Source organism: Polypterus senegalus, unplaced genomic scaffold, assembly GCF_016835505.1.
Source record: "Polypterus senegalus isolate Bchr_013 unplaced genomic scaffold, ASM1683550v1 scaffold_119, whole genome shotgun sequence".
Taxonomy (NCBI): domain Eukaryota; kingdom Metazoa; phylum Chordata; class Cladistia; order Polypteriformes; family Polypteridae; genus Polypterus; species Polypterus senegalus.
Genome location: NW_024383076.1, coordinates 234,956 through 379,134, shown reverse-complemented (window position 1 = coordinate 379,134; position 144,179 = coordinate 234,956). Strand labels below are relative to the sequence as shown.

General features: G+C 39.3%; 1 protein-coding gene and 1 long non-coding RNA gene across 8 annotated transcripts; both read left to right on the top strand.

Moving 5' to 3' along the window:
- Positions 1 to 31,647: 31,647 nt before the first annotated feature.
- LOC120521306 (butyrophilin subfamily 3 member A2-like) lies at positions 31,648 to 90,510 on the top strand. 3 transcript variants are annotated; one of them, XR_005632086.1, is made up of 6 exons: positions 31,648 to 31,709; positions 32,690 to 32,740; positions 33,232 to 33,276; positions 35,184 to 37,246; positions 69,151 to 69,194; positions 88,928 to 90,510. XR_005632086.1 is itself a non-coding variant. In XM_039743018.1 (4 exons), the coding sequence occupies exons 1-4, from the start codon at positions 37,236 to 37,238 to the stop codon at positions 89,065 to 89,067; spliced, it is 522 nt and encodes a 173-aa protein (XP_039598952.1). In that variant the 5' UTR covers positions 36,933 to 37,235; the 3' UTR covers positions 89,068 to 90,093. The 3 variants fall into 3 exon arrangements, 1 of the variants encoding a protein (XP_039598952.1); XR_005632087.1 differs by lacking the exon at positions 88,928 to 90,510 and adding an exon at positions 71,011 to 72,006; XM_039743018.1 differs by lacking the exons at positions 31,648 to 31,709; positions 32,690 to 32,740; positions 33,232 to 33,276 and adding an exon at positions 81,959 to 82,285 and having other exon boundaries at positions 36,933 to 37,246; positions 88,928 to 90,093.
- Positions 90,511 to 101,528: 11,018 nt separating this feature from the next.
- LOC120521308 lies at positions 101,529 to 111,161 on the top strand. 5 transcript variants are annotated; one of them, XR_005632089.1, is made up of 4 exons: positions 101,529 to 101,646; positions 105,168 to 105,265; positions 109,734 to 109,863; positions 110,350 to 111,161. It is a non-coding gene; the product is annotated as an uncharacterized LOC120521308 (long non-coding RNA). The 5 variants fall into 5 exon arrangements; XR_005632090.1 differs by lacking the exons at positions 101,529 to 101,646; positions 105,168 to 105,265 and adding an exon at positions 108,657 to 108,692 and having other exon boundaries at positions 109,681 to 109,863; positions 110,350 to 110,464; positions 110,555 to 111,161; XR_005632092.1 differs by lacking the exon at positions 105,168 to 105,265.
- The last annotated feature ends 33,018 nt before the right edge of the window (positions 111,162 to 144,179 follow it).

The following is a 144,179-nucleotide window of genomic DNA, read 5'->3' as shown; positions in this document are numbered from 1 at the left end:
TCCCATGCAGCACTTCTGACACACCCAGATCTGCAGCCGGATGTTAATCAGGGGCCACCTGCAACACATCCAGGGACTGAATAAAAGGGGCCGCCTCACTCCCAATAAGGAACCGAGTTGGGTGGAAGAAGGACGGAGCTTGCCAGTGAGGAGTTGGAGGCGGCTGAAGAAACAGAGATGAGTCATAAGAGACTGTTTGGTGATTATGCACTGTGTGTTGTCTTGGGGCTAAGGGATGTAAATAAAGACATTTGATTTAAGACTTTCTGTGTCTGCCTGTCAGTGTCTGGGTCCAACATGTCCACTATATATATATATATATATATATATATATATATATATTTGAAATACACAGGATGAGATGCTTAACATCCAAAGTGCCTGGGGACTATGCAAGGCAGGGGTGTCCTCTTTCCTGAGGCAAGCTTACACCGGATAGCATACCCTAAAACAGGGGTCCTCAATCCCAGTCCTGGAGAGCCGCAGTGGCTGCATGTTTTTGTTCTGACCTGGTTGCTTAATTAGAAAGCAATTCTTGCCACTAAAGAACTAACAAGCTATGAAATTAAATTAACTCTGCTATGTCAGGTCATTCTCATATCCTAGATTTTTCCTTTCTATCATGCAAATGATTTGAAGGCTAAAATGGACGAGTAATTCTCAGTCCTTCACTTTTTCTCTTCATTTTTCTTCCAAGTATTTAATTAAACCCAATAGTGCAGATAAATACACACAGGTGTAAATGTAAATAAGCTAAATGGAGAAATGTTGCTCTCTCTTGTCATTTGCATGTTATTGATAATAAGGAGCAATTAAAATAGCTATTTAAGACAAAATTAAGCAATAAGGGCTCAAAATCACTAAAGTGAATCAGAAGTGTTACTTTAGCAATAAGTGCTTTTTATTAAGCAACTGAGTTGGAGCAAAAACCTGCAGCCACTGTGGCTCTCCAGGACCGTGATTGAGGACCCCTGTGTGACGATGTGGGTTCTGGCTCCACGCTCCCATGGCTGTTTGGGAACCCTTGAACCCAACACCGTCGATAATGAAACCGAAAGTGAGCTAGTCAGTGAAGGCAATAATTGAGCATCTGAGCAAGGGGATGGTTAAAAGTGAAACAGTGCTTTTATTAAAAACAGTCAGCAAAACAGGTGTTCAAATAAATAGTGCAGTTCAAAAGTTCTTCATTAAATAAATAATCCATAAAAACAGAAGTGAAAGTGGAGGTTAAAACCATTAGAAAAACAATCCTTTAAAACGAGAGGTAACATCTTCTTTAGGAAGCAATCTTAAAACAACAAACCCGTTTAATCGTTTCTGTTACGCCTCACCTGCTTATCCTGCTTGGGCTTAGCGCAGGCAAGACACTCTCTGCAGCTGCCCTCTTCTTACACTCGCGAGACTGGAGACCTCCGATCCCTGGCTTCGGTTTGGCTCTCATCCCAGTCCCCGAGACTTGATGTCCACCAATGACCAGGACGCACACACTGGGGACTCCACCACCAAGCCTCCCGACTTCTGCTGCCTTCCACGCCTTCATGCGCTCGTCGCTTCCTCTAGGCACTCCCGCTACCTGGTCACCAGCTGAGCAACATCAACTCAAACGCCTGGGTGTGGCCTAACACCCAGCTTACTTTACAGCTGCCCTCGATCGCAGGCCACCACACCTAACGCATGCACCGCTCTGTCCGCCTCTTGCACCGCATGCTTCCTCGCTCCCTGTAACCTCCGTCTTCTTTCCTTTCCTTTTTCTCTCCGGATCGTTTTTTTCACCCCCTTTCAACCGACTTGCGCTTCTTTTTTATAACGTGAGGGGCCATCACAGCTGTAGCATTAGTCACGGGAGCAATCACGAATGTGGGCAGTTCCCCACCGGTCCACATCGACGACTGCCCCGCGGCTCGCTACAACATCGCCCCACGAAGCCGCCTCGGGTGCGGTGATTATTTAAAAATGGCCTTCGCTCAACGAGCTGTGGACCCATAACACCACACCCTGCCCTAAAAGAAGGAATCACACTATATTTCAAGGAGGCTAGACAACCACATCATGGGGGTTTGTCAAGTGGGCTCCTACTTTCATCAATGTTTCGCTGACTAGGCCCACAACGTCTCCAGTAGCCTCAGCAGTGGTATCTGGCATCCCAGAACCCTCCCACCCTTCTGCATTTGTCCAGCCTACTTATTTGGGAGACCAGACAGGGTCTTTTCTTTTAATCCATAGCCACTGGCTGCTCCATTCTGCTACCCTAGATATTTCCTTAATGGCATAGCATAGGGCATGCCCACTAATGCCAAAGTCCCTCATCATCCTTACAGAGGATGTTGCAACAAAGCCCCAGCAGGCAACCTCCACTGGGTAGAATTTTACATTCCATCCTTGCTGTCCCGCAAGCTCAGAATATCTTAGTTTTTTTCTTTCAAAAGCTTCCTGCACTGCATCTTCCCAGGGAACTGTGAGCTCAACAAAGTATACCTTGCGCTGTGTGCCTGACCACAAGACCAGGCCAGGCCTCAGGTTGGTGACTGCTATTTCTGGTGGGACTGTGAGTCGCTGGCCCACGTCCACCAGCATTTGCCAGTCCCACGCTGTCTTCATCTCTCCCAATCTGATCTTCAGAGAAAACTTGTGTTGCCTTTGGTCCCCTTCCCAAACAAACAACAAAGGCACATTTAAGTTGGTCTCTCTGGGTGGCAGGCCATTGATGGCAGTTATCTTGCTTTCCAGAGTAGCTGCAAGACATTTAAGCACTTGGTCGTGTCTCAAGGTATATCGTCCTTGAGAAAGACTTACTTTGCATCATGTGAGGATGTGCCACAGTGTATCTGGTGTTGAGCAGAGGGGGCATGGTGGATCTTCGCCTAGCCATTGGTTGAGGTTTTGAGGAGTACGGAGGTAGCTCGAACGATGAAACTTATCCTACCTGCTTCCATCATCCACATGTCCTTCCAGCTGATCTTTCGCTTTTCTAAATTCTCCCACCTTGTCCATTGGCCCTGTTTAGCCTGTGCCACAGCCTTGGTCCACCTTCTCTCCTCTTCATGCCGACAGACTCAAGCCATGACCATTTTCCTCCAGTCTGCTGGTGTTGCCTTACTCCAGTAGGGTCACCCTTTGCCAAACCTCAACCCATTTCTTCCATGTTGGACTTGACCAACAATGTCGCTGTGGTAGAGTGCAGATTTTGCCTGCTGGACTGCATTCTTAGCTTTCCATTTCCATCCAGTTTCCAGAGTTTGTGTGGCAGCTCTAATCACTGTATTTTTTGACTCTGAAAGCATCATCTCAAGTCTCACTTTAGCGCATTAAAATTCTTCAGTGAGGCTGGAAAGGGGCAACTGAAGTAGCCCCTGACCATACAGGGCTACATTGTTCAGGCATCGAGGGAGGCTTAACCACTTCCTCACATAAAAGCTTACCTTCCTTTCCATCTTCTCAACTCTTGTGAGGGTGATGTCATACATGGCTAATGACCACAGCAGGCGAGGTAGTAACCCAAACTGTAAGCACCAAATATTTTGCTTACCAGGCAGCACTGAATCATCGATGCTCTTCAGGCCTTTACTAAGTTTCTTCGGAAGCTCATAAGCCAGATCGGTATCCTTAAGCATTGAGTTATACCACCTCCCCAAACTTTTGATTGTTTTTTCTAGCACTGTTTGAATAGTCTCTTGATTAATGAAGAACCTTAGCCCCACTAGCTTGCCTTTAATTATAGAGATGCTCCTTGATTTTGATGGCTTAAATTTCATTCTTGCCCCAGTGATGTTCTGTTGAAGCTTTGCCAATAGGTATCTGGTGCATGGTACTGATGTTGTAATTGCTGTCATGTCATCCATATAGGCCCTGATGGGTGGCAGACGTACTCCAGAAGTTAATCTCTCCCCGCCAACCACCCACTTGGATGCCCGAATGATGACTTCCATTGCCATGGTGAATACCAATGGAGAGATGGTACATCCTGCCATTATGCCAATCTCCATGCAGTGCCATGCAGTGGTAAACTCTGGCAAGGTAAAACACAGCTGCAAGTCATGGAAGTACATCTTAATCAGGTTTTAGATAGTTTAGGGAATCCTAAAGAAATCAAGAGATGCCCAGAGAAAATTATGTGGAACAGATCCAAAAGCATTGGCAAGGTCCAGGAATACCACATGAAGATTCTTCCTTTTTTTATGCCTGACTTGGTACCAAATCATACTAGTATAATCAAGGCATCCAGAGGACCCTGGCATCCCTGCCTTTTGGACCATTGTTTCCACAAAATTATTTCCCTCCAACTACATGGACATCCTCTGAGCTATGACACTAAAGAAAATCTTACCCTCTACATTAAGTAGAGTGATGGGATGGAATTGGCTAACCTCCTTAGATTCTTTTTCTTTTGGAATCAGGACTCCACTCGCCCTGTGCCATGCTTTGGGTATGATTTCCTTTTCCCAGGCCACTCTCATGAGTCTCCACAGAAATTTAAGAACATCTTAATGGATCTTAATCAGAATAGATGAATAGTAATTTTCTCAATTTAAATAAAGAGAAAACTGAAATTTTAGTGATCAGCAATAATGGATACAATGAGGCTATTAGAAATAAACTGGATACATTAGGATTAAAAAGTCAAGACGAGGTAAAAGCTTAGGGGTGATTGTTCACTGTAATCTGAATTTTAAATCACATATTAATCAGATCATTAGGACAGCATTTTTTCACTTAAGAAACATAAGTAAAGTTAGACCTCTTATATCACTGAAAGATGCTGAGAAATTAGTTCACGCTGCTTGTTTTCAGCTCCACTAGATTACTGTAATGCACTCTCTCTGACTACCCAAAAAGATATAAATCGCTTGCAACTAGTGCAGAATGCAGCTGCTAGAATCCTAACTAGGAAAAGAAAATCAGAACACATCACACCAGTCTTAGCGTCACTACACTTGTTACCTGTGTCATTCAGAATTGACTTTAAAATTCTGCTTATGGTTTATAAAGCCTTAAATAATCTCTACCATCTTATATATCGGAATGTCTGACACCTTATATTCCAAATCGTAACCTCAGATCCTCAAATGAGTGTCTCCTTAGAATTCCAAGAACAAAACTTAAAAGAAGTGGTGAGGCTGCCTTCTGCTGTTATGCACCTGGGGTCTGGAATAGCCTGCCAATAGGAATTCGCCAGGCTGATACAGTAGAGCACTTTAAAACACTGCTGAAAACACATTACTTTAACATGGCCTTTTATAACTTCATTTTAATCGTAATTTAACTTAATCCTGATACTCTGTATGTTCAATTCATCATAACAACTATTCATGGTGGCTCTAAAATCGGTACTGACCCCTACTCTCTTTTCTGTTTCTTTTTCCGGTTTCTTTGTGGTGGTGGCCTGCGCCACCTCCACCTACTCAAAGCTTCATGATGCTCCAACAATGATGGACGGATTAAAAGGAAGAAGTCTACGTGACCATCATCATCATCAAGCCCTTCCATGAGAATCCTAAATCCAAAGAGGACTGTTTCATTTATGTTAGGTAGAATGCCCAGGGGGACTGGGCGGTATCATGGTCTGGAATCCCTACAGATTTTATTTTTCTCCAGCCGCCTGGAGTTTTTTGTTTTTCTGTCCCCTGGCCATTGAACCTTACTCTTATTCGATGTTAATGTTGATTTATTTTGTTTTATAATTATGTCTTTCATTTTTCTATTCTTTAATATGTAAAGCACTTTGAGCTACTGTTTGTATGAAAATGTGCTATATAAATAAATGTTGTTGTTGTATCTTTAGCATTCTTGTAAAGTCAATACGGAACTCCATTTGGCCCTGGGGCTGAGGAAGCTCTTGCCCGCTTCACCACCTGCTCCACTTCTCTCCATTTTGGAGGACTGGTATCCATCTGGTGCTCAGGTTCTTCAATTGGTGGGATATCCTTTGGAATGGCTATTTGCTCATGCCTCTTTCCATCCGCATACATTCTTTCCAAATACTGTTCCAATTCATGCCTTGACATCTCAAGGTGACCTCCCTTTTCTGTAGTGAAGAGTGATCTTACAAATTTGTAGGGATCCTTGAAAAAGCACACTCTTGCTCGTTCCTTCTTCTTTCTTGACTTCCGCAGGTTCTCTGATCGTCTCAAAGTGATCAGGCGGGTATTAATGGTACCCTGGAGAATGTTGATACCCTCCTTATCCCTATCAGAAGCCTTTCTCCACTGCTTCTTCAGGTAACTTCTCTCCCGGATCAACTGGTTGATCTCCTGTTGATGTCTAGACTGTTTTTCCACTACTGGTAGCCTTTGCTTTTTGTCTCTTGTTCCAAACCTTTCTGCTCCATATGAATAGATGATATCCCCCATGTTGTGAAGTTTCCCTTTGACTGTGCCCTTCATCCTTTGTAGGAGACAAACCAGATCCAGGTTTATTATAGTCCAATGTTCCTTCTCTGAGGCTGCAGGCCAATTCACCCGGGGTTTGTTGCCGCTGATCTTCCGCTCCTTTGCTGGCTTTAAGGGCTCACCACCTCCTAATTCAATTCTTGTGATTGACTCACTTTCTTCAGGGGGGCTGATGTTCTGCAAACTTTGGTGAGATTCCAGTCGCTGGACTTCATTCGACTTACTTGATTCACTTCTTAAGAAGTACTTATCAATGTGAGGTCCCTTTTGTCCCTCCTTCAAGCACCCTTTCTTTCCTTGATGTATTTTCAAGCCCCTGATAGAAGTTAAGCTCCTCCAGCCACAGGGGCAGACCAGCAGTGTCTTCTCATAGGCTGATTTAGTGCATTCCTTCCTCAACGTCTTTTGCGTTCCTAGGGCTATATCCACATTATCCAACCGTGAGTCTTCTTACACCCCAGCTCTCGTAGACTCAAGAGGTATCTTCTCTATTTGTAGCAGTTAATGGGTGTCTCCAGAATACTTAATAGTATTGGATCCTGCCGGCATGGGTAGCTAGCCCATGCCTTCCCCACTTGGGGTCTATTTCCTCCTGTCAGCTGTCTTTCCAGCAGTTACATGGTCTATCTCTTGTTGTCAGCCATTCTATTCATGGCAGTCACTGGATTACTCCAGAGAAAAGATTTCAAATACACAGGATGAAATGTTTAACATCCATAGTGCCTGGGGACTATGCAAGGCAGGGGCGTCTTCTTCCCTGAAGCCAGGCTTACACCTGACAGCATACCTAAAAGATTACAGTATATATATATATATATATATATATATATATATATATATATATATATATATATATATATATATATATATATATATATATATATATATACTAATAAAAGGCAAAGCCCTCACTCACTCACTCACTCACTCATCACTAATTCTCCAACTTCCCGTGTGGGTGGAAGGCTGAAATTTGCAGGTTCATTCCTTACAGCTTCCTTACAAAAGTTGGCCAGGTTTTATATCGAAATTCTACGCGTAATGGTCATAACTGGAAGCTGTTTTTCTCCATTTACTGTAATGGAGATGAGCTTGAACGCCATGGGGGCGGAGTTTCGTGTGACATCATCACGCCTCCCACGTAATCACGCAGTACATAGAAAACCAGGAAGACCTCAAAAGCGCTGAAGAAAAACATGCATTATATAATTGAGAAGGCAGCTAAACAATAAGAAGCGAGCGAAAGTGACATATACAACCATATTCATGAGTTCTGCTACTGAAACAAAGCACGCATGTAAACCTACACTTTAAATTAAGTTCATAGACAGGCTGCGCTGGGGGTTTGTAATTTAGTGCCTGCCCATATAAGGACGTCCGTCAGCGGCAATCCAATAGCAAACTGCCACGGGTAAATATTCACGGGTGAAGGACTGTGTTTATGGAGAGGAAGATGAGATGGTCAGGGTGGTGTTTGACACAAACTCAGCGAAACTGCGAGAGAAAGTTTTAAGTGCCAGGACTAAGGTAACATTAAATACAGCCATGGACATAGCACGAGATGGCACCAGCACAGCTGGGAACCTTCGATGCATGTACACCGAGTGGCTCACGTGAACTGACGCAGTGCACAGATAAAAAGCAACAGTTCCAAAGAACGCTGAACAAAAACCGAATTACATAATTGAAAAGGCAGCAAAAAATATGAAGCGTCTGATAAGCATATTCATAAATCCAGCTACTGCGGAAACAAAGCACACGGTGGAAAAAGTCAATGTCCCGCTAAAGGAAGACAACCAACCAACCAACCATTTTCTAACCCGCTGAATCAGTGTTAAAAAAAAAAAAACCCGTGCATGCAGTGTGTCAGGTCTCAGATAAAGAAGAAGACGAGCTGTTTATTGATGCAGTAAGAAACGAATCGATGAAAGAAACCTGTCATCTTTACAACGATTGACAAACACGGAATGTAACTTAACACAACACATCCTACAAATACGAACCTGATTGAAAGAAATAATGATAATCAAATCCTTGATGACAGCAAAACTCAGTAACACTCACAAACAAATACTGTATATTGACAGTCATGTTACGTTATTTTTAAAATGTTCCCTTTTCTTTTTCTAGCTTTTTAAACACACTACTCACAGATACGCTGGTATATATATATATGTATATATATATATATATCCCGATCTACATACTCCAATAATGGATACTTTATTCGCCATCAATGATTGTTTTGGTAAAGCCATACTCAGTGTATTCATTAGATGAACGGTAAAAAAGTAAGAGCGAGGGGAGGATGACTTATTGAGGCATGCAAGCAAAACCACAATAGCACGCGGGCTCGATGTACGAAAAATACATCTTTTCAAGTTCTATTTACTTTATATGTGTCAAACTCAAGGCCCGCAGGCAACATCTGGCCCGGCATGTAATTATATCCGGCCCACGAGATCATTTTATATACTGTATTATTGTTATTAATGGCCCGGGGATATGAAGCACTGGTAACACAATAAACTACAGATCCCATAATGCAGGGCTTCAGCTGCCTTGTTTAACACTTACCGCGTCACCGCCGTCTCTTCACTGTTTTATAAACGAACGATATATAAGAAAGTCCTTTTTCCTTGCTTCGCCAACGGCAGCCTTTTATTTAATCCACGGGTTCTCCGCTGTTTCATTGTTCATTTATTACGATTGTTACAGTTATTGTGTAGGTTTTATTTAATCCACGGGTTCTCTTCTGTGTGTCACTGCGGTGTCTTCTTCGCTTATTTACCTTCGCCAAGGAGGCAGAAACTTACAACCACCGAAACTTTGTAACGGCACAAGACTTCAGGTCACATCTCTATAAAACAACCTAATTGAAGCAACTATATTTACTGGCAGTGCCTCAGTGACACAGTTTTATTTCTCGCATCCCTCGTTATACCATCTAATCTCCCATTTTAATTCAAATGCTCAATTTCCAGTAAGGCTCTGCTTCGCAATGACAATTAATAAGTCTCAGGGACAAACACTACAAAAGGTTGGCATTTATTTGAGGCGGATTGCTTTTCACATGGCCAACTGTATGTTGCATGCTCAAGAGTGAGCTCAGCACACAGCTTAGTCATATTACAACCAGAGGGCCGAACTGACAACGTGGTATACAGAGAGATCCTTAACAATTAATTTTTGACATATTTTCGTTCAGTCTAAAATGTTTACTTTTTATTAATAAAAATATTCAGACAGTATTTCACCGCTATGGCTGGTATTTTGCTATATACTGTATATATATATATATATATATATATATATATATATATATAGATAGATAGAGATATATATATATATATAGATAGATAGAGATATATATATATATATATAGATAGATAGAAATATATATATATAGATAGATAGATATGAGAACAACATATATACTGTATATAGATAGATAGATAGATATAGAGAGAGAGAGATAGATAGACATGAGAACAACACTCATATCAATGACAAAACAATTACATTAACAGTCATGTTACGTTATTTTTCAAATTTTTCCTTTTCTTTTTCGTACCTTCTTTAACACACTACTTCTCCGCTGCGAAGCGCGGGTATTCTGCTATATATATATATGACAACAACACTCATCACTCACTCACAACAGTGACAAAACAATTACATTGACAATCATGTTACGTTATTTTCAAAATGTTTCCTTTTCTTTTTCATTGCTTCTTTAACACATTATCTCCGCCAAGTGGCTGGTGTTTTGCTAGTATATATATATACTGTATATATAGTACAGTGTATACTGTATATATATATATATATATATATATATACTGTATATATATATATATATATACACACTGTATATATATATATATATATATATATACACATACATACATACATACATACATACATACATACATATATACATACATACATACAGACATACACAGTACCTGCCAAATAATACAAAGAATACACAACATGTTTCTCCCTATTTGGGGCTCATCAGGTGTGCATAGCTAAGCTTCCACTGATGGCGATCGAACCTTGGACGTCAACGTTACGCCACGAAAGCTGCTTTGTTTATTTTGCAGGATTAATATATTCATTATGGTCAACTAATGTGGAACTAAAATGAATATACTGTAATGTCAAGTTGTGATTCAGCATGCACAGTTCAGATTGGGTCGTGAAATAAAGTTGATTTTTTTGTTTTTTTCATTAAGCGCATGCAGTGTGTGTCAGCATCTGGTCCCTGTTGCCGGCCTGAACTTAGCTGTCGCTACCCAATCTGCATGCCTGCCCGATTTGCGCGCGCAGGCGTATTGACAGCCTAACATGCCGTAAAGTGTTCACACATGCGTTAAATTGGGCAGCACTGTAAAGTGTGCAATGGCAAAACCTTTCAATACACACGCCACTGATTCAAATCCTCATTTATTCCAACAGCTATTAATCTTACAAAGAAGTTCAACTTTATATCACAGACTTAAATAAAGTGAGTGAGCAGTTATCACTTGAATAAATCTATATGATTTTTTTTTTTTAACAGTAAGTTGCTTGCTGCTATAGTTCATATTTGTAACATGTTTGTTGTTAGTGCTGTTTGTAATGTTGTTTCAAGGTGTCTCTGTAAAACCCCCTAAAAAACCAAACTTACCTATTAAGATAATAAAACTGAACTGAATTTAACAGCTGTAAAATAAAATATTCTCCAGTAACTAAGCAGAATTTAAACAGCATGAAGTAGTTCAGTTAATGATTAATACCATGTGGACAGAGTGCAGTGTCATTCTTTCTTACAAGTTTAATCAACACAACACAACAATGTTGTTTGTGTGCAGATTCATCTCATGTGAATGATTTTATTCACCCATATTGATACAGAGCAAGCTCATTTTTATAACTTTTTTTAAAAAAAGGAAATACAATACACTTTTTCATACATTTTTATTGAATGAATAAATGGTATGTTTAAAAATAACAAAAGTGAAATATATGTGAAAAATGTTTGTCAAAAAAAAATTATACATACACATTTTATATACATATATATTGTCACACACGTGCGCATGGGAGGCAGCTAAAGGGCTTGAGTGAAGGCAGTTCGGAGGCATGCCGGGGTGTGGCAGAGTGCACTGACTCTTTTTCTCCCTTGCCTGTAGACCATCCTCGGGGGATTTCACCTGATCTCCTGACATCACTCCGGACTGAGCCAATGGAAGTCGGCCACACCAGCTCCAGTCCCTCTGATGTCACCTCTGGCTACGAGCCAATGGTGGAAGACCACGTGCCAAATCCATACGACCTCACTTCCTGTCTCCCCCTTTAAAACCTGCCCCTTTCCTTTGTTTCCTCAGTCTTGTTTTGGACTCGTTGTATGCACTTCAGTGCTCTGTATTTCTATAAGAAAACGACTTTGCAGCCAGGATACCACAATATACGGGTGGCTGCCCCAACTCTTTATCTGTCCATGTCTCGCTTCTTGTGACAATATATATACATATATACATATATATATACATATATATATATATATATATATATATATATATATATAGTGGCATCCATCCAGACCGCTGAGGGCACCGCCTGGTTACGCTTGGGGCCATGGGTGAGGGCTTGGAAGCCCAGCTGTGGGACCCGCGCAAAACGGCAGGCGGCGCCTGGTGCCTAAACAACCCTGGAGCCCAGCACTTCCGCCACACCAGGAAGTGCTGGTGGGAAGAAGATAGGGGACACCCGAGGGGCTTCCGGTGTGCAGCCAGCACTTCCGCCACACTGGGGCGTGCTCCGCGGAGGAGTGCAGGGAAGCAGCTGGAGCCCATCCGGTTCCTATTAGGCCACCTCCTTCAGTCGAGAGCGGAAGTCGGGTGGAAGAGAGACAGAGCTGGAGAGAGGACTGGCAGCCAGAAAGAGAGGCACGAAAGACTGTGTGGCCTGGACTTTGGGGGATCGGTGCTGGAGGCACTGGGGGTGCACGTGAAGTATTACTGTAAATATTGTAAATAAAGGTGTGTTGGGTGAACATAAGATGTCCGGCCTGTCTGTGTCCGAAGTTCAAGTCCACTATATATATATATATATATATATATATATATATATATATATATATATATATTGTCACACACGTGTGCATGGGAGGCAGCTGAAGGGCTTGGAAAATACTGTTTATACATCTGCCCGGGGGGGCGGGGTACGCTGATGCTCTTTCTGAGTTCTCTGCAGGTCTTACCCGGGAAATCCCACAAGGAGCCACCATTTCCAAGAATGACACATCACTTCCGGGTCCGGCACCAAGAATGAGGTCACTTCCGGTTCTGGCCCCAAGGATGATGTCACTTCCAGTTCCGGCCCAGAGGACGACATCACTTCCGCCCTCTGTCCTATAAAGCCCAATGCCTTTGCTGTGGCAGGCAGTTCTGTTTTGGACTCTGTTGTGTAAACTTTATTATAATGTCTCAAGTACGCTTTTGCAGCCAGGAAACCAATTAAACGGGTGGCTGCCCCAAACCTTTTCACGCCTCAAGTCTCATCTTATTACAGTGGCGTAGTCGGCAGGATGGTGTCCCTGAAGAACCCGGGACACGACCTTACAAGGAACCAGGTGGGTAAGTACCGGGGCCGAGTTTCGGGGCAGGGAGTGCGCCGGGGGGTCAGGAAGGACGCGGTGCAGGCTCTGCTCCACGAGCATAACCCGGGGCTAACAACCCATCTCGTGGAGAAGGTAGAGGGGACCCACAGGCGTGGGCTGGTTTCTGGGAAACACACACAAGTGGCTCAGTATGCTCTCCTGGGCAGGAGAGCCGAGCCGCCCATCGGGACCAAGGTCCCTGTTAACGATGGGTTGACCCCAGGCCAGCAGGTAAAGGAAATACAAAACTGGGTGTTTAAACCAAGTAAAGGGCTTACAGAGCAGGCTATGGCTCTCTGGCAACAGGTGGGTCAGTGGCTACGGCCATTTGATTTGACCCCGTTACAAATCGTGCAGCAAGTGGCTTGTTTTCTGGTATTACAACACCTACCCCAGGATTTTGCCCAGCCGGCCTGGGGCGAATTTCATTCAATGGACGAGCTCCTACAGCTCCTAAAAACACAGAGGACGGCTGTGAAACCTGGGAGGGCAGAACAGCCGCTTTGTGGACTACCCGGGAGCTATGTCCCACTGAAGCAGTCCCTTCCACGCAATCCAGAGCCTGTTCCGAAGTTGCCGGACCGTCTGGCCTGCGACCTGTCGTGGAATAAGGCGGACCGTAGGGGACAATGGCGGAGTTGTTTGTGTGCCCTTAGCAATCCCCTGGCAGACAAACATACGGGGGTGCTTCTCATTAACGGGCATAAAGTAACAGCCCTATTTGATTCCGGCAGTAGTGTGTCTGTCGTTGCTCGGCGTTTTGTGCTACCGCAACAATGGATTAAAAACGACCAGTCTCAAATGTATACACGGAGATATCCGCGTACAAAACCGCCCGGTGTTACGTATGTCTCGGAGGAACCCTTAGACAACTTACCAGTAGCGGTGCACCCGGATCCTCCGTTTCCCGTAATCCTCGGGCGGGATTGGTCTAATAGTAACAGCGGTAGCCTAGAAAGCATTCCCTAAAAACTTATGGCCTCATTATAGATGACAAGACTCATCTCAAGCTGCTTCCACACCGTAATCAGCCGACAGGGAGTGGGGCGGAAGGCCAAGAGAATGACGGCGGCACTCCCGGACGTCGCTGGCTGCTACGCCATCCACCAGCACCCCGCAGCGAGGGAGGAATCCGCGCCTTGAGGTCAGACCGACCCACTCTCTGACTTGCACTTTCAGTTTAGAGCAACGCCGCTTCTTTCAAGAGAGAACAGTGGAATGACGACTCTCTGAAACACATAAAGAATGCAGTGGTTCTCGTTAACGCCAACGACTCATTTGCCCATGCCACAGGGACCTCACTTTGTCATTGATAATGATTTGTTGTATCGGGTCGCTGAACATGAGGGGAAGGTCCGAAGTTGTTGCTAGTCCCGCGGACCTACCGGCGCAGGTTTGCGAAGTTAGCACACTCCCACCTTCTTGGAGGCCATCTCGGCCCGACAAAACATTAGAGCAATTAAGCTCCGTTTTTTGGCCGGGATTAATGAGGAGGTTCGCGCTTTTGCATTTCCTGTCCGGAGTGTCAACTGCGGCAAATTCCTAGGAGGGACCGTGCTCTCTGGTCCCCTTCCCCTTATTGACGTTCCTTTGACAGGATTGGGGTGGATATAGTAGGACCCTAGAACCCTCAGCCCGAGGATATAAATATATACTCGCCCTCGTGGATTATGCAACCCGATTCCCTGAAGCCGCTGCGCCGCTACCACAAAAATATTGCACGGAACTAGTAGGAGTCTTTTGCGGTGGGCATTCCTAGAGAAGTCCTGACGGACCAAGGAACGCCTTTTACCTCGGAAACGCTCAAGGAGACTGCCAAGTTACTGAAAATAAAGCATTTAAAGACCTCGTGTATCATCCTCAAACCGATGGGCTAGTGGAGAGATTTAATCAAACTCTCAAGCAAATGCTACGTAAGGTAGTCAGCAAGGATGGGAGGAATTGGGACCAACTCCTCCCCTTGTCCTCTTTGCCTACCGGAAGTTCCTCAAGCCTCTACGGGTTCTCTGTTTGAATTATTGTACGGAAGACAGCCCCGGGGTTTATTAGATATTTTAAAAGAGGGCTGGGAAGGGGAGGCACAACCCTCCACTAATATTTTGGAATATATCGCCCAATTGTGTGATAGATTTGATGCAATTAGACTGATTCTAAAAAGTCATATAGAGGAGGCACAATCAGCACAGGCCCGCATTTATGACCGTGGCACGACTCTCCGGAGTTCCAACCGGGGATCGCCATGGTATTGGTACCTACTTCTCACTCTAAACTGCTCGCACATTGGCTAGGCCCCTACAAATTAAGGAGAGGAAGGGTTTGGTCGACTATTTGGTGAAACAGCCCAATCGCCACCAGCTGAGCGAATATATCATGTAAACCTGCTGAAACCGTGGAAGGAGAGGGATCCCGATCCCTCCTCCGGACAGCCCTGCTCTCTTCGCTGAAGTAAGTTCCCTTAATTTCGGCGAGCAGCTATCTCCCAGACAGAAACAGGAGCTCGAAGCAGCTATCCGCTCCGTCCCAGAGGTGGTAAGTGAACAGCCAGGTCGGACCTCTCTGATTGCGCACGACATATTGACTGACCCGGGGGTGATCGTCCGTGAGCAACCTACAGACTCCCGGAGGCAAAGAAAGTAGAAGTGGAACTGGAAATCAAGCTTAATGCTGGCACTAGGAGTAATCGAGGAAAGTAGTAGTCCCTGGTCCAGTCCCATCGTCTTGATTGCTAAGCCTGACGGCAGTTGGAGGTTTTGCAATGACTTCCGTCGGCTCAACCAAGTTTCCCGATTTGATGCTTATCCCATGCCTCGCGGATGCCCTCCTCGAGAGACTGGGACCAGCCAAATTCTTGACTACACTTGACATGACAAAAGGGTACTGGCAGGTTCCTTTAACGGAGTCCGCAAGGAAAAACCGCTTAGCACTCCTAGCGGACACTGGCAGTATCGGTCCTTCCATTCGGGTTACACGGGCCGCGACTTTTCAGCGCCTGGTGGACAAAGTGCTCGCCCCATAACTCGCTCTGTGCTGCCTATCTGGATGACGTTGTCATCTATTCCAGCACCTGGAAGGAACACATAAAGCAGGTCACAGCAGTATTACGGACATTGGGGAGGCGGGTCTCCGAATCAACCCCAAGAAATGTTTTTTTCGGTTTGAGAGAAGCCAAATATTTGGGCTACCTAGTGGGCCGGGGTACTGTGAGGCCACAGTGTTCCAAGTTGCAAGCCATACTGGCCTGGCCCCGTCTGCAGACCAAGCGGCAGGTCCAATCCTTTCTCGGTTTGGCCGGGTACTACCGCCGGTTTGTGCCTCGCTTCTCCGAGAGAGCGCCTTGACCGACTTGACAAAGAAAAGAGCTCCTAATACGGTGGTATGGTCTGATAAAGCGGGGGCTGCGTTCAGTGACTTAAAAAGGGCTCTGACTTCAGCACCTATCTTAATCTCCCCTAACTTCTCTCTCCTTTGTCCTCCAGACGGACGCCGACACAGGCTTGGGAGCCGTGTTGAGCCAAAGCGTTGACGGTGTTGAACACCCCGTTTTGTACCTGAGCCGGAAACTGTTGGACAGGGAGACCAGGTACGCGGCGGTGGAGAAGGAAGCTCTGGCGATCAAATGGGCGGTTACGCAGCAGCGGTACTACCTCTTGGGTTGCGTGTTCACTCTGGTGACGGATCATGCACCTCTGAAGTGGATGGCCCTTCACAGGGAGTCGAATCCACGGGTCACGAGGTGGATTCTTGACCTGCAGCAGTACAAGTATACGCTCATTCATCGACAGGGGTCTCTTCATGCCAACGCCGATGCCCTCTCCCGGGCCCATGACCTCTCGGTGCAGGTCGCCCAACCCGACGGGTCTGGGCTGAGGGGGGAGTCTTGTCACACACGTGTGCATGGGAGGCAGCTGAAGGGCTTGGAAAATACTGTTTATACATCTGCCCGGGGGGGCGGGGTACGCTGATGCTCTTTCTGAGTTCTCTGCAGGTCTTACCCGGGAAATCCCACCAGGAGCCACCATTTCCAAGAAGGACACATCACTTCCGGTTCGGCACCAAGAATGAGGTCACTTCGGTTCGGCCCAAGGATGATGTCACTTCAGTTCCGGCCCAGAGGACGACATCACTTCCGCCCTCTGTCCTATAAAGCCCACTGCCTTTGCTCTGGCAGGCAGTTCTGTTTTGGACTCTGTTGTGTAAACTTTACTATAATGTCTCAAGTACGTTTGCAGCCAGGAAACCGAATTAAACGGGTGGCTGCCCAAAACTTTTTCATGCCTCAAGTCTCATCTTATTACAATATATATATATATATATACATACACACACATAGTATATATGAGTAGAAAATCCATTAATAATAAAGATGTATAAAAGGTAAATGCATTTAACTAGAACACAAATACAATGGAAATGGCCAACAATGGGGAGGAATTTAAAAACTATTAGGGAAAGGGAGCACAAATATATTTACAGGTCTTTAAAAAAAATATGTTAGCCAAGGTTTTGAACACAGTAAAAGTGAATCATTAAATTTGTCAAAAAGGTGAAAATGCTATTTTAGCTTTATGAACAAGATACTGCTCAGAGTCAGAGTGATTATCCAGCAAAATTCCATAAAAAATGTGTTCTATTTAAACTGAAATTTTTCCTGATCTGTCCCTTAACATTTGTGCAGTAATAGTATTTCTATATCACCGTAAATTGCCCTACAAAAATATACAGTTACAAAGAAAACTGAAGTTATTATAAAAGTAAATAAGAAGCAAATGGAGGGGTCCTTGTCCTTTGTAATAAATACACTGCCTGGTCAAAAGACAAACTTGCGGCTTTCGAAGGTACTGGAGATAATAAACCTCTGGGGGTCCCAAGCCAAAACCTACACAGCCCCCTCTGCACATCCCAGCATACATAATTGTAGCCGTCTCAGCCCAATCACAATTCCATTTCAGGAAGTCTTGTGAACTTTTCTTCTCTCCGGCATCACAGGCAGTTAGAGTTGATTTAACAGATGGTGGAGACGCAGGGGGGCACCACTGTAATTAACTGGAAAAAGACAACAGAGAAAAACAGCATAAGTTAGTGCCCAGTGTAGATCTTACAAAGTGTACACAGCACCATTTCTAATCTATTACAACCAATGCAAGTAATTAAGAAAAAGCCAAATTAGAAAAGTGGACTTGTTTAAGTTTTTTGAAATGCTTGACATTTGTATCCTGGCACTTCTCTATTGGCAAATCAAGATTTTGTTGAATGAGTACAGAAAGCTCTTGTTTTTTCTGGTTGATCTTGGATTAAAAAGAAAAAGGAACATTTAAGAAAAGAAATGTTGGAAGCAGACACTCCAAAATACAGGCAGGGTCTAAAATACTCAAAGCCTTCTAATTATTTAATAGAACCTTAAAATCAATTCTATTTCAGACAGACGGCCAGTGTAATGAAAATAGGCCAATACCTTGTGATCACTTTGCAAAGGCACAGCAGATCAGAGCAGAGGTTTAGATGGAGGATTCTACAAGTGCAAGGCATAAAAATAGTTGATATTCACTCACAGAGTTCAAACATTAATCAAGTGTACTCTTACTTCTTCTTTCTTGGTTCACCTGCAGCTCAATTATTACCAAAGTAAACCATCACAATATATAAAGTTGTGCTTAGAGTAAAGTCTAACTAACAATATTATTTTGAATTATTGTGGTTTTTTGTTGGATGTTGAAAGAACACCAACATAACTGTCATTATATGTAGCATCATTTTTTTTTCCCTTTTACATTATGCATACAGTAGACATTGTGTTATAATCTCTGTACATTGATCCCTCGCTATATCGTGCTTCGACTTTTGCGGCTTCGCTCCATCGGATTTTAAATGTAAGCATATCTAAATATATGTCACGGATTTTTCGCTAGTTCGTGGATTTCTGCGGACAATGGGTCTTTTAATTTATGGTAGATGCTTCCTCAGTTTGTTTGCCCAGTTGATTTCATACAAGGGACGCTATTGGATGGCTTAGAAGCTACCCAATCAGAGCATGTATTACGTATTAACTAAAACTCCTCAATGATATACGATATGCTTCCCACGTGGTGCTTGATTGTTTGCATTTTTCTGTCTCTCTCATTCTCACTGACATTCTCTGCGCCTGACGGAGGGGGTGTGAGCAGAGGAGCTGTTTGCACAGAGGCTGTTTGCCTAGAGGATACGGACGCTCCTTTAAAAAATGCAGCTTTATCGCGGTGCTTCGGCATACTTAAAAGCCCAAAAGCACGTATTGATTTTTTGATTGTTTGCTTTTCTCTCGCGCTCTCTCTCTCTCTCTCTCTGACATTCTCTGCTCCTGCCACACATTCCTTTGAAAAGAAGATATATTTGCATTCTTTTAATTGTGAGAAAGAACTGTCATCTCTGTCTTGTCATGGAGCACAGTTTAAACTTTTGACTAAAGGGTGTTATTTCATGTCTAGAGGGCTCTAATAATGTTAACAGTGTGGGAGAGTTTATAAGGGCTTAAAATATAAAAAATAACCATACAAACATATGGTTTCTACTTCACGGATTTTCATCTATCGCGGGGGGTTCTGGAACGCAAACCCCCGCGATCGAGGAGGGATTACTGTATATCTGAACTTCTAGGTGATGTGCTCAGGTGTCATTACTTGCATGAAAACATCTTTGTTTTCTCTCCTGCCTTAGTTTTACGTTAAAATTAAGTCTTGGTTCTTTCAAAATCCAACAACAAAGCACAGTAACTTAAGAAAATAAATATTATTTTGCAAAACAGAGCAACATCCCCGTTTTGTGACTGCTGGTAGTGATGTGCCTCAGTCTCTGTGTCTGCGAGGATTCACACTCTGAGGCTTTCCTGTCTATAATTAAAAAGCCTGTGTTAGTTACTGGACAGAGTGAGACATAGAGGTCAGTATTCAAGGCAGCAAAATATCACAGATCAAATAATAAATATGGGGAGGCTTTGCAGGAATTATGCAGTAGTCTTACCTGTAGAAATTGCAAATCTAACGTGAACTGCACATCATCCCAAACTGGGAATCTTAAAAGCAGAAGAAAAGAACATCCAGTTGTGTCTCAGAATTCGGGTACACTGGCATCTGCTGAGCCACATGGTAGGCTAGTTACCACTGGGCATCCTGTAGGGTCAAGAAAAAAAATATATAATAAAGGGGCATTGTATTTCTAAGTGCAGCAATAGGAAATGTTATTTCAAAGAAGCAAGCCTTCTCCATTATATTCAGTTAAATGTGTGTGTGTGTGCTTCTCCTAAACCAACAGCTTAGAGGATAAGCTAATGACAAATGACAACAGCAGGTACTCAGCCTGTCACTGTGGCACATCAGACGCACACCGCACTTCTCTGATGGCTTTGGACATAAATTTTAAAATTGCCTGTTTTGTGCCATAAAAGTTTTTTCTACCAAACAAGGTTAAATAAATCCATTTCAAAATTATGAATAAATAGTAGCCAACTAACAGATTAATTCATAAGTTTGACATTAATATATTCCCAAAATGTAACTTTTGTACAAATTAAGACAAATCCTCTCTCACATTTCTTACCTCTGCTCCTATTCCAAAATGTTTCATAAAGATTTATTTCTGTTACTGTCTTGAATGACAAAACAATATGTCACTCTTTAATTCTTGTTATTCTTCTGTATACAATTTTGAAGACTAAATGTTAGAAAATGCAGTAACTGTGGTTTCCTTGTTTCGTCAATTTCCTATTCATAAGTGTAAAGTTCAGAATGTTAGACCTTCTGTTATATCTTTCTGTATGCACATTAATATGCTAGAAATAGCTTTAAAAAATGGAAAACACACTTAAGCAATTAAAACATCCAAGAGTCTGAGCTGCTTCATTAACAATTTGTAATGCTATTATCTACATCCCTCTTTCTTGTAATAACTTACAGTAGTTGTTGCTATTCTCCAATGTAATTTAGTCTTTATTGATAAACTCTTGTACTGATGTAATCTGATATCAAAATAATAAAAAAACACTGATGTCTTTGGAGGGCACACTTTACACTATTGATGGGCCGCTCGATACTAAGGTTTCGACACTGTGTCTAGCTTTTGAAGCACTGGAGCTCGAAGCGCCACTTCGAGGCTTGTTTCAAATGCACCCGTCACGTGATTTTTGAGCCTGTTATACTACATTTTTCTTTAATATTAATGTCACTGTCTCTATGTTCACTGGTATGGATTTATTCACATGTGCATGTTAAATTGGCACACAGGGACTCAGCAGTTAGAATTGCTAGCCAAGCATTGGATTAGATAGCTAAAGACAACTGGAGGATTGTATAGTCAGCTTAAACACAGGATAGTGTATTTCTGTCCTCTGTAAGCACAATATCTTCTTTCCTTATTGGGAGAATGAGAACCGGCATGTAAGCACTATGATATTTCTGTATTTTGTGGAGGAGGAGTTCAGCCCTTGTTTGGAGACAGAGAAGACCAGCAAGTAAAGCAAGACAATATAAAAGGCTTGGATAACAGTCGGCAAAGTTACGAAAAACCTCCCAGCGTGGGGACGAGAAAATGGCAGTCTGTGTTGATCCAGATTCCCACCTGGATAAAGTCTGTCCATATGCCTCCCGTCTGTAACCGCGTTAACCGTCAGTAAATGTAAGCTAAAGTATATTTTTTCTCATGTGATTCTTGTACCGCCGTAATCACGATGGGAGGGATATCGCCTTTTCTGGTATATCACTATATTGTTTAGTTACTTAATATGCCGCAATTTTAAAAGAACACATTTCCAAGAGAGCTAATGCCTCTTCAGAAAACAGAGGCGTGCTAGCGTAATCACATCATTGATATCTGCTCAGTCAGCAGTCGATTTGATCAGTCTTTTATTTGCTGAACTACTTTGGCTCAAAGCGTAACAGCAATTGTTCGTGCTACAGCGATAAGGTGCGCAAACGCGAGTTCAAATCCTAATTGGGGCTCGCATATGTTTAAGTAAGAATTTTGTATAAAACAGTTATGTAGTACTTGTCTGTAAGTTAACAAATATATTTTGGAGACATTATGACTGAATTACAAGGGGCAAATTTTTCCTTGTTGTGGAATCGTGTCCACCTAGAATCTGTAACAAATTGATGAGCATATTTTGCGTAAGGTAGCATGTATTATAATAATCCAGAATTTATTCTACCCCATGTCGATCATATCAGAGAGGCTAAGAAATGCTTCACTAAATCTGACATATATGCGCAAGACATTGCTCATTAAACGTTTTTACTATTCAGTGATTCCCAGACCTGTAGCCGATTTGTATTATAAATTTCCATAAAGCAATGTGAGTAAAAGCATGTGCTGCATAACTAATCACAACTGTCTTTAAAACAGAATCAGCGCCATCAACAGTGTCTTCTCCAATTTTAGGAAAGCCTCGGGATTTCTGCGTTAATGAGACAAAAAAGTTGTAAAGAAACTTTGCGAATTCATCCAGAGGTTGACATGAAGATCACTCAAGTACTGACAAGAAGGAGCAGCTGGATAAGCACATCTGGAGCCAAGCTTTCAAAAACGCACCTGACTTTGTCATCAACATCCTTGCTTCTGAATGCATCTTATCAAAGATTGCGCTGGGGGGTTTTGGTAAAATAAGTATCTTCTGAACTGCAGCACAACAGAGTAAATCATTGATGTAAATAGAATTATTGAAAGACTAAGCTTTTGTCGTTTCTGTATTCTTAAACCATCTTCCAGTTACACAATTTAATTTTTAAATATTAAATTAATAAGGTGGAATGTGTTCTTACTGTGTTTTCTACATGGTAAATGTGTTAGTAATTGGGATTGCGCCTCTATAACTGGAAGATTGCTTAGGAATGATACAGACTGGACAACTATATGTTTTAGGAAATGTTTTATTACTGCACTGTGCTGTGACTAAGACAACGTTTACTGATCGCCTGTCTGGACCTTGAAGATGTGTTCACAAGGGAGGGATGCTGCTGTTAAAAGCAAATGCTTTTTCGACAGCAGGTCCAGATGTGTTTATCCTGCTGCTTTTTGTTGCCTCAGCACTCAAGAGGATCTTTAATGCCGACCTTGATATGTGCACTGCTCACCTTGGAGTGCCCCGTGTGTGTCTGTGTGCCGGTGACCGATCTGCGCCGTGTCTCTCAGCCTCTCTGATGTGCTCCGGATTGACACCTTTGAATGTTTGGTGCAGCAAAGCAAATTCAACCTGATCTACTACAGTGGGATTGTTATCACCTTATTCAATGGAGGGGTTCATGGACGTCAAATGGCAATAAATAGAAGATGGATTAATGTAAATACGTGAGCTGCCGTCCACAATTAGACATCGTATCTTGATGGCAATTTTGAGTGGGGATGATTCCCGAACAGATCTCTTATTCGATCCTTCCACAGTATCTCTCAAAATTATTTAGTTCAAATTAGTTATAAAGATTTCACTCCTGATCATATTTTTTATTATTGTTAATTTTGATGAGTCTTTAAGTCAGATCGATCTCGGGCTTCCACTACGCTCAGAATTTGAAAAGCAATCACCTTAGTTAGTTGAGCCACTGACGGCATCTTTTCTTTGTAGCAAACTCGTTAATTTTGTGCTCCATAAAATATTGTAAAGTACACTGTGTGCACAATTATTAGGCAAGTGAGTATTTTGACCATATCATCATTTTTAATGCGTATATTCCAACTCCAAGCTGTATTAACTTGAATGCTTATTGGATTTAAGCACGTCAGGTGATGTGTATTTGTGTAATGAGGGAGGGTGTGGCCTAAGGAGATCAACACCCTATATCAAGGTGTGCAGAATTATTAGGCAGCTAGTTTTCCTCAGGCAAAATGGGCCAAAAAAGAGATTTAACTGACTCTGAAAAGTCAAAAATTGTAAAAGTCTTTCAGAGGGATGCAGCACTTTTGGAATTGCTAAGATATTGGTGTGTGATCACAGAACCATCAAACATTTTGTTGCAAATAGTCAACAGGGTCGCAAGAAACGTGTTGAGAACAAAAGACGCAAATTAGCTGCCAAAGATTTGAGAAGAATCAAACGTGAAGCTACCAGGAACCCATTATCCTCCAGTACTTTCATATTCCAGAGCTGCAACCTACCTGGAGTGCCCAGAAGTACAAGGTGTTCAGTGCTCAAAGACATGGCCAAGGTAAGGAGGGCTGAAACCCAACCACCACTGAACAAGAAACATAAGTTGAAACGTCAAAACTGGGCCAAGAAATATCTAAAGACAGATTTTTTCAAAGGTTTTATGGACCGATGAGATGAGAGTGACTCTTGATGGACCAGATGGATGGACCTGTGGATCAGTAATGGCACAGAGCTCCACCCAACGTGGAGGTGGGGTACTGGTATGAGCTGGTATTTTTAAAGATGAGCTAGTTGGACCTTTTGCATTGAAGATGAACTCAAAATCAACTCCCAAACCTACTGCCAGTTTTTCAAGACACTTTCTTCAAACAGTGATACAGGAAAAGACCATGATTTTATGCAGGCCAATGCTCCATCACTTGCATCGAAGTTCTCACTGCGTGGCCAGCCAGTAAAGGCCTTAAAGATGAAGGAATAATGACATGGCCCCCCTTCCTCATCTGACCTAAACCCTATCGAGAACTTGTGGGCACTTCTTAAACGCTAGATTTAGGGGGGAGAAAAACAATACACCTCTCTGAAGAGTGTCTGGGAGGCTGTAGTCACTGCTCCACAAAAAGCTGATCGTCAACAGATCAAGAAACTGACAGACTCCATGAATGGAAAGGCTTATGACTGTTATTGGAAAGAAGGGTGGTTATATTGGTCATTGATTGATTGATTTATTTTTTTTTGAAATGTCAGAGATGTTTATTTGTAAATTTTGAGGTGTTTGTTTATTATTCTCACTATAACAGATGAAAATAAACAAGTGAGATGGGAAAATTTTCATTTTTCCTTTAGTTGCATAATAAATCTGCACACTAATAGTTGCCTAATAATTGTGTGCACATATGTATTCCCCTGATGATGTTCACACTCACATTTCCGTTGTGAAACATTCAGGTTTCAGGTTTATTAACATTTTGGATTGACTGATAGCACTGTGTTTGTTCCATATTAAAATTAATCCTCAAAAATACAACTTGCCTAATAATTGTGCACACAGTGTATTAATGAATTAATTATTTCAATGCTTGACCAAATAATAACAACTATGATTTAAGGATTTCACCTTTTCTTTCTCAAATGTGCTTACCTATATCATGGCAAAGTACAGGGATAAACCTTTATTTTCCATCTACTCCATTTTAATTAAGTCACACCAAAGAAAACATTTAAGGCTATTAAATGTGATCTCAAGAAAAGATGAGGGTTAATTATAATACTAATAACAGAAGCGATTATAATGATACAGTGCAAAAGTAAATACTCATTGAAAGAGCCGAGAATCGATGAGTGAGGCGTCTTATTTTGTTTAACTCTTCCAATCGTATAGTGCATTCTACTTGTCAGTGTTAGTTATATAAAAATATACATATTTATTTATATTTTTTAGACATCAGACACTAGAAGTTGCTGACGAACCCTTCTCTTCGTTGTCAGTCTGTAGCAGCGAAAAAATAAAAGCAGTAAGAGTTTTAACAGACGTCATTGAAGTGGATCATAAGTTTGTGTAATGTTAATGAAAATGTCCAGGAGGAGTCACTAGAGAGGTGAGTGTGAAATGCTTCGAAGCTTCGATACGATATCCGACACAATTGCTTCAAACGTTTTGATGCTTCGTTAGGCTTCACTCCACCCATCACTAGTTTACACCGGTCGAGTGTCAGTCATTCATTCCTAATTCTATTCCTAATTCGATACTTCGATTACATTGTTTTGCTTAATAATTAGCATGCCGTTCACTCTTTAAGATAAAAAAATGTTAAAAAAAACGCGCCACCAAATGCTAATAGGGTGTTACGAAATAAATGGCACACATCCATTAATCCATTAACCCAAACACGGAAAATGCTGTGATTTTTACGGTTAAACCACGATATTACGAAGTATTGCAACTAAAAATGATGTACTTACAAAAAGCAGTACATGTCCATTATAAAGTTCACAGACACACGTTGCATTTCATTTCTCTCCCTCTTCATTCGACTGGAGTTAAATTTTTCAGGCGACACATTTTCCAAGACGTTTTAAAATTCAAAAGTTGACATCTTTTTCAGTAAGAAGTCCACTTACAGACTGAGATAAACGACATCACAAAAATGACTTTCAAATACAAGTCAAACCTGACGAATGATGTGTGTCGTAAAATATTAGACATGCGCAGAACAAATCGGGCAGCGTCGTGAAATGAAGTTTAATTAAGCAGAGAGCACTGTCGCTACCCGATCTGCGGTGCCTACCCGATTTACAAAGCTTTACTATTACGACCCTGTCCGATCTGCATTTTTTTTTACTTTGCGACATGAGTCCCCAGCCGATTTGTCTCGCGCACACCTCTCTGCTTAATTACAATTCATTTCTTACATTTTTTTATCTTAAAGAGCGAACGGCGTGCTAATAATTAAGCAAAACAATGTAATCGAGGTGTCGAATTAGGAATAGAATTAGGAGTGTAGGACTGACACTCGACCGGTGTAAAGTGTGCCCTCCAAAGCCATCTTTTTTATTATGTTGATATCAGATTACATCAATGCAATAGTTTTTCCATAATAAAGTTAACAAATTATAATGATGAAGGCTATATTACATACAAGAGTAGCAACAACTAAGTTATTACAAGAAAGCAGGATGCGGATAATAGCATTACAAATTGTTAATGGATAACCTTATTTAGTAGAAAAAAATTCCATGGTGGAAAACAGGCAATTTTAAAATTTATATCCAAAGCCATCAGAGAAGTGTGGTGTGCATCTGATGTGGCACAGTGACAGGCTGAGTACCTGCTGTTGTCATGTGTTATAAGCTTATAGAAGTATACATACATACATTGAACTGAATATAATGGAGGAGCCTTGCTCCATAGAGATATCTTATTTCTTATTGCTGCAGTTTGAAGTACAATGCCCCTTTATTGTATTTTTTCTTGATCCTATAGGATGCCGGTGGTAACCAGCCTTCCATGTGGCTGAACAGATGCCAGTGTACCCGAATTCTGAGACACAACTGGATGTTCTTTTCTTCTGTTTTTAAGATTTCCAGTTCGAGATGATGTGCAGTTCATGTTAGATTTGCTATTTCTACAGGTAAGACTACTGAGGCTTCCAGTTTCAAAAGTAATTTGTGCACAATTCCTGCAAAGCCTCCCCATATTTATTACTTGATTGGTAATATTTTGCTGCCTTGGATACTGTACTGTATGTCTGCTCACTCTGTCCAGTAACTAACAAGGCTTTTTAATTTTTAGACAGGAAAGCCTCAGAGTGTGAATCCTCACAAACACAGAGACTGAGGCACATCAGTCCCAGCAGTCACTAAACAGGGATATTGTTCTGTTTTGCAAAATAACATTTATGTTCTTAAGTTACTGTGCTTTGTTGTTGGATTTTGAAAGAACCGAGACTTAATTTTAAATTAATACAAAACTAAGGCAGGAGTGAAAAACAAAGATGTTTTCATGTAAGTACTGACACCTGAGCACATCACATTAGAAGTTCAGATATACAGAGATTATAACACAATGTCTACTGTATGTGTAATGTAAAAGGAAAAAATGATGTTACATATAATGACAGTTAAGTTGGGGTTCTTTCAAAAATCCAACAAAAAAAACAAACAATTAAGAATAATATTATTAGTTAGACTTTACTCTAAGCAGACCTTTATCTATTGTGATGGTTTACTTTGGTAATAATTGATCTACAGGTGAACCAAGAAAGGAGGCAGAATAAGAAGTAAGAGTACACTTTATTAATGTTTGAACTCTGTGAGTGAATATCTACTGTGTTGATGTTTTAACAGTTACAGTGAAGTAGAAGAGTCCGCGTGTTATGGGGCAGCAGTTAAAGAAGAAGGATGGAGAGATGTGTGCCATGTTGAAGTAGCGGCTGGCCCTCCTGCCGGCACTTCTAGAATCCTCCATCTCAATCTCTGGTCTGATCTGCTATGCCTTTACCAAGTGATCACGAGGTATTGGCCTTTTTGTCTCGGTCTCATTACACTGGCTGTCTGTCTGTCTCACTTAGAATTGATTTTAAGGGTCTATTAAATAATTAGAAGGCTTTGAGTATTTTAGACCCTGCCTGTTTTTTCGAGTGTCTGCTCCCAACATTTCTTTTCTCAAACGTTACTTTGCTTTTTATTCCAAGATCAACCATAAAACCAGCAGCTTTCTGTATTCGTACAACAAAATCTGGAGTGCGTTGCCAATAGAGAAGTGCCAGGCTACAAATGTCAAGCATTTCAAAAAACTTCAACAAGCCCACTTTTCTAATTTGGCTTTTCTTATTACTTGCATTGGTTGTAATAGATTAGAAATGGCTGTGTACACTTTGTAAGCTCTGCACTGGGCACTAACCTCTGCTGTGTTTCTCTGTTGTTTTTTTCCAGTTTATTGCAATGGTGCCCCCCTGCGTCTCCACCGTCTGTTACATCAACTCCAACTGCCTGTGACAGAAGAAAAGTTCACAAGACGTCCTGAAATGGAATTGTGATTGGACTGAGACGGCCACAATCATGTATGCTGGGATGTGCAGAGGGGGTTGTGTGGGCTTTGGCTTGGGACCCCAGAGGTTTATTATCTCCAGTATCCTTGAAGGCTGCAAGTTTGTCTTTGTCCCCGCCATTTGACCAGGCAGTGTATTTATTACAAAGGACAAGGACCCTCCATTTGCTTCTCATTTACTTTTATAATGCCTTCAGTTTTCTTTGTAACTGTATATTTTTGTAGAGCAATTTGAGCAGCACTTGTAGGCAAAGGTGATGTAAAAATATTATTAGTGAACAAATATCAAAGGACAGATCAGGAAAAATATCAGTTTAAATAGAACAGAATTTTTATGGAATATTATTGGATAAGAACTGTGACTCTGAGTAGCATCTTGTTCATAAAGCTAAAATAGCATTTTTCCTTTTTTGACAAATTTAATGATTCACTTTTATTGTGTTCAAAACCTTGGCTAACATTTTTTAAATACTAAGGTAAAAATCTGTAAATATATTTGTGTTCTCCTTCCCTAATAGTATTTAACACCACCCCTTGTTGGCCATTTTCATTGTAGTTGTGTTCTAGTTAAATGCATTTACAATTTATACATCTTTATGATTACTGAATTTTCTACTCATAATATATGTACAGTATATATACATATAAATATGGGTGTGTGTATAATTTGTTTTTGAGAAACATTGTTCACAGATCTTTCACTTTTATTTTTAAACATACCATTTATTCCTTCAATAAAAATGTATGATAAGTGTATTGTATTTCCTTTTTTTAAGTTATAAAAATGAACTGGCTCTGTGTCAATATGGGTGAATAAAATCATTGACATGAGATGAGGAGTCTGCACACAAACAGCGGTGTGTTATGTTGATTAAACTTGTAAGAAAGAATATCACTGCCCTCAGTCCACATGCTGTTCATCATAAACTGAACTACTTCATGCTGTTTAAATTCTGCTCAGTTAGTGGAGAATATTCTATTTTACAGCTGTTAAATTCAGTTCAGTTTTATTATATTATTAGGTAAGTTGGTTTCTCAGCGGGTTTTACAGAGACGCCTTGAAATAAAATTAAAAACACATCATTAAGAACAAACATATTACAAATATGAACTACAGCAACAAGCACTTACTGTAAAAAAAATAGATCAAATAGATTGATTCAAGTGATAACAGCGCACTTGCTTAATTTTAGTCTGTGGATATAAAGTTAAACTTCTCTGTAAGATTAATAGCCATTGGAATAAATGAGGATTTGAACCAGTGGCTTTATGCTCTTCATTTCTTCAGCATCTGACCTGATTACACAACTGAGAACGAATTCAAGAATTTTAACAAGTGGACAGTCAGCACAATGCCATGTAACAAGGTGTTAATTCTTTTCTTTTTTTAAAAAAGGACCATATATTTCTATAAAACTGGTTGGATACATTAGGTTTTGTAAACCTGATGCCTTAAGACAAATGGCAATTTTATTAATAATAATTGATGTCTAAAGATATTTTTAAATAAAACACAATTTGCACATAAGAGGGAAATTGCAACAATAGGAAAGGAAATTTTATATGATTTCATTTATTACGTGAGTGGGAAAATAAAAACACTACATACTTTATATAACATATATATATATATATATATATATATATATATATATATATATATATATATATATATATATATATATATATCTCAGCAAAAAAGAAACGTCCCTTTTTCAGGACTGTGTATTTCAACAATAATGTTTTAAAAATCCAAAAAACTTTACAGATCTTCATTGTCAAGGGTTTAAACAATGTTTTCCATGCATGTTCAATTAACCATAATCAACTAATTAACATGCACCTGTTGAATGGTCGTTAAGACCTTAACAGCTTACAGAAAGTAGGCATTTAAGGTCACAGTTCTGAAAACGCAGGACACTAAAGAGACTTGTCTACCACTGTGAAAACACCCAAAGAAAGATGCCCAGGGTCCCTGCTCATCTGCGTGAACGTGCATTAGGCATGCTGCAGGGAGGCATGAGGACTGCTGATGTGGCTAGGGCAATAAATTGCCATGTCCGCACTGTGAGACGCCTAAGACAGCTACAGGAGACAGGAAGGACAGCTGATCATCCTCGCAGTGGAAGAGCCCAGATCTCAATCCCATTGAGCACGCCTGGGACCTGTTGGATCGCAGGGTGAGGGCTAGGCCATTCCCCCAGAAATGTCCAGGAACTTGCAGGTGCCTTGGTGGAAGAGTGGGGTAACATCTCACAGCAAGAACTGACAAATCTGGTCCAGTCCATGAGGAGGAGATGCATTGCAGTACTTCAAGTAGCTGGTGGCCACACCAGATACTGACTGGTACTTTTGATTTTGAGCCTCCTTCATTCAGGGACACATTGTGAAACATTTTAGTTTATGTCTTATGGTGTTGACTCTTTTACTGTTCACACAAATATTTACACATTAAGTTTACTGAAAGTAAAAACAGTTGAAAGTCAGAGGACGTTTTTTTTTAATATATATATATAAAAATATATATATATAATATAAATATATATAATATAAATATATATATATAATTAGTACCTACCAAATAATACAAAGAGTACACAGCGTGTAGTTCGCCCTAATTGGGGCTAATCAGTTGTGCACACCTAAGCTTCCTCTTACGGCAATTAAACATTGGACATCAACGTTACGCCGCAAAGGCTGCTTCGTTTATTTTGCAGGATGAATATTTTCATTATGGTCAACTAATGTGGAACTAAAATGAATAAACCGTAATGTCAAATTGTGCTGCACATGCACAGTTCAGATCGGGTCGTGCCGTAAAGTGATTTTTTTCTTTTTAATGTTTTTTTCATTAAGCGCATGCGGTGTGTGTCACTACCTGATTCCTGTTGCCGGCCCTATCCGCGTGCGCGTGCATATTGAAATGGCACGTCATCACACACTTTACGGTGCTGCCCAATCTGTTTAACGCATGCGTGAACACTTTACGGCATGCTAGGCTTTCAATACACCTGCGCGCAGGTATCGTGCAGGTTCGCAGATTGGGCTGTTGTTTTCTAAAGTTATTTTTTTTTTAGCGCATAGATATATTTTTGTAATTTTATTTTGTAATCACAAATATAAGTATTGAACATTGATATTCAGCTTTTACTAGGTTACTTTTTATTAAAAGATGATTTTATTGGAGGTACTGTTTGGTTAAAGGGGTTTGTACTATGAGTGTTTATTTTACTCGCGGTTTTGTTTTCAAAGTAGTTTCTCTTACGAACTTTCTAGCAGTAATTCCGTGACTCTTCTTTTTGAAAAACTTTGAACTATTTTCTCAAATATTTTGTCGTTGACGGCAACTATTCGCTAATTTGCTCAGAGGTACATATTCCGAGATTGTTGATGTAATCGAGAATTTTTCGTCTTGCCGTTGGTGTTTTCTTCATTGCAACTATTCGCTAAAGTTAAACAATTCTAATTAGACGAGTAGAATTATGCATTTTTATTTTTCAAAAATCTGAAATGCATTTAAAACGAGGGCTAATTTCAGCCTTAGAATAACTCATTTTAAATATTAATTACCTGAATTTTATAATCGTCAGTAAAATTTCTGTATAGCAGCTAGTTTTAAGGAAAAAAAAAAAGTTTGTATGTTTTCAAGAGCATAGATGTCCTTCAAATATTTTCTTTGTCATCATAAATAAAAGTATACCTCCAGCAATGGCTACTAGTGAAATACATTGCAGCATGCTTAGTGTTATTTTGATCATGTTCTTTTGGCTGCACCCGTTAGGGGTCGCCACAGCAGATCATCTTCTTCCATATGATTCTGTCCTCTGCATCTTGCTCTGTTACATCAATCACCTGCCTGGCAAATTTGAACGATGTAATGAAGTGAAATACTTCATATAGGTGTCTGTAGTTATACTTTGTGTGAGGTTTGCTCTAATTTTCAATATAATTGGTCACTTATTTTGTGATTTTTAACTGGTTTCTTTCCTGGATTTTTTCAGCTTCACAGTAATATGTTTGACTTTATCAAAGAGGGTTACCTGTCATTGTTGGTAAGTATGCTTTTATTTTAAATGTCTATGAATGATGTTTTTCATTGTTTTTGTTTTCATAAATGCATGAAGGTTAAAGTACCATTTACAACGAACACATTTTTTTTTTTTTTAGGTATACGTGGGTACTGTGGGGAAACAGTTAAATATTTGGGACCACTTGTCAGCTGTAATTTAGCAAATATCTCTAAATTTAGATTAACTTGTTTTGGGAACTTCGCTGTTTATTCGTAATACTAACAAATTGCATTTCCCATTGTATCTTTAATTATTATGGGATGTGAGTAATAAGCAAGTATGTACAACTGTACAACTTAAGTTTAAACATTCTTGCTTAGAGTGCATTGTGGTTTGTTGTGCTAAGAAGCCCTATTATCATGAGGGGCAGCTGCATTTAAAAGCAGTTTAAGAAATTTGTTTTTGGTGTAAGCAAATGTAGATGATTACCTGACTGATATTTTCGTCAATGAAAAATTGCCTCTGTTTTTCAGTGATTTAAATGTGGAAGTGCGAGGACTGTGGTGCAGCATTATCAAGTAGGTACCACTTGCTAAAACATTACAGACTATAACTTGGGCAGTATGGATGCAGCCACAGTTATCCATGTATATATGCAGATTGTCCATGTACATTCAAAACATGGAAGAATGTAATGTGTCACATATATCGTACACTTGGCACACAGGAATTGCCTGGAACTATAGAAATATGTATGTTCCACTGTCTTATGTTCTTGTGATGAACTTGCCTCAAAGCGAGATTTCTTTATTCGCATTGGTTTACATCTGAGAAATAATGAAATGATTACTTGCAAATTTCTTGGTTGTATGTTTCAAACTAACGTTTATGGCACTTTCCATTGTGATGGGCGGCCGGCATTTTAGTCCGGCTGGGACGTCCCTCAACAGAAGAAAGCAGCCTTTTTAGGTCACTACATCCCCCGGGACTCTAGATGGCAGCTCCCCTGGATGGAAATAGTTCCTCGGATTCCCTCAGGGCAGTATGGGACATGGAGTCCATCTCTTCAGCCCTGTTGGGTGCCATGGGAGCCGCCTGGGGGAGCTCACCAAGAACCCGGGGAATATTACCGTGATGCTAACCCGGAAGTACTTTGGAGTCACAAGGACGGAAACCCGCAGTAGTTCCGGGATATTTGAAGAAGGCGGTTGACCCGGAGAAGGAACACTTCCAGGTCATGGACTTTAAAAGGATTCTGGGAATACCCAGCAAGCCAAGCTGGAGTTGGGTGGTAGAGTGACAGAGCTGCTGGGTGGAGAGGAGGATTATTTTTCTTAATTATTGTTTGTTGTATTATTGGAGAATTGTGGAGTGTGTGGTGCTTTGTGCACTTTATTGAAGAAAAATATTAAAGAGTCTTCTTGGTGCTTTAAAAGTGTCTTGGACTTCTGTCTGGTGGGTTCAGTGGGGCAACGGCGACTCTAGCGTCCACACCATTCACACAAAAATAGAAAACACAACCTTCATACTGTAAATGATTTTAAACCTGGGGTTGTTCACGTTACTGTACAATTACAGAAAATGCATACAGTATATATTGTGTGTGTTTCTCGGCAATCTGATTAGTTGAATAGCTACGTTTGTTGACAAATTTGGTGTACATTGTCCTTGTAATTTGAGAATTCTATTTTATCAATATATTCATACACTAAGTTACTAGTCAACTTATTTTCATATAGAGTGATATCGATTTAAGAAGAGATTGTGTTTTGAAAAGCGTCTGTCTGTCTTAATGAAGATATCGGAAATGTTGTGAAGGAATACTTGGTAAGCAGTATAACAATAAAGAAGTTATAAATTATAAAATCTGAGAAAGCATAAATTGAACATTAAAGCATAGTCTGTATGTTTACAGCCCAACTCGTTTGACACTTCATGTCTCTCTGCTGTCTTAATTTTTTTTCTTCTGCTTCTCCTCTTTAGTCAGACATGATAGGTTTATCAATGGAAATTTAGAAGATCTTGCATTTATTACAGTAGCTTTAAAAACTTGAGGCTTTTTTATTTTTATTTGGTAAGCTTTTAAGGCTTGATTATGCAAATACTAACTCTTAAAGATCGGAGCACCAAGATTACAAACCATATAGCATCTATTTCAATGGCATTTACATGACACTGAAGCATATACTGCTTAAAATGCATGTTAAAAAGAGTGTACAATCTTGGGATAAAGATGGTTGGCATATAAACATTCAGCAAAGCGAATTTCTAATGGATTGAACCAACCACACACACACCCCTGAAAAATCTACAAACGTCTCAAATAACAGAATTTTTATTTGTTAGAGTCCATTTAAAGTTAGGAATGGTTCAAATGAAAACCAGTAGATATTGGTTTCACAGGAGTAAACCTGAAGGTTATTGAAGTAAAGGCTATAATTTTTCAGGCATGTGATTACTACTAATTTTATTTTTGTGTTCTCAGAATTGCAAGCCAAATGATGCTGAGAGGGAGACTGAACAGACGGCCATGGGGATATATGTAATAAGGAGAGAAGGTGAAGATGCTACTGAGGAGTCAGGATGTATGTGTCGTACTTGAGGGTGTTGAAGTTCTTGGTGAACTAAAGAATATTGTTTCTGCTTTTATCGTGCTGTTTGGCCTGATCTATGCACTCAACCTGAGCTACCCTCATGATTTAAAGTGTACATTTGAAGTTATTCAGAAGGTCATAATGAACATGGATGGGCAAAAGCTTTCTCCAAAAGTGCAAGCACTTAAAATTAAAATGCTTCAGTGATCACCATACACACAATATTTTCTTTTGTATTCTGATTTTTTCCAAATTAGAAATGGATAAACGCAAGTTAGAGAGGCAAATTCTTTTGCTTTCCTTCAAAACTATTTTTATTGTGCAGCTTTTTGCCTCTGACCACTGAAGGAAATTCTTGAATTGATGATTTTTCCCCCAAAAGAGAGAACCTGTTTTACCGGCTTGCTTATTAGACATCCTGAGAGCTTAAAATGCTTATAAGAATTTGTAATTGAACTTTGTGTAAACAAATGTAACATATTGAAAAACAAACATTCATTGAGATTATTAATAGGTAGAACTAAATTTGTATTCACTGCTTAAACAATCAAAATGTTAGCATCTGTCTGTTTCTACATTATTTACACTTTGTAAAGGAATTGTAGATGTTTTTCCAAAACTAAAGCATAAGTTATGTTAAGTATGTAATAAGTAGTGATTTATGCAAAATAAAATTGACACCTGCTTAAGCAGATATTTAGGAATTGTACATTTTCATTGTTCATCGGACTGATAGTAAAAACACACTCTGTTCAATGAAATTGTTATGTATGTACAGTGTAGCTGTTTAATCTAAATGTGTAAATGAGTGGTGTTTCAGCCTTAGCCCCTAAATCTTTTTTATATATATATTATAGTTTTGATATAAAGTATTAAGGGGAGAAAATAGCATATGAGCAGCCAATAAGCTTGCGGCACTTTAATGTGTGTCTGCTTTTTAGGTGGAACTAGGTTAATTTTATTTAGTTGGAGAGACATGATGTAAATGGATGGAAATTTGTCACATAATTAAACTGTAAAATTACCATAAAGTAAATATGTTGAATTAACATGTAGCGATTGGTTTAAGTGAAATAATTTTAAATGTAAACAGTCTGTAATAACCACTAAATATAATCAATCCGGTTAATTTCTTTGGGATTTGAGTTACAAATTTGGATGGCCTTATATTAACTAAAATAAATCTTTAAATTACAATGTTCATTTCTTTGAAATGGCTCAATTTAGGTGGAAATTTTAGTGGCCAGTCCAAATCAAAGCAATAAGAATCTTACTTCCTCTCAGATCTTCAGTGCTTAACTTTATAACAGTACTTTCTAACACATTACAACTTAACAGCGAAATAAAAATTGTAAGTCTAGATGAGGGTATAGTCCTATCACCATTCGAATATAATGAACATGTAGCCCTCTAACTTAAGTGTCAACATAATTTTACACTCCTTGCAATGTTTTTTTTTTTTTTTTTTTTAAACTCTTTAACTCTTAAAGTAGACCTTGTAAATCTTACTTTGACATGATACTTTTAAAACAAATTTTCTTGGCTTTTAAATTGTACAGTCAATCTCACCGTATTTTTCTGTTTGACAAGTATAGTAAAGTAACTAAGCACATACGCTAAAATTGCCTAAAGGTTTCACTTCTGAACAATGACGTGCTTTCCTGCAGTGTGCTCTGTTATGCTCCAGACTTCGATGGTATAGCTTTACAGACGAGTTCTTATGACATTTTTGCTCTCTGCCTCTTTAAACGCGCTGCTCTTAAAGGCGAGATAAAAAAAAAAAAAATCTGCGAGAAGCTAGAACGAAGAGGACCACTTATACTTTCTGCGTTCGTTATTAAGAAACCAAACGAAGTAACAAGCAAAGAAATGTCGGAGTATGTTTGTTTTGTTTGTTTTTAGACTGCTGCCCCCGTGACTTCCACCCGAATAAGCGTCAGAAGATGCATAAAAGGTATGTTCTACTAATTTTACAGTGCGTTTATAATCAAGCAGGGTATCTCAAAATAAATCTTTTGAATTTTAGTAATTTCAATAACATTTTAAAATGCAATGCACAATCAAAATATTATACATTTATACATTTAATAGGTCTGCTCTTGATTGCGACGATGCTTCCTCCTCTTTTTTTTCCGCTATAGCAGACATTTCATATTTTATTTGTCTTGAAACGCCCCTCGATGTAGGATTTTAAGAAGGCTTCTTTTTTTTTCTTTTACTTCGTGTTGATTCCGTAACAAAACGGGCTACGCCTTGATCTGCTCTCCTTCTACAGAACTAATTGCTGCTTTAGTGTGCAACATAAGAAACGAAACAATAACTGTGAAATAACTATGGATGTTTTAAACGGTTATGCTTCTATATAAAGGGTGTTGTAATTTCAGCTCTATCTGAAAAATCGATTTCGTTTCATCTGCCCTGTCATAGTGTGTGTGATTTCTCTGTAGGGGGAGTTACACAATTCATCTATCATTCTTACGAAATGCTACTTGGCTTGTATTATTATTGCTATTATAATAAACTGGAATACTGTAACCCATTTATGCTGCTTGTGAAATAGTGGCATTAAAATTTATTTATTTTTTGCATTATTCACTGCTGATACTTGCTCGTTATCCTCCCCCAATAATTTCAGTTATCCCACATTCAAACTGCTTAATTCATTCACTATGCATTAAATGCACTTATTTGTAATTCCTTACAAAAACATGTCGTCCATAAGCTGAACACTTAAGAAAATACTTTTTTGGCTTTAATTCATTTTATTATATCGGGTTAGTTGAAACGACATTGCTAAATTGAGCCAATAGTGTATGTGCTCCCTTCTGTTTGCAAGCATGTTCACCCACAAGCCAGCTCAGGATAAGCTCGTTGGAAAATTGATGGATGTTTGTTTTGTTTTTTTGTTTTCCACCTAATTGAATTAAGTCCATCTAATTTAAAAATAACATTATTTTTAACATTAACATATGTTTACTAAATATATTTATGTCAACTTGACAAAGTTAATTAATCCACACGTAGATGATTTTAATAATTCTAAAAAAAGTCATCTCCAGTGCAGTTCAGGGGTTATTTAAAAATAGCTAGGTTATTTTGGGTGTAATTATCATTTCAGCAGCGTTTATACTATATTAATACAAGTAAAGTATATGCAACAACTTTTTTTTTATTTAAGACTGTAGTGTAAACATGCTTTATCTTCATTGATTGCACTTGTGAAATTTATTATCATAAAGATGAAGGTGCTTTTATGATGTGTACTCTTAAAGTAACTCTTTAAAGGCACATTAATGAGTTGTGCGGTTCTTCCTAGAACTCTTGTTTGCCAAAGAAACATTTTTGTTCTGTGAAGGGTGCTCTGCATATAAAATTTGGTCTTTGAAATTTGAAAAGGTCCCTGATTTATTGGACAAAAGTGGAGGCTTCCTGGCAGGATACTAACAGATTAACATGAAAAGAAACTGCATGATTGTGGGCAGGAGAAATCCTTTTAACATCAGGATCACAGAATTTCACAAATGTTCATCAATAACAGTTATTTTTCTGAATTGGTTAACAGATCTAAATAGATAAAAGATGTTGAAAAAAAGCCACCAGATGAACTTCTGTTAGAAAAAGGCATAATCCATCTGGTTTAGGAAGAACTTGTGTTATTATTCATTTGTTCCCTGTGTACTTGTAAGCCTTTGAAATGTCAGAGTAAAGCAACATATGTGTGAAAAGAACTCAAGTATTGCTAATTCTACACGTACATTTCTAAAATGGCCTGGACACATTTGTTGGAAAGCCCAGAAAAAAAATAAATAAATAAATGGATTTGAGTGACTTTTCAAACTTGCTGTTTTGCTGAACTGAGTACTCTCTGAATCCATTGTAATACTCCAGCCAAACTTCCTATCTCATGCCCAACACTGCTTGCATGGGTTCTAACCTTTTGAAATCCTGCTGTTTACTATTTATATACAAAATTGATGGGTCTGTAAATTGGCGTATGTGAATAATTGTGCCCTTCTATGAATTAATGCTCAGTCCGGATTTATTTCTAACCAAATGCTCGATGCAGTCTTTATGAGCTGCACTTCTCTCAAAAAAAGTCAGATGAAATGATCATTAGAACAATCTAGATGAGAGCAAGCCATGTACAGCATCTATGGTAAAAAGAACATTGAAATTTTAAAAAGAAATATTGGAATTATTGATGGCCTGCATGCTGGCAATAATACATATCTATTATAGTGCTTTTCATCTATCTTTAGTTGCACGGTAGGACTGTTTTGCACCCTTGTCTCTTTTTCCACGTATAAATTTGTTTTTCAGAGCAGGAGTTGCGTTGTTTGCATTTATATTAATTTGCTCTTTGACTTAATGACAATTTGTTTTCGAAAATTTTTTCTTTTCTTTACTATTTTGTAGTGATCAAGGTACAAAATGTCCCTACCTGTTGTCTTGGTCATAAAACATGAAAAAATGTTAAATTGTAGCTATCTGGGGGAAGACATACATAATTATCTAAAGAAGTCAACAACAACCGTTAAAATTGCCGATTGTGTTGCACCAAGAAATGCTCTGCATGGTCTTGGCCTTCTGATCGAAGTGCACTTGCTTAGAAGTGTTTAACATATTAAAATCTCATGATCCACTTCACCGATTGCTTTTTGTTTTTTTACAGTTTGTGCAGAATATCGATATGTTTGTCTTCCAAACGGCATTGAATTTCGTTTTATATTTTTTAAGTTATTAATATTTTTGTATTCTAATGGGGTTTCCTATGTACACAACGTGGGCGTTTGAAAACTGCTTTATAACGATTTTTATTCGTTTAATAACAAACAAGTGGGCTTAAGTCCATTTTAATATGACACATATATTCCCTGAAAAAAAATTATCCGCGGATTTTTTGTGTTTAATAAGAAATAAATACCGGGATCTTTGTAAATTGAAAACGCGTTGTTAACCGGTGCTTCCGGTAAGGTTCTGCAGAAGATGTCAGCCCTGAAGCCGTCTTCCGAATCACTGTTTACCGTTGGAGCGCCCCTAGATGGAAGTCAATCGGGAAACGTTATTTAATAAAGTTTTCTTCATCGTAAAACCTTACCAGTTTTCCATTTAATCAAATATATACATATCAATTTAAGTGTATCTGTTTAATTTTCCAAACATACATATCTGTATTATGTTAAGTGCTTTGTAAAACAATTTGTAATCGCTATGAAAAACGCTATATACAGCTTTTGTAAACTGAATGTGGATTTCCAGTGAAGAAATTATTGGGCAAAAACATCTACTGTATATTATAATTTCAAGTGTTAGTAATGTAATTTAAAAAAAAAATCCCCAAAAGTGTGTTTAATCTTTCTATTACTTTTAAGAATACTTTTATTGATTGATTGATTGATTGGTAACTTACTGATACTCTCAGACAACTGACATAACACATAATTTGTTCTCCAATTCACTTAATCCATTTCAGGGTCAGACAGCCAAATCCTGGACAAGTGCCATGAGCATGGGAAAGGCACTATATAAATGTATTATTATTATTAAGGTGGCAGTCTAATGCGTGACCAACTCATTCACATACTGGGGCCAATTATGAATCATAAATCAACTTGACCTGCCTGTATTTTTGTAACTAGGACAAATTCTAAGCACAGGGAGAACATGCAGAGTTCACATGTACAACAGTTACAGTAGGTGTGGTAGTAAAACTCAGGTTGCTGGATCTGTAAAGCAGTGAGACCACCCAGCGACCACCATGCTGCCCAACTTATCAGCAAAAGAAATCCATCTCTTCATCCATGTATTCATTTTAAAAGGCCTCTTAGTACAGTTCAAGAGCAAAGGTGAAGGAGCCTACCCGGGCAGCATGGCAAGCAGGGCAGCAAACAAGCCCAAATGGGATGCTTGTCAATACCAGGATGTAGTCTCACACACACACACACACACACATTGGACAAGATCAGAATTTCTGATTAATATAATCTACACAGCTGTGTCACATGATGACATGTCATTTTGTGACTCACTTAATCCAGACCAGGGTCTCATATAGAGCTGGAGCCTATCTCAGCTAGCATAGGGCACAAGGCAGGAACAAGCCCTGGGCAGCATGCTAGTCCATCACTGGGCAAACACACACAAGGCCCAGTTTAGCATCACCAGTTCACCTAACTTGCATGGCTTTGCACAGTGGGAGGAAACTGGAGCACCTGGAGGACACCCACACAGACAAGGGGAGAACATGCAAACGGCAAACCTGGTCACCTTACTGCAAGGCAGCAGCACTACAACTGTACCAACATGCCACCCTGTGTCACTTGATGTGAAAGCAAAATTCCATAATGTTGTGAAAAAATATACAAAGATATGGAGACAATGACAACTTTATTTCTTTTGCACACCTAATACTGTAGTACTAGGGTGTTGTACCATGTTAGCCATTATAAATAGGATGAAAAGTCAAGCAAAATGACACCTTTTATTGGCTAACTGAGCAGATTTCAATATGCAAGGGTGACTCAGGCCCCTTCTTCAGGCAGATATTATCATTTCATATCACCCATACATTATCATATCACACATACATATCTTGCCTGAAGAAGGGGCCTGAGTCGCCTCCAAAGCCTTCATATTGTAATCTGCTGAGGTGGCCAATAAAAGGGTTCATTTTTCTTGACTTCTCACTACACACCTAATACTGCAAGTTAAAATAAAGCCATTTATTACTGTACAGTTTATTCTCCACATTAACATTCTAAGAATTAAAATCATCTGATTATAATCACCATACTGTCTCTACTAAAGCCATTTGTTTCATGTTTATAAAAGGTTAGGCTTTTGAGAAATTCTCTCCATGACGACTGCCATATTAGAAGGCCTCAATATCAGGCCTTTATGTTTGCTATTATTTTATTAAATGTAAATGGTCTTGCTAAGATTCAATTGTCATTCTATACAATAAACAATATTATTTAAGTAATGTTCTATGTTGTTAGTATAGTAAAATTATTTTAATTGCTAAAAATAAAATATAACATTAATGTAAATCCTTATTTTCCTATCATTTCTGTTTATAGAGTGTGCAGCCTTGACTTGTTTGTGCCGCACATGCAGATCTGCTTGTTGTATTTCAGAAGGTTTATGATGTCATATTGTATTTAAATTCTCTAACATGAACAGCAGTGAAATAAGAATGCATAGTAATATAAATTGTAACCCAAGGTTAAAGTGCAAAACTCAAATAAGCAACACATTAAAAATGCTTACCTGAATGCTATCAATAATGAGAGTAAAATAAATCAATTGTAATAATATGTAGCTAAGCATAATTATGATATTACAGCAATAGCAGAAACTTGATGGGATGAGCAGGACCAGGACGGACAGACAGACAGAACTGAAAAGAGGGGCCAGGTGGGGGGTGTTGCTCATTTTGTCAAACAGAATTTAAACTCAAGGCCTCTTCATTTGGACGATGAGCCCACCTTAGGGAGGTCGTCTGGATTTGTCTGGAAAGCATTCAGGAATGAGGCCTTATTTTAGGAGTGTGTTAGAGACCCCCAATGCAGTCACCAATTCAATTTACTAATATGAACTAACTAACTAATGTAACCAGTGACTGTTTAATAAGCCATCAGTGAGGGGGGAGCCTGTCTGCTGTTTGTAATAATCAGATAGAATTGAGGGAGTGCATGTGATTGGACCACTGAGGTCAGCTGACCAGCATATCATACAATTCTCAGTGTTTCCGAAGAGCGAGGAGAAACAGATGTGGCAGAGCACGAAAGGAATAAACTGAAATAAGCGTTTAAGTGTGTAGACAGAGCAAAGAGCAGTGGAGCCGCTTTAATAACATTTAAACGGGACACAGGACAAGTTCAACCCAGAATCTGAAAATAGCAAATAGAAAATAGAATTAGAAAATAGCAAATACTTTCCTGTTTTTAAAAACAATCTTTGTGTAAGGTAACGCGAGTTTCATCGCTTCATGTGTAAATCACATCAACAGACACGTCTCAATTTAAAATCAAGAAAAATTCAGCATTTAATCTAATGCATTGTGAGTCATTATTAGTGTATATGCTTTAACGACTACTTAAATTATTTTTGTCCTGCTTATTCCCTCCCACTTAGCATCAAAAGCACCAGAACTTGTCCCCTCAGACAGGGCAGCCAGACGACACCTGCAGTCAGATGTGCTGTTCCAGTCTGAAGGGACACTTAAAATGACAGGCATGTCACAGCAGTGTGGGACAAAAATCCATACAGACATATGGAGGACAAGAAAACGTGACAGAGACAGAACTGCAAATCAAATAACTGCAAACTTTCAGGAATAAATGGTCAAAGTGGGCCACTAACAGCCCATCGGAATTCTGGACCAAAACAGTAGTGTTTGATCAGTGGTCTGTGATATTCTTCTAGCGTTTCTGTCTTCTGATTATTGATTTTTCTAAAAAAAATCACACTAACTGTAAAGGCCGTGGTCTGCTGAGTTTCATTTAAGTACAGTAACATGTAAAAGTGCTCAGTTGGTAGTGAGACCCTCATCATGCCTGCTTCCACTCTCATAGGGGGCTTGCTTCTTGCTGTCCAATGTCAGCTGGCCAACCCTGTGCAATTCTGTCATTTAATCTACTGTCACTATGCCTTATAATACAACAAAAAAGATTAAAATGTATGATCTACTTCTGAATGAACATGCAGCAACAATACAGGACTGAGTACAACTACACAACAGACCTAAATGATTAATGTGAGCAAAAAAACAAAAAAAAAAACATTCAAACTTTATATGAATAAACATCATATAGAGTACTGTACATGCATATAGAATTCATCAAGTAGAAACACTAAGAGTAGGAAGACAAAAAGAAATCAAAATACATATTGCCAGTTATCAGAGCGCTTTAATCTAATGCTATACTGGGTGAATTCATCCTTAAGGTTTATTAATGACACCAGTCCATTGATTATATGAGACATCTTTGTCCAGTATGAGGGTGTTGGGACCTGCAGCCCACTGTGGGAACAATGGGCTTACAATAAATGTATAGGAGGGGGGCTGACAACAAACCTGTACAGATAAACATTTAATAAAATGTCACCATTTCAGGATACAAAATGCCTTTTTTTTGGCATGTTACAAAAGTTCCCAACTAATATTACAGATGTGCCCTTCAGGTTACAAATGTGCCCCTTTTTAGGTTACAAAAAGGCCCTAACATCCATCTATCTATCTATCTATCTATCTATCTATCTATCTATCTATCTATCTAAGTATATAATGCCTTTCCTATCTATCTTTTCTTAAATATGCAGAGGCCAGCAGTGGCAAGGTTGTTGAGATAGCTTTGGCCTAGCTTAACATCCATAAAAGTCACTGACCAGTGTTGTCGTAAAAGAGAATATGCAAGAAATTTTTAGCCTCACAAAACAGCACTGCATAGCTAAATATAACACATTTTTATATTTCTATTTTTAAAATTAATTAGCACCTCTGATTTCTGAACGGATGCATAGAACCCCTGTTTACAGTTTTACGTACGGTAAAGCAAATGTGCACTTTCTGAGAATGTTTATAAACAAATTGAGATTAGATACACATCAGGCTATACTTAAGTCTTGGTCACCCAGTTTGTTTTTTTAGGTTTAAAAGGAATCATGTTTAAGTTATAATCTTTAACAAATTTAATAAAACAAATTAAGTGAGAACATTTAGAGTTAGAGCAAGGATTCAGCGGGCTGGAAGAACTTATTCCACGTTGGTTCTTAAACCAATGATACCCCATCAGCTTTTGGAGATTGATATAATAATGGTAGTTTGGTCTTAAAGACCTACAGGTTGTGTGTGGTGAGATGTTTTGATTTCCTCTCTCTTTGTGGGGTGGCTCCACATTCTCTGATCACTTCTTGAACCCGGGACCGCTGATAGTTGTAAACCAAGAATGAGATGGGAAAATGTGGCCACACATAGGCAACAAGGGGTTGGTGCAAAAAGAATCAGTGATATTATTTTAAAACCAACAAATAATAAAGCAAACAGTGTCTAAAAAGTGCTGTGCATTTATAAACAATCCATAAAATCCAGACTAACTTTTGGATAAAACCAACAATTTTAAAATTCAGATCAAACAGTTGCTTATTTCAAGATAAAACCATATCAGCAGTTAGTTTCTCTACAGCCAGCCCAGAGTGTCCTTCACCACAAGGTCCCCTAGATTGCCTTCCAACTGGAGGAGACACAGACAGTCATGAGCAACACCAACTGCTTCGACCAGCATCCTTTGGGACAGGCACAGCCAGACCTCTATCATCCCATATGCCAATGCGGCGTTACCTGGATACATGGGAGATTCATTCACTACTCCCACTCCTACGCTGATCAAAAGGAACACCCAACAGAGTGCCATTCATTTTGCTGCACTTGAGGGTCTGGTTGCTCGGTCTCCTCTGTCAGGTGCAGATACTGCTGTCTGGTTACTCCAACATTTTTTTTCTTCTCATCCTATTGTCTAATTGTCTCCCTTTCTCTGCCATGCAGGCTCTCTTTATAGCCCTGACTGGGTTCAGGTTCTGTTCTCCACCTGCTCCAAGGTGGGAATGAAGCATCTGACTGACCCGATCAGCTAAGCACCCCGATCAACCTCGGAGGGGCACGTGCATGTTCACATGTCTGCACACTCTTACTTACTTACTTACTTATGCCCTCCACCCCTTCCGGGGTATGGGCCGCCAAAGGTAGATCTCCAGAGATTTCTGTCCTGGGCCATTCTTTCTAGTTGACTCCAGGTGTAGTCCATCCTTGTGATGTCTGCCTCAAGGTTGCGTCGCCAGGTGTTTCTTGGACGGCCTCTCTTCCGCTTTCCTTGGGGGTTCCATCTGAGAGCCTGTCTGGTGATACTAGTTTGCGGTTTATGTAGGGTGTGCCCTATCCATCCCCATCTTCTCTTCCAGATTTCTGCTTCTACTGAAGGTTGGCAGGTCCTTCCCCATAGATTGGTGTTACTGATGGTATCTGGCCATCGAATATGGAGGATCTTTCCGAGACAGGTGTTAATGAAGTCTGGATTCTTTGGGTGGTGGTTTTGGTTGTCCTCCAGGTTTTGGCCCCGTACAACACTACTGACTTCACATTGGTGTTGAACAGACGTATCGTGGTGGTCAAGGTCAGTTTTCTGGAATCCCAGATGTTCTTGAGCTGGATGAAGGTGGCTCTTGCTTTGCCGATCCTTGCCTTGACGTCTATACCTGTATCTGCACACTCTGGGGCTCACAATTATTTATTTAAAATTGTGCTTTGCCACAGACCACTTATCACACTTTTCGTTCCTCCTTTATTGCCTAACGGGACAGTTGTTTTGTCAGTCTTGATCTCTTGCTGTCAATGCAGGATTGATGGTATTAATTTCAGTGATGGGTACAGTTTTTGGGATGCTCCAAAATGTAGGCAATAAAGTAAGATGAAATAATAGTACTCATCCTGAAATTGTGTGTTGTGATGTGAAATTTTGCATACAACTTGATAAATATTTTGTATGTCTGTATTTGTAACTTAGGCAATGCAAATGTAATTTAGTGTTATATTAGTGAGAAGCATTCATGTTTACCCCCTCTTTTTCGGAATGGGTCTCTTTGAATTTTACGATAAGGTTTGGGTGAAGTGCCTTAAACAAGATTGGCAAGTTTTCCCCTGCTATAGTCTCTCAGCCAATCCCGCAGGAAAGCCAGGTTGCCTAATTGCCAAGCTTTACCTTAACATATGGTTTAGTGGGGGTAGCAGGTGTGAAGATGTTCTGTTCCCCCCATTGGTCTGAAGTATAGCTGTTTGGAACTGGCTTGTATCAGAGGCCTTTAAGTACCACAACGTCCTATTGGCTGTAGGGACTGGACAGAAGATCTATAAATTTGCTCACTCCCTCCCTCTCTCTCTCTTATCAAACTGCTGAATGACCATCTCACACCATGAACTGAAAAGAAAAACACAATGGAGAGCACAGTTCAGCAGCCATATTGAGACAGGCATGTGGCCTGTTCTGAAGAAAGCTGATCAAAATGAGAACTTAACTAGAGGCATTTTATGTAACTAACAAGTCTGTGTGCCGCCTGAAACTACACATCAATATTTATCAGGTTGTGTGGTTGCCAATATTCAAATGTACTTTGCATATTGTTATTATTTATAAATATTATTAATAATACCTTATTTAAATTGTAACTTAACTCCTGCTTGTGTTTTACTACACCTAACTGCCTGAGGTTATAGATGTAGTAGGGAAGATGAGGAGAAGTTATATACTATAATACTTTATAAACAATGGTAGGTCTGGGAGATTTCAGGCATTCTGACAAAGGCTACACATTAATAATACAAAAGGGGAAAGTAGAGCAATGTAATATTCTACCAAGACAAAACACATCGGCAGTATTGTATATTTTTTTCCTCTGCTAGTAAAATTCTTATAAGTGACAGTGCATACAGTATTAAGCACTCTTAATGGTTCTACTATGGATGTCCTTTAGTACATCAGATCTAATGCAGCCTGCCTATGAACAGGTTGGTTCACTATGACAAGACTGAAGAAATATGAGCGAGCTTTAGATGATGAAGGCTAGGATAATTTGCATAATATAGCTGTAAAACTCACAACTTACACCAATCAACTCAGAGAGACCAGCATATTCCATTATAAACTTTCTGATTTGTAAAGATAGAAAGGCACCATGATATCTAGACATCTAATCATTAAATAGGAAATACTTATATAGAAATACTCCAGTTTATAAAAGCTATATGATCTCATCCTCTCCTTGGCAATTATACTGATACAAGAAGTTTTTGCTACACAGAAAATTTCCATTACACCCTCATACCTTCATGTAAAAAGCTGAAATGGCTTCTGGCTACTGTATAGTAAAACCCTTATCTGGTTTAGAATTATCTTTATTATGGTTATCACTAAATGGAAATGGATGGCATGTTCTGCTATCTTTTCTAGATGGATGTCAGTCTGTGGTGATATGTCATGCCTCTTATCACTTAGATATCCTTGTACTTTTTTGGTGTGTGCTTGATTATGTTTTCTTTTCTTTCTGCAGTTGCATTTCAGTTTTACTGAATTTGGGTAAATGACTACATTTTTTGCAACATCCTCCCACACTGGTATCACTTCTCTTTTGAGATGAATACTTCTTTAGTCACAGTCACATGCGTTGTAGACATTTTGATTCAGTAGAATCAGTTCCTTTGGCAAAGACCACAGATTTCTTCTAAAAAGAAATCAAACATGTGAGCTAGTTTACCATAGATACAGTGGGATGCAAAAGTTTGGGAAACCTTGTTAATAGTCATTATTTTCCTGTTGTGAAGGATAGCCGGCCATTTATCCCGGCCAAAACCCCCAAGCCGCCAGGTGGAGCCCTCCTTGCAGTGTGGAGGTCCCCAGAAGACCAGCAGGGCATCATGGACATTGAAGTTTTTATGCAAAGCCCTGCTGGATGCCGTGGGAGCCACAGGAGGGAGCTGCAGGGAGGACCGAGGGCTTCTTCAGGTGCCCTGTGACCCGGAGGTTCGTCAGGAAGAGCACGGACTTCGGGGTTGAAGAAAAGGACTATTTACCCTGACCCGGAAGGAATAAGGACTTGTGGACTGTTGGGCAGAAACACTTCCGGGTCAGGGAGTATAAAAGGACTTTGGGAACTCACAGACAATGAGCTGAGCTGGATGGAAGGGTGGCAACGTGTCTGGGAGCTGGAGGATTGGTTTATTTGAGAATTGCTGATTTATATGAGTATTGTGGTGGAGAGTGTGCTTTGTGCACTGTGGAAGAAAAATAAAGTCAACATTTGGACTTTTACCTGGTGTCTGGAGTCGTGGACAGGAGTTCAAGGGAGCGAGGACACCCCTTATCGTTCACACTGTATAAATCATTGGTTGTTACGATAAAAAATGTCAGTTAAATATATCCCCTTGGGATTAATAAAGTATCTATCTATCTATCTATCTATCTATCTATCTATCTATCTATCTATCTATCTACAGTGGGATGCAAAAGTTTGGGCAACCTTGTTAATAGTCATTATTTTCCTGTATAAATCGTTGGTTGTTACGATAAAAAATGTCAGTTAAATATATCATATAGGAGACACACACAGTGATATTTGAGAAGTGAAATGAAGTTTATTGGATTTACAGAAAGTGTGCAATAATTGTTCAAACAAAATCAGGCAGGTGCATAAATTTGGGCACCACAAAAAAGAAATGAAATCAATATTTAGTAGATCCGCCTTTTGTAGAAATTACAGCCTCTAAACGCTTCCTGTAGGTTCCAATGAGAGTCTGGATTGTGGTTGAAGGTATTTTGGACCATTCCTCTTTACAAAACATCTCTAGTTCATTCAGGTTTGATGGCTTCCGAGCATGGACAGCTCTCTTTAACTCGCACCACAGATTTTCAATTATATTCAGGTCTGGGGACTGAGATGGCCATTCCAGAACGTTGTACTTGTTCCTCTGCCTTAGTGGATTTTGAGCAGTGTTTCAGGTCGTTGTCTTGTTGAAAGATCCAGCCCCGGCGCAGCTTCAGCTTTGTCACTGATTCCTGGACATTGGTCTCCAGAATCTGCTGATACTGAGTGGAATCCATGCGTCCCTCAACTTTGACAAGATTCCCAGTCCCTGCACTGGCCACACAGCCCCACAGCATGATGGACCCACCACCATATTTTACTGTAGGTAGCAGGTGTTTTTCTTGGAATGCTGTGTTCTTTTTCCTCCATGCATAACGCCCCTTGTTATGCCCAAATAACTCAATTTTAGTTTCATCAGTCCACAGCACCTTATTCCAAAATGAAGCTGGCTTGTCCAAATGTGCTTGAGCAGACCTCAAGTGGCTCTGTTTGTGCTTCCTCTGCATCACTCTCGCATACAGCATCTCCTTGTGTAAAGTGCGCCGAATGGTTGAACGATGCACAGTGACTCCATCTGCTGCAAGATGATGTTGTAGGTCTTTGGTGCTGGTCTGTGGGTTGACTCTGACTGTTCTCACCATTCGTTGCTTCTGTCTATCTGAAATCTTTCTTGTTCTGCCACTTCGAGCCTTAACTTGAACTGAGCCTGTGGTCTTCCATTTCCTCAATATGTTCCTAACTGTGGAAACAGACAGCTTCAATCTCTGGGACAGCTTTCTGTATCCTTCCCCTAAACCATGATGGTGAACAATCTTTGTCTTCAGGTCATTTGAGAGTTGTTTTGTCACCCCCATGTTGCTACTTTTCAGAGAAAATTAAAGGAGGAGGGAAACTTACAATTGACCCCCTTAAATACTCTTTCTCATTATATATATATATTTAACTGACATTTTTTATCGTAACAACCAATGATTTATACAGGCAAATAATGACTATTAACAAGGTTGCCCAAACTTTTGCATCCCACTGTATGCTATGATTCAGTGCTTTCAGAAATGGCGAAGGCATGATGCCTCCAAAATGAATCTCATTTAAATGATTCTTATACATTCCTTACAAAATGGTAAAGGATTTTAACCCAAACTACCTATTGAAAAATGCAACTTTTTTTTTTTTTTACATTTTATTGATTTTATTAAAATCCAATAGCATTCCATACAAGCAAGTCAAGTTTAACAAAAATCAGCTCCCACCCATGAGAAACAGAGCTAGGCCAACAAAGTAAAACTTTAATAATAGTAAAAATAATTTAAAAAAACTGAATAGATAAATGAATATATATTAATAAAAGGCAAAGCCCTCACTCACTGACTCATCACTAATTCTCCAACTTCCCGTGTAGGTAGAAGGCTGAAATTTGGCAGGCTCATTCCTTACAGCTTACTTACAAAAGCTGGGCAGGTTTCATTTCGAAACTCTACGCCTATTGGTCAAAACTGGAAGGTATTTTTCTCCATTAACTGTAATGGAGTTGAGCTGGAATGACGTGGGGTGGAGTTTCGTGACATCATCACGCCTCCCACGTAATCACGTGAACTGACTGTCAACGCAGTGCGTAGAAAACCAGGAAGACCTCCAAAAAGCGCTTAAGAAAACATGCATTATATAATTGAGAAGGCAGCAAAACAATAAGAAGCGAGCGAGTGACATATACCACCATATTCATAAGTGCTGCTACCTCGGAAAGAAAGCAAGGTGTAAACCTAAACTTTAAATTAAGTTCATAGACAGGCTACGCTGCGTTCACATGCCCACAGGTAATGCGGGATACAAGTTTAATGAGAGGACGCAGGATATAAACGAGAGTTTTGATCACTTTGTAACTAAGTTAAAATTGTAGGTGAAGGGGTGTGCTTATGCAAATTCTGAGAGACTGTGTTTGTGGGGATTGACAGTTAAGGGTGGGGAGTCACGCCATCATCTCCTCCCATTTACCTCATTTCGCTCTGAGCTGAGCTCAGCTACGCGCCTTCTCAAGCAACTTCGTCAGACTGCCACCAAATACTCACAGAAAAATCCACAAGTTAATACACACGCTGTCTCTAGAGTTTCTCCACACTGAATCCTCCAGGCACTACTTACAAAAGGTCACATTGACAATCGTGTTACGTTATTTTTAAAATCTTTCCTTTTCTTAGCACAAGCACAGCTGAGAAGCTTCATGCATGCGCTCCATAACGCTTAAAAATAATGCATTTAATCACACTTTGCATTACAAGCAAAGGGGAGCTTTTGTCAATGCATGATTTCCTGGTACACCGATTACATTGATCAGTGCATCCCGATTCATTTTACCCTCGCACCACCTTAGTTTGAGAAGAAGTATGAAAAATATGAGGTTAACACAGAAAACAGATCACCAATTCAAGCTTTATGAATAATCGATTCGCCATCAATAATTGTTAAGGTAAAGCCATCCTCCTTCCATTTTATAATTTTTCCACCACTAGCCATGATTAAATGAACGGTAAAAAAGTAAGAGCAAAGCGAGGGTGACTTATTTAGGCAGGCATATATATGACAGCAACACTCATGACAATGTCAATCATGTTACGTTATTATTAAAATGTTTCCTTTTCTTTTCATTACTTTTTAACACACTACTTCTCCGCTCTGCGCTGGTATTTTGCTATATATATATATATGAATGACCACCAAAGAGCGCTGAGACTTTTGATATCATGAACGGTCTGCAAAAACTGTGGTCTCCTGCCCAGCAAAGTCGAGCAGCTAGCGCGCGTGCATAGCTGTGCCGGCCTTTGAGACGCTGACTGCGCTTCTGCCTTAAGTCAAAGTGAGCACTTTTAATTTTTTTCATCCGCCCCCGAGCTATAGCCCAGACAAGTGCAAACACGGGACCCCTTTTCTACACCACGGCAAAATAATATTAAGGCGATTCACACTTTTTTGCACGTGATACGATTATGAGGTCCTCAGCTCGGATTATGAAGATACGCACAGGAGTGGAGGACTGACAGTGCCATCACAGCGGATTAATGGCGGGACGCCTCACCAGTCTACACAAGACCCATCGCGACTGTCCCCAAAAGGCGATCATAACGTCAGCGAACACATCTCTATACTATATAAAAGAAAAAGGCAACTTTCCTTTCTTTACACCTTTTTTTCCTTTTATCCCAAACCAAAGCCTTTCTCTCTTAACACTGCAGAGGACACAAAACTAATTTTCTTTAAATGTCGGTAAAGCACATTACCAGAGGCACAAATTTGAACGTTCACATAGAAAATGTAATTTCAATGTACCTGTACTTCTTAAAACGTTAATGTTTTACTGTTTAATAACTTATAGACTATAATTTATTATTTTTCCCTTGCACTCAGTGACCAAACCTATACACACACATATAGACACATACAACATACACACACACACACATACATACACACATATATAATTTGTGTGTGTGTATGTATGTATGTGTGTATATATGATGTAGATAGGTATGTATGTATATGTATATATATATATATATATATATATATATATATATATATAGTATATATATGTGTGTGTATATGTAGATATGTATATAGATATGAAGATATGTATGTGTATATATATATATATATATATATATGTGTGTGTGTGTGTGTGTGTGTGTGTGTGTGTGTGTGTATATATATGACAGCAGCAATCCAAGCTGTGAGAAAACAGTAAAAAGGAGGCTGTCAGACGCTGTGGTACATTTTCTGATGCAGCTACGAAAACAACTTTGTGACGCTGCCAAATACACAAAACAATTACTATGACAATTATGTTACATTATTTTTAAAATGTTTCCTTTTCTTTTCATAACTTCTTTAACACATGACATCATAAGCACGGGTATTTTGCTATATATATATATCACAGCGACACTCATAACAGTGACAAAACAATTACATTGACAATCATGTTACGCTATTTTCAAAATGTTTCCTTTTCTTTCTCTTTCCTTCTTTAACACACTATCTCCAGCTGGTATATATATATATATATATATAGATATATATATATATATATATATATATATATATATATATATATATATAGATAGATAGATATGAGAACAACACTCATATCAATGACAAAACAATTACATTAACAACCATGTTACGTTATTTTTAAAATTTTTCCTTTTCTTTTCGTACCTTCTTTAACACACTACTTCTCCGCTGCGAAGCGCGGGTATTCTGCTAGTTAAAAATAAAATAAAAAAGGAGAGAATGTGCCTCCTCTGTTTAAATGCTTATTCTAAAATCTTATTGATCAGATCCTGCCGGGTTCTGAAAAAGTTTTGTACAGATCCTCTAATTTGATTTTTTCTGGTTTCAATAGTATAAAACATCAGTTACCCACTGACTTAGAAGAGGAGAGTTAAGATTCTTCCAGCTGAGCAAGATTAGCTTACGTGCCAATAGTTTGTAGTAAAGGTGATCACAGTTTGTTTGTACTTCTCCACTTTAAACCCCTCTGTCAGCTCACCAGACACAGCTGTTAGTGGGTTAAGAGGGATTGTGATACCAAGGCATTCTGAAATTCCTTTAAAATGTTTTGGTCCAAAATTACGTTAATTTGGTGCAGGCCCAAAACATGTGACCCAGTGAGGCTCTCGCTCTGGTAACATTTTGGACAATTTTACATGAGACACATATGCTCGATATATAATTTAGAGTTGAATAATTGTATGCGGGCAGCACAGTGGCGCAGTGGTGGCGCTGCTGCCTCGCACTTAGGAGACTTGGTTTCACTTCCCTGGTCCTCCCTGCGTGGAGTTTGCATGTTCTCCCCGTGTCTGTGTGGGTTTCCTCCCACAGTCCAAAGACATGCAGGTTAGGTGCATTGGCGATTCTAAATTGTCCCTGGTGTGTGTGTCTGTGTGTGTGTGTGCCTTGTGGTGGGCTGGCATCCTATGATGCACATTGTAATAAGTCCTTATTTTGCTTAGGAAAGACGGTAATTAATGTTTGGTGAAAAGTTTGAGGTAGAATTTTATAGTCTCTAGCTTCTGTAAATGTTGCTAATAAAAGGGGAACTAGATGATTTGTGAATGTTTTATAAAATTCAGCAGGGTAGCCATCACGGCCTGCTGCTTTCCCAATCTGAAGTTACTTTATAGCATCTAGTAATTCTGATAGCGCCAGAGGTTTATCCAATTCCTCTGCACTGAGAGTATCTGTAATGCATCCAGAAATGCATTAGGTTGTGTCTTGTCTTCTTTAAATCATGAGCAATATAAGGACATGTAGTAGTCTCTAAATGTATGCATTATATTTTTATGGTCATCTATGATTTTGTCTCCATCTGTGTTGGTAATTTCTGGGATTTCATTGCGAACTTCTTGTTTGTGGAATTGTTGAGCTAAGAACTTATTAGCTTTCTCTCCATGTTTATAATAATGTAGTCTTGATTTAAAAGTGAGTTGTTCTGTTTCTTTAGTTGTCAAGAGGTTGAGGTTTGAATGCAGAGCCTGCCTTTTCCTGTGAAGTGCCTCATTTGGACACCTGGCATGTTCTTGATTTATTCTAGTCATTTTGTTGATTAGCTCTGATACTTTCTTGGTTTCCAATTTACTTCTGTGGGAAAGATATGAAATAATCTGTCCTCTTAAGAAGGCCTTCAGGGTTTCCCAGAGTATTCCTGCAGAAACCTCTGAGGATGTGTTTCTTTCTAAATAAAAATCGATTTGCTTGGATATAAATTCTGTACAGTTCTCATCTGCTAATTAAAGTGAGCTAAGACACTAGCTGTGAGATGAGTACATGAGGCATAGTGATATTAGTTCCATGATCAAAGGGGCATGGTCAGAGATAACAATAGCGTTGTACTTACAAGATTTAATCACAGGCAAGAAATTGTTATCTATCTATAATGAAATAATTCTTGAGTAGCAATGATGCACTAGTGAGTAGAACGAATATGTTCTTGAGTTTGGGTTTAGAAACCTCCAGGGGTCTGATAAGTTGTGGTCAGTTACAAACTGTGTAATTGCCTTTGCGGTGTTAGATGTCTTCACCCTGTGGCAGGAGACCTAACTAGGTCTGGATTTTAAACACAATTAAAGTCCCCAGCCATTATAATTTTATGAGTGTTCACATTGGGAATGGATGCAAATACATTTCGGATTAAGTCCCTATCGTTCACATTGGGTGCGTAGATGTTTATCAAAGTCAACTTTCAAATGATGTCATTCCTGACCATCTTTTTTGTCAGTGACAAAATTTGTTTTAGTATACTGTATCTAGTTTTTAGTAACATTGACATTTAATCTATTGACTGCTAAATTCGAGTTAGCAGGCCAGTATTCTTCCCAGCTTGCCCAGAAAGGCTCTCTTTTTTGCAGCTTGACTACTCATCATTCTAGTTTTGGCCTGCACCAGGCCAAGTTAACTTTGCCTCTAAAAATGTTAGTGTATGATTAAATATCAGAGTTGTTCAAAGTATCTCTCAATGGAGAGGAAAAAGCTAAGAAAAAAAAATTTAGCTTGAAAAAAAAACAACCTAAAGAATTTTAATAAATAAAAATATTTATTAGCCGGGCAGCATGGTGGCACAGTGGGTAGTGCTGCCGCCTCGCAGTTAGGAGACCTGGGTCCGGTTCCCAGGTCCTCCCTGTGTGGAGTTTGCATGTTCTCCCTGTGTCTGCATGGGTTTTCTCCCATACTCCAAAGACGCGGGTTAGGTGCATTGGCGATTCTAAATTGTCCCTAGTGTGTGTTTGGTGTGTGTGTGCCCTGTGGTAGGCTGGCACCCTGCCCGGGGTTTGTTTCCTGCCTTGCGCTCTGTGCTGGCTTGGATTGGCTCCAGCAGACCCCCGTGACCATGTAGTTAGGATATAGCGGGTTGGATAATGGATGGATGGATATTCATTAACCTCCTTAGCGTTATGTTTATCCTTGGAAAACTGTACATTTTTCTTTTAACAAGAAAAAATACTATTCCATGAAACAAACATGTAAATATCACAATGTCACAATAAGTACAGTCAGAAAGGTCTGTCAAGTATCCAATACTGTACTCATGCAGATTTATTATACGTCCTTCATGTGATACATGTTGAAATGGTCACTGACACACAGCCTGACGTCACAATTAGGACAGTGGTTGCATGTTTCTTTGTACACTTTTCTTATAATATTTTTTCTGTTACTTGCACGGGAGAGGGTAGAATGACAGTGCCTGATCTACATGATCGATTCTCTGACTTGTGTCATTATGGCCTACCACAGCACAAGGCTTAGAGACTCCCACATTTCCCCTGACACAAACATTGGCAGTTGCTGCATTATAAACAGTACTAAGGGTGCTAACATCTTTCATGTCCTTCATTGTGCAGATGATTGAGGAAATGTAGAAGATGTGCTGTGTTGTATAGGCCTAAGGTAGTGTGGTGGTGGAGCACCCCATGAATGCTGATAGCAACACACATCATGATATTACCTCCTGCTGACCAATGATATTCCTACCACTTCTCTGTCATTTAGTGAGACTGAAGTTTGCTCTTGGGGGTGTTTCCTCGAATCAATGACCAATTTTGTCTACAGACGAATGTGATTGTTTAAAGTGTTATTTGTAAATGTGTAGAAATAAAATATACAGTTTAGCACTGTTATACACATTACACAACTGTAGTACTACACATGTGAAAGTCAGCCATCTCCAGTATATCACTTTCTAAAGAATTTTCTTGCATATATGTGTTCTAACTGCTGCTGTTTCACCCTGTCTGAGTTCCTTTCCAAAGGAACACAGTACTCTTGCTTCTTCTGGATTCATTTATCTTTAACATCGATGGTACCAATGCTGATTCTGTCTGTTCTACGAAAGACATCTTGGTCTTCTACAATCCTGGATTGGATTTCTTGAAAAAGGATTTTATTGTTGTCAGCCACAATGTTCACAATGGAGGATATTAGTCCATTGCAGGGAAGGAAATCCATTTCTACAAACACAGAATCAAGGAACCACACATTCACTTCCCAGCCCATGTTCACTTTTTTATTTTCTGTCCCCTCTGTTCTTCAGCATTCTTCACACAGTTAATCACAATATAGAAAGTGTCACTGTTAAGGTAAATCTAGCTGCAACCTTAATTGTTTTTTGTTTTTTTTTTTTTGTTTGTTTTCAATGGAAATCCCCCAAGGACTTATAAAATTTTGCTCAACATGCTAATATAATAGGCAGGGCATATTTAGAAAGTGGACAAACGCTTTGTACAGAGTTCTTAAGTGTCAAACACATAATTAGTATTAATATTTTACTACACTTACTTCACATTTGAATATTTCATAAATGATAAGATCTTGTTAGAGAATGTATTTCTAATAAAACACAGTATGTGCACCAATCTGCTTTTAAAGAAAGACCACCTAGTTAAAACAATAAACAACACGTACTGCACCTGGAAACTAAAGAATGCTGACTCTGGGAGAAAAATGCAGAGGAAAAAGAAGCTGTGCCTGCATTTACCTGACTTAGAAATGAAGAGAAACAGTCAGGCCTTAACATGCCTACACAAAATCAAGCCACAGCATACTTTCAATCACTGCCTGTTTTGAACAGCAGCACAGTGATTGAGAGGAGGGTTGGGGGGGAAGGGTTAGTAATGAAAATGAAAAGGCCTACCCTGTCACCATTTCCTTCAGAGAATCTAACTATAACAGCTTCCACCACTTTAAGACCAGATTTGTGCATTACGGTGGTTTGGGGGCGTTTTGGGGATTGGTGATGATTAATGAATGATTTGGTTGATCTGTAGATAATTATACATTGGAAGCAATTTTCATCACAAATAGTGGAGAAAAGAAAATCTGATCTGTAACAGGAATTAAACAAGAGTTTATAAATATGTCTCTCATTAAACTTGTGGGACCCCAGAAGCAACTTTAGATAGATAGATAGATAGATAGATACTTTATTAATCCCAAGGGGAAATTCACATACTCCAGCAGCAGCATTCTGATAAAAAACAATATTAAATTATAGAGTGATAACAATGCACGTATAACAGACAATAACTTTGAATAATTTTACAATTTCTATAATGTTAACCTTTAGCCTAAACCAAATGACTAGCATGCAGACTTATTTGCCCACTTGTAGAATGGTAGAATCCCAAACCACCTTCTATAACTCAGTTGGTAAGCTAATATCTATAGTATCACAGATTTAAAAAAAAAAATCACATAATCTCTTGGAGGATACATCCAAAAATTTTACAAAAAAACATGACATTAATGTGTTAATATAATTTTATTATAAGCTTGCAAGATTTATGACTGACACTTTTATGCGGTTGAATCATCTATTTTATTTAAAACTTATTTTTTCATTCTTGTACCTTTCTTTTTTTTCTCTTGATTCTTTGTAAAATACAACTATTTATTGTCTTATTTCCCTTTTGTAAATACTTATAGAGCAGTTACTTTTGGCATATGAGATGGTACAAATGAAGACTATGGAAAGAAATGGTTACACATCTGCTCAGGTATGCATGCCTGATGTACCGTATGTGTGGCACATGGATTACTTCAGGATCCATAATCCCCTCTAGGCAGGAAGAGACAACAGCTCAGTGCTAGTCTGATGCTGCTAAGTAAAAGGCAAGAGAAAGAAAATTTGAAAGGCCAACTGCCAAATTGTCAGAAAGCCTTAAGAGAGTTAAAGGTCCTGAGAAAAGAGTGCAGGGATACTTAGCGGAAAGAGGGGGTGAAGCTTGTCTGTCTGTGGGATTGCATGGAAGCACATGCACACATTTGAATCATTAATATCCAGAGTTCCTGCCATAGTAAGTGTGAAGTATATTGAAAATTGCCACATGCTTCCTGATTGGACGGACAAGATAGATGTCAGCTGGGATTAGTTGGGAAAAATCCTATGACCATATAAAACCAGACAGCTGATGCTATAGATGGTCTATTTCTTGATGAGCTTGTAGCAATAAAGAGAAGAGAAGGCAGAAACCGTGGAATATCGTCCTGGAGTACAGTGATGGGACTGATTGCAGTGAGCTAGCTGTTTGATTACTTTTGTGTATAGCTTTTTATTTAAAAAAAAAACCTATTTATTCTTAGATCAGCGCTTTTATGGAAGGGAAGAAGAAAAGATCTGCAGCTACTAGAAGCACTTGTTTGAGGTTACTGCTGCCAAAGGCTGATCGACCAGGGTTCACTTTCTTTTTCCACAGCACACTGTGGATGTTTGATGAGTGTGTTCAATAAAGACAGAAAAGATTATAACTGTCTGTGTACTATTAGCATAAGAATATTGTGTTGGTCTGTACTTGTGACTTAGATGAAGATCAGATCACATTTAATGCAAGAAACAAGCTTGTTCCAATAGGTTCACATACATATTTTTCTTGCCATTGTATTATAGTGTCCAAAATACTCAAAGAAAGAGAATTTCCATTCATTCGATTTATAATTTGGTTACCTAAATCCAGATCACATACTGGCGCCTGTCCTGGCAATCATTTGTTGCAAGGCACGAGCCATTCATGGAGAAGATACTAGTGATAAATTAAATTTAACCTTTTAAATCCCTCCAGTTAAATTGTGAAAATCTCCTCACTCAAAGCAATCTATAGGTACAATTAAAATGCAGTATTTGAAAATGGTACTGTTCTGTCCTCTACACAGACTACGTGTTTTGACAGGCAGATAAACACCTTTCCATATCCAAAACTCTATAGACTTCGTTTCTTTATCCACAGGTTTATTGGAATTAAAAAGGGTGAAACTAAAACAGAGAAAAAAAGGATACAAACGCTAAGTGGCTTTATATTAACAACAAACATATCCTCTAAAAGTATATTACTGTGCCTTACACATGTATTATTAATAAACTAGTAAAGAGTTACTTTTCACTGCAAATATATATATATATATATAGTGAAGGATAACATTAAAATAAAATAATACATACAGACGATGCCATCACAAGCACTGAAGATAAGCACAGATGACAGAGGATTTGACTAGTGCGTTTCCATGCACATGGCAGCAGCCTTCCTGATTCTTAAATTAACTTCCTGATTACCTCACATGACAGAAAGCAAGGGAGGGGAGGAGAAATACCAGCTACACCCACTAGATGGAGCTAAACTGCAAATCTTAATACAAAAACAGTTTTAAAAGGTTGTAACAGAACACTCCCCGTCTGGCGTGATTAAACGCCACTACTGAACAGTCAATAATTATAACATATTTATATTGGTCTTTCGGAAGGAGCAAGGAGGAGGATAATCTCAGTGACAGGCCGAATAAAAACTTTGTCCCTCTTTCTTAAAGACTTTAATCTCCACCTTACGGACTTTACCATCTTCGCTGGGAAAAACTTGCGTGACCATTCCTAGGGGCCATTCATTTCTTCTGAGATGATCATTTTAAGTAGCACGACACTACCAGGCTCAATGTCTGGTTGGGGGGACTGCCATTTCTCACGTGGTTGGAGTAAACAGAGGTATTGTTTTTTCCATCTGTCCCAAAAAGTTTGAGCCAGGTGCTGTACTTGGCGCACTGATGTCTGTGCAGGTCTTTGAACCCAAAATCGCCAGCAGGGAGAGAAAGAGGATTGACTTTCTGGGTGAGAAGAGTTGCTGGTGTAAGAATCATAGGGTCAGTTGGATCAGTAGATACTGGAACAAGAGGTCTAGAGTTGATAATAGCTGCTACTTCTGACAGTAAGGTGGTAAGTACTTCATGAGTCAACTTCAAGGACCAAGTTGGTGGAACATAGAATTTAAGATCTTTTTTGCTATCCCAATCATCCTTTCCCAAGAGCCTCCCATGTGAGAGGCATGGGGAGGATTAAATTTCCAAACACAGCCCTCATCCTGAAGGAACTTATCAATAGTGTGATTGTCAATGTTACTGGAAATCTTCAACTCTTTACAAGCACTGATGAAATTAGTTCCGCAATCAGAACGGATAAGTTTCACTGGACCTCTGATGGCAAGAAAACGTCTAAGAGCATTGATAAAACTTGAAGTGTCAAGAGTTTCAATAACCTCAATATGTACAGCTCTCACACTTAAGCAGGTAAATATCACAGCCCATCGTTTACTTTGAGCAAGTCCACCTCTTGTGCGACGCGAAGTCACAGTCCATGGACCAAAAACATCCAGGCCAACATTTGTAAATGGAGGTTCTATGGAAAGACGATCTGCTGGAAGGTTGGACATCTTTTGTATCTGAGGTGACCCACGAAGCTTGCGCACGTAACACATCCATGAATTAAGCTGCTCACGCGCCTCTTGCCACCAACTATCCAGAGTCCAGCAGTACGTATGGCACCTTCTGTAAATAGCCGACCTTGATGCTGAATTTTTTCATGGTAATGTCTGACCAAAAGGTTTGCTACATGGTGCTTCCCTGGAATAATGAGGGGTCTTTTTTCATCATATGGAAGCTCTGCTGCAATGAGTCGGCCTCCTACTCTGATGAGGCCGTGTGCATCAATGATAGGGTCTAAAGTTTTAAGAGGACTGCCCCTCGGAAGCTTCTCCTTTCTTTGTAAACTGGTATACTCTTGAGCATACACTGTCTCTTGAACTGAACGTATTATGATCCTCTTAGATTGTGAGAGATCTTCAACTGAGCATACTGCATCACAGTAGTGCCAGCCTCTGCAGCTGCTGGGCATGGCTTCAGGATTCTTGTGAAAGAGCCGAGCAATATGAATAAGTCGAGCAATGGCACGAGTTAGTGATCTCCAGCTAGAGAATTTGGAAAAACGCTGGGATCCAAGTTGTCCGCTCATCACACTCGTATCCAGAGTAAGAACCTGAGGGCGGATTTCTGTATCCAATGAAGGATTAACAAGTTGAAAGTTCTTCGATTTGAAAGTTCCTTGAGAAGGGTGCTTTAAGAACTTTGGTCCAGGTAGCCAGCTGGTGTCTAGAATGTGGGCTGGAGTGACAAACCTCGTAGCAATATCTGCCGGGTTTTGATCCGTAGGTACGTATTGCCATTGTTCTGGATGAGAGTATCTTCGTATTCTCAGGACTCGATTACTAACATAGACATAAAAGCGCTAGTTTCATTATAAATATATCCCAGTACTACTTTGCTGTCCGTGTAGAAAGTAGTAGTATCTAGGTGGATGTCAATCTCTGAGGAGATGAGCTCGGCTAGTTCCACTGCTAGGACTGCAGCGCATAACTCTAGCCTGGGCACTGTATGTTCAAGACGTGGGGTGAGCTTTGCTTTTCCCATGATAAAGCCAACATGGCTGGTTCTATCCATGTCAGTCAGTTTGAGGTAAGCAACTGCAGCAATTGCTTTAATCGATGCATCAGAGAAAACACACAACTCACGAGTTGCATCTAAAGGGGAAATTTTCGTGTAAGGCCTTGAAATCCTAAGGCTGCTCAGATCCTTTAGTGAGTGCCTCCATGTGCGCCACATCTCTTCTTTTCTTCAGGGAGGGGAGTCCCAATCGCTATTCTGCTGCATAAGCTCTCTAAGAATGGCTTTTCCTTGAATTGTGACTGGAGCAATGAAACCCAGTGGGTCATAGATGCTGTTCACAGTTGATAAGATACCCCGACGAGTGAAGGGCTTTTCTTCGCTGGCCACCCCAAAGTTAAAGGTATCAGACTTAAGGTCCCAGTTAAGACCTAAGGTGCGTTGTAAGGAGTGAAGGTCAGATTCGAAATCCAAATCTTTCAGATCAGCAGCATGGTCTTGTGATGGGAATGCATCCATGACTTCTCTCTTATTTGAGGCAATTTTATGTAGTCTCAAGTTAGACTCAGAGAGTGTGTCTTGTGTCTTTTAAGAAGGTTTATTGCTGCTTCCACTGTAGGGAGAGACTTCAGACCATCATCTACATAGAAGTCACGGTTCACAAAATGCTTTACTTCAGGATCGCCCTCCTTTACAGACTGCTTAAGACAGTAGATGGCAACTGCCGGAGAGGGACTATTCCCAAAGACGTGAACCCTCATACGGTACTCGATAATGTCTTTGGACAGGTCATTGTCCTGAAACCACAAGAATCTCAAAAAATCGCGATCTTCTTCTTTTACGAGGAAACAGTGAAACATTTGTTCAATATCTGCTGTTATGGCCACAGCTTCTTTCCGGAAACGGATGAGGACTCCAAGAAGAGTATTGTTCAGATCGGGTCCTGTTAGCAGAATATTGTTGAGCGACACTCCATTGAATTGGGCACTGGAGTCGAACACTACACGGATGTTATCAGGCTTCCTTGGATGATAAACACCAAAAATAGGCAGAAACCATCGCTCTTTTCCTTTTCTAAGTGAAGGTGCTACTTCAGCATGACCATTCTTAAACATTTTCTCCATGAACGTGAGGAAATGCTGTCTCATTTCTGACTTTCTGTCCAAGTTGCGTTTTAGTGACAAGAGACGATTGTAGCCTGAACTTTGTTATCAGGCAAGCGCTGTCTAGGTGTCTTGAATGGTAGTGGGGCTACCCAGCTGTTGCTGTCATCTCGTTTGAGACCTTGTTGCATTATTCGCAGAAATAAAATGTCTTGGATAGAAGGGGCCACTTTGTTGTCGTCGCTTGTCTGTTGGAACACTGTGGAGCCCAACTGCTTGTTTTCTTGATTGCCTTTAAGTTTACCTGTAGAGAGTGCCGGGGGAATATTGTAAAGCTGAGAGTGGCTATATTTCTCCTTTACATGGAAGACATTCGGGCATGGCTCAAAGATAGATGGGCATTCTTGCTTTGTCAAGCTAGTGTACAATACGTTCACACTCGTGGGCACATGAACATTGCCCAAACAAACATTGCCAACTATAACCCATCCCAGGTCGAGCTTCTGGGCGTAAGGTGCGTCATGTGGGCCATTCACTTGTTTCCGAACCTTGTGGACCCTAATGATATCCCGTCCAAGTAGGAGCATAATAGAAGCCTTCGTTTCAAGTTCTGGAATAAGGTGAGCCACTGACTTCAGGTGTGGTTGAAACTGAGCAACTTCAGGTGTCGGAATCTCTGACCGGTTGTTTGGGATGTCATTACACTCTAAAAGACTAGGAAGAGGAAGACTGACTTTCCCATCCAGCGACTCAATTTGGTAGCCAAAGGCTATTCTCCCGAAACTTCTGAAACCCCAGAACAAGTCCTAAGAGAATATGCAGAGGTGGGACCATGGATGTTGAAGGCATCAAAGAACTCTGAACGGGCCAGCGATCTGTTGCTCTGCTCATCAAGGATAGCATAGACTTTCAAGGCTCTGTCACGATGGTTTGTTGGATAGACTTTGACTAAGCAGATCTTAGAGCAGGATCTGTCACTGAGACCACCCCTACAGACTTGAGTGCAGCGAGAGGTGACTTCTGAAGGTTGTATGGTGTTTTCCTCCCCGCCATAGTCTGGCGAGAGGTCTGGTTTATGAGTCCAAGGTGCTGGTCCTGGGTGAAGTGCAGAAATGTGCTTGTGCTCTCACACTCTGAACATGTGTTCGAGTACTTACAGTTTTTAGCTGTGTGTGTTGTTGACATGCAACATTTAAAGCAGATCCCATTCTCCTTTAGGAAAGCCTTACGTTCCTCTAATGGCTTCTCTCGAAAGGCACACATTTCCTGAGTAAATGGGGCTTCTTATGGAGAGGACACTGTTTATTATAATCCTTGTTTTTAATATCCTGTTCATTTGGGGTGAGAGCCAACATGGGAGACACATTGGTTTTATGAACTGAAATGTCTTTCTGCTTGTTTGACTTCCAAGAAGTGTTGTCTGTTTTACAAACAGAATACGTTTGACCCAAAAGACTGAAGCTAGGATCATTCCTGATCCTAGCTTGTCGAGCAATGAAGTCCACAAAAACTCCAAAGGGAGGAAACAGAACATTACACTGCTGTTTGTAGTTAGATCCAAAGGACAACCACTTCTCTTGGAGGTTATAAGGTAGCTTTTGAACTATTGGACTGATGCCTCGCTGTATCGAGATAGACAGACCCGAAGGCCTCCATCTGCTTTGGCGGATTCCAGTTCCATAAGCAAATCACTTAGTTCGCGTAATTTAGAATAATCTTTGTTTGAAATTCTTGGGAAATTATCAATACGTCGAAAAAGAGCATTTTCAATTACTTCAGGTGCACCAAAACACTCTTCTAGTCTTTGCCATATTACTCGGAGCCCCCTTTCTGGCTGATTAACATGGACAGCCCTGATTCGTCTAGCATGCTCAGCTGACTCTTTTCCCAACCACTTAACCAAGAGATCCATTTCCTCACTGGCTGTCAAGCCTAGATCTCTAACTGTGTTCCTGAATGACCGCTGCCAAGCTCTAAAGCTCTCTGGTTGGTCATTGAATTGAATGAGACCAGTGGTGACCAGTTCAGACGGGCAAGGTATCTCACAAAGTCACTTATATTTGGATCATCGTGTCGGGAGTATGGAGTGGCATGACTGAGCACTGAGGGAGGTGAAGGATTGTGAGCAACAGGCAGTGCTTCATTTGCACGTGGATTCATTTCCATATTCAAGGAGAAGGAAGGTGCGCATTGTGTGCACTGTGGTTCCTGAGCTGTTACCGTTACTGGCAGTGTCACGGGGGTCAGCCATGTCTACGTTATGATGGAGGACTGGTACAGAGTAAGAAAGCGCTGCCGCTGTGTAAGTCTGTCTGATTTTGTCCTGAGTGAGTAGACTTGCTTCAGGTGCTGACTGCACGTCATCAAATTTCTTGGACTGCTCAATCACATATTCTCGTGTTCGCTGTACTGGGTCAAGAGGGGGTGTGTCAATTTTAAGTTTATAGCTACGTCGTTCACTACCATCAATAACAGCCTCTAAAGTGTCTGCTTCGGCAGCAGCTGCAGCTTCTATTTCTAACACAAGCATGTCCATTTCAGCCTCTAATTGAGCTTTCTCTAATTTTATTTTTGCTTCCTTTTCTGCATAAGCCAAGCGTGCTTTGGCTGCTTCTGCTCAGGCTCTAGCTATAACAGCAGCTGCTTCAGTGGAACTGTTCGGGCGTCTTGTGGAACCTGCAGCATAGGACCTGGTTTTTAGTGTATCTGACTTCTTTTCCTCCATCGCTTTGTTCAAATATACAGTACTAGCTTCTTGCTGTAAACCACGTCTTTTCACTGTTCTGTCCTCTACACAGACTACGTGTTTTGACAGGCAGATAAACACCTTTCCATATCCAAAACTCTATAGACTTCGTTTCTTTATCCACAGGTTTATTGGAATTAAAAAGGGTGAAACTAAAACAGAGAAAAAAGGATACAAACGCTAAGTGGCTTTATATTAACAACAAACATATCCTCTAAAAGTATATTACTGTGCCTTACACATGTATTATTAATAAACTAGTAAAGAGTTACTTTTCACTGCAAATATATATATATAGTGAAGGATAACATTAAAATAAAATAATACATACAGACGATGCCATCACAAGCACTGAAGATAAGCACAGATGACAGAGGATTTGACTAGTGCGTTTCCATGCACATGGCAGCAGCCTTCCTGATTCTTAAATTAACTTCCTGATTACCTCACATGACAGAAAGCAAGGGAGGGGAGGAGAAATACCAGCTACACCCACTAGATGGAGCTAAACTGCAAATCTTAATACAAAAACAGTTTTAAAAGGTTGTAACAGAACAGGTACACAGAAGTGATTTTGATAGAAAGCTTTATGACATTGGAGTAATACATACAGGACATTAATAGCTGATCCCAAAGATCCTTCTTATACTTCACTTGCTTTAAAATGGTTTCACATTAAGGATATATCTGGTAGTTTCGGCTTACATTGTGGATCTTTTTTTTTCTTCTTTTGAAGTACAAAGTTTTAAAGTGGTGTTTCTGTGAAGCAATTTCTCTTTTGGAATGATAATAAACAATTAATTAAGAGAATCAGAACAAGAGGAAGACCATCCAGCCTAGTTGTTGCTTCTTGGCTTAGATAACAATTAAGATGTTTTAATATCTCATCCACATCCTTCTTACGGGCTGCTGAGTCTTCTTCTTCAACTCCAATGTCTCAGTAATTTGTTCCAGACGCCCTACAACTCTCTGCATAAAGAAGTGTATCCTGGGTTCACTCATTCATGCACTTCTCCTAATTTCCACAGGTGTTCTCGCATATCAGATTGTAAATAAAGATTGACTGAATCTGCTTTATCAATGCCTTGGAGAGTTTTAAATATCTGAATTAGGTCCCCACACACTCTTCTCTACTCGAGACTAAACAGGTTTAATTCCCAGAGTCTGTCAGAGAAATCAAAGCTTTTTAATCCAATGATGTACCATGTTGTTCTCCTTTGCCTGTCTTTGAAGCACTGGTAGCAAACAAACTGCATACTGTACTCCAGAAGTGGCAAGCCAATGAAAAAGTGAATGTAATGCTCCCCAATTTATATTCAACATTACTTGACATTTTAATCACTGCTGCACATTTCTCAGATGATGAGAACATTGTGACAACAGAAGCCTCTAAGCTCTGTGTCCCCCATTTTGTATTTATAATTGACATTCCTTGTGCCCACATGTAGCATTTTGCATGTTTCCATGTTAAATGCCATTTTCCAAGTGTTTGTGTACTTTCGAAGCTTGTCCAAGTCTTTTTGAATAATTCTTTGTTGAATCCTCAGGATCAGCCATTCCTCCAAATTTAGTCACTCATTTTCTAACTTTCTTAGTTGTGAACAGGGTTGCGAGGGACTACTGAAGCCTATCCCTGCTAGCACTGGGGGCAAGGCAGGAACAAACCATGGACAGGGTTCCAGTCCATTGCAAGGCAAATACACACACACACGCACACACACACACACACACACACACACACTAGCCTCACACTTGGGCCAAATTAGGATCGCCAGTCCACCTAACTTGCATGTCTTTCGACTGTGGGAGGAAACTGAAGCACCTGGAGGAAACCCACACAGACATGGGGAGAACATTCAAACTTTGTCCAGGGAGAACCCGAGATACAAACCCAGGTCTCCTTTTTAGTATTTAGTTTACTAACATAATGTATCATTAATATACAGCATGCTAGAAAAGAGTAACAGTCCAAGGAGAGATCCTTGATAACTCCACTTTTGACCACACTCCATTCTCCTCTTCACTGTACTTTTTGTCTTCTGTTGGTTGCCCAATGTGAGCTTATGTTTTTGTAGGTTACCTCTGATACCTACACCTTCCAGTTTCAGAATTAATCTTCGGTGTCGAACCAAGGCTTTTTGAAAGTCAGAGTAAACTGTGTTCTATGATTTGTTCTTTTTAATTACTACAGTAGTCTGTCCAAAAAAAAGGAAAAAAGCATATTAGATTAAGATATAAATAATGTGGAAGACACTTGAACAGCCTATTTCTAAAAATATCTTATATAGCTATATTGTGAATGTTCATAATAATCACTTTTTAATTTTTTTCTGCCTCTTTTCACAGATATTTGCAGATAATCATTTTATTGATGGCGGAGTCTTTGTATGGTAAGAATTTTATCTTTAACTTGAAGTCTATGCTTGCCACAAGATGAGAATAATCTCAAATGATGCTGCATTGTTGAGTTTGCTTGTTCTACTGTGAGATCAAGTGACAGCAGCAAGGCAAGCCATATCAGACTGTATTCTTAGTGACAGTCACCAGCTGCTGAGTCATTATCAGGGACTGTCACAACATTTGAGAAAGAATGTCTTCAGCAGGTCTAGAAGTTGTTTTTTTAAATTCTCCCTTCAGTGGTATGTGCTGTGGAAGATTACTGGGGACATTGCCACCAGCTGCACAAACCTCATCACCCATTTCTATTTGATTAAGAGTAGAATCAGCTCTACATCAAAGTCCTTTAAAGTAGTCCACCTGATCTCAGAGTAATTTTGGAAACCCTCTGCCAGGACTCCATTTGGACAACTCTTACCTCTAAGCTTAATATTTTATTCAGTAACCAAATCATGTTACCATAGCTAAGAATAGAGATGTACTGTATATTCATGTAGAAAGCAAGCATGCCTCATGGAAATGGTTGACTATTTGAACATATCTGAAAAGTCAGACAGTAGAAATGTATGCAAACAATGCTTGCATATAGAGAGATAGGGTCTTGTTCAGAAAGCGGACGCCACTTTTCCCCTGTTCCCGGAATCCACGTTCAGCCAGTCCATTTAGACCGATCCCAGTCGGGACAAGGATTATAGTGTGTCCCTGCTGGGTTGTGTTTCCGGTCCTGCAGGCCTTCCATTATGACATCCAGTCCAGGAAAGAACTCTGTCTCCATCCTGGTCAGGATGCCTGTCTGTCCTCTGTGGCATTTACAATCCTTTATCACAGAAGTACAAAGATATACAGATTTAAATAACTGTACTGAAAACTGCAAATTTCCTTTACTCAAATACTGAATGAATGTTTATTTTTTATGAAGATGATTTTGGATATTCCACTTTACTGCCCCAACTTGAATTTTATTAAAATTATTGAAACATGTCCAAAGACATGCAGGTTAGGTGGATTGGCAATTCTAAATTGGCCCTAGTGTGTGCTTGGTGTGTGGGTGTGTTTGTGTGTGTCCTGCGGTGGGTTGGCACCCTGCTCAGGATTGGTTCCTGCCTTGTGCCCTGTGTTGGCTGGGATTGGCTCCAGCAGACCCCCGTGACCCTGTATTCGGATTCAGCGGGTTAGAAAATGGATGGATGGATGGATGGATGAGCGTCTTAGTCAAAACAAGAGACAAAATATGTGATCAAAAAGTCAGAACCAGGAAATGATAGAGCAGAAGTATCTTTTACAGAGAGTAATTTGAAAAGGGGTTTTTAACCCATAATTCAGATAAATAAGTGAATTTCTGAAAGACCTTGTATCCTATCACATCATCACTCAACAGTCACAATAAAAACTTTAATAAACAATTGTGGGACAATATGCTGCCGACAACAATTTTTTGAGAGGGAGCAGCAACAAATCATTTTTGTATTTTTCAATTTTCCTCTGAATATCTGGATCATTTAAAGCTATTGTGCACCTTTCCACAAAATCAAGAAGTTTTTCCCTACTATTGAAACCACTGGTTAATTCTTCACGTTTCGGAGGTTCTGTGATAGCCAACTAGTGTGTACCTCACATTTCTTTTCATATGATGATAGTCATTGAAATATTTAGATTGCATATATTACAACTATTATTTAAACATTATCTACATACAGTTACTACTACTAGAGGTTTACTTACCCAGTGACAACTTTTAACGCAACCTGTCCCATTCTCTAATTAGTTCTGCAATTCCAAATTTTGTTTCACTTTTCTTTTTGTCAACAGGTTCCTGCATTTTCATTTACAACACCTTGGTTGGAAGTGACACATTAGTTAAATCTGTTAACATGCAATCGAGGACATTTTAGCTACTGTAAGTAAGTAGCGAGAGCAGACAAGTAATTGTAATGTAACAAATGACAAAGCTACTCTAAAAACACAAATAAGTACACAGTATAACCAATACTAAGCAGTTTGATTCATATTGAAGTTATTTACACGTGCTTGGCATAGCCTTGTCATCAGAGTGTTTTCCTTTTAGACCCTGTTTCAATGCCAGATTGTTTAATCTTCCTCTTCCCTAATGAGTGACATGACAAGCATCATCCATAATACTGTTACAGTTGGCTACTTCTCATTTATCTATGAACGATAGGTAGATAGCGCCATTCCAACAGCAAAATCTTTGTCTCGCAAAATTTAGTTAAATAATTCCATTAGTTTAGAACAGGCGCGAAATATGATGGCCATTTCTTGTTAGTTTCTCATGCCAATATTATTGTTAACTATTTTTGAAACTAAAACTGTTAGAGAGGTCTGTTATATGTTTCCTGGAGATCTAACTTGAAAGATATAAAATCTGATATTTTTGTTAGTCTTATATAAACAATCAAAAGATTTTTTTGTATTACAAAGTCTTAGCATTACTATTTCTTTATAATGAAAGAGCGATAAAAGTTGTTTTAGAATGTACTGTATTAAAAATCTACATGATATGTTGATTCAAACTGAGTTGTTCCTGACTTTAATTTCTGTTACAAGGATAAAACTAAACTGTTCGACTAACTACTTGTGGTATAGCGGGTCCACAGCTCATGTTAAAAGGACCAGTTTTAAATTAAATAATTGCTTCACTCGTGGCTTAGCGTGGGGGTGTGGTGTGTGTGTGGCCGATTGGTTCCTGGGGAATTCGTGATTTGGGCGAACCTCACTTAAGTGCACAGGTGAGAAGTCGTTGGCATCCGTAATTGTTCCTGGGAGCTGCTGATTGCCACAGCTGATCCATGTACCCGTGATATATAGAAGCGCGAGGCGGCTAGTAGAGGAGGAGAAGGAAAGTAAAAAAGAAAGAGACAGAGGTTGCAGGGAAGAAGGTGGCAGGAAGCAGGGAGATGATAGCCAGTGCGAGAGCAAGCGAGCAAGCAGGCTCGATGGAGAAAAGGCAGACAACAGGGAGTTGAGCCCCTGTAGTAGAGTGTTTGGCTGACACTCGGTGGGGCTGAAGGAAGTGGTCGCTCCAGTTGAGCTATCACAGAGCTGGAGTGACTGGTATTGAAGACGACTGGCCATCGAAAGGCAGCGACAGTCAGGGAGGCTTTGGACTGGTTTAGCCCCAGTGTGAGTGCCCTGGCCACTGGGAAAAGAACCCAAGTCTCGGTTTGGATTGGTGCCCGACACAGCCAGAAATCGGAGGGCTACCGGACCAGAGTGGAAGGCAGCTGCACCTGTGGGTAGGGTGACTCCCCTGTTGTGAAGCCCAGTGGGAGAAGCAGGGGAGCCGTCAGGTAGAAAGAAGGCACCGTACTTTGGGATTCTAAAGAGTCTGCTTCATGCCATTGTTTTAACCTCATTGTTTTTTTAAAGATTTTTTCTATTGGATTTTAACCTCCACTTTTCACCTCTGTTTTTACTGGATTATTTATTTAATGACATATTTTGATACAATACAATACAATACAATACAGTTTATTTTTGTATAGCCCAAAATCACACAGGAAGTGCCGCAATGGGCTTTAACAGGCCCTGCCTTTTGACAGCCCCCCAGCCTTGACTCTCTGAGAAGACAAGGAAAACTCCCAATAAAACCTTGTAGGAAAATGGAAGAAACCTCGGAAAGGCAGTTCAAAGAGAGACCCCTTTCCAGGTAGGTTGGGCGTGCAGTAGGTGTCAAAAGTAGGGGGTCAATACAATACAATATACACAACAGAACAATTCCTTAAGACAGCATAATAAAAATTTTAGAATTACGGTTTAACAGTAGATGATATGACATAATTAGGTTTGGATATTTTTAGAGTCCTGGAGACCTCATCCATCTAGCTGCATCTCCATTTGGCCATGCCACGGCTGAAACATTGCTCATGAAAGGACCCTCTTTCCCATGATTCCTGTGATCCTCCATCAGGGATGACTTTACCATAGGCAGGCAAACAACTTGGCAGGTGGGCGTGGCACCAATGGCCACATTTGGGTACCGAGAAAAGAAACAGAATAGGTGAGGGTTAGTATTCAAATATAATTATCATGTTACTTATGTTATAGTGCTAATGACTAACAACAGAGATGCAGTATGTACAGTTAATCAGCAGCTCTAGTCAGGATATGCTAAACTGAAGTAGTGAGTCTTCAGCCGGGATTTAAAGGCTGAGACCGAGGGGCATCTCTTATGGAAGCAGGAAGACCATTCCACAGTTTAGGGGCCCTGTAACTAAAAGCTCGACCTCCCACTGTTATTTTATTAATCCTTGGAATCCTAAGCAGACCGGCATCTTGAGATCTTAATGTGCGCTCAGGTTTGTAAGTCATGATAAGTTCAGACAAGTAAGCGGACCTTGGCCATTTAATGCTTTATATGTTAAAAGGAGGATTTTGAAATCTGCCCTAAATTTAACTGGGAGCCAGTGTAAAGATTTAAGAACTGGGGTTATGTGTTCATATTTTCTTGTTCTTGTAATAATTCTTGCAGCGCATTTTGGATTAACTGGAGGCTGTATAGAGAACAGTTTGAACAGCCAGTGAACACCGCATTGCAGTAGTCAATCCTACTAGAGATAAATGCATGAATTAATTTCTCACAATCCTGTTTATTTAGAAAGCGCTTAATTTCCTAATATTTTTAAGATGGAAAAACATGTTTTGGACGACTTTGTAATATGCGCTTTAAATGACATGCTAGAGTCAAAGATAACTCCTAGATTGCGGGCTGATTCAGTAAAATTAATTGGGATTCCAACTGAGTTAAATGACGACAAAATATTGCTGTGATCAGCGTCATTCCCTCCAACAATTAACATCTCTGTTTTATCTGTATTTAAAGACAAGTAGTTCTCATTCATCCATTCCTTTAATTCACTAACACAACTAATTAAAGACAACATCGGAGAAACTTCATTTGATTTAAATGAAAGGTATAACTGGGTGTCATCTGCATACGAGTGAAAATTAACATTATGTTTCCTAATGAGAGATCCCAGTGGAAGCATGTAAAGTGAAAACAGTAAAGGTCCCAGTACTGAGCCCTGCGGACACCATATTCAACTTCTGTGTATAATGATGGAGTACTGTCAGCACATTTCTGTACATACTGGAATCGATTTGATAAATAAGAACTGAACCAAGCGAGCACGGGCCTGTAAGCCCAACATCGTTTTCTAGCCTGTGCAGTAAAATAGAATGGTCAATGGTGTCAAACGCTGCACTTAAGTCCAACAACATAATTACAGTGGAATTTCCTTCATCAGAGGATATCAGAATGTCATTTACAACCCGTGTTAGTGCCGTTTCTGTACTATGACCAGTGCGAAAGCCAGACTGGAATTTCTCAAATAAATTGTAATGCGTAAGGTGTGACTGAAGCTGACTGGCGACTACTTTCTCTAGTATTTTAGAGAGAAATGGTAAATTTGAAATAGGCCTATAGTTATTTAGTATGTGTGGGTCTAGGTCTGACTTTTTAAGTAAAGGTTTAATGACTGACACTTTTAGTGCATCAGGTACTGTGCCATGCAATAATGAACTATTGATAATGTTTAGAATAGGTGCTACAAGAACATCCATTGCACTTTTACTAGTTTTGTTGGCACTGGATCTAGGGAACAAGTAGTGGGCTTCATTTTAAATTAAAGTTACGACTTCCTGCTCAGTTACAGGATTAAAATTATTAAAGTGCTGAATGCAATGTGAGACAGGGTCTGCTAAGCTAGTATTTGGTTTGTACTGTGATGCTGAGATCTGGGATCTTATATTTTTAATTTTCTCATTGAAGAAGTTCATAAAGTCTGTACTGCTAATATCTGTTGGTATTTTGCACTGTTGATCTGAATTCCCATTTGTTAATTTAGCCACTGCTCTAAAAAGTACCCTAGGATTTTTATTATTGCTATCTATTAATGTAGAATAGTATTCTGAGCGAGCTTTAAAGAGGGCCTTTTATATTTATTAACACTCTCTGTCCATGCAATTTGAAAGACATGTAGCTTTGTTGTTCTCCATCTGCGCTCCAGTTTTCGACACTCTAATTTAAGAGCTCGAGTGTTTTCATTAAACCAGGGAGAGTTTCTATGTGCTTTGATTACTTTTGTTTTTAGGGGAGCCACTGTGTCCAGAGCATCTCTCAAGGTCACATTATAATGTGATATTAGCTGATCTAAATTGTTTTCCACGTTTACATTTGATGTTAACTGATCTAAATGGTTTTCCACAATTACACTCGACTTACTCAAGGTATCTATAAATTTTGAAGCAGAATTACAATCTAGATGTCGCACTGTCTTTGTTTTAATCTGCGAGTGCGCTGGCATGGGCAGAACTAAATCAAACGTAATTAAGAAGTGATCGGAAATAACTACATTTAATGGAGTAATATTTAAATTTTGAATTTCAACTTTGTAAGTTATAATTAAATCTAATGTATGGTTATGATTATGAGTTGGACCTTTGACAATCTGACAAAATCCTACTGAATTTAACAAATAAGTAAAACATTTGCTAAAAGTGTCAGTTTCCACATCGATGTGTACATTAAAATCCCCCATCAGAACTACGTGATCATAATTTATTGCCAAATCAGACAGAAGGTTGCTAAATTCAGTCATGAACAATGAATATGGCCCTGGTGGTCTGTAGACTAGCACTATAATTGTGTTGGAATCTGTTTTAATATTTAAAATGAATGATACACTGCACTATTTATTTGAACACTGTTTTGTTGGTTTTAAAATAAAAGCACTTTGCACCTTTATACCATCCCCTTGTTTCATTGTTATGCCTCACTGCCAAGCTCATCGGTGACATTACAAGGGCTCCCGGTAGGAAGATGGGAGCGTGAAGCAGAACCTGCATCATCACACTTCGGGGTCTGCCGCCGAAAAAAGTTTGGGAACTCTTGCACTAGACATAGTGAATGCAGTGTTAACATGAGTAATGTGCTAACAAATGGTAAAAAAAATGCCTTACTAACCATTTGCTAAATCATTTTTAAATGTTTAAAAGTACACTACCTAATATATAAATTATCATTTAATAACATTTATAACTATTTGAATGAACATGAACTCATGATCTGTTAAACATTACATAATGTTTGTTAATGCTTTATTAATGAATGTTATTATAAAGTGCTACCAAAAAAATCCTTTCTCTGTCCCATTATTTACTTTTCCAATTTTTGGTTGGCAATTTCAGTTTAGTTCTGATTGGTTTGATTTCTGGGTTGGACCTTTACTTACTGTAACTACAGTATGTTTATGTCCAAGTCCTGTTCACTAAATATATATTATTTCAGTTCTGCACTTCCGAGACTTTAAATATGGCCTTGTTAAATGTTAGAGCATTAACCAACAAGATGTTTTCCATCAATGATCTTATTAGTGATAGAAAATCTTTTTTATTGCATTAAGTGAAATGTGGTTTAGCTCTGATGGTGCAGCTGTTTTTATCGAATCTGTGCCTCCAAATTACAGCTTTACTCATGCGGATCGCCAAGGTAAGAAAGGTGGCGATTCAGCAAACATTTACTCGAGCCGATTAAAGTGTAAAGATGTTGGCTTTGGTACATTCAGGTCCATTGAGTTTCTTGCCGTTGTTATTCGTGGAATTTCTCAGTCTCTAGTATTGTCCGTGTATAGACCTCTTAAATACAATGTGTCTTTGTTTGAGGCACTCTCAACCTGTCAATTATAATTACCAACTATGACAGGTTCCTAATAGATGCTGACTTTAATTTTCATAGCGATAATCACTGTGACCTGAAAGCAAAAGAATTCATGAACCTCCTATACTCTTTTGATTTGAGCCAGCACATTAGTCAGCCTACACACAAAGCAGGGCAAACATTGGATTTAGTGATTACTGAAGTACTAAAAGTTGATGTGAGGCAGATCGTGGATATCTGTTTATGAGACCATTTTCTCTTATTATTTAATATATAAATAATGATAGATAAAATTAATGAGAAGCATATTGATTCATCTGCAGTTTCAAAGTTTACAAACAATTTAAGCAGCCAGTCTTTTTATAATGCTTACTACAATAGCGATAATAATGTAAATGGCAAAGTGAAAAATTTTAATACTAAAGTGAGAGCTGCCGCTGACATAGACACTTAAACAGTTAAAAAATCCTCTAGCACTGTTACACCATGGAAAAGCCAAAGAATGTCTGATCTAAAGAAAACATGTCATAGAGCTGAGCGTAAATGGAGAAAAACTAAACTGATTATCCACCATGAGATATTGAATGCTAAAATAACAGAATATAACAACATAGTCCATCTTGAGAGGTGGTGCTACTTCTCTAAAATTATAAATAACAACGCTGGTAATCCAAAGAGTTTTATTCTTTACTAATAATAGTTTGCTAAACCCAGGTCACTGAGTGGAATGCCACCAAAAACTTCCAGTGAAACTTGTGAGGCTTTTTCTGTATTTTCTAATCACAAAATGAATAATATTAGAAATAATACAGTGCATCCACCCAATACTGATCCTCTTAAACCCCATTATAAACAAATTAAATTCTTTCACCAGGATAGATTTACCCGATTTATATAAAATAATTTCTCAACTGAGACCCCTCCACCTGTGTCCTTGACCCAATACCAGCAAGTTTTTTTCAAAGAAGTTTCTGGTGTGTTAACTGAGAGTGTTCTTGGCATAGTTAATTCGTCATTAGATATGGGGGTCTTCCCAGACTGCCTTAAGACTGCTGTAGTTAAATCCCTGCTCAAGAAAAATAATCTCCTCTGCTTTTGAAAATTTTAGACCCATTTCTATCCTGCCTTTCTTAAGTAAAATCCTAGAGAAGGCAGTCATTATGCAGCTAAATGACCACCTCAATAAACCTGCTATTCTTGATAAGTTTCAGTCGGGTTTTAGAACAAATCACAGCACAGAAACTGCACTCGTTAAAGTAATAAATGACTTGCGGGTAAATGCAGACAGATATTCTTATAAATCACTTTAATCAGTGGGTGGACCTCTCTGGCAGTGTCTTAAATTGGTTTGAGTCATACTTGACAGGTAGAAAATTATTTATTAGTTGTGGTGGTGATTGTACTTCAAAGACACATGATATTCTATATGGTGGTCCACAAGGCTCTATCCTGGGTCTGCTGCTCTTTTCGATCTCCATGCAACAATGAGGTCAAATTATCTCAAGGCATAACTTGAGCTACCATAGCCATGCTGATGACACACAACTGTATTTATCAATAGTGTCTGATGACCCCAACTCTCTTGATTCACTGACCCCAATGTCTCACTTGTGTTTCTCAAGAGATGAGTAGTAATTTTCTCTAAATAGGGAAAAGTCAGAAATCTTAGTTATTGGTGAAATAGATATAATGAGGGTATGAGAAATAAACTTGATCTATTAGGCTTGAAAGTAAAGACGGAGGTAAAGAATTTAGGGGTAACTATTGACTCTGACCTGAATTTTAAATCACATATTAATCAGATCACTAGGACAGCATTTTTTCACTTAAGAAATATAACAAAAGTTATATTAGTTCACGCTTTTGTTTTTGGTCGACTAGATTACTGTAAAGCACTCCTCTCAGGTCTACCCAACAAAGACATCAATTGATTGCAACGAGTGCAGAATGGAGCTGCCAGAATCTTAACTTGATGTCACTACACTGGTTATCTGTGTCATTTAGAATTGACTTTAAAATACTGCTTATGGTTTACAAAGCCTTTTTCAATAATCTGCTCCATTTTATATTTCGTAATGTCTGACATCTTACATTCCAAATCGTAACATTAGATCTTCAAATGAGGGTCTGCTTAGAATTCCAAGAGCTAAACTTAAAAGAAGTGGTGAGGCGGGCGGCCTTCTGCTGTTATGCACCACAAATCTGGAATAACTGACTGACAAAAATTTGCCAAGCTATTATGGTGGAGCACTTTAAAAAACTGCTAAAAACACATTACTTTTACATGGCATACGTGTAACCCTGATAGTCTGTATATGCATTTAATTTTCTTATTTTTTTTTCATGGCTCAATAATCCATACTAATCCCTACTTTCTCTGCTGTTCTTTTTTCGGTTTTCTGTGGTGGTGATTTACGCCACCACCACCTGATCAGGGCACCATGCAGTTCCTACATTGATGGATTGAAGGCCAAAGCTCTACATGACCGGCATCATCATTTTCTTTTACGTGAAGCCTTTTTTTTTTTTTTTTCTGTTCTCCCGGCAATTGGACCTTACTTTATTTTTTGTTAATTAGCATTGCCTAATTTTTTTTATATATTTTTTCTTTTTTGAATTCTCATCGTTAAGCTCTTTGAGCTCCATCATCTGTATGAAAACGTGCTCTAGAAATAAATGTTGTTGTTGTTTCACCCCAAGTCAGTAAATCCATGACGTGAAGATCACAACTGTAGTAAGAGATTGGTGAAGAGCTTACCAGTACAAGAGGTACTTGGAGTTGAACCACTGCTTATTTCAAGGCATCCTTTTATTTGATATAAGCAAAGTAGTAGATGTCTTTCAAAGTATTGCATTTTACCAGGAGACAACCCAGAAACACACCTAGGACATATCTGAGTGATGCTATCTTTAGGATGTCCTTGGAACTGGAATGTATTGGTAGGTGTTATAAAACCTCCCATCAGAAACATTAGGTAGGTGTAAGGTGATTTGCTCTGTTGAGCTAAATTGCACTTCAACCATTTTCAAGATAAGCATTTTTATTTTCTTCAGAGGATTATGCTCCTAATGATGAGAGCACCACACTATGGTTACCCACATCTCTCACTGCCCCTCATATCAAGAATTTTAAAACAAGTATTGATGACATCAGTAATGTATGAAGCCAAACTAATGTCATTTAATCCTGCATACTGCAGAAACATTTTGTCAAAAATGCCCTTTTGATTATTTTGTGTAGTATGCACTGTTTTTTGTTATCCATTATCATTTACTGTATTTTGTGGAAACCACTATTCAGTGCCATAAAACGACATTAAAAGCATTTCCACCATTATGAATTCCCCATGCCAACTCAACAGGATGGTTTATTAGACTGGTGCCCTGGCAGTGTAGTGGGTAGCATTGCTGCTTCACGGATCTAGCATCCCTAGTTTCTTTTTTTGTTTTCCTCCCTGAGGACATAGACGTTAGATTACTTGGCAATTAAATATTAGCCCAAGTGTGGGAGGATGTAAACAAATGCACAAGTGGGCTCTGTTCTAGACTGGTGGCCTCTCTACGGCTATTTATTAGCCTTACACCCAGGATTTACGGGACAGGCTCCACCACAGTTGCCTCCCTGTAGCCTGTCATTGACTATGGGGTAGAGGGGTGTTGTGAATGATGTGTTTGTTACCTCATCCACCTTAATAAAGTGATAAGTGTCTGTGTGCCTGTCTGGTTGCTATGTCTCAGTCATTCCAAAAGATGGCGCATCGCAAACATTTTTAGCAATAAAATGCATAGCAGTTGTCACTCCAACAGATGGTGCATCACAACCATTATAACTTGCTCTTATGAATCCCATGAGGTCTACGTTGATTATGTAGATTTTTGTCTTAGGCAGGTAGCACAGCTTGTGCTTAAGAGTCAGTGAGGGAAGTTAAAGACAGTCCTCAAGTAATCTGCTACATTCAATGGGGAAAGACAGTGATTTACCTTTTTAAAATGAGTTAACATGTGATACTGAAAGATTGATGTTCTTATTATCCCATATTTTTGTCTAAAGCAAGCAGGTTTAACTACTGTATTTGTACAGCATGTGAATAAAAGTGTCTACAAAATAACATGAGGGTTGTTAACCATATTTTATTGCTAATAAGTATGTTTAAGTAAGTATTAAGTAATACCTTTGTGATAATTCTGTTTGGTTTGGCTCTATGACTTTCCACACACACACACACAGGGGCATTGTAAAGATCTGCAGATATCAAGGTCTTAGCCCTCACTGTGCTTTTGTGATTTTTGCATGAAGTCTTCCTCAGGTAACTAGGATACAAAATAAAACAAAACAGCAGGGGTGTTGTCCCCTTAAACTTTGGCAATCATCTATTCAATGTATAAAATTCAAGAGCTGGTTGACCACTTGGTGATTCTTGTGGGTCATATATGTATGTGAGATCAAAGATTGGGAGGAAGGAGTCAGGAAGATCGGGGTCTTGGTGCTAGAGATCATGGGCTTCAGCGTATAACAAAATGCCACTGTAAATGCATGGTGGTCACAGCTGGTAAAGTTTAGACCTTGATTATTCTGTTTCTGTTGTTGTTTATTAAGAGGACACAAGCCTGCTCTCCTCTTCATTTGAACCAAAGACAAGCAGCGAGCAGTGATCTGCTTTTTATTACCACAGGGACACCATGAGTCCACTGTGACCAGGGGAACAGACCAAGGATGCCAGAGGAAAAATTGACTAGTGCGCACTGCAGTCCAATTCATGGTACTTCAGTGGTAGGTCTGACACTGGTTGAGACCAGGTCCAAAATGAACACCTCCTTCTGGGGACTATCTGTTTTTATGGCATTCTGGGTGGAAGTGGGTGGAGCTTTTTCTGGGCACTGTAAGCAGAGAAAAAATGGTTCGTGTTAGCACCCCCTGTCACCCCAAGATGGTACTGCTTACCTTCTCAGAGCCTGGGAGGTGTCCCACAGACATGCATGCATAACACCACATGTTTGCAGGGAAAGTTATACTGCCAATTCGAAAAGAATTATCACAGAAATGAAGATCATTAATGACTTATTTTTATGTATTTCTTTAAGGATTACCAGGAGATATTGTTGGAAATGTTGGAGAAAGTTCAATTCTTCCTTGTGTTTCACAAGACTCCAGTTCAGGGAAGCAAGTAAATCTGAAAGAAATCAATTTTGCATGGAAAAAATTACCAGATACTGATATGCTTGTTTTCTCAGATGGGGAAGAGATTGTAGACCCTGGGTATGCAGGGCGTGTTAATCTATTTAAGGATCAACTAGCTCATGGAAATTTTTCACTGTTGTTTTTAAATATAAAGAAAACAGATGAAGGTGATTATAGGTGTTACCTGCCTCAAGGACAACCATCACAGGATATTAAGTTCACTGTTAATGGTAAGTATTATAATCAGAAATAAACTGTGGATCCATACATGCATAAAAATATCAACACTTGTTTGTCTTATTGGCATATTGAAAAAAATGAGAAGAAGAGCTGAAAATATCAGGCACACTGAGAAGTATGGCTTAATAAAAAAAAAAATGTTAGTTTGAAGAAGAAACAGTCAGATGACCACAAAAAAATGTTGCACAATGTGTGAGTTATTTGTGGTGCAAATCTCTCATTTGCTCTGATTTGTTTCCAGATACTGTAAGTACCGTATATACTCGTGTTTAAGTTCTCCCGCGGTTAAGTCAGGGCTTGATTTTATAATTTCTGATATTTTATAATGTCAGTTGTATAAGTTGAATGTGGAAAACTCACATTATTGGTCCAAGAGATTATGATATGCTAACGACCACCTGAGAGAGAAACCACGGAGCACACAGCCTTTTTTTTCTATGTGGGTGTGGCTGTATCACCGCGTCCTCCTAACCTCTCTCTCACTCACGTATTGTGCCTACGTAACCATACTGTAATACCCGAACTATTCCGAAGTGACGTTTGCACTGTTTTGTGTTTTTTGTATCTCATACACCTTTATCATATGAGCATCCCGTATCTACGATGGAAGTTCAATCAGAAGAAAATATGAAGTTGGTGTTAAATTGAATGTCGTTGAAATAGCGAAATTGGTAACTGCACTGCAGCAACAAAATTTGACGCATCTGAGAAACTGGTGCAAAATTGGAGGAGGCAAGAAAATGTAAAAAAAATAAATAAATAATTTAAGGGTCGCATTTTTGAATGGGCGTATAAGTCAGGGTCTGATTTTATGATCGATCTTTTTCGGTTTCAAGACCCGACTTATATGCGAGTAGATACGGTAACCAAAAAGTACACTGTTACTGTATTTTAGAGAGGTCTAATTATCCAGGTGATTTCTGTTGATGCATCTGCAATATGGAGAAAAAAGTTTGCTATATTTCTTAAGCTAGTGGCACATTACATGACTTCTACTGGAAGGAAAACACACTTGATGACTGTAGTTGCTACTCTTGTCATCTGAGGATGCCAGATTACACATCTGCAACACATTTTGAGATATTTAAGACTGTCTTTTGCGTTTTATGAACATTAAAAGCATGTTCTCTATTTTGAGGCTTAGACAGGCCTGAATCCTCCCAGTTTTCTATGGTCAGGCACCCCTGGAGTGAGACCTGTTTTTAGGATATTGGCCTGTGTTTTGTTGGTCTTTTTGAAGGCCTCGTCTTTTTTCCATTTGTGTGCTGCAGCAATCATTGCATTATGTTCTACAATTTAATATACAGTCATTGTTTTTATTAAACAAATCATACTTGTTAAACTAACCGACCTATACTGTTAAGATCTGACATTTACATAATGTCAAAAAGGTCATGAGGCTGCCATAAACAGGGAAAAGACCAGACCAGAATCCGAACTGTCTAGCCCAGCAGAGGATCATCTAAGCTCAGCTATGGCCCTAATACTACCTGGTGGCTTCAGCTGGCACAAGCTCCAAAACAGAGAGCTGACAAAAGAACTAGAAATGTACAAAACGATAATGAAAAGTTAATGAAGGTTAATCGTAAACCATCATCTTGTAAGAGAAAAACAGATAATGATATTGAATCAAAAGTTTATTTAACAAAAATATAAAAATGCAAAGGAAAACTCAACAGAGAAAAATGAGAATCAGGACTTGTCTCATAAGGCAATTCTAAGCAAATAAATCCCCAAAATGAAATCCAATACACAGAATACTTAAGACAGACAAAAATAAAAATTGAAAATCAGAAAACCAGAAAATCCAACCAATACTCATGAAAGCCACAGTAAGTGAACAATCTCCTGCTCCTGTGCCTTCTCAGCTCACTTAAATAGCCAGAGTGAGGACTTGGGAGCTGTGATGTTAGGGTGACCCTGCCTTTAAGGGATCCACCCATTTAAGGCGTGGAATAGTAGAATATTTAAAGAGACAAAACATAATTTAAATATTACAAGCAAAACCAGCAGACCCCAGCCAGTATGTCCACATGGGACCTAGATTGGTCCCATATGGGCTTGAAAGTGAGACACACCTGAGCAGCAAAACTGGGTCCTCCAACTTTTGTTTGCAGGTTCCAGATGGGCCCCACATGTGGATGCCCATATGGGATAATGATGGATGCCAGATGGGTCACAAGAGGGAACCTTGTGAGTAAATACAATTGCCCCACATGGGTTTTATGTGGGGTAGAGTGCAACTTCAGTACAGGGTACACATAAGCTCCTGCAAGAGTTCTAAGTGGTCCTTTCGAAGGGGGTCTTGTGAGCTGCATGAGCTTTCTTGTTTTACAGTAACCACTTCTAACTCCCCCCTCCCCCCCAAAAAAATAGCACAAAGAGCCCAATCCAAGAGTACAATTAATATTGTTTGTTACATAAACTAATAACAAAACAACCAAATCATTAATAAGAAACTGAAATAACAATTTAATATAAATGTTATTTCTGTATTTTAATATTATTGAAAAATTCAACACAATTTATATGGATACACCTTAATAAAATGGGAATGGTTGGTGATATTAACTTCCTGTTTGTGGCACATTAGTATATGTGAGAGGGAAAACTTTTCAAGATGGGTGGTGACCATGGTGTCCATTTTGAAGTCGGCCATTTTGGATCAAACTTTTGTTTTTTCAATAGGAAGAGGGTCATGTGACACATCAAACTTATTGGGACTTTCACAAGAAAAACAATGGTGTGCTTGGTTTTAACGTAACTTTATTCGTTCATGAGTTATTTACAAGTTTCTCTTTGTTTAAAGCCATTTACATGTCGCAGAGGTTAACACGTGAGGATCGGATTGAAATTGTATTGATGTCTGGTGAACGCAGTAACCGGGTCATTGCAGCAGATTTCAATGCAAGACACCCTACGAGACGACCCATCTCCCATATTACAGTTAGCAAACTGCTTACTAAGTTTCGTGAAACTGGTTCAGTGTTGAATTTGCCAAAATGTGGACGCATTAAAACTGTCACTAGAAACATCAGTGGCTGTCCTAGCTTCATTCAGCAAGAGCCCACAGCGTAGCACTCACCACATGTCACTGGAGAGTGGCATTAGTCAAACATCCCTTCGGCGGATATTAGCTACTCACAAATGGCACCCTTACAAACTCCAGCTACTGCATCATCTCAACAAGGATGACCCAGATCGGCGCACTGAATTTGCAGAATGGGCAAAACAAAAATTGGAACAGGACCCTCAGTTTATGCAGAAGATTTTGTTCAGTGATGAGGCAAACTTTTATGTGAATGGTGAAGTTAACAAACAAAACCACTGCTATTGGTCTGACACTAACCCACATTGGATAGATCCCTCCAAGACTGTTGGAACAAAAAAATTGATGGTATGGTGTGGTATATGGGGTACAAAGATAGTGGGGCCATTCTTCATCAATGGAAACCTCAAGGCCACTGGATATGCGAAATTTCTACATGATGATGTGTTTCCCTCTTTATGCACTGAAGCTGGCACGTCCCCTGAGTTTTTCCAGCAAGATGGTGCACCACCACATTTTGGGTGTCAGGTCCGAGCATTCCTAGCCCGATCTGACCCCCTTAAACTTTTATCTTTGGGGTCATCTGAAGGCAATTGTCTATGCTGTGAAGATACGAGATGTGCAGCACCTGAAACTACGGATACTGGAAGCCTGTGCTAGCATTTCTCCTGCGGTGTTGCTATCAGTGTGTGAAGAGTGGGAGAAGAGGGTTGCATTGACAATCCAACACAATGGGCAGCACATTGAACACACTTTATAAGTGGTCAGAAACTTGTAAATAACTCATGAACGAATAAAGTTACGTTAAAATCAAGCACACCATTGTTTTTCTTGTGAAATTCCCAATAAGTTTGATGTGTCACATGACCCTCTTCCTATTGAAAAAACAAAAGTTGGATCCAAAATGGCCGACTTCAAAATGGACACCATGGTCACCACCAAGTTTCCCCCCTCACATATACTAATGTGCCACAAACAAGAAGTTAATATCACCAACCATTCCTATTTTATTAAGGTGTATCCATATAAATGGCCCACCCTGTATACACTTCAGTATTATTTACAAAATGTATGCATTAATTAAATCATGGAATAACAATAACTATCACAAATTTAATTAAATAAATTATTTGTATGTAACAATGTTTAAAAACAAGTTAATAATAAACAATACAGGAAGATAAAGTAAAGGTAAACATGCATAAAACACAAAATGAGAAAAATTCTGCAAAACACAGGGATCCACATTTGTGCTTTTCGAACATCCAAAAAAAAAAATACAGTTTTTCAAGATTGGGCACTAAATAATATCTGTAAAAAAACAAAACCGATTTTATTTGACGTCTAAAATTGTCCATTATCCACTTGTCTAACCTGTATAGTTCTGGCAAGCTCTTCAGAATGTCTAAAGGAGAAGCAAAAAAAAAAAAGTAAAATTTCAGTTATATAGTGTAAGCTTGCCCTTAAAAAAACATATAATGGCCTTCTCTTTCTTCCAAGTCACTAATGCAGATAGTAGTGTCATCCACCTCCTCCTGACTCTGACTACTCATGCAGGAAACCAAATTTGGGAGATGTGGAAGGAGACAGAAAAACATAGATACAGTGGTGTGAAAAACTATTTGCCCCCTTCCTGATTTCTTATTCTTTTGCATGTTTGTCACACAAAATGTTTCTGATCATCAAACACATTTAACCATTAGTCAAATACACAAACACAAGTAAACACAAAATGCACTTTTTAAATGATGGTTTTTATTATTTAGGGAGAAAAAAAATCCAAACCTACATGGCCCTGTGTGAAAAAGTAATTGCCCCTGAACCTAATAACTGGTTGGGCCACCCTTAGCAGCAATAACTGCAATCAAGCGTTTGCGATAACTTGCAGTGAGTCTTTACAGCTCTGGAGGAATTTTGGCCCACTCATCTTTGCAGAATTGTTGTAATTCAGCTTTATTTGAGGGTTTTCTAGCATGAAGCGCCTTTTTAAGGTCATGCCATAGCATCTCAATTGGATTCAGGTCAGGACTTTGACTAGGCCACTCCAAAGTCTTCATTTTGTTTTTCTTCAGCCATTCAGAGGTGGATTTGCTGGTGTATTTTGGGTCATTGTCCTGTTGCAGCACCCAAGATTGCTTCAGCTTGAGTTGACGAACAGATGGCCGGACATTCTCCTTCAGGATTTTTTGGTAGACAGTAGAATTGATGGTTCCATCTATCACAGCAAGCCTTCCAGGTCCTGAAGCAGCAAAACAACCCCAGACCATCACACTACCACCACCATATTTTACTGTTGGTATGATGTTCTTTTCTGAAATGCTGTGTTCCTTTTACACCAGATGTAACGGGACATTTACCTTCCAAAAAGTTCAACTTTTGTCTCATCAGTCCACAAGGTATTTTCCCAAAGTCTTGGCAATCATTGAGATTTCTCTTAGCAAAATTGAGACGAGCCCTAATGTTCTTTTTGCTTAACAGTGGTTTTGCGTCTTGGAAATCTGCCATGCAGGCCGTTTTTGCCCAGTCTCTTTCTTATGGTGGAGTCGTGAACACTGACCTTAATTGAGGCAAGTGAGGCCTGCAGTTCTTTAGACGTTGTCCTGGGGTCTTTTGTGACCTCTCGGATGAGTCGTTTCTAAGCTCTTGGGGTAATTTTGGTCGGCCGGCCACTCCTGGGAAGGTTCATCACTGTTCCATGTTTTTGCCATTTGTGGATAATGGCTCTCACTGTGGTTCGCTGGAGTCCCAAAGCTTTAGAAATGGCTTTATAACCTTTACCAGACTGATAGATCTCAATTACTTCTGTTCTCATTTGTTCCTGAATTTCTTTGGATCTTGGCATGATGTCTAGCTTTTGAGGTGCTTTTGGTCTACTTCTCGGTGTCAGGCAGCTCCTATTTAAGTGATTTCTTGATTGAAACAGGTGTGGCAGTATTCAGGCCTGGGGGTGGCTACGGAAATTGAACTCAGGTGTGATACACCACAGTTAGGTTATTTTTTAACAAGGGGGCAATTACTTTTTCACACAGGGCCATGTAGGTTTGGATTTTTTCTCCCTAAATAATTAAAACCATCATTTAAAAACTGCATTTTGTGTTTACTTGTGTTATATTTGACTAATGGTTAAATGTGTTTGATGATCAGAAACATTTTGTGTGACAAACATGCAAAAGAATAAGAAATCAAGAAGGGGGCAAATAGTTTTTCACACCACTGTAGATAGATAGATAGATAGATAGATAGATAGATAGATAGATAGATAGATAGATAGATACTTTATTAATCCCAAGGGGAAATTCAAATACGCCAGCAGCAGCATACTGATAAAAAACAATATTAAATTAAAATGCAACCTGAAAATAATGAAATTGGAACCCTGTGATGGTATTTTGTGGAATAAATGCCTTATTTTTTATTTATGAAACCAGGACTATGTATATATTAGTTTTTCAACCCACAACTATGTCATATATTCATTTTTAATTATTTGTTTGTTTGTTTAATCTTTATTTATTTATTTGTTTATTTGTTTGTTTATCTTTATTTATTTATTTATTTGTTTGTTTATCTATCTATCCTACAGAAATGGAAAGATTCACCGGAGTTACTGAAAAAGGCAGGACTTTGGGAGAAGAAACTGGAAACAGTGGTGCAAATTTAATGCCACAGAAATATTTAGCCTTCCTCATTTCTGTATTGTTTCTACATCACTATGTGGAATGAATATGTTAACTAAGTACTACTCAAAAAAAAATATATATCATTTTACTTCTAATGTACAGTTTATTCAAATTCAGGATGTTGCTGTGTATTTTAATGTCAACTTATCTAAATCAAATCTATTTAATTCTATTTCATTTTGCAACATTAACAATATTGATTTAATTGCCTTCTCCAATGGAATTGACAGCCTGCCCAGTGGTGACAATTGATTTACCACAGATGAACTAGTTTCCTACTATAACAATGGACTATGCAGCCTTTTAGACAATCTTGCTCCTCTGTAAACCCAGAGTGTCTCTTTCATCCACTCTGTCCCCTGGTTCACCCCGGAACTCCTCTAGCTTAAAGCTAAGGACAGACATTTGGAATGCCTTTATAAAAAGACGGACTGTGCTGTGTCCATAAGAATATGTATGATGAACACATGTGCAACTATAAGGATGCTTTGTCTGCTACATATTACTCAACACTAACTGGGTCTGGTGAAGAGAATACAAAGGCTTCATTTTCTACTGAAAACAACATTCTCCGGCCACCTGACAGTCTTCCACCTCAATTTTACTGCACAGATCAATGTAACTCTTTTATGACATTGTTTGATATGAAGATCGGAAATATGCACCAGCAGTTAACCTCTTCTGGAAATTATGTACACGGAACATTTTTTATGATCCCCCTTCTTCTTTTCTTACTAGTTTTAAACTTCCTACTGTGGAGGAAATACAGTACTTGGTAGTATTAGAAAATCTAAGCCCTCTACCTATCAACTGGGCCTAGTTCCTACTTATTTGATTAACTTCTGTTTATCTTCCCTTTCTTCTTTAACTACTTATTATTCAATTATTCATATCATATAATATTATCATATTACTCTGTATTACATCATACATTCTTTCCTTATCACTGGTCTTGTTCCTTTATCTTTTAAAATGGCTGTAATAACTGCAAATCTCAAGAAATCTGGTGTGGATCCCTACAACCTAAATAATTATCATCCAATCTCTAATTTAGTTTTCCTTTGTAAAACACTTGAAAAAACTGTTGCCATGCAGGTTCCCTCTTACCTTACTGACAATCATTTGTTTGAATGATTTTAGTCTGGCTTTTGTCCATTTCACAGTACCGAGACAGCCCTGGTTAAAATCACCAATGCCCTGCTGATGGCAGCTGACTCTGGACTGTTAACTACACTTGTACTCCTTGATCTGAGCTCTGACTTTGATGCAATCTCTCATGATTTTCTCCTAGAGAGATTAGAAACATTCATAATGTTGACTCTCTTCCTACCTTTAAATCTCACCTTAAAAAAACATCTTTTTAAGCTGACTTATTCTATTTGATATAAATTTTAGTTGAGAAATTTAAATTCACTTCCATTACTGTATTTATTCTGGTTTTATTGTACTGTAATACTCATAATATAATATAATAATATTAATTTTATATTGTGACTGTTGTTATTAATGTGTCCTTGTGTGCCTTGAAAGGTGCCTATAAATAAAGTATTCCATCCATCCATTATCCAACCCGCTATATCCTAACTACAGTGTCACGGGGGTCTGCTGGAGTCAATTCCAGCCAACACAAAACAGGAAACAAACCCCGGGCAGGGCACCAGCCCACCGCAGCACCACTTCTACTTTTACTCTTTTACTTTTTAATATATATTATTATTCATTGGTATTTAAAATAGACAGTTGTAGTGGAATACTCAAGTAACTGATTTTTTATCTATATAACCAAGGACCAAACCGTCTTCCACCTGTGCCTTGCATGCTCTTCTATATACCATCTTTAAATACAGTATTTTTCTGTAATGGAGGAGTACCCCGATGCCCTTCAAGCAGCTTAGATGCAAGATAGAGGGCACTCAACACCTGTCCCTGGGGGTTGGTGAGTGAAGTGAGCATGGGGCAGTGCCTCCTAGTTATTATCATTATTAACCTTGTTACCACCAGGGGGTGCCCCAGAGCCTGAACACCAGACACAATTCAACCAAACACAATTTCAGATAAAATAAAAGGTGTTTTCATATATAATAATTTACTTGCAGGGTTCAATGAGTCCAGCACAATAAATAACACACAATTATTCACCTTTTTTCTCCTTCCACCTCTCCACCACGAGCATTGTCTGCTACTTCCTGACTCTGAATCACCTAAATGAGGCAAGATGGCTCCATTTATGATAGACCTTGGTATACTTACAATATTATGACATAGCATGGTAGAAGCACTCCCTCCAAAAATTAGGGAGAGATTTTCCTGGCAGTGCACTCTGGTGGAACCCAGGAAGCCCAGACAGGGATGCAGTACATGAAGTACATGTCCCATGGAACCCTGCAGGAGTCCAGACTGCGACCATATCAGAGTAGCACTGCCATCTTTCACCCTAAGGAGTAAATTGTCCCCGAGAGCCAGTCTCCCCCAGTCCATCCATTATATGACCGCCCCAAATGGGATAGGAACCTAACGCCAGGTTGCACCTCCAGTCATGGAGTCTATTCATTATGTTTTTTGCCTGGGGAAGGTACTGTTCCCCATCCCAGACAAGATGCTTGTTCATTCAATAGATAGATACTTTATTAATCCCAAGGGGAAATTCACAAATGGCATTTAAACCTATTTATTACAACACTCGAGTCATCTTTTCTTCTCTTATTCTGATCTGACAATATCTAATTTACTTAGGGTGACAATAGTGTAGTATAGTGTTTAAGGCTTTGAACTTCATACCCTGTGGTTCTGGGTTCACACCCTGACTCTGTGTGACCATTAGCATTTCACTTCACCTGCCTGAGCTCCCATTGGAAAAAGATAAGGAATGTAACCAATTAAATCTCAAAAGCTGTAAGTCATCTTGGATAAAAGCGAGAGCAGAAAAATAACAATATTAATAATAATTTAAAAAATTCCAACCTTTTCAATGCACTATTCTTTAGCATTATCTGGATTCAGACTATAGAACAGCCTTCTTAATCAATGCATATAAAGGAAAGTTTCCTTAGATCAGTGGCAGAGAAGGGTAGTCTCTTATCCTAATAACCTGCTAATAATTTCAGGTGCTGCTTTCTCAGGGAAGATGAGTGCCTTTGGAAGGTGAGTGGAAGGTGGGCATAAGGGTGTCGCCCCGATGAAATTCCTCAACTAAGATAAACAGGTACCTAAAATATTTTGTGGAACTTTTGGTGAGCGCTAATTTAGCTTTGTCACTCTTTCTGCCTTAAACTCTCTTCCTTGTTAGTTTTTACTCCCTAACTGAGTCGACTGTTCTTCATGTATTGACATTGCTTCTGATATGCTGTTCATCCCCTCTTATGTTCTATTGAACTCCATGCAATTTCACTTTAATGGATGCTTTATCTTATAAATTATTTTTGGGATATGTTGAGATTCTAAATGTTTTAGCAGTTCATTCTGATTTATAATTAATTTTATTTGTCTTTCATTGCACAGCATCATTTTCCCATATTATCTTTATACAGTGACTTTTGATGGTATTCTCTCTTTGGCTGCAGATAAAATAAAGACTAACTAAAAGTAATTTCCATGATTTAATTCCAATGTGATTATTATTCCAACAGTTATCAATGACACAAAAGGCACAATTTAAAAATGAATGAATGAGCTGTGAATCATTTTTCACATGACCTGCCAGTTTTGTCACTTAATACATTACAGTTGTGTAAGTCAGTGTTATAGTTTCTGTGATCAAGTGTCTTTACTGACAAGTGACCGCCTGTCTTCTCTTACATCTTTTCTTTTGCTAACTCACATTGTAACAGGACACTGCATATGGTGTTGTATTCATTGACCCTTTTAGCTTTCGCTTGGAAAAAGACTGATGGATTTTTTTTCCCTCTAAAGCCCTAAACAATTTTAAAATGACATGAAAATAAAAAATACTGAAGGATCTTTTGTGTACTAAGGTATATAGAGAAGCTCAGCTTACTTTCTCAAAGGCTCATATTTTACACTTTAACGTTACCTCCTAGTTATATAACCAAACAGATGACTCATGATTTAATACTTCTTTTTAAAAATTCGTAAGAAATTCTGCTTTGACCAAAGGGACACAAAGACCTCATCTCAATCCAAGAAAGGATCTAAGACTTCTTAGTGGAAGGTAACCTTATAAACCTAATAAGCAATTTAAAAAAGACCTCTTTAACTTTGGAAAGGCATTGAATTTCAAGTAAAACAGACCTCCCAGATTGTACAGTTCATGCTAATTGCAAATTAAACTCTGATGGATTATTATTATTAGGGCCGCAAGGTGCGCATACACACACACCAAGCACACACACACTAGGGACAATTTAGGATCGCTAATGCACCTAACCTGCATGTCTTTGGAGTGCGGGAGGAAACCCACGCAGACACGGGGAGAACATGCAAACTCCACGCAGGGCGGACCCAGGAAGCGAACCCGTGGTTTCCTAACTGCGACACAGCAGTGCTACTCACCACAGCACCTTCCCACCCTTGTTATTATTATTATTTTGGCTGAATTATTTGTCCTGTGAGCCTGTATTCTTGTTTTTTATGTTCCTGCTACTGTATGGATCTGAATGTTTCCCTGGGATTAATACATTCTATCTAATCTAATCTGATTGTGAAATGGAAGAAGTTTGGAACTAGCAGGACTCTTCCTAGAGTTGGCTTTTCAGCCAAACTGCCTTTGTTCAGTATTCTAGCAAAGCTTCTGAAGTCCTCCACTGAAATAAGAGAACCTGTCAGAAGAATGACCATCTCAGCTTCACTTCATCAATCGGGTGTTTATGGTAGAATGGCTAGACAGAAGTGACTTTTGAGAAAAAGATATATGACAGTGTACTTGGACTCTGAGAGCATGAGGAAAAAGAATCTCTGGTTTGATTATTCAAATATTGGATTTTTTGGGAAAGAACTCCAAGCACTATGTCTGGTGAATACCAGTCACTACTCATCACTTGCCTAATGTGTTCTCTAAAGTGAAGCATGGTAGTGGCAATACAATGCTGTGAGAGTGCTTCTTAGTGGCAGGGACAGGAAGACCGGTTAGAATTGAGGCAAGGGTGAATGCCTCCTAAATATAGAAAAGGCTTTGAGTAAAACCTGCTTCAGAGTGCTTGCAACCTCAGACTGGGACAAAAGTTCATCTTTCAGCATTGTAATGAACTGAAACATGCAGCCAAGACAATTGTGGAGTATCTTTGGAACAAATCTTTTTTTTTTTTTTTCATTGGGGACTGTTTAACATCATTTGGTTTATTGTATTAGTGCTTACTATCAAACGTTATCTTCTTATCCAAGGCTACTATTTAACACCATTCCCTGGGTTTACTCTCTCAAGACTGTTTAAGATTATAATTTATGCTTATAGTATTTGGACTGTATTGGCAATAGATATCTCAATGTTAATCCTTATACATCGCTGCTAGAGGGCTTGTTTTGGACGCACTCTGTTTCTAGGTATGTCATATGACCAGGACTTTGTGAAAGTGGTCTAGCCTCACGTGGGGAGGCAAAATTGGGGGGAGAGGGTATTGGGGGGAAAAGAATGTGAGCAAGCTATTTCCACACCTCCTACACATACATACATACACACATATAACTGTAATTAAAACGTAAACAAAAAGTGGCCCAGAAGGAAATACGATGTAAAATTACGGTACCAGTATCATTGCTAGCATATTAAACAGCTGGTAAGATCTTCTTTACCATGCCTGGACCCAATGTGAATCACAATTGTATTTCACAAAGTGTCGGGATCAGTTTTCTTAGCTCTTTTTCTGCTTCCTCTATAAAAGTAAAAATGTACAGCTTGCCTTCAATGCCCACTTTCAGTTTGGAAGGACACAACAGGCAGTAGCTGATCTCAGCTTTCCTTAAGCGCTGTTTAATGTTGTAAAATGTGGCACGTTTGGGAGCTGATGAGGGTGAGAAATCAGAAATGTGGTTATTTTCAAATATAATTTCTTGTTTCTGTCTGAGAAGTAACATTATATGAAATTTTAATTTGTAACTTTTGCAAATGCACAAATCTTTTACTGTCCTTGAATGACCCAGACTTAAACTTCATAGAGCATTTGTGAAGAGAACTGAAGATGGCAAGTTACAGACACTTCCCATCTAATCTAATGGAGTTTGAGAAGATCTGCCAAGAAGAATGGAATAAACTGTTCAAATCCAGGTGTGTGCCATGCTTGCATAGACTTACTTAGGAAGACTCAAAGCTGGAATTGCTGTCAAAGAGGAATCTACAAAATACTGAATTAAGGGACTGAATACTGCTAAGATGAAAGTTTTCCATTTCTAATTTTTAATGAGTTTGCAAACTTTTCTGAAAACATGTTTTCAGGTTGTCATTACGGGTAATTGATTGTAGATTAAGGGAGAAACAGCAAATGTATTTATTTCAAATTAAATCTACAAAACAATAAAGTGTGCAGAAAGCGAAGGGGTCTCAATACTCAATGCATGTGAATGCATTGTATGTGTCTGACATTCAGATATCCAGTCTTATCTCCTACTGTTGAACTGAGATGTAACAATAGTAAACATCTATTTTCTAACCATGCTTATACAATTTCAGAGTCGGGCCTATTCTGCTAACAAACTGCAAAGCAGTCAGATCAAGTCCTGGATGGGATAGCACACCAAAGAAGACAAACCTCAGGCACACAACCACACTTACAAATACTCACACATCTGTCTAACCCAGAATTTCTGCAGGATGTCATGGCAAAATGTGCAAACTCTAGCATTAAATGACCAGCGCCAACAATCAAACTCAGGTTATAAATACAGTAATACAAGGTCCATATAGCATGGTAGACAGTAGAACTTTAGACACTTTAAAAAATTTACTTGATGTTGTTTTAGAAGAATCAAGTGGATAGGACTTGCAAATTTGTTTGCTGGATGGTCCGTTCCCTTCTAGATTGTTCAAATGTTGTAATGTTCTAATGTAACTGTAGACTTCAGACTAAAAGACCTACTCTGACTTTGTATATTAGTCCACCTGAAAGACTCCATATTTATAAAGTAGGATACCGCTGCACTAGATGTTAATTCAAGGAGAAACAGCTCAGGAAGATGGTACCACAATGGAGAGCCAGCCATCTGCTCTAGCCAGATATGTGCTTTTGTGTTTGTTGAAAAGACAAAAGCAAATAACAACAGTATAATAATGAAGTTACCACTAGAAATTCAACTCATAACAGAAGATGTCCTCAAAGGTTTCCATGACATCACTGCCTATTACCTGACATTTTGGTTTACTGTTAAATTTCTTGAATTAGAACATGAATGCAAAGATTACCTGAAGTGCTCTTTCTGTTTACAACAAAATGAGTGAATTTTTTCCAGGTTACAACATATAACAAATGAGGACCTACAGAAACACATTATTAAGACAGGTTAATTTGCTACTGATTTCTAATTGCAGTCAATTATGCAGACATTGAACTGTGCTTGTAAAGCTATGCAAGCTACACATCAGTACATTGACTTTAATCACCAAATCAGTTCTAAACAAAACTGACAAAATCAGACCAATCAGATCAGTTTTTACTGTGAAGCTTAGATCTCTGTCAACAAGCTCACAGCCAAGAAAGATCACTTCTGGTCAGACACATTCCTGCATCTTGATGTAACAAAGAGAGGTCGAGCCTTTAGTTACAGGGCCCTGGAGCTGTGGAATGGTCTGCCTGCTACTATAAGAGGTGTCCCTTCTCTCTCAGCTTTTGAAGACTCACAACTTCAGTTTAACATACCCTGACTAGAGCTGCTGATTAGGTGTACATAGTGTTTTCTAGTCATTTGTAGTAAAATATAAGTATCACAGTATTTTTAACTGTTACTAATACTCCTCCGTTGCGTTTCTCTTCTCAGTATCTAGATGTGGCTCTTGGTGCCGCTGCTCTACAGCCAGACTGCTCTGTTCATATGGAAAATTCACCTCAGCTAAAGGAGTGTTGGAATCATCGGATGGAAAGATTCTCTCATCAGACTGGATGGCTCCACTATAGAAAGCCTAAAAGTGGGTGGGTGCCCAGTTGGCTGAGGTCTTCATGACTCTGATTTTATATTTGATTTTCTCTTTTACAATTTTAAATTAAATTAAATTTAAATTAATTAACTTATTTTTTTTCCATTTCCAACTGGCCATATAAATTAATTAATGCAGATATTGTTGGTTTCCATTTATGTTTAATCAGTTTCTACCTTGTTCTCTACGTGTTTTAAAAAAACATGCATTTATATGTGTACCAGTACTGTATTTAGTAATTAGTATAATGTGTACTTATATTTTAACTAAGATTTTTTCCCAGTACTCTGCATCTGCACTCAGTGAAGAGCACTACACAAAAATAAGTTGTATTGTAAATGTAAGGAATAACCTTTTTAAATATTATTTTTTGTAAGTTACAGCACCTCATCTCTGAAATTGCTTTGTGGTTTTGAAAAAATTTACATTGTAGAATTTCTGATTTGCTTTGTTTGCATTATTTGTTTAAATGTGTAACATGTAAGTGTCACATGGGATGTATGAGCATCCTGACCAGGAAAGGGGATTGGTCCTTGCACAGACGGAAATGGAGTGCAGACTGTCTGGTTTAATTAAACATTTTTGCTTTACCACCATTATACAGTACAGTGCCGACTCTTACTACTGCTCTAGTCTCATTGATACCTGCACAGTTCAGGTCCTAAATAATGTCTATTCATGATCCATTTCTTAATCTCCTACAAGCTGTGGGAGAATGTAATTTGTAAGTGAAAATGATTTCTGTTAATGCTAGCATTTTTACAATGTTTTGAAAAGTATCTCCACTCACATTAAAGTTACCAAAAACACAACAGACTTAACCTACAATGGACATGTGTACATTGGCAGAAACAGAAAGAGACAAAGTCATCCAAACTAGACTTTCATTTGCAGCTTGCATTTACACACAAAGAACAGCAATGGTGAAAGCACAAAATAAAACATTATTCATATTAAACTCATTAAATGATATTTAATTAAGACATGTAATTTTTCTATGGATGCTGGCTGGTTTTAGAGGGCTGTGTGCCAAATAATTTGAGTTTAATATAAATGTCCACTCTTTATTTGTGCTGCATGTACGATCCAATTCAGCAGTAACTGAAACTCATTCCTATGAGATGTACACATTCATTGTGTTATGTAATATAAAGACATGTTCTCTAATTAAATTAAGTGTTTAGCCCCAACATGTATAAAAATATAAGTTAAGTGCACACTGCCAAACAGGATCCCAGTTGATTGCAGGGCATACTTTCACCTATCCACTGCTGAAAACAGCATTTTAAATCAGAATACTTTAGCTACTTAAGTGTGCCTTTGAAAGGACTTAGGAATTCATGGAAAAATCTTGTGTAAACAAATTATTTTGTAAAATATACTTAGAGCATGGCCAAGCCAGGAATTACAATCAAATTGCCATGAGGAAGTAGCACTACCAAGAAAATGAGTTGTTTTATAGTCAATATTTGGTTTTATTCTGTCAGCTCACATGTTTAGAACCTGCTTTAAGCAGGTCATGCCATGCATATGCTCTATTTACCTAATAACCAGCTGCCCTTCAAAGCCAGATGCATGATAGTCTACACCTGTCTGCCAGGTGCAATACTAGCTGTGATGGTACACAAGGAATAAGGATTGCTTCTGTTGGAAACACATAAACTCATAGGAACTTTAAGTGTTATTATTTTGTAAGATACATAATTGTATCATAATTGTATTTGTTTATTTTTACGAGTCACTTGGCTTTAAAGGTGAGCCATGTTTTTCATGCACTTCCTCCATCAACCGTGCCTTGTGTCTGGCCACTACCGTCTTTGCCTCCTTGTTTGTCTAACTAAATATTTTTCTATCTCTATTCAGTTTCCACCACAGCCCACAAAACTGGCTTAAGTTCTTTGACTTCAGATGTTGATATTAATTAAATGCTATCCTCATATCATGCAGATTCTGGGTTGAGCTTAGCAGATTTAATTTTTTGTAAAGAGTGTGAACAAGTTAGTTCATAAATCAATATAAACACAGGGCTAATTTAATGTCTTTTTTTTTCTCTTTTAAAGTGCTAACAGAAGACACTATTGAAATCTATGTAAACAAGGCACTCCTCCCATGTGTTTTTAGTGTGCCAAACCCTCTAGGTTGTCAAACAACCTGTTTTACATTTAAAAGTTGACATGCTACCTTTGTCACCTGGGAATGACAGTATTGCTCCTGGATATGCAGGGCCTATTTAGCTAAGCAAATAACAAACACTTCATGGAAATTTTTCACTTGTGTTGTCAAATATCCAGAAAGCAGTCGAAGGTGATTATAGATTTTATCTGCCTCAAGAACAACCACCACAGGATGTCAGGCTCACTGTTATATAGGTACTGTAATCATCAGAATTTGTTGGAAAGTCTCATTGTATACTTTCATGGCACCAACATGGTGTGAGAAACAGATGCACTGGCATCCCTGCAGGGGTGGGCAGATCTCCTTTTCCCGACCTGGAGGCCAGTATAATGGAGGACTATCTATCTATCTATCTATCTATCTATCTATCTATCTATCTATCTATCTATCTATCTATCTATCTATCTATCTATCTATCTATCTATCTATCTATCTATCCATATATATATATATATATAAATGTTGGACCATCCTAATTAGAAAATTTGGCATTTCCTTTCCCAGTTGGGGAAAAAAGAAGTGAAGGGCAGTGCCAACTACCGCCAAACTGATAAAGAAAGCACCACACATCTCTGTCAGGATAATTCACCAATAATAAAGTTCTTCATTTATCCCATGTGCATGTCATTCCCCAATATGCTGGATCACAACATCACTTTTGGTGAACCCCACTTGAATACCCGCAGGGCAGCCTGGGAGATGTCATTCCATAAGCCTGCCCTGTTGGACTCCATGGATACCACCAGGGGGAGTTGTCAGAAGGAAGATCCCCTGTCTTAGGGTATGGAACACTATTTGTGCCAATTAAATGAAGTTAAATGGATTGCACCTTTTTCTGCTTGTCTTACTTGACTGAGTCAGAAAAACTCTTCCCACAATCCTAATCCTAACTATTGCGTAACTGGCCATATCATGTAACATCACTGAAGTATAATGTAAAGAGACGACCCCCTATTGTCTCCTATTGTAATAATTTTCCATTAAAGAGCAGAGAGATGGCTTCAAGTCAAAACCAGTCAGGAACACAGAAAAGAAAAAAAACAAAGATATGAAGAAGCTTATGATGCACTTCCAGTAAGCTAGATACCATTACATCAGTTACCAACTGCACTAAAGCTTGCATTTTACTGGAGTAATTTTTTAAGTTTTATGTTGAGTGTTCAACAGATATTGAAGTAACCAGCTGACACATGATTGTGGATTATTTACTACCACCATGTAGACCTTAGGAGCTCTGCACATGTTGTAACGTTGGTCGACATATCAAGTGCTCTGAGTGTTGTTGAATTGAGGACACATTTGTAAAAATCACCAACACACATGGCTCTCTTGCTTACTAGTGAACTTTGACATCCAAAAAGAGCAATCAGCTCAGATGAACTTCAGTTGTTGATTAATTTCATTAGCAGTTAGCACTGCTAATTCAATTAATGTCTTATTGCTATCTGCTGTCACTGGAAGGACAAAATGAAGTTTAGATAAATTAATTAGTGGAGGTGATACATTCACATGTTCATTTTTAAAACATCTAAATATTCAGCTTAATTTGACCCTGTATTAACTGCATTAAGAAAGTTTATTAAGCATGCTCAGTAATAGTAGCAATAATAGATTTTATTATTTTTATTATTAGCATTATTTTGTACATTATTATTATTATTATTATTAGTAGTAGTAGTAGTAGTAGTAGTAGTAGTTGCATTTTATATATTATATATTCTTATATCTATTGTTATTAGCAGAAAGAGTATTAGTATTAGTATTATTATTAGTAGGAGTAGTAGTTGTATTTAGTAGCAGTAGTAGTTGTTGTAAAGATAATTTATATTATCTTTATCAATATCATTATTAGTGGTAGTAGAAGTATCAATATTGTTTTTGTTGTTAGGTTATCAAGTAACAAAGAGTAACAGAACATTGATACCTTGGGCCATTATTGGGAGGGACTGATAAATATCAGCGCTTTCATCGCCGGAAGGAATTTTTTTTGTGCTGCTAATATTGGCTGGATTCACAAGGTTTAATCCCTTAAGCTTCTTCTTATATGCTGCCCGTCACTAAGTAAGTCCCCCAACAGCAGCTGACTCAGGAACGGATCCGGCCATATCATGGCAAACTCGTATAGCAGTCACACTCTTTTTTGACTCCGTAACAGATCCGCCTGTATTCTGGCAAGCTTGGTTCGTGCTTCTGTGTGAGGGACAAATCGATCCGCCCACATTTCGTCATGCAAATTAATTAACAGTGGTATCTCTTTCCGCGACAGCTTAAGTTAACGTGAGCGTAACCCGCTTATGTTTGAGAGTTCGCGCGCCACAACGAGCAATCTGAAAATATTTACCAAAAGAAGGGTTTTTTTTCTGGGAGCATGTGAGTAAAAAGTTTAGTTTTAAAAGTTGTGAGAAATTCAGCAGCTTTTTATATATAGCTAGCTTTGCTAACTATTTGTAATGTGTCGCCAGCATTGCAGGTTAAAGTGAAATGCAATGCCACTATTTTTAGTATTTGTACATATTTATGCCACAATCGATATGCTGGTCATTATTTCATTATGATAAAGTCTTGTGTAAATTATTATAGCCTCCATCAAAAAAGGGTTAGTAGGCTCCCTCTGTTCAAAAATGTTTCTTAAACTTTTTCAGTTGAACGTGGGCTTATTTCAGATGCGCTGCAAGGAAGAAAAAAAAACATTTTAAGGCATTGTTTCCTAACCTTAAGTGCCTTCGCTAACACTGGAGAGGATACGTTGGTGAATCGCCAAAGTGGGGGTCAGAGGAAAGCCTAGTGCACAGGTCACTAATAGGCAGACCGCGGTCCGGGTCTGGAGTTTTATTTAGTTTTGGCGGAGATTACATTTTTAACGGCGACTCTTTTCTGAAACCGTTACTCAGTGAAATTGACCTCCTACGTGTCTCTGATTGGCCAGTACTTGTTGCCTTCGTGGTTCGAATTGGTTGGGTTTAAGCATGAAGACTGATATTGGTCAAAGTGAAGGCAAGAATGTCAGCCAATGACTGGCAGAGTAGGGCGGGCCTTCACTGAATAGAGGAGCGGAAAACCTGCATTCTGAGTGAAAGAGTGAGAAGACAAGAGACAGAAAGCGATTAAATAGTTAGTGTGCCATGGCTTGTGCTAAACGGCGGAAGCTTGACACTGAAAACCGTCCTTTTAATCCGGAATGGATCGAGGCGTTTATGTTCACATTTCCCGTAGGATGCTTGAAATCGCTGTGTCTCATCTGCTCTGAGACGATCGATGGCAGTGGTTTAAAATCGGGAATGTGAAACACCACTACGAAACTAAGCACAAAATTACATTTGAAAAAAGTTACCCACTAAATTTGCCAGTAGCGTTCTTAAAGCCAACTAACGATCTGTCAACGAGTATTTTAACACATTAATTTACTGGCCAACAACTCGCTAACGAGTCTACCCTCGTGGATTTTGGGACGTTACAAAAAACATTAAGTGATGACAGTCTTCACACATGCATGAGGATGGCACTGACACCATACCAGCCCAGATTTAAAATTCTGGCAGACCAAGCAAGAGCTCATTTCTCTCACTGAACAAGAGAAAGTAGGCAGTGGATATGAGAGGAAAGAAGAGGAAGATACGTTCAGTTATTTAAAGATGATGTGATTTACTGTCGAACTGGTTACGCCTGTTCAGTTGTGCACATATTAAAAACTCTTATTTCATTTTTATATGAGGCCAAGTCTTTTTTTTTTGTTGAAACGTTAAAACGTGTTGTTATTATTATTATTATTATTATTATTATTATTATTATTATTATTATTATTATTATTATAGTACTTATTATTTTTACTTCTCAGTTGAATGTCAAATTTACCTTGCTTTTACTTTTGTTATTTATTTTTTCTTATTTTATTTCTTATTTATTATTGTATGTAGCCCTCCAGAGTCCAGAGTTGCACTGAAAATAAGTACAGTAATCCCTCCTCGATCGCGGGGTTGCGTTCCAGAACCCCCCGCGATAGGTGAAAATCCGCGAAGTAGAAACCATATGTTTGTATGATTATTGTTATATATTTTAAGGACTTAGAAACTCTGCCACACTATTTATAAATATTCTCCGCACAGTTATACAGTAAACCCTTGTTTATCGCGGTTAATCCGCTCCAGACAGATAAATGATTTTCCACGAAGTAGGATTCTTTATTTATAAATCCAATATTTTCGCAGTTAGTGCATAGAAAACCTGTTTACGACCTTCTAAATACGTTTTTTAACATTATTAGAGCCCTCTAGACATGAAATAACACCCTTTAGTCTAAAGTTTAAACTGTGCTCCATGACAAGACAGAGATGACAGTTCTTTCTCACAATTAAATGAATGCAAACATATCTTCCTCTTCAAAGTGCCCGTAAGCAGCAGAGAATGTCAGAGAGAGAGTAAAGTAAACAATCAAAAATCAATAGGGCTGTTGGGCTTTTAAGTATGCAAGCACCGCGATAAAGCAGCGGCAATGAAGGGATCAATGCAAAGGTAGCCTTTCAGCATTTTTTACAGGAGCGTCCGTATCTTCTAAGCAAACAGCCTCTGTGCAAAAAGCCCCTCTGCTCACATCTCCTCCGTCAAGCGCAGAGAACGTCAGAGAGAGAGAAAGAGAGCTTGAGATTAAAGCAAACAATCAAAAATCAATAAGTGTGCTTTTGGGCGCACCTCGAAAAGGGGCATTTCTAAGAGGAGCGTCCGTATCGACTAGGCAAATAGCTTCTGTGCAAACAGCACCTCTGCTCACACCCCCTCCGTCAGGCGCAGAGAATGTCAGAGAGGTGAGACAGAGGCAGAGACAAGCAAACAATCGAGCACCGCGCAGGAGGCATATCTTATAGCATTGAGGAGTTTTAGTTAATATGTAATACGTGCTCTGATTGGGTAGCTTCTAAGCCATCCGCCAATAGCGTCCCTTGTATGAAATCAACTGGGCAAACAAACTGAGGAAGCGTGTAGCATAAATTAAAAGACCCATTGTCCGCAGAAATCCGTGAATCAGCGAAAAATCCATAATATACATTTACATATGCTTACATATAAAATCCGCGATAGAGCAAAACCGCGAAAGTCAAAGCGCGATACAGCAAGGGATCACTGTATTGTTGAAATGGCATTGAACTTTCTTCGTTTGATTTAAGTCATTGACTTCTTGTGTCCTGTACTTTTGTTTTTAACTCTTGTATATTTTGTAGCCTGCTATTCATTGGGTTTGGTGTGTAGCCCAAGCTTAAATAAAAAGAATACTCTTACTGGTTTAGATTTGAATTAAATACTGCAAGCTTGTTTTTCAGCTAGCTCAAACATTTTTATTTACATATTTGCCTACCAGTAAGCAGTATGTGCAGAAACTTACACATGCAATATATTACAATGACATGTTAAACCATACTACAGTATATTAGTATTCATATCAATTTCTGCTTTCTTCCTGGGTGCATTTATGACCTGCAGTTCGTGCAGGGTGATAATCAGCAGTGAGAAATGGCTAATTCTGTTCTACTGGGTTTGACCCTCAGGCAGAGAGCACAACGAGATGTTGATAGGAGACTTCAGCAAATGAGGGAGAACTGCAAATTTAACTTTGCATTCAGAAATAGGAATGGGAAAAGGATGGAGGAAGGGGATCTTGGAAATAAGGAGAGAGTGGAGCAAAATGACATTGAGAACAGAGGTGAGAACAGTGGAGAATGAGGGCACTTATATAGACAACAGAACAGACATTTTTGCGGGTCTTCAGTATGCATACGTTTCTGAGGATGAGCTTGATTTGGATCTGCATTCTGATGAGATTTTAGAAGAGTCAAGTAGCCTTAGTGACAGTATTTGTAACTGGGCTTTAACCTTTGGAATATCTCTTGTTGCTCTAACAGCACTTTTAGGGTCTTTTAGGGTTGTTGAGACTTCATCATCCTGACCTCCCAAAAGATGTAAGAACTCTTCCAAGAATGGCTATTCTATTCAGAATAAGGTTGGTGGACATTATTACTATTTCGGTATCCTTGCTTCAATCAATAAAATTCTTTCAGCTACCATAAACTCAGTCACAGAAAGCTTTACCTTGAAGTTGCAGATCAATGTGGATGGGTTGCCTTTATTTAAAAGCACTAGCTTTTTAGCTTTGGCCTATTTTGGGGCTTCTCCTCTGCCTTCCAATGAAAGTGCCTGTTGTTATTGGACTATTTTGTGGATCAAACAAGCCAATGTCAGCTGAGGAGTTTATGAAAAATGTTGTTACTGAGTTAAGGGAATAAGAAAGTGGGTTGTCTTTTAATGGAAAACTGTTCTTTCTGAAGGTAGATTCTGTTTTGTGTGACACACTTGCCAGGGCTTTTTTTTTTAAAGAACACAAAAGCACATAATGGATATCATGGATGTGACAAATGTGGACAGCGAGGGCAGTATGTCAACAGCAGGATAAGTTTTCCTTTAACTGACTACACCCTCAGAACAGATTAATCTTGATGAAGAACATCATCTGTTTGGCTTGCATGCTTTTCAAGGGACAAGCATTGGCATGGTATCACAGTTTCCAGTTGATTACATGCATTTGGTTTGTTTGGGGGTTGTCAGGAAATTGTTAAACATTTGGCTCAGAGGTCCTCTAAATTTTCGATTACCTGCAAACATTATTACTAGATTATCTGACAATTTAAATGACTTGCAACTATGTATACTGGTGGAATTTGCCCAGAAACTCAGGACACTGAGAGAAGTTGACTGCTGGAAAGCATCCGAATTTAGACTTTTTCTACTTTACACGGGCCCTGTTGTTCTGGGTTCATTCCTGGATAACAGGATGTATAACAACTTCAACAACTTGCTGATCTCTGCCATCTCAATTGTAGTCAGTCCAGTGCTTTCTTCATTCTACTGTCAGTATGCTCAAACATTTCTTCAAACATTTGTGAACCATTTTGGTGAGATTTATGGCAAAGATCAGCTTGTATATAATGTATACTGTTTAATCCATCTTCCTCTGTATGTACGTTGGCATGGCTCTTTAGACTGCTTTTCATCTTTCCCATATGAAAACCACCTTCAAAAACTTAAACTTTTGAGAAAGCCTAAACGTCCACTTGCTCAGTTTGTCCAAAGACTGTCTGAGCAAACTGCTTGCCCAGCCACTTATCTGCTATCAAAAAATCACATTATGTTAGACCAGTTCCAGATGGACTTTCTGAACTTAGACAGTACCGGCAAATGCGTTGTGAACAATGGGTTATTAAAGTTTCAACAGTGGATAATGTCTCCATTGCCTATAATGTTGTGTGCATGATATACAGTGGTACCTTGTGATACGAGTTTAATTTGTTCCGTGACCGAGCTCGTAAGTCAAAATGCTCGTATCTCAAATCAATCTTCCCCATTGAAATGAATTGAAATGAGATTAATTCATGCCAGCCCCCAAAAAACCACCCCAATTTTTGTTAAATGTTTTCAACATAAGAAATGTATTTATAATGAACAAATATCATAAACAAACAAAATTAAACCTAAAAGAGAATCTAAAGAAATAAACAGATGTTGTCGAAGCCGATTAGTGTATTGTAATGTTTTTTTTCTTTCACTTCACTTTTGTTTAACTTCATTTTCTTCTTCACTAGTTTTTTTCTTTTTTGCCACGCTTTCGTCACTTTCATTCTCAGGGCGTTTTAATAGAAACCTGTCCATGGAGCTTCGTTTAGTCCTCCCCTTAAAAATGTTTCTGAAGTGAGTTAGGCAAGTGTCATGAAATAATGCCACTGCACGACCAGTTGTCACTTTTTCAAGGTGTTTCTTTTCTTTAAAGTTCTAAACTTTTTCCCACATTGCCAACACTTCCTTTATCTCACTTTAAGAGATAACCTTCTCCGCCTCTGGCTCCTCTGTGATACTGATCTCCTGCAGATCCTCCATATACAGTGGAGTCTCGCTTATCCTACTGTCGCTTATCCAACATTCTGTATTATCCGACGTCCCACTGCAAAAACAAAAAAAAAAATACGCATCAATCGGCAACAAGAACTGCAAGTTGCGGCGTGGGCGTAGTCTAGTTTTTGTTGCTCCCGACTCTGCCACAGCTAATTACAGTGGAACCTCAGGTTTTGCGAGCATAATTCATTTTGGAAACATGCTCGCAGTCCAAAGCACTCGTATATCAATGCGAATTTCCCCATAAGAAATAATGGAAACTCAGATGATTCGTTCCACAACCCAAAACTATTCATATAAAAATGATTAATACAAAATATAAAGTAAAATACATAAAGCAAATTAACCTGCACTTTATCTTTGAAAAGAATCATGACTGGTGTGAGGGAGTTTCTAAATTCTTGTGGGATTCCACCCAACGGGACGACCCGCGGAAGAGCGTCCCAAAGCAATCGCAGTCTCCCAGCGCTGTAGCAGTTTGCCATAAAAGCGTATCCGAAAAGATTGCAGACATGCTGTAAGCGCCTGCCATCGATGGGTGATACAAGGGACATTATAAATGCGCTGGGCTCAGTATTAATTTCTCCCCGACCCTGCCTGACTGCTGTGTTTGTGTATAGGAGAATGAAAGATCCCGCTACATTAAATAACCGCGCTGTTCCTGTTTCAAGCTTAATTAAGTTGCTAAAGTATTGAGACTCAGCTTCGTGTTTTCGGTTGCAAGACAGGGACTCGCACGTCACCGCACAAACACACATTGTCACACACGTGCGCATGGGAGGCAGCTAAAGGGCTTGAGTGAAGGCAGTTCGGAGGCATGCCGGGGTGTGGCAGAGTGCACTGACTCTTTTTCTCCCTTGCCTGTAGACCATCCCCGGGGGATTTCACCTGGATCACCTGACATCACTTCCGGGACTGAGCCAATGGAAGTCGGCCACACCAGCTCCAGTCCCTCTGATGTCACCTCCGGCTACGAGCCAATGGTGGAAGACCACGTGCCGGATCCATACGACCTCACTTCCTGTCTCCCCTTTTAAAAACCTGCCCCTTTTCCTTTGTTTCTTTAGTCTTGTTTTGGACTCGGTTGTGTGCACTTCAGTGCTGATTATTTGATAAAAACGACCTTTTGCAGCCAGGATACCACAATATACGGGTGGCTGCCCCAACCCTTTATCTGTCCATGTCTTGTTCTTGTGACAACATACATGCAGTCACAATGCTGTAGTAAACAGTATACGCTCGTACAGATGTTGGCTATATTAGTGACAGAGTTAAGGCTCTAGAAACTGCAATTAATTACATTGAGCAACAAGAAGAAGCTACAGGAATCGACATAATGATGCTGCAAAGATGGCGAGACTTCACAGTGAAGAAACGGCACTTATCAGGAAAGCAGACTACGATCAAAAATGTCTTTAAATCATCACAGGACTGAACTTTAAGTACAGTACATACTGTATTTAACATCAGACAATTCTGTAACTGTAAGTTCATTTTTTCATTTAATTTATTCTGTTCTTTTGTTGTAAAACATGATTATTAGGTTCGTAATGTGTAAAATTATAACATAGTTTGACGTTTAATAGATTTTATCCTAACACCTGCCATTATCCAACATTTTTGCTTATCCGACGTACGGCCGGCCCGTTTATGTCGGATAAGCGAGACTCTACTGTATTGCTGCATCTGTAGTTCTGTCAACTCCTCTGTCGTCAGTTCTTCAGAATGCTGCGGCCACAAGCTCTTTGATGACTTGTATTTTGAATTTTGGCTCGTAACTCAAGGCAAAAAATCTACCTAGTGACGGCTCGTATCTCAAATAACTTGTATGTTGGGGCACTTGTATCTCAAGGTACCACTGTACAATATTGTTGAATCCAGTGAAGTATTTGTTGTTGTGTAGAAGGTGTTTTTGAAGAAGTCTGTCTTTTTTACCTATCCGTTTAAGTCAGATTTCCTAAATATTAATTGCATCTCTCAGATATCCAAAACAATCAAGTATGCAAATATGTTAGCCATCAGTCAAAAGTGCATTGTTCTGCCCCACAGAGGAGGTTTTGTTCTGATACCTTCACGTCATTCTCAAAAATATTAAATCAGAAACATAAATTAACTATATAGCATTTTTGATTTTTTTTATACTTGTTCATCAGTCAGCACAGATGGAATCATGATTACATGTTGTAAGTACATGTAGCCCTTTTTTCATTTAGTTTAAACTTATTTCACACTGTACTTTGTTATATATCATTTTCATTTGTATATGAACAATTTTTTTCAGTGGCTGATGGGTAAACTTACTGCACTTTGCAAACTACCAAATAAAGCTTACCCTTTATCCATATTCAAAAAAGCATTCTTTTTTATTAAAATCAGGGATGCACATGTGCTAGGTGGTATACCTTGATGCTGGTTGGATAATACATTTTGTAAATTTGTTTATTTTTAACATTGTCTTTTTTTCTTTTACAGGAAGATTCTGGTAGTTAAATTTTTAGAAATTTTTTTTGTCTATTATATCACAGCCTTGGTACAATGATGGCACAACCTTTTGGCCAAATTATAAGAGTGATGAAAGACTTAAAGCAGCAAGATATGCTGAGGAACCAGGCCCAAGCTGGACCAAGCATGATGTTAGAGTACTAAAGTCCTATGGTAACTGAAATGTTTAAGATATGTCCCGACTTAATCCATTTCAGCAGAGAAATACTGCTGTAAGATATTGCTTTCTTACTATATTCTTTTTTTTAATAGACAAGCAGCAAACATTTGTCTAAAACCTTATTTTCATGTTGCAGTCATGTAATTTTTCTCTGTCTCTGGGCCTTTTTTCCCCAACAATCTTCATATGTTCATACTGGTGTTCATGAGAAATCAGGGCCCAGTTCATACCTTTCATTAACATGCATCACTAGTGATTGCATTTATCCAAAATTAAATTCTTACTTTCTCATGTAGGTCTCTTCAAATTTTCCTAGTTTAACTTTGATGGTCCAATGCTATCCAACAAAAAAAGAAAATATGTGAATGCCAGGTGTAAATGGGGCCTAGGTGGTAGTGATTTAAAAGATCACAAAAGTGATACTGTTATATTGCACATTGTTTACATTACCTGATGTTAACTTTTTGAAACCCTGTTAGGAGATTACATGTCTGCACAGCAAGGGATAAAGAAGTTTTTGACTTGTCAAACTTCAGAATTGGATTCAGATGATGAGGTAGATATAAGCAGGGTGCAAAGAGAATCTAAACTAAAGTAAGTTTGATTTGACTTCGTCTGTGTTTTGTTGAATGTATGAAACCTTTGTTTTGAGTAATATGTGCACATTTAATCTTCTGTAAACAGCACTACTATGGTGACACTGACTATGAAAGTGAACATGAAGACTTAGCTAATAAAACAAAACGTCCCTTGACAAGATCTTCAAAACCTTGACAGTCAACTAGACCTCAAAAGTTATCCCCACATTCTGCACCTCAGGTGCCATCACCACTTTTACCATCTGTACCACCTTGTTGCTCACCACCACAAATTTTCCTTCAGGTGTCACCTCCTTACCAGTGATGATTGCAGTCTGAAAATACATCTCAACAAATTTCCAACAGCCTTTTAAAGATGCAAAATACTTCTGAACTCTTAAGGCCTACTAACAGTGTGGGTTGATGTGGAACAGAACTAATGATCGTAACTTATCAGTGCAAGGTCAACTATTCATTGTACTTGTTTCACATATTTAACAACCTTTTGAACATATCAGAGCATAAGTCAACAAGTTGCCATGTTCATTTTGTGGCAGTATATTCCTTGATGTTTAGTGTTTTGATTTTTAAGATGTCAAGTTTTGTATGTTCCAGAGGATATTCTTTTAACATATGTGAGAATTATGTTTGTTCCAAAGCACAAGAGTAGGATCCATTGCTTTTTCCAATAAAGGACAAATTATTCAAATTAATAGTATCCTTTTATATTTGGTCTTTGGTATTTATTTTACAGCTGCAGTTCTTCATATCCTCGCATTGCTTGAACATATGTAGCACCAACTATCACAACTGGCTCTCATGATCAGTTCACTATCTGCACAGCTAAACATTGAATGCTCACTTAATGTGCCTGAGAAGGTCCAGTTTCCTTTACACTCATTGGAGGAAGTAGATGACTTTGAGGCCTGGTTGAAACAACCAGCCAATGCCTTGGAGAAAAAGAACATGGGATGGATTGCAAAGCTAAAATTTGTTATCTTTCTGGTTTAGTCTAATTTGAAATATTCACTTAGATTTAGTGTCATAATTTTAAATAATTAACTATTTTTTGTATATAATAGTACAAAGCCAAATCTTCACATTAAATGCCAGTCATCAGCAACATAAGAAACTGTCAAATTTAAGTTACTTCTCAATGGGAAAATATTCTATGTTTCTAAATGAACTAGTTTTAAGGTATGGCATGAAATGGGTAGAATGTCTGAAATAAGTCTACATTTTCTTTAGTAATTATTTTACATAGGGGAGTACTGTATATTTTACACACGATGCCCATGTGACTTTTCAATTATTTGTGCTTGGCCACGGTGTTGGAAGTGATATGTACACTTTAGTTTTAAAGTATGAAGAAGAAATATATAACATAAACTGCTCAAAAAAATTAAAGGAACCCTTTGAAAACACATCAGATCTCAATGGGGGAAAAATCCTGCTGGCTATCTCTACTGATCTGGACTGATATGGTGATGTATTAGGAATGAAAATGACCAACCTACAGAGGGCTAAATTCAAAGACACCTCGAAAATCAAAGGGAACAAAGGATGAGGCAGACGAGTCCATTTGGCTGAAATTTCATTATAGCAACTCCAAATCATACTCAGTAGTTTGTATGGCCACCACATGCTTGTATGCATGCCTGACAACATCCTAATAATACAACAGATGGTGTCCTGGGGGATCTCCTCCCAGATCTGGACCAGGGCATCACTGAGCTCCTGGACAATCTGAGGTATCAGATGGACCGAAATATAATGTCCCAGAGGTGTCCTATTAGATTGAGGTCAAGCGAGCAGAGCATGGGGGCCAGTCAATGGTATTAATTCTTACATCCTCCAGGAACTGCCTGCATACTCTCACCACATGAAGCTGGGCATTGTCGTGCACCAGGAGGAACCCTGGAGCTACTGCACCAGCATAGGGTCTGACAAAGGGTCCAGGGATTTCATCCCAATACCTAATTGCAGTCAAGGTGCCTTTGACTAGCCTGTTGAGGTCTGTGCGTCCCTCCGTGTATATGCCTCCCCAGACCATCAATGACCCACCATCAAAGCAGTCATGCTGAATAATGTTACAGGTAGCATAACGTTCTCCATGGCTTCTCACGCCTGTCACATGTGCTCAGGGTGAACCTGCTCTCATCTGTGAAAAGCACAGGGTGCCAGTGGTGGACCTGCCAATTCTGGTACTCTATGGCAAATGCCAATCAAGCTCCACAGTACCGGGTAGGCAGTGAGCATGGGGCCCACTAGAGGAAGTCGGGCCCTCGGGCCACTCTCATGAAGTCTGTTTCTGATTATTTGGTCACACCAGTGGGCTGCCTGCTGTAGGTCATTTTGTAGGCTCTGCCAGTGGTCATCCTGTTCTTCCTTGCCCAAAGAAGCAGATACCAGTGGGTGCTGCTGATCAGTTAAGGGCCTTCTACGAGGGGCCTTCTCCAGCTCTCCTAGAGTAAGTGCCTGTCTGTCTCCTGGAATCTCCTCCATGCTCTTGTGACTGTGCTGGGAGACGCAGCAAACCTTCTGGCAACGACAGGCACGTATTGGTGTGCCATCCTGGAGAAGTTGGACTACCTGTGCCACCTCTGTAGGGTGCAGGTATGGCCTTATATATATATATATATAGTGACAGATAGGAGGTGCTATCGCTCCCTTGAACCCCTGTCCACGACTCCAGACACCAAAAGTTCAAACGTTGACTTTATTCAATCGCCACAGTGCACAAAGCACCCTCTCCTCCACAATACTCATAAAAATCAATAATAATACAATACAATAAATTACAATAATACAATCCTCCAACTCCCAGACGCGTTGCCACCCTTCCACCCAGCTCAGCTCGCCGTCTGGGAGCTCTCACAGTCCTTTTATATATCCTGACCCGGAAGTGTTCCAATCCCCAGTCCATGTGACTCTCAATCACTTCCAGGTCAGGTACAAGTCCTTTTCTTCTCACCCCGGAAGCACGTCACTCTTCCGCTGATGCACTTCCGGGTCATAGGGCACAAAGAAGTCTTCGGTCCTCCCTGCAGCTCCCTCTTGCGGCCCCTGTGGTATCCAGCAGGGTCTTGTATAAAACTACATATCCCATGACTCCTTGCTCGTCTTCATGGCACCTCCATACTGCAGGGAGGGCTCCATCTGGCGGCCTGGGAGTATTGGCCAGGATGATAAGCCAGCCAAAGATCACTATATATATATATATATATATATATATATATATATATATATATATATATATATATATATATATATATAAGAAACAGTTTAACCATTGCTTGCAAAAAGCTGTACTATTTACATAAACATCATCTCAAATTTGCAGTAATATACAGTAGTTGTTTTAGCTGTTGCAGGGTGTTTATTGTGTAAGAGACTGTGTTTAGACAAATATTTAATAGCTCTACAGTGCCCTACAGTTACAAGAAAACTTCCTTGTATAATAACACGAGTTGCAAAAATAATTGATGTCATTTGAGCTTTCTGAACATTACAACCCATGCATTTGTGTTTCCTTTTTTCTATATTATTATTATTATTATTATTACAAAATTTATGTCTACTGGATTGAATTACGGTAACACGCTTAACGTTACAGTTAATTTTGAAATGTTTTTATTTTTTTACTTTGGAAAGTGTAACTTTTTAGCAATATTTGTCAGAATGGCAATCATCAAGTCAACAGACCTATGCTTGAGAATGACCATTTATGCTGTTTCTTCACATATTTTAGTATTTTAATTCTAAAGCCACTGCCTGTATGTTATCTTTTGTCTTTGCAGATTTCTGAACTGGCATCTATTGGAGGACAAGATGCCAAATATGTCACTTGGAATATTCTTTCACATATTTTTGCAGATAATGTGGCAAAAAATGTAAACTGGAAGGGAGTGAATAAAAATCGGGCCTTCAGTCAAATGGCAACCAAAACTCTTATTATGCATAAGTATCAACAAGTCCAATTATATGAAATTAGTCTAATTGTATTAAGGTATTATATTTTATGCCTTTGGTGGCTCAGTGGTAATGCTGCCGCCTTGCAGTTAGGAGACCAGAGTTCGCCTCCTGGGTCCTCTATATGTGGAGTTTGCATATTCTCCATGTGTCTGCTCTGGTTTCCTCAAAGTGTTCAAAGGCATACAGGTTCAGTGTATTTTAAATTGGCCGTTATGTGTATATGCCTTGTGATGGACTGGTGCCCTGTCCAAGGTTTGTTCTTGCGTGCTCCTCAGGCTAGTTGGGAAGGCTCCAGGCCCCATGACCCTGGTCTGGATTATGCAGTCTAGAAAATGACATGATATATTATGTTAAGATATAGCCTAAATATTACAGATTTCTGGAAAATAGCAATTATTAAATAAAAGAATTTTCCAGGTCTCTCTCTAACACCATCTACACCTAAAACTCCTGCCATATCCTAAGAAGCATTTGGAGCCTCCTCTACATCAAGATAGAACATTAGGAATGGGTTTCAGGTTTGTATGCATTTATAAGACAGAAACATGTATTTAAGATGAGCTAACTGTACTATTTTATGCACAACCCCAAATAATAAGTAGGGCCCATGATTTACCGGGGCCTGCGCAATTAAACGTCAAGCCGTGGAATTTAGGGTTTAGAAGTGGTAAAATGCCACGTCGCGGAATTAAACTAACTGCCGCGGAAAATACAAAATCTGAATGAAATCTCATCATTTGAGGCATATTGATATTAGTTTGATTAGTTTTGATTACTTCTTTAAGTTCTTTCTTTAGCCTATTGCATCATCTCATTAATATCTCATTTGTTTCTACTGAAATTGAACATAGTGGAGCTACAGTCCAGTTAAAGAAGCTGTCGGCGTTGCAAAGTACTGATAAATTTAATGAGCTGAGAGCTGGACTTGAATTTGTATCTGTTCACTGCCAGCCAATTATGAACACTCTGACTTCTTTTGAGGCACAGTTATTCATGGCTGTCGATGTCTACAACAAAGTGTTACTGTCTTGCCTGAAATCGTCTGGATTTCCAATTGCAACCAGCAGCTGTGAAGATACAAAGCACAATGCTGCTGCTAAACTTGAAGAATATTTTGTGGGAACCAAACAGCCAGCAATAGACCAATTCAGATCTGTGAGAATATTTGATCCGCGACGGCTACCACTCTTATCGAAGAATGTTGCTGATCATGCACAATAAGTGCCAACAATGATGGCTGCAACAGATGAATGGCAGGCTTATCTGGACATAGCATCTCGTGAAGTAATTCCAGCTGATATCAGTTTTTTGGCGTGCCTTAGAGGACGACTGCCTTTCTTAGTAGCTCTTGCTAAAGTTTACATTGCATTGCCGATCTCTTCTGTTGATAGGAACATTCGTTCTCAAAATATGGATCGGTGTTGTCATCACTGCGATATTCTCTGTCACAAGAAAACCTACAAGCTTACAGTGCCGTTTTCTTCAGCAATAAATAAACAATAACTTTAGAAACATTATTTGATAGTTTGTTCTTATAGTTCTTATAGACCATGGCATAATCTATATATATATAATCGGCCAAGTCGCCCAACCATGGGAAGCACGACCATGGGGTACACATGACGGAGCCCCGTCCTCCAACTCTAACCCTCCTCCCGCGCCCACCCTATCTCTCGAGGCATGCGCACTGCCTGCTCATGTGCCCGCCCCCAACACCTAACCAAACACGTTTAAATGCTGCATACAGCGATTCCCATCCCCGACAAACATGATTCTTCTTAGATGGTCCTGCAGGAACAGGGAAAGCCTTTGTCTACAAAACTCTGATTCATACCATCAGAGCTAGGGGAGACATTTCTACAACCGTGGCATCTACAGGAATAGCTGCAACATTGTTACTGGGTGGACGTACTGCACATTCCATTTTTAAAATACCGTTGAAGCTGACTACTACTTCGACATGCAACATCAAACATACCTCGACACACGCTCAACATCTTCTGCAATCCAAATTGATAATATGGGACGAGGCGCCAATGACACATGCATATGCATTCCAGGCAGTTGACAGGTTATTACGTGACCTCACGGGTATCACGCAGCTATTTGGAGGGAAAACAATACTATTGGGTGGAGATTTCCAGCAAATACTCCCCGCCATTATGTGTGGCTCCCGAGCACTTACTTTCACCTGTTGCATTAACAAGCAACCTTTGTGGCGTCATAAGCATGTACTTACACTGACGACAAATATGAGAGCTCTTCCTCACGAACAACATTTCGCAAAATGGCTCCTCGATGTTGGAGATGGGAAAAACGGAACAGCTGTAACATTAACATTGTTTTCCTTTTAATTCTGATCTCATTCAACAACTATATGGCGACATTGACTTCTCAACTGTCTCTCCGGAACAACAGTATGCGAGCTATATTAAGCGTCACCAAAGAAGACTCGCTATACCTTAATGAACAAGTGCTGAAACTTATCCCTAACTTTCACCAGCGTTGACTCCATCGTCACAGACGATCCTGCAGATCAACTTTCATTCCCTGAAGAATTTCTTAACAGTCCTACTCCCACTGACATGCCTCCGCATAAACTCAAAATTAAAATTGGTTCAGTCGTCATGCTTCTCAGAAACCTCATACCAGCAAAAGGTCTCTGTAATGGCACTAGACTGACTGTTACCAGCATTCACCGCAATGTACTGGAGTATAAAACTATCGCAGCTCCTACCTCACAAACTGTCCTTATTCCCCTGATTTCCTTGACCCCATCAGATTCAAATTTGCCTTTTACTTTTACACGCAGACAATTTTCTGTTAGATTAGCCTTTGCAATGACAATTAATAAGGCACAGGGCCAGACTTTCAAAAAGATATGCCTGTATCTGCCAAAACCAGTTTTCAGTCACGGACAATTGTATGTTGCTCTCTCCAGAGTTCCATCTTTTCATTCACTCACAGTCGTATCCTCAAACCCACCCCATTTGGACAACTGTGTCTTTCAGGAAGTGTTCACCCATCAATAAATAATTATGCAGCGTATGCTACGCCGCGGATCGGCTAGTTAGGTATAATTAAATATTAGAAGGGTGACCGTGTATTACTCATTCATTAAGGCAAGGTAATTATTTCATCCATAATTTTTTTAACATTTCAGCAGAAGTCAGCCCTATTTGTCTTATCCAGATTAGAAGCTAAGGTAATTTTAAGAACTTGACTCTACAGTGGCCAGATCTGGCACAGAGTCAGTCTGTAATGGATGTGTACCAGAAAGGACCCGAATTTTAACAAAATTATTTGATGCTGGTCCAGCTCTGGTTTAAATCTGGCCCAGGTAAAAACATTCTGATCTGCTGCCGGTATTGGGCCGTTGTACAAAAAGACACTGGACTGGGTCTATATGCCAGATCTGGTCCTGATGCTGTAGAACAGGGGTGTCCAACTCTGGTCCTGGTGGGCCGCAGTTGCTGCAGGTTTTCATTCTAACCCTTCTCCTAATCAGTGATCAGCTTTTCCTGCTAATTAACTCCTTTTCCCTTCATTGTAATAGCCCTGTTTTTAAGGATTCAGTCCTCTGAATGGATTTGTTTCTTCATTAAATGGCAGCCAAACAGAAATGAGATGTGAAACAAGCCGATAGATGATCAGTTAAACTGGGACTTCAAACTCCAACCAATTTCACTCCAACCAGTTCCTTAATGAGAAACTGATTCTTGCTGTTAATTAAAGCCATTCTGAAACATCAGAACTTGTTGCTGCTGTCATTCTGCCACAGCAAACTGTTGGTTTCCTGTTTTTTCTAAGACAACCGTCCAGATGTTTTGGTGACCTGAGCAGACCAACATGACTGAGATCTTCACATTTCTTTATTTTCAGGTTAGCTGGCCATGTGGCAAATTGTTTTGTGTCTCATTATTGTTTTGCTGCTCATTAAGGAATTAATTAAATAAAGAGATGGTTAGAATGAAAACCTGCAGCCATTGCAGCCCACCAGGACTGGGGTTGAACTCCCTGCTGTAGTATATTCGGGCCATATATTGAACTGTGTCCATGTGCTGTCTGGGTCTTCTTATTAAATTAAAACTTTTTTTTTTTCTCAGGTTGTCCCGTCAAGTAACTCATTTTATTATTGTTGACAATTTCAATTTTTAATCTCCAAAACAAAAAAGAAAGTTTTTTGAAATTTAATTATTATTTACTTAAACTTGTTGAAGATTAAAATAACAAATTGCATCAGAGCACACTTGTTTTTTTTGATTCTTGTATTTTTTGATCTTACTTATGTCATTATGTGGAGAAAATGGACTTCTGTTCCAGACAATAATATTGTACAGAGTAACTGGATAGGTACACATGATTAAGATACAATTTGACATCTATAAATAAAGTGTGTCCCTGTGAACATTTTTGGTATGACAAAAACTAAAAGTTAATTGCTAATTAACAAAAACTAAAACATGGCAAAAAAACAAAACAATAAGAAAAGAAAAAGAATGAAAAATAAAAATTAGCAAATGGCGATAAACCAAAATTAAAGAAAACCTAAAACTTAGAAAAAATATCTTAAAAGTAGAAAACCACTGGAATGATGGCATGATGAGGGGTGAGAAGGTTTCACAGATATGTTTCATTCTCTCATTTGAAACGTTTCCTGCCTTTTGTTTGGGATTCATCAAAGCAGCTAACAATACCGTCCCACCATTCTAGGTGTCTGCTACGCATCCTGATTCCTTTTTGATTGAAAAAAATGTAATGCCATATTCCTTCTCCCCTGACACACCCTACTTCAAAAACAAGCTCTTCTAAACTGTGAAAAAGTGAAGAACCTAAGCAGAAATTACATGCAGTAATCCATTTTGAAATATTTCCTGTGTCACAACTCACGTGCAATGCATACTCTCCACTTAAGGTAAACAATGAGTCCTTAAACACTCAGGCCATGACTAAGGCTGTGTCCTTTAAATGCCACCGATATCACATCAGATTTCTTCACCAGGTCTGATTTAGTTATTGAGTCCTGAGGTAATAACATTGTCCATTTTTGTGAGTAACTGTAATTCTAGTTTGTCATTTGTTTAATTTTCATCTGTTGTTAATTGCTGGTAGTATGGCAATAAGTAACTTTATTAAGTTCTCATTGCATCAAATGATGCAGATGGCACAATGGTCAGAACTCCTGCCTTCTAGCTTGAAATGTCACGAGTCTGTATCCAAGCTTGGGCACTTCCTGCATGAAGTTTGCATCTCCTCTACGTGTCTCTGTGTGTCTTTCCTCCCACATTGTAAAGACAAGCATGTTAGTTAATGGCCAATTCTGTGTTGCCCTGTGTTGGACTGACACTTGCCCAGCCTTGCTCCCTTCATACATCTAATGAGCCTTGGCAGCAAAACTCAAATTGATAAGTCTAGTTAGAAAAAGAAAGGAATGGATGGGAATTATTTATTTATTTATTTTTTTTCAGACTCCAAAGAGTAGAAGCAAGCCAAGATATCTTATGATGTAATGAAATACACCTGAGGAATCACAAACACCGGTGACACCTCTTGTCCAAAACATGTTGCTGCTCTGAAATGGTAGGGGTCATGTAGGAAATGCGTTGTGTGACTGAAATGTGTGCAGACCTCCTTAAATGAAAGTTTGCAATGTGCACTTTAATGACAATGTCTGAATTGTTTGATTTCTCATTTTAGACTGTGACTCAGAGGGGGAAATCAAGCAAAAAATGTGTCTTGGTCCCAAACATTTATGGAGGGCACTGTACATTAATTTAACTCACTATCAATGTCTGGCCATCCTTTGTTAATGACTAGCAAGACATGCAAGTTAATTCACCTTTCACATCACAAAAAAAAGAAAAATCAAAAGGTGGGATGCTGATGCCTGGTCTGTGTTAATTGGCATTAGATCATCATTATACACTCTGACTTTATCATCATCTGAGAAAATATAGCCTTAGAGATTTAAATGCAAAGTAAAGTGAGAGCCTCACAAGATACTTGCTGCTCGGGAAAGTCATGAAAAGGTAACACCTTACTTTTTGAATTGAACAGCTTTGAGGCGGAAAAGGGCAAGTCACAATAACACACTCAAGTCTCTGGGGCAGTCTAGTAACAGCACTAATACCCAGGGGCCTCATGTATAAACGGTGCGAACGCACAGAAACGTTGCGTAAGAACTTTTCTACGTTCAAATCGCGATGTATAAAACCTACACTTGGCGTAAATCCACGCACTTTTCCACGGTACCTCATACCTTGTCGTACGCAAGTTCTCCGCTCGGTTTTGCAGACTGGCGGCACCCAGCGTCAAAGAAGTGCTACTGTTCCTGTGTGGTTACACCTTATTTTCCTGACGCGGCTTTATAAATACACAGAAACTAACCGCATATTGTTTATTAGTGTAATGCATCTGATTGTAATTAACTTGTAACAATATAATGGGCCAGGGAACAGCCATAGTATTCCAAATACCATAACTACTTTAGCGTTGTTACTCTCACTTCTTCTTCTTCTTCTTCTTTCAGCTCCTCTTGTTAGGAGTTGCCACAGCGGATCATCTTTTGCAATATTTCTCTCACTGCACCACTCGGAGTATTTATATCACTGTATCTGAGTGTGAATCACAGCAGCAGCTGATCGGAAAGGGAATTATCGGTATACAGCATTAAGCACACGCTGTCTCAGCCACTGCAAAATGTTTTAAAGCCTTTCCTGTACGGACCTCGCGGTTCAGAAACAGAAACCATATCATTTATAAGGTGAATTTAGCAAAATATGTTTATTAAATTATACAGATAAAACTTTAACTTCATTTAAATAATCTATATTCTTCACTGGGAGTGTCGTTAAGGATAGAATAATTAAACATGTACTACGAAGATATTTCAATGTTCTTTAAGCGTTTTGAAGAATCGGCTAAGCTTACAGATGGCTTAACGTCTATTACAGAGCTGATTGTATGGCGATCAGTTACTTGGGGAAAGAAAAGCACTGACTGCAGTGACGGCTACGCCAATATATATTGAATATAACACAGAAAGAGAAAATAACAACACAGCTAAAAACACAGCGACAAATTTCAGCAAAAGTTAAATGCTTGTGTCATGAGCACGAGGCGGCTATGCAGTGTCCGCAACGGACGTAGCCATCCACTGTGCATAAGCTACCTTACTGACAGGCGGGCGAAGGAGCCACCGATTCTTCCTCTGCCCAGTGCCACCACAAGCCTAGAGCCGCCCCTGATTGTACTGCTGCAATAAATTATTTCATCAAGTGAAACACATGTTTAATAACGTGCTTTAACTCCTATCATCATGAAAATGATATCACGTATACATCTCAGTATTTTAGTTATTCAGAGAACTGTAATATTACGAATGTAATTGATTCTGTGTCCAGTTGGAGGAAGAGAGCCGGTTTAAAAAACAAGTAGTGATTCACATACACAAGCACATAGAAGATCAAATACAAAACAAAGCATTTAACGTGCTACTTTAATTACGATGTGATTTGAGAAACTGGTTAATTAAACGATTTTAAGATGAAGTTTATGATGTTCTACTTTAATGACAAAATAAACTACGTGATTAAAGTGGAAATGTCGAGATTGAAGTTGACATTTCGGGATTTATGTAGTGGAAGAACGTGGAAGTTGGAGTACGCACAGATTCCTGCATCTGGATTTTTCTGTGCGTAAACACATTTCGGCTTTTGTGCTTACGCCATGTTATAGTGCGAGTTCTACGCACGGCGTTTTACATGAGGCCCCAGGTGTTTACTGCACAGGGTGAGGTGGGTAAACTTTAAAAAGCACAATCTTCTGCATGCAAAACTATTGTTTCTGCACCATGACCCTGCAATTCTTTGAAACAGGAGCATCAGGTTGCTGGCTTCTGTTCGTCAAACTGGAAGTTGCACACGGAGGCTTCCTTGGTGGCTTTTTCAAATTTAGCACCATCAAGCAGTCATCCTCAGTAGTGGGGGATGTCAAGATGCCCCTCTGCCCAATTTGGATTAACATAATGTGTTGTTCTTGATGCACTCCTGTTGCTGATCTCCTTTTTTTTTTTTCAAAATTCCTGTGGATTTAAGGTACCAAATGGTCCTTGTATCTCTTTAGTGGTGTTTGCTGCATAACAACTTGGAAGTACAAATGGTTTACTAAAAAGGGAAAATACAAAGGGTTTTAATACTGACAGCAATGGGCTCTCTTATTCAAGCCCCACAGTTAACAGTTGCACATGCACACACATTGCCAAGGGGATAGAGAACACCGCAGGGCCAATGGATTGACTGCCATGAGCTTGACACAGGCTGGTAGTACCCAACACCAAGACAATTTCACAGACATGGTGCTTACAACAAAAAAAAGATGGAAACAATGCTGAAGACAACAAAGTTGAGAGCTGTTAAAATAAGTTAAATTACAGAGGAGAGCTTTTCTTTTTTTACAAGAAGTGCAACACCTCTCAAGAAAGAATTAAAATTTCCAATGTAGTAATTGTAGTACAATTCCTCTATTTTCTGTGGAAGACATAAATTACTGTTATGCTGTTTTTATGCGAGGTCGTAGATGGAGCTGATGAAGTTTGAGCGAGGCAGGGTTGTGGGAGTGCTACTGGTGGAGAAGTCCCACGAAGAGATTGTTGAAATCACAAGCTTACCAGAATCCTCAGTGCATAAAAGTCATCACTGGATGGAAACAAGGTCTCATTGATGTAAGTGTCTCTTCTTTGTGTTGCTTTTTTGGAAGCAGCATGCATTAAGTAGTGATTGAGAGGTAATCTTGGCTAGATGACATTATTATTTTGTAATCAGATATTGGAAAGAAGTGCTGCTATATCAGAATATACAGTACATTGAACAAAATTCATGTAATGAAGAAAGAACCATAGGAATATTGGCAGGTTCAGGACAAGCAGTGTTCTCCATGGAGCATCAGTCAGAAGAAACATTTGTAGAGGATTTGCAGCATACGGCACTGTAGAAATTTAAGAATGATTTATGGGAAGATGGAGCAGGAGAACAGACACACATACACAAGGATATTTAAAGGAATAGAGGTGTGTGTTTGTGTGTTGTGAAAAGTATAAAGTACATCAGTAAGTTATGGAACAGTCCACTAGATATCAGCATTGTATGACTTATAGCAGTGCACCACCCACTTACTGAAGTCTTTATTTCTTTAATTTTTGGTATGTCATGATGTTGTTAATGACAAAGAAAAGGTAATATGATGGTATCTGTGACTTCCTACAATATTAATAGTCCATAACAGATTCAAAGTATGAGAGAAGAAGAACTGACACACACACACACACACACACAGACACACGCAACAACATTTATTTCTAGAGCACATTTTCATACAAATGATGGAGCTCAAAGCGATTTGCAGGATGAAGAAAGAGAAATAAGACAAAATAAATAAGATAATAGAATTAGGGAACACTAATTAACATAGAATAAAAGTAAGGTCCAATGGCCAGGGAAGACAGAAAAAACAAAAAAAGAGTCCAGATGGGTGGCGAAAAAAAAAAATAAATAAATAAATAAAATCTGCAGGTGTTCCAAGGCCACGAGACCACCCAGCCCCCTCTAAGCATTCTGCCTAACATCAATGACCTCAGTCAGACATTGTATTCAGGGTTCTCATGGAAGAACTTGGTGATGATGGTCATGTGGACTTCTGGCCTTTAATCCATCAATGTAAAGACATCATGGTGCTTTGATCAGGTGGTGGTGGCACAGATCGCCACCACAGAAAACCAGTAAAAGAACAGAAGAGAGAGGAAGGGTTAATACTGAGCCACCATGAATAGTAATGATAATTATTTGAATATGCAGAGCATCAGGACTAAACTAAGATGAAGCTATGAGAAAGCCATGTTAAAGTAATGAGTTTTCAGCAGTTTATTAAAATGCTCCACTGTATTATCCTGGTGAATTTCTATCAGTCAGCTATTCCAGATTTTAGGTGCATAACAGCAGAAGTTTTGCTCTTAGAATTCTAACCAGACACTCATTTGAAGATCTAAGGTTACAATTTGGAGTGTAAGGTGAAAGACATTCTGAAATAAAAGATGGAGCAGATTATTGAAGGATTTGTAAACTATAAGCAGGATTTTAAAGTCAATTCTAAATGACGCAGGTTACCAATGTAGTGACATTAGTCAGTGTCTTGCAGTGTGCTGTTGTTTGTTGGCCATTTATTAGTCAGAGCTTTTGTTCTATGATATAAAAAGAATCAAGCATTGCATATGCAATTGTCACCTGTGAATGAGCCTTTAGAAATGCGCGTTCTTGCAGATTCCTTGCTGCGGGTGGAGAGTTTGTAAAGATTAATAACTTTTTTTTAAAAGAATATAATTTTGACCTTGCAATGATTCATAGAGAAGGACGATGTCTAGTATTGATTTATGTGCAAGCCCTGATCATGAAACAGCTTGGCTGACATTTTTCAAGGGAGACTGAATTGAATGCAACACCCGCTGCTTACACTCATCCCATCTATCCTGCTGGTGGTCCTGACAGTGTTGCATCCATTTTAAATGTGCGACGCCTCTGCTTTTGAAGTGTAGTGCAGGTGTGATTGGACTACAAAGCTCGTTGATTGTGCTTTATTGCTTACCGCCGCACTGGCACCCATTGCTTCTCAAAGGTCTCCAATCTCCAAACCCCTCGATCGTTCATCGTGTGTCATTTTGATGCGTTTAATGTCTCACAGGATATCCCAAACCCCGGATTATTCAATCAAGTGTTTAAGCTTCACAGGGAACTCATTTACAAGATTACCTAGATTTATAAATGTAAATTACACAATAAATTGTATGCACCGAGTTGAAAGCTTATTTTTTTAGTTCAATTTGTTCACCTGTAGCCTATGTGGTTCAGTTTTGTGGTGCAAAAAGATTATAAATTTAATTTCTACATCTTCACATAAGATATTACTTTTGTACGGGGTGCAAACATAAACATTTTCTAGAGATGTAGGGTATAGAAAAGATCTGGAACCACAGCAATACAGGCTCATAATGGAACCAGTCACCTGGTGGCACTGTTGGCCCTATTTCATCAATTGAGATGTCCTGTTTAGCTAATAAATATGTTTGATATAGGTTTATTGGGTGATTACAATCATATGTAAAGTGTCAAGTGAAATTCTTCATAAACTAATCAACTAGTAACACATCACCACTCAAATGGTAGACAGGAACCAGCCCTTGGTGGGGTACAGGCACACAAACAGACTGATGGAGTATATAATGTGATGGGGGGGAATTAAATGGAAACATAGAAGATGACTTATCAGGCTATTAAATTTGCAGCTCAGATGAACTGAAGTGCTGTTGTTTTCATCTCTTATACACTTGTATTCTTTTCAGTTCTGTGTGGTTTATTTTTATATATTTTCTTCTATGCTCTGTTTATCCTAGTGCTGGGGTATCCCATGTTATGTAGATCTAAATGTCACTACACTTTTTTCCACATAAGATGCTCTTAACAAAATGATTTTCTTTAAAGGTTTCTTTGTCTTTAATTCTAAATTACAATACAGGCCTTCACATACTTCACAAGCTCCAGTTGCATCATTGAATGCTATATTTTTAAGCATAAAAATCTGTTCATTTCGAATTATCTCAGAAATGAATGAGTCAGTGATATTTTTTAAGTGAAATCATTAGACATTTATGCTATAATCTTTGACTTCAAAACTGCATGGTCTTTTATTTTGTGTAGTAGCTGTTGGAGATTAAGTTGCAGCTAACAGTGTAAAATGGTGCAGGCCTCTGACCTTTCCACAGCAGACTCGATTGTGATTCTCACAGAGATAAACCATCAATAGACAGATAAACCCTCAGTGCAGCAACATGAGCCACAGGGCCTCCTCTCTTGCTTTGGCCTTTGTTTCTTAAGATTATAACACAGCAAAGTGGACATCACTGTTATGGCTGAGCTGCTTGTCAATGATCATGAGGTAAACTTGGAATAGTACAGTGCAGTGATGTGGAGAGAATGAAACCTTGAAGAATGTACAAATAAATCTGAGTCTTATTTTTCCCAGAATAAATAGTATTTTAAAAGCCCTCTCTTAGTGCATGTCCAGAGCCACTCATTGTTTCACTGCATGGGTCCTGTTCACAGCGTTGCTCAACAGCCTCCTTTTAAGACTTGTTTTTTCAGATCTCAGCTATGTATTCTGTTTAAACTTCCTACATATACAGTATATTATAATATATATATATATATATATATATATATATATATATATATGTGTGTATATATATATATATATTGTCACGCTTGGGTCACAGATTTGCACAGAGACACAGGAGGTCATAGAAACAAGAAGGGTTTTAATTCAAACACTGCAAACACATGAGCGTAAACGTGCTCCATGACAAGTCAGAGATGACAGTTCCGCTAGGAGAAAGCAAGCAATCAATTCCAAAACCGACAGGCGCTGCACAAGGCTTTTAAGTGAGGCTTGTATTACGCGTTATAGCACAAGTGAGGAGGAGCAATGTGAGGGTAGTCTGTGTTTCAGGGGTATTCCCAGGGGCGTCATAGTCCTCTTGGGGTGCGATCACCCCTCCAGCTTACAATATATATATATGTATATATTGTCAGAGGTGGCTGGGGTGGCGACCCGGACGGGACGCCCAGGAGGATCGGAGTAGGGCTTGCGCCTTCCCCAGACCATCTGGGGGCGACCTCTCTGGTTCCTTTGGAGGCGCCCCCATGCCTTTGTAGGCCTGGACCTTAGCTCTTCTGCCACACCAGGAAGTGCTAGAGGGAAGAAGAGCAGGGACACCCGGAGTGTTTCCAGAGATGCAGCTGGCACTTCCGCCACACAGGGTCGTGTTGGCGGGTGATTGCCGGAACCCACCTGGAGCACATCCGGGTAATAATAAAAGGGGCCGCCTCCATTCATTCGAGGCTGGAGTTGGGTGGAAGAAGGACAAGGTCAGAATGAGAGAGAGTAGGAGGTGGCCCGAAGAAGAAGGCATTCTGTGGCCAGGACTTTGGGGGGTTTGTGTTTGCACTTTTGACTGTTGTATATATTGTAAATAGCTGTAAATAAACGTGTGGTGGTGGAAAACAACATGTCTGCCTGTCTGTGCGTTCACAATATATATTTTGTGGAAAGCGTACCCCCAGTCACAGACAGACTGACACCAGGATGTCCAAAACACACTTCTTTTTTATTTTAAATGTTTCTGCACCACAATGTCCTCAAGCATCAACTCTCTCCACTGTCGTCGTCTTCTTCTTCTTTCTCTTTCTCTTTCTCACTCTTTTGACATCCTCTCTCCTCCTCACAAGCTTTTTCTCCTTCCTCAAAACTGTGGCTCCTCTGCTGGAGGGAGGCTTCCCCTTTTATTATGACCTGGATGAGCCCCAGGTGCTCCCCTTGACGTCACTTCCTGGTGTGGCGGAAGTGTCAGGAAAGCACCTGGAAGCACTCCGGGTGTCCTCGGAATTATTTCCGGCAGCACTTCCTGGTGTGGCGGAAGTGCTGCCATCCAGGCTTCTCAAAGGCCTTGTTCACACGGGCGTTAAAATCGAGCGTTTTTTTTGTGTTCGTAGCATCCGGTGAGCGGATCAAGCGCCGAGTGTTTTCAACACGTAGGAGTCAATGAGAGTGTTCACACGGGCTTTGGTGACGTGCGTTTGTCCGGCTGCGCGTTTATACGGCATCAAAAAAACGTTGCATGCAGCTTTTTCTTGGCGTTCAAAACCCAGCGAGCGCAAGGAAACCGCTTCTAGTTCGTTTTCTGCGCGTTTATTTTACGCTTCGGAGGAGCGGGGGGGGCATTTCAGTGCATAACAACGGTGTAAGCGCACACTCGACTACTGTTTCCTTACCTCAAAGTGACAAGTAGTCTCTCTTCAGGGCTAACACCAAGTCGCATATTGGTTGATCGGCGTGCAATGTGGCACTGCACCAGCTGCAGCAGACAATCAAAAGTGGAAACCGACATCCGGCAGTAATTAAAAAACTTGCGGAAATTTTCTCATTTCTTCATAAAGCACAAAAAAACTTCCTTTAACCCGACATTGTGCAGTCAGAGGATGAACCCAGTAGCGGCGATTTTTCTCTCCCTACGTCGCCGTATTACGAGTATTTTAAAACAAGAAGATTAATATCTAACATAGCAATATGGTCCAAATTGAAAGGAGGCACCTCAACTAAAACAACAAGGGCTTTCATATCCAGTTCCCGACACTGCCTCCACAGGTTAACACATAAACTACAATTTGGGCTGCAGGCTGGCGTTAGACAGAGACAAACGAACGGCGGTGTAGAAGTCAATCGATCGCCACCACAAAATGCAACATAAACGTCTAGGACGTTCAGAGCAAGTTCGTTTATCCAAAAACCTAACGCCCTTGTGAACAAGGCCTTAGGGTCTTTGGTTGCTGCCAGAGGGAACTCCTGAAACTAAAAGCCTTATTGGGGAACCATCCACAAAAAGCCAAACCAAGGCATAGTAAACAATACAGATAATAAACCAAAGAATCATGAACATGAATAAATGATTCAAAACTTAAAACACACATTTGAATCAAGGCCAGGGGAGGAACCCTGGATGAAATATAACTGGGGCAGCCTGTATTTTATATAATTGACTAAGCAATTGTGTGCATTTGCATACCTTTTTGTTTTTATGATTTAACTAGCTGTGCTACCCATCTGTGGTAGGTTGATATGCATAGCCGCCTTGTGCTCATGACACAAGCATTTAACTTTTGCCGAAATTTGTCGCTGCGTTTTTAGCTGTGTTGTTATTTTCTCTTTCTGTTTTATATTCAATATATATTGGCGTAGCCGTCACTGCAGTCAGTGCTTTTCTTGCCCCAAGTAACCGATCGCCATACAATCAGCTCTGTAATAGACGTTAAGCCATCTGTAAGCTTAGCGCCGATTCTTCAAAACGTTTAAAGAACATTGAAATATCTTCGTAGTACATGTTTAATTATTCTATCCTTCACGACACTCCCAGTGAAGAATATAGATTATTTAAATGAAGTTAAAGTTTTATGTGTATAATTTAACAAACATATTTTGCTGCATTTCACCTTAAAAATGATATCGTCATCATATGTAAATACGCGCTTTATAAAGTGGCCCAGGTTGTGAGATATTATAACTGTAGTGCAAGTTTACAGTGGGGTGATTGTACTTATAAGTACAAACCGTTCTACAAGGAACAATTGATTGAGTGCATTTAAAGTTCTTGGGATGAAACTGTTTCTGAACCGTGAGGTCCGTACAGGAAAGGCTTTAAAACATTTTGCAGTGGCTGAGACAGCGTATCCTTAAAACTGTATACCGATAATTCTCTTTCCGATCAGCTGCTGCTGTGATTCACACTCAGATACAGTGATATAAATACTCCGAGTGGTGCAATGAGAGTAATATGGAAAAAGATGATCCGCTGTGGCAACTCCTAACGGGAGCAGCTGAAAGAAGAAGGTGCAGTTAGAGTAACAACGCTAAAGCAGTTATGGTATTTGGAATACTATGGCTATTCCCTGGACCATTATATTGTTTCAAGTTAATTACAATCAGATGCATTGCACTAATAAACGATATGCGGTTAGTTTCAGTGTATTTATAAAGCCGCGTCAGGAAAATAAGGAGTAACCACACAGGTACAGCAGCACTGCTTTGACGCTGGGTGCCGCCAGTTTGCAAAACTGAGCGTAGAACTTGCATACGACAAGGTATGAGGAACCGTGGAAAAGTGCGTGGCTTTACGCCAAGTGTAGGTTTTATACATCGTGATTTGAACGTGGAAAAGTTCTTATGCAACATTTCTGTGCGTACGCACCATTTATACATGAGGCCCCAGGAGTTCAGCAAAATCAATGAAGGTTTAGGGAATTTTTCAGAGCATGTAAAAATGCTCTCATTAAGAATGGAGAAACTGAACTAGTCTGAGTGGTTTATAATGATGCAATGGTCTTTCAAGTGTCCCTGAAGTCTAGGGAATCATCTGGCAAGTATTCCAGACCTATTATTTTGGCCAAAGATGTGCACATACAGTTGTGCTTGAAAGTTTATGAACCCTTTAGAATTTTCTATATTTCTGTATAAATATGACCTAAAACATCATCAGATTTTCACTCAAGTCCTAAAAGTAGATAAAGAGAAACCAGTTAAACAAGTGAGACAAAAATATTATACTTGGTCATTTATTTAATGAGGAAAAAGATTGAATATTACATATTTGTGAGTGGCAAATGTATGTGAACCTCTAGGATGATCAGTTAGTTTGAAGGTGAAATTTGAGTCGGTTGTTTTCAATCAATGGGATGCCAATCAGGTGTGAGTGGGCACCCTGTGTTATTTAAAGAACAGGATCTATCAAAGTCTGCTCCTCACAAAGGCTCTCCTCAGTAAAAGAGTTGTTGATGCTCATCAGGCTGGAAAAGGTTACAAAACCATCTCTAAAGAGTTTGGACTCCACCAATCCACAGTCAGACAGATTGTGTACAAATGGAGGAAATTCAAGACCATTGTTACCCTCCCCAGGACTGGTCGACCAACAAAGATCACTCCAAGAGCAAGGCACACGTGTAATAGTCGGCGAGGTCACAAAGGACCTCAGGGTAACTTCTAAACAACTGAAGGCCTCTCTCACATTGGCTAATGTTCATGTTCATGAGTCCACCATCAGGAGAACACTGAACAAAAATGGTGTGCATGGCAGGGTTGCAAGGAGAAAGCCACTACTCTTAAAAAAAAAATTGCTGCTCGTCTGCAGTTTTCTAAAGATCACGTGAACAAACCAGAAGGCTATTGGAAGAATGTTTTGTGGACGGATGAGACCAAAATAGAACTTTTTGGTTTAAATGAAAAGCGTTATGTTTGGAGAAAGGAAAACACTGCATTCCAGCATAAGAACCTTATCCCATCTGTGAAACATGGTGGTGGTAGTATCATGGTTTGGGCCTGTTTTGCTGCATCTGGGCCAGGACGGCGTTGCCTCTGTCCATGAACTGAGTCTCAAGAGAAGGTGGGTCATGCAGCAAGACAACGATCCTAAGCACACAAGTTGTTCTACCAAAGAATGGTTAAAGAAGAATAAAGTTAATGTTTTGGAATGGCCAAGTCAAAGTCCTGACCTTAATCCAATCGAAATGTTGTGGAAGGACCTGAAGTGAGCAGTTCATGTGAGGAAACCCACCAACATCCCAGAGTTGAAGCTGTTCTGTATGGATGAATGGGATAAAATTCATCCAAGCCGGTGTGCAGGAATGAGCAAAAGTTACCGGAAACATTTAGTTGCAGTTATTGCTGCAAAGGGGGGTCACACCAGATACTGAAAGCAAAGGTTCACATACTTTTGCCACTCACAAATATGTAATATTTGATAATTTTCCTTAATTAATTGATGACCAAGTGCAATATTTTTGTCTCATTACTTTAACTGGTTTCTCTTTATCTACTTTTAGGACTTCAGTGAAACTCTGATGATGTTTTAGGTCATATTTATGCAGAAATATAGAAAATTCTAAAGGGTTTACAAACTTTCAAGCACAACTGTAAGAAAGACAGAAGGAGAGCAATACACTAGAGATGGGCCAAGAAGGAACCCATCTAATCCTTGGAATCAGTAATAGACAGCTGGAAATCTAAAATTATCCAGGTCTCATTCATTTTGATGAGCATCAGAGGACAACTGGGTCCTGTTGGCTGTGGCCGCCCAACCTGCATAACTGAAGGCTCACTCAGCTAAGTAACATGAACAACACTGTGCTTCCAGCACACTAAGAGTAACATACACACATGCAATGGATCAGCTTTTATATATCCTGGGAACTGTACCTTCCAACATTTGCTCTTACAGCTGTGTGATATCATGCTAGCCTTGTAAAGCATCGTGGGCCACAGAGAAAAAAAAATTGCCTTTGCCTAGCTACATGAAACTTTATCAGGGAAAATATAGCAAATAAATTTATCAGCAAACCCAGAAACATTTGCTGCAAAAAATGCTTTGGCAGATTTCACCAATGTATAGAATTTATGAGTTGTGTTTTAAGCCAGAGGGTTTAACCGTAATTGTAATTGTATTTTACCAGAGCTTAAACATTATGAGTTTAGACCAGAGTACCTGAAATCAAGACTACCTAACAGCACTTGTTCACTGATCAAATTCAAATCTTGAACAAAGGGGCTCCTGTAGTGCATAGTAATTTATTAGCGAGTCTTAGATAGATAGATAGATAGATAGATAGATAGATAGATAGATAGATAGATAGATAGATCGAAAGGCACTATATAATAGATAGATAGATAGATAGATAGATAGATAGATAGATACGAAAGGCACTATATAATAGATAGATAGATAGATAGATAGATATGAAAGGCACTATATAATAGATAGATAGATAGATAGATAGATAGATAGATAGATAGATAGATAGATAGATAGATAGATATTTTATTAATCCCAATGGACCCAAGCCAGAAAGGCAGTCCCATCCAAACTGTTATCCACCAAAACAACTTCTAAAATGGCAATTTGATGTACTTAAAGTTTTAACACACACAAAAAAGTTAACATCTTTCTTAAATAAACAAAATTCAAATGCCTACTGGTATTTCAAGTCAAAGCTGAAAAATGAAAATTTCAAAAAATAAAAATCACGTGAGCCAAAAAAAAAAAAATAATAATCTGAAGCGCAAACACTGTATTTGAAGGCTCCTAAGCATTCTGGGATATGTAGAAGTTCTTGTCAGCTGGAGTGCCTTGTCTAACTAGTTGATTCCCTCCTTTTAGACCCTATGTGTTCTCAGCTTTTTCCAAGTTTATGTTTTAATGTTTCTTTTTTACTTGCATTTGCCTAAAACTAGAGTGTCCACAGTTTTTGGCAGTGACACAAAATGTGTTTTGCAAACTTTGCTGCTTCAGCATTTTCAGATAAGTTTTTTCACGTTTCTATGATATACTGAAGAACAATTATAAACATTTCGTAAGTTTCAAAGGCTTTTATTGGCAAATACAATTAAATTTATGGAAAGAGTCAATATTTACAGTGTTGACCCTTCTTCATAACTTCTGCAATTTACTCTGGCATGCAGGATATCAGCGTCTGGGCCAAATCCTGACTGATGGTGGTCCTTTCTTGCCTTTTTAGTGCTTGGAGTTGATCACCATTTATGGGCTTCTGCTTATTGACCCGCTTTTTGAGAACTCTTTATTTATTGCAGTGTTTTTAGGCAGAAGTGTGAGTGAGCCCACTCCCTTGGATGAGAAGCAACCCCACATCTGGATTGTTTCAGGATGATTCACTGTTGGCACGACACAGGACACGTGGTAGCGTTCACCTTTTCCTTCTCCAGGCAGTCAATTTTCCAGATGTCCCAAAGAGTCAGAAGGAGAAAATATTTTTGCACCAGTCTTTTGCTATCCAATCCTTGTACAGTACTTCCTGCAGATTTTCAGCCTGTCCCTAAAGTTTTTCTTGGAAAGAAATGGCTTCTTTGCTGCCCTTCTTGACACAAGGCCATTGTCTAAATGTCTTTGCCTCACTGTGCTTGCAGATGCACTCACACCCACCTGTTGCCAATACTGAGCAAGCTCTGCACTGGTGGCAACACGATCCTGTAGCTGACTCCTCAGGAGGAGACCGTCCTGGTGCTTGCTGGACACTTTTAGCTGATCATTTTGTGCCAGGGCCAAAATAAGTGAAAATTAGTTTTTGTGTTAAAGTTATTATTTTATGTTAATAAGGCTCTTTGCAATGAATTAATATGTACCTGATCACTCTGCACAATAATATAAAAAAAAAAAAATTTGAATTGTCACCATAAAAACTGAAGCTGCAAATTTTGCAAAACACACGTTTGAGTCAATGCCAAAACCTTTGGCAACTACTGTACTTTCATCGCCATATTGGTCTGTTCATTTGTTAGCCCACATGAAACATCTTAGCTCCCAGTGAACCAGTTACGTTAAAATTTGGTAAACACATCCATCCATTTTCTACTTATAATTCAGGTCCGGGTCATGGAAGCAGCCTTTTAAGCAAAGATTCCCAGATGTTCCTCCAGGAGGATACAGAGGCATTCTCAGGCCATCTGAGATATAACTTCTCCAACATGGAGGAGTTCAGGAGGCATTCTAATCAGATGCCCAAACCACCTTAATTGGCTTATTCTGATGCAGAGGAGCAGTGGCTCTACTTTAAGCTCTTCTCAAATGTCTTTGCTCCTCACCCTGTTTCTAAGGCTGAGAGCAGACGCCCTGCGAAGGAAGCTCATTTCTCTCACTTGTACTGTATACATAATCAATTTCTTATGGTCACTACACATAGCTTGCAGCCATAGGTGAGAACAGGAATTTAAATCGACCAATAAGTTGTGAGCTTTGCCTTTTGGCTCAGGTCTCTTTTAACCATGACTGACTGCTACAATGCCTGAGTGAATGCTGATGCCACTCTGATGTGCCTGTCGATATCTCACCCCCGTCTTCATTCAGTCATGAACTGGGCCCCAAGATATTCTGTTTGAGGGAACAATTATTCTCCAACCTCAAGAGAGCAGCCACTTTTTTCCGGCTAAAACTAGGTAAACTGCCTTGTTTTGCATTCTTATTTTACTCTTTGGCTTTGTACTGCATCACAACAATATTCAAAAAACATTAGAACAACATGGATGAGAACAGGTCATTCAACCCTTGAAGCTTGCCAGTCCTGTTCACATTATTTCTTCTAAAATAACATCAAGTCGGGTTCTGAAGGTCCCTAAAATCCTTCTGTCCACCCCACTGCTTGTTAGCTTTTTCAAAGTGTCTGTGGTTTTCTGTGTGAAGATAAAACATTCTAATGTTTCTACGAAATTTACTGTTAACAAGTTTCCAATGGTGTCCCCGTGTTCTTGAGGAGCTCATTTTAAAGTCACTGTCTCTATCCACTGCACTAATTCCCTTCATCATTTTAAACACTTTGCTCAGGTCTCCTCTTAATCTTCTTTTATTTAAACTGTAAAGGCTCAGCTCTTTTAATCTTTCCTCATAATTCATCACCTGTAGCCCCTCTAATCAGCCTAGTCGCTCTTCTCTGGACCTTCTCTTATGCTGCTATGTACTTTTTGTATCCTGGGGATCAAAACTGAACCCAAGACTCCAGATGAGGCCTCACCAGTGTGTCATAAAGCTTGAGCAGTGGTGTAGCTGGGAGCAGGCAGAGGGGGCGGTGTACCACAGGTGGCACATTTTTGGGGGCAGCATTATTGGCCAAAAGGCTCAGTACAATTCGCGTGTAAGCAGCAGGGTTCGGAAAAATATCACTCATGAAAGAATAAAGTCAAATTCTCTGATTTTATCCACACATGGTTCAAAAATCATTTTCAGGCTTTCCTTCTGTGATGGCATCAGACCCAGCAGTTGAAATTAATGAGGTAATAACAAAAATAAACCTAAACATTACATCGATAATAAATTCTAGGAAAATAAACAACTAATTTATAATTTTGTTTCGCTATTAATCCGATTGCATTCTTGCTCTGTGCAGAAAACATCCCCACCTATCATTTGTACACTACACTGGTTCTGTTTTTCGCAGTCTAATTACATTAAACTAATAATCAGAACATGGCTCATTAGTGCATCTATACTATATTCTTGTCTAGTTGATGCTTATAAATAATTATATGTAAAAAATTATTGCTGTTTTTCTATATATGAATAAATCTGTGCAAAATTTATCTTAATTTTTCTCTATACATCATTTTAATTTTCTATTTAAATAGATTAACATATTCAGATATGGTGGAGGCGGCAAATTGAAGCCCCGCCCCATCCCAAGAAGCCCAGACTAGAGCTACGTCACTAAACTTGAGCAGAACCTCCTGTAACTTGTACTCCACATCTCAAGGCGCTATATAACCTGACATTCTGTTAGCCTTCTTAATGGCTTCTGAACACTGTTTTGCAGTTTAATAGCTTAGAGTCCACAATTGACTCCTCAATCCTTCTCATAAGGTGGACTCTCGATTTTCAGACCTCCCATTGTGTATTCTAACCCTCAACAACTAATAATAACACATCGATCAATATCATCTTGACATCTCTTAGGTTGCACTTGTGGAAGTTAAAATATATGATACAATGCTACAGTATATATTTTACTAATGTACTGATATTGATACACTGATATAAGCAGTTGACTAATATAAGCGTGTGTGTAAGCAAGAATATTTAAAGCAATTGTAATTTCCTAAAAGCAACCGTTAGCTAAAGTGTGTTCTATGTCTAGGAATAAAAATAAAAATGTGATGACATAGAAAAAATGACGGGTTTAAAGTGGAGAAAGACAAACAAATTGTGATTGCATTCACTACACTTTTGGCACGCAGACTTATTCTGATAAACAGGAAGAACCCAAACTCTCCTCTTTTAAGTCAGTGGGAAACCGATGTGTTATTCTATTTGAAATTGGAAAAAATCAAATACAGTTAGAGGATCCGTACAGACTTTTTTCAAAACATGGCAGGATCTAATCAGTAGTATTTTAAAATAGGTTCATAAAGCACAGAAAATGTATTAATTTAGGTATGTTTTAAAGCAGTAAAATTTTTACGCCGTTTGGTTTGCTCTCTCTCTCAAGGGTGGGGATCGATCTGTTCTTAACTCAATTTTTCTTTTTGTAAAAACTTGATTGATTTGTATGGTTTGAATAAAATTAATTAAAAAAAAGAAAAAAAGAGAGGTAAAAAAAACTATATAAGCAGCCTGAAGATGGGAAAGTGAGAGTTTTTCTCACTTGCAAGCAGAAAGCTCTACTTGCTACTCAGCTGTTTATTAATTTTCTTTAATAAACTAACATTGATTAATTGCACTCCTGTCTTCCTTGGCGTCTTTCTTTCACACACTCTATGAATCCTATTTCCATTTAGTTTGTAATTACATGATATTGTAAAATGCAAATAAAAATGTGGACTCTTTATATTTCATTAACATATGTAATTATATTCTATCCCAGGGCTTCTTAAACAATCGTTCCTACATTTGCATTGTGAGTCACTGTTGGTTTTTATCGGGATGGGTCATGGAAGAAACCTTGTTCTGTTACCATCATTATTTTTGAAGGTACATATATGTGATATCTATCTGTTTGATGAAGTAAATCAACAAAAATTACAATTGCTCTGACTTTCAAAACAGTTCCCTAAATCCCTAAACACACTTGTATGTTGCACCATGCATGCATTTTCTAAATTGTTATGATTTACAGTACAGACTGACTTCATTGTCCTTCATATTTACTCTACATGTTTAGAGAGGCTGTGGCTTCATTTAACTTCTAAATTACTTTCTAGTCATTCTTGCTGTGAAATGTGCCTTCACTGTGTAAAGCAGATTGATTGTAGATTTATTACTGAGACCCCGTATGCCAGAGGCAGTTTTTCATGCAGAACAATTATAGTAATGTCACAGTTTGAAAGGTGTAAAACCACAGTTCACACTCTTTTATGACAGCCACCTCACAATGGCAGGTACAAAGTGAGTCAGATGTCCACATATAACTGTTCATCAAAACCAAAGCTCATAAAGTAAAGCCCTGACACTATCAGGTGTTTAAAAAAGAGCAACACCAGAGACAAAAATAACAGACACTACCGGGCATAGATAAAATACGGCAACGTGTGCGATCTGTGTAAATGTGGATCTTGCTGCACGTCAGCTGTCTAACATGAGAGTAGGCGTAAGTGCACTGCTGCACAGGCAGCTCTTTCCATTATAACGCTGGTCAGGACCACAGATGACATGCGGTTTGTCAAATGTGTTACATTGCTGAAATGAGAAGGCCATGTGAAGAAGTAAGATCATGTGCCCTCCCTGTCACATTAGGCGATCTGAAGTGGTTAAAAGATTGAATTAATGTGTTTATCTCTGCAATAAGTGTGTCTGTACTGAGATGCATGTAGGATGATGAAAACAGATAACTGAAGAGGCAAAGCAGCAAGAGCAGGAAAACCGCATTTGAGGGGGCTACTTTCCAAAACTGCAGTCTTCGGTGTCACATTTTAGATGCCTTCATTGTGCACGATGGCATCCAGCATCTCCACCATGGAAAGAATTAAACATGACACCACTTTAGGGATGGCATCTAAATAGCAATAGTGCCCCAAGGCACAGACTTGGACTCCAGGCGCCTGGAGTTTTAACTGAACGACCAGTTGGTGAGAGACTGAGACACAGACAATATACTTATAAAATAGAAATGCTGATTTTATTCCAGATGTTCCAAATATGTTTAAAAAAATAATGTCTTTCAATTATATAGACAGCTAACTGCAAGAGCACAAATTAAAAAGTAGAAAAAAGCAAAATGTAGTGCAGGTGCTGTCTTCTATATGATAACATTCTACTGTGTGTGTGTGTGTGAGTGTATGCCAAATGCAGCAAAGCAGGCCTTAAATATCACTGATCCACCTCCATGTTTCACAGCAGGTCTGCTGTTCGTTTCTTTAAAAGCTTCAGTTTTTTTGTCAGTAGACACAGAGCTGATGTGACTTGCCAAAAAGCTCCAGTTTTGTCTCATCTGTCCTAAGGACGTTCTCCCAGAAGCATTGTGGCTTGTCAACATGCATTGTAGTAAATTTCACTCTGCAGTCCTCCTGGGTCTTCTTCCGTTCAGCCCATTGTCACTTGAAAAACAAATGATAGTGAAATCAGACACTGATGGACCTTGGGCCTTAGAGTTCAGCTTGTATCTCTTTGGAAGTTGTCCATGGATTTTTGGCCACCATTCTCACTATCCTTCTGCCCATTCTGAAGTCTATTATCCACTTGTGGTCCCATGGACCTTGAACTTCTTCATAATTTTTGACACTGTTGTCAAAAGAACATCAAGCTGCTTGGAGGTGGTGGTCTTCTAGCCTTTGCTTTTCACATACTTCTCTATTATTCTCTTTTTGATCTCCTCAGTCAGCTCTCTCCTTTGCTTTCTCTGGTCCGTGTTCAGTGTTGGACTCATGATGACACCAAACAGCAGAGTGATGACTTCTCTCCATTTAAATTGGCTGAATAACTAATTGCATGATTGGAGAAACGTGTGTGATACAAATTCAAGAAAACCATGAGTTTGAGAAATCCCTTTAATCCAATGATTTAGGGTCTTTCTAAGGGTCCCAACAAATGTGTCCAGGCCATTTTAGGAGTAATGGTTGATCTCTTGTCACACTTGCTTTGCTTTACCTGATGTCATCTAAAAGCCAGGCAGGCACATGGGATACATTGGCTTGTCATATAATCACTTTCAAGAGCCATACAGCACTTTTTCAGTGAGCTATAAGGGGACCCACAAATTGGTCGATATCTGTAAGTCCCCTAACACACCTGAATGTTGCCCCATGCTGACATCTTCCAAGTTGTTTATTAATGGTGTGAAAGAACCAGGTTGTCAGTGAGCCCCAGACCCCAAACACGAACATACAAAGAGTTTCGAGTTTAGATAAAGAATGGGTTTATTTACCACAATACCTTCACTGTTGCACAAGCACAAACACAAGATTTTTCTCTCCACAATACTGTCTTCTCACGACCACACTACCCTCCTCCAGAGAAGTGTTGCTTTACTTACTCCCAGCTCTGACTCACCTGGATAAGTGTGTGTGTTCCCTTTTATTAATGAGCCTGGATTACTTCCAGTGCCAGGGCTCCTGTCCAATGGAGTACTTCTGGGTCCTATAAAAGTCCCATATTTTGGGGAGAGCATCTCCCTGCAGCACCATTCCCAGACCCCAGCAGGGCTGTGCTGCTGAACTACAACTCCTGGCATTCCTTGCTGGTTTCTGAATGGTCACCAAAGGGTGAGAGCAGCTGCCATCTAGCGCCCAGTTGAATGAACCAAGTCCTTCCTTGTCCTCTTCTTTCATGGTGAGGGAAGGTAATAAATCCAATCAGGGTGCCTTTATGTTCCTTCTGGGCCTCCCATCAAGGTAAGATGTCTTCCTAATTCCAGGCCGGGATGCCCGTCCATCCTGTGTACTTCTTAGAATTGTTATTTCCTATTTTCGTTTTTTTGTGGTGCTAATTCTGACTTTTGTATTTATTTTTATCATAGAGATTGTTGTAACTTATTACAAATAATTTTGAAGTGTTTTTGTCACCATTTTGTGTTGTCGTCATCATGACGCAACACCAGATGCAATGGTTTGCAGTTTGTTGTATCCAGACAAAAAAACTCGTTACACGCGGGTTTTGCCCAAACGTCTTTCTTTCTTTTATTCTTTCTTTTTTCCCACAAACCCCCAGTTCACCACACCCCCTTATTCCCATCTTGCCCCTTGTCTAATATGAAATCAACTATGTACAAAACTCTCAAAGAAACACAGGGTTCAATTCTGGACATAGCACAGTTCACACCACTATCCAAGTTTGCAGATATCAAAATGTAACCTTTCTTTGTGTGTTTATTGGTTGAATTTTGATTTATTTCTCTACAATTCTTCAGTTTAGATTTAGGTACTGACATTCAATAGGACTAATCTTTGGATTTTATTTTCTGCTCATTTATGTTTCCTCTCCCGGTCATCCCTTTAAATTTAATTTTCTTTCTTGCACAAGGTTAATAGGTTCTGGTCAAAAGTACCAGGTGGCATAGTTTCTGTTTGCAGATTACAATTTTACTTTTGGGTGCAGTGCAGGTAGCAGCCTTTTCCAGAAGCTCTGTGTTGTCTTTGTTTTTCTTTGTGTTTTTTATATATATTTTACTAGTTACTAGATTTAATTTGTTTAAGGAGTACATTTGACTTGGCTTCTGGCTTATCACTGATAATAGTCACTAGCAATCATACAGTTTAAGTGGATTTCAAATGTACCAATGATTTGCTGCTGTTGTGACAAACCTGGGCACTGCCTTGTCTCAGCTGCCTTTCAGACAATCTTCAGGAGAAGTCAAAGAGAAAGTGAAAAGGAACTGAATGCTACTTTACATCTGCAACAAAGGAAGCATATGAAAGATAAAAGGATTCAGGGTTAGTTAGCAATCTGTTGTAATGTGCAATGTTCAATCACTGTGAAATAAGATGGGCAAACTGCTCTCATGGTAGGTCACTTCAGTTATGACTACAGTGCATTTTGTGTTTTAGGGAGATCTAGTTTAAACTTGATATACCTGACACTGTTTTAATGCTGAAGGGATTTCATCAAATTACTCCACATTAACATACCTCAAAATGTCTATTCACCATCCTCAGACAGATGGCCTGGTTGAGTGTTTCAACCAAACAATCAGACAGACGTTGAGGAAAGTCATGCAGACAAATTGGAGAAATTGGGACAAGCTTCTACCTGTCTATTTTTCACCTTTCTTGGAAGTCCCATACGCCTCAACAGGATTCTTGCTATTCAAGCTCCTCTATGGGAGGTCTGCTTGACCTAATTCAGGATGGATTTAAGGAGGACACAACATCTTATGTGATTGTTTCACGAAATTGCTTTCCATGGTCAAGGAGTGTATGTAAAGGGCACAGCAGGTGTAGGTGCGGGTGTACAAAAGGGGTTTCAAACTTCATGACTTCTGCCCAGGGAGCAGAGTTATAGTCCTCATCTCCTCATCCCATTCAAAACTACTGACCCATTGGCAGTGGCCATGCAAGGTCCAGAAATGGCAGGAGCTGTTTGACTACTTTGTCGACCAACCCAAGTGCTGTTTGAGAGAACGTGTGTATTACATGAATCTTTTCAAACCCTTGTGAGACTGAGAAGACAGCACCACCATGGCTACTCCCACAGTGATGCTCTTTATGGACGCTGAATAATTAAACTTTGGGTACACCCTCACAACCTGGCAGAAGAATTAACTGCAGAATGCCTTAGCTTCTGTTGCTGAGGTGGATCAGTTCTAATCCTCGTCACACTTCCTTGAAACAGCATAATATTGTGACCAAGTCAGGGGTCGTAGTCTGGAAACATCCATATTAATTCCCAGAGGTTAAGAAGGCAGAGGTGGGGCTAGAGATATGGAAGATACTAGACCTCAGCAAAACTCAAAAAAAGACATTACCTAAGGCACAGCCCTATTGTCCTTGACCCTAAGCTTGATGGAAGCTGGCGTTTCCATAATGACTTCTGCAAGTTTAACCAAGTCTGCAGCTTTGATGCCTACCACATGCCAAAGGTGGATGACCTCCTCAACAGTAAATAAATATTTTTATTAAATTGTTCTTCTGGTCATGATTCTGTTCACTCTAAAGCTCTTTATTATATTGTATGTTTGAAAAGATTAAACCAGCAGTTTACAATAATATTTTATTGCATAAATTTAAAAGTATTCATTATCTGACATTGGTGGTAGAACACTACAGTTTTCAGTGTTGCAACACTGTAAAGCATGAAAAATATCTAGTCCTGAAAAAACAATAATATACAAAACAATGCATTAAAGCACAATTACTAGAGTCATTAATTTATTTGCTATGTACAGTGCATCCGGAAAGTATTCCCATCGCATCACTTTTTCCACATTTTGTTATGTTACAGCCTTATTCCAAAATGGATTAAATTCATTTTTTTTCTCAGAATTCTACACACAACACCCCATAATGACAACGTGAAAAAGTTTACTTGAGGTTTTGCAAATTTATTAAAAAAAAAACGGAGAAATCCCATGTACATAAGTATTCACAGCCTTTGCTCAATACTTTGTAGATGCACCTTTGGCAGCAATTACAGCCTCAAGTCTTTTTGAATATGATGCCACAAGCTTGGCACACCTATCCTTGGCCAGTTTCACCCATTCCTCTTTGCAGCACCTCTCAAGCTCCATCAGGTTGGATGGGAAGTGTCGGTGCACAGCCATTTTAAGATCTCTCCAGAGATGTTCAATCAGATTCAAGTCTGGGCTCTGGCTGGGCCACTCAAGGACATTCACAGAGTTGTCCTGAAGCCACTCCTTTGATATCTTGGCTGTGTGCTTAGGGTTGTTGTCCTGCTGAAAGATGAACCGTCGCCCCAGTCTGAGGTCAAGAGCGCTCTGGAGCAGGTTTTCATCCAGGATGTCTCTGTACATTGCTGCAGTCATCTTTCTCTTTATCCTGACTAGTCTCCCAGTTCCTGCCGCTGAAAAACATCCCCACAGCATGATGCTGCCACCAGCATGCTTCACTGTAGGGATGGTATTGGCCTGGTGATGAGCGGTGCCTGGTTTCCTCCAAACGTGACCCCTGGCATTCACACCAAAGAGTTCAATCTTTGTCTCATCAGACCAGAGAATTTTGTTTCTCATGGTCTGAGAGTCCTTCAGGTGCCTTTTGGCAAACTCAGGCGGGCTGCCATGTGCCTTTTACTAAGGAGTGGCTTCCGTCTGGCCACTCTACCATACAGGCCTGATTGGTGGATTGCTGCAGAGATGGTTGTCCTTCTGGAAGGTTCTCCTTTCTCCACAGAGGACCTCTGGAGCTCTGAAAAAGTGACCATCGGGCTCTTGGTCACCTCCCTGACTAAGGCCCTTCCCCCCCCGATCGCTCAGTTTAGATGGCTGGCCAGCTCTAGGAAGAGAACTGGTGGTTTTAACAGTCTTCCACTTACAGATGATGGAGGCCACTGTGCTCATTGGGACCTTCAAAGCAGCAGAAATATTTCTGTAACCTTCCCCAGATTTGTGCCTCGAGACAATCCTGTCTCGGAGGTCTACAGACAATTCCTTTGACTTCATGCTTGGTTTGTGCTCTGACATGAACTGTCAACTGTGGGACCTTCTATAGACAGGTGTGTGCCTTTCAAA

Excerpts from the sequence above, each read along its gene's own strand:
- LOC120521306 (XM_039743018.1), top strand. Across the intron at positions 69,195-81,958 it reads GATGGCGGAGTCTTTGTATG|GATTACCAGGAGATATTGTT; the intron begins GTAAGAATTTTA and ends TATTTCTTTAAG. Across the intron at positions 82,286-88,927 it reads TATTAAGTTCACTGTTAATG|AAATGGAAAGATTCACCGGA; the intron begins GTAAGTATTATA and ends TCTATCCTACAG.